Below are 119687 nucleotides of genomic sequence, written 5' to 3' on the forward strand. Positions count from 1 at the left end.
TTGTAAGGAGTTCAGGAGACTAAGCCAAATGCTTTATAAAATAATGGAAGATCTCTCACATTTGCTGTCTTAAACGAAAGAGGTAGGACAAAGTGCTCCTAGACTGTGTTGTGAGAACACATATAAAGTAAAGCACAGGAAGCACCTGACAGACCTTGCTGGGAAGGGTAGAGTGCACTGGGAGCGTGTGACGAGCATATGTACAACTCATCTCTGTGATCAGTGGCTTGAAGCCAGCCTAGGTCAGAGTTTGCACCAAGGACTAACATATCTCCCTGCTTCCAGTGTTTGTACACATCCTAAACTGCTGTTGCACAATCTGGCGTGAGCAGCATGTGCCGCTTAGAAGAGAGAGGGTTCTGGATTCTGGAAGAGCAGGCTACTTGTGTCTGTTGGGCAGGACTGCAATGCACTGCTGGAGACACCTGAGCCTGCTGGCTTTCCTGCCCCTCCTCTGCTTCCCACCTGCACCCACAGCCCTCAAACAAAGACTCCCACTAAGAGCAAAGTAGCTATAGTGGAAGATTCCCTAGTCGGTGCTCACACGTCAATTGCTGTTGCTGCAGGCTGTGGCTTGTGTCATGATAGCAATGAGTCAATTACGTGATTCTTGAATCCTTCCTCTGATGGCAGTAAATCCTTTGTGTGGAGTCTTGAACCCATTAGAGTGGCCAGGAATGGATCAAATGTAAATTTGGCAAAGAAAAGGGAGCAGAACTCTATTTCCCTTCTCTTTTTCTGTCTGTTACCTCTACTTAGAAGCACAGCCAGGCAGTTTGATGACAGTGCCCAGCTGGTTTTTAGCTCTGCCCCTCCAGGAAAAAAAGATACATGAAAAAGTGATCAGCTTCCTCTACCATTTGTTCTGCCCTTGGTGATCTCAAAGCCTGCTCTGGGGCACATCTTTGTGAGCTCCAAAGCTGTTCATCATAACTGCTCCTTCTACATTTTCCACTAAAAGACACTTTACAGGCCTTTGCTGTAAAAGACCACACTTCAGAGTGTGGGCTCAGAAAAGCAAGGTATGACTCCTGTAATAGCTGTAGTTCAGAGCTTTTTGTGCACACTGTTTTTTTGTTGTTAATATAGCTGGTGTTAACATTAATGCCTTACCCTTGAGGAAGCTTGCTAATTTCCAGGTCAATATGACCAGGAAGTTGGCCAGTTTCCAGTGTTTTGGGGAGAGAGCCAAGAAGTGCAATGGCAATTTCTGGCTGCTGGTGTTCTGAGGGGAGCTCATCCGGGGCTGTGCTTCACCCACTTCACCATCCTCTGTTTGTGCCGTGGGCTAAATGTCTTTAATGACAGGGCTTGTCATGATACTATCAAGCAAAATGCCTAGCAGGGGACAAACTGGCAGCTTATTAACCTAGCCATGCAAGGCTAGTGGCTTAAGAAGAGCTACATCTTGGTCTAGGAGTTTTGTGTGAGTAAGATGTAGCAAAAAAGTGACACCATCACCCATGAACCCACCCCGTTGTTACTGAAATGTGTATCTAACTGTGGGCTGTGACAGAGTGGGCAGGAGAGGAAAAGAGAAGGGAAGTTTCAAACGCCCCAAGTCCAGAGAAAAATACCCCTGCATTTGTGCTTGCATCAGTAGCCTGTCTGTGTGCTGACCCCAGGCTCACCTGAGCCTTGGCAAAGTTCCCCTTTGTTCTGTGTTGGCGTTCAGGATCCAGAGTTACCCACAGCCACTTTGTGACCCGTTCCACCCAGACAGCCTGCCCATGACTGCTTCATAAAGCAAGACCCAGGAATCAAAAACAGAGCATGTTTCCTGAGCAGAGATGGAAAACAGCTGTGCTGGAAAAAAGGAGGGGTTTGCTGGCTGAGCAGTGGAAAGTACAGATCAAGGCCTGGTTGTGCAATCTTCCCCGGCTGGCCTTTGGCTGCTATTGTGGCAAGGGGACCAGCTGGAGTTGGCAGGAGGCTGCTGCCAGCTGATGGGGGTAGCAAGAGCCTCTGGTGACAAGGCTGGAAACCCAGAGCTTAGTTCTGTACGTTTTACAGATGCCTGGGAGGCTGATAAGGGCCATCTGGTGATGCTGTCCTCTCCACTGTCCTGTGGTCAGATCTGTCTGGGTAGTCCCAGATGGTATTTGAATGGGCAGACCCATTACTGTAAAGGCATACAGATCTGGAGGGGTACAGAGAAACAGCATCTGCCCATCTGTAGAACTCCATTCCTGCCTAGTGCTCATAAAGTGCTCACTGTGCCATCACAGGCAGGGGATGTGGTTATGTAGCCTGGCCAGGTTCCTTCATCTGAATCCTCAGCACCCATATGGGGGAGTAGGTGCACAACAACAACCAACCAAACAATGCACACACATGCTGTGGAGGGAAGCTGACCACATCTTGTATGTGCTCTGCCTCTACTGTCCTCTGAAATCAAGGAAGGCTGTATTTACTAGCCTGAAGGGCTGCTTGCTTCAAGTCAGGTTCTGGAAAGGTTCTTCACTTTTATCAAATTCAAAATCTCAAATAACAAGTAAATGACCTGGATGAGCCTGAGTCCAGAGGCAAGGGGTGCAGGACTCTGCTTTTTAAGAAGCCAGTTATTGTGTACAAGAAAGAGATGATGGACAAGAAGAGAGAGTTGTGCCTTTGCTTCAGAGCCAAATTCTCAAAGAAAATTACTCCCTCATGCTGAGAGAGCCCTGCAGCATCTCTCCCAATGCTCTCAGTAACTAAGCAAGAAACTAAGGTGAGAGGCAAAATGGTGAGAAGGCAGAAAGCAAAGGAAGTAGGCAGGACCATCAATCACCTCCTTGGCTGACACATACCAGCTACATTGGCCTCTCTTCTTAGCACCTGGAACAGCAGAAGACAGTATGATGAATGTTTTTCACTCTGTAGTACTGGAGCTATGGATGCACTGTAACTGCAGGGAGATGGTGCTTTCTTACAACTGGCTCAACATTCTGAGCTGAAACATATGGATTCAGCCCTTGCTCTGCAGCAGTTTCCAATAGTGTTCATCACTAAGACAGCACAACTGCAGAGGGGAAGAAAGACAAAACCAGAATTACTGCTACAGAGCCCATGAAGGGAAAGAAGGAAGATGAGGTGTGGTGACCTGTAAGAGGAAGGAAAACTGCAGAACTGAGACAAGAGCAGTGCCCAGAGGAGTTGTAGGGGGAAGCAATTTTGGTCCAAATAGCAAACTTTGTAGTTTTGTCCCTCTCTGCCAGGGTTTGTAATACAGGTATCTCAAGGGGTAGGATGGCTGTTGGTTTCAGAGGCTGGAAGAACAGACTGAATGAAATTAACATCAAGACACTGTGGTGTTAGCACATGCTGTGACCTGAGGCAAACAGCCATGTACAGGGATGGGGTGAAAGCAGCGTTACATTTGCAGGCTAGGGGCTATGCTCCCAACTGGATGCAATCATTGCATTATTTGCAGTTTTGGTAGTTTGCTTCCTGCCATAAAGTATCCCATAGTCCTGTGCTGGGAGCTTGAAGACTATATTTACACCATATGGAAGGAGTGAGGAATTTAATGGCTCTACTGACAGCAGCCAGCCTCTGCTGTAGGAACCCTTTCAGCTGGACTCTCAAGCATACAGGGGGCTGGAGGAGGTGACTCCTACTGTGCAACAGAAAAGACAAAGAACAATGAGTTTTGCTAAGGCAAATAAATGCACTGGCTTTAGCTATTACTGATTTGAGCCAGGCCACACTAAACCCAGTACATATCAGGCTTTGCATAAGTGCACACAAAATCAGTTTGGTTAAACCTCGACAAGTATAGTGCATCCCAACAAACAAAACCCAAATAGTTCCCCAAAATAAATAGTTGGTAACAGCTTCAGTATTCTTAGAAATGTTAAAAAATCAGCATTACTTGCAGATAAAACCTCCAGTGCTTTGAAGTGTATTTTCAACACAGAACAGGATCAAGGCATATCTTAGAAATAATTTGCTGAGGTGCTCTTTTGGTTTTTCCCTGACCTGAGATTATTATTTTTTTAAAAAAACCTTGTCCTTCCCTTTGAAACTCTTAATGTGGTGTCAGGCACCAGAGCTCTCGTGAAACCAACAGACATTCTGCATCCCTACCTACTGAGCAGGGCCCGGAAAGGACCTCAGCAGCGCCTGAAACAAAATCTCACACCAAAAACAGTTACATTTTGTTTCCATAGAAAAGTCCCAATTTTGATAAGATTACATTTCCTGCAGAAGAGCAGAACCCAAACCTGCCATTCAAAGCTGTGAGTGGATGTCTGCTCTTCAAGAGGTGGAAAGGTAGTGGAGACAAAGCAAGTGTGAGTCTGGGAGAAAAGAAGTCCCACCAATAACTGTGGGTAATGAAAGCAGAAAGTACAAATTCCCAGGCATTTCAGGTATATCTGGGATCCTTTCCATCCCGCACTCTGCACTTCACTTGTACATAGTTCAGTGTTCTATCACAGAGGCAGCTCCATTTTAATTGTGAGTTATGATATGAACAGTTTTGTATAGTTGTCACAGGATCTTATGAGATGAAAAGGAGCTGACAATGGCAAAGAAAGTGAAATAGAACATGCAGTCTATAAACTGTGCTGGAAACTGCCATTGCCATGGAGAAATGGATGCCAGGATGCAAACACTTCCATAAGGAATTAGAAATAATGGGGGGTGGGGGGGGAAGTAGCTGGGAGAAGAGTACAGGCTCGTTACCACATCTGAGCTGTTGAAAAACAGCCTCTGGTTTTCTGTAGCTCTTCATCTGTTTTTCTGTTCAATTTTGTCCTTCTCTTTAACCTTGCTGGGTAAAACACATCTCCAAGGACAAATACAAATTATTTTCTTACCAATGCTGCTGACTTTGCAACCTGTCAGAAAACTGACTAAACTTGAAGCTCCTTCAGTCAGTCATTGTAAAATATAGTCAGCATTGTGGGGGGGTTTTAAAAGGAGAAGAGGGAAAAAAAATCTATGAATTCAGTGCCAGGGTTACTGTGCTGCTTATGAAGGCATCCCAGCAGGCTCTGGGAGAAACAGCAAAGGTGTGCTGATGAGTAGGGAGAAAAAGAGAGCTGTTGTGAAACTGTATAGTGAAGATGCTTCATTTATCTCCATTAAATAGGTGTTTTACTGAGGGATCCCTAGATCAAAAAAGCAGGCCTGGGAACCAGAGAAGACTGTTAAGAACCCAAGCCAAGGAAATAATTAATTTTGCTAAGAAGGCAAAGGAAAAACGTCTGGGTCTTAACATTTGAGAGGTTGAAATCTGCAGCAGGTGCTTTAGCCATTACTTACAGCTGTTTTCCCTGGAAGTATTTCCCCTTTTTACCTGCACCACAGGTGGATGGAGAGCTGTAATTTCTTTGAGGAAACTTTGCTGCCTTAGCTGCTTCTCTGCTCCTCAGAGATTTGCCCAGGGAGGTAGACTTATAGCCCAAATAGACTGAATTGATTTATGGACCAGCAGCTCCATCTGCCTCTACTGTCTCTGAAAAACACAGTTTTCCAACTGTGGTTAGGACAAAATGGGGAACTTTTCAAAAACAGCCTCAGCTTTCTCAGGGTCACAACAAAAAATGGTGAAATGATGATTCCTCCATTCTCCATTGGCTGCACATTTACTGTACACCAGCCTGGCCCAGGGAATTCAATCTTTCCTGTATTATAACGAGCATCAGATTTTGGCTTATGAGCAAAGTGCATGGGTGCATAAAATGAGAAGTTGTGTGTGGCTCCCTAGGCCACGTGTGGTGTGGGAGGGGAGGTGTCTGCTTTGCAAAGCAGCTGGTTTGGATCCCTGAGTAAGAAAAAATGAGGGAGGAGACAACAGGGAGAGAGTCAGCTATAGGAACAAGGTGAAATCTAGAGCAAAGGATGTAATTTTTCAATCAAGCTTTTAATGAAAAGATCATAAAATAACAGTTTCTCATCACTGTACATTAAGACTGAAAATTTCTGAATGCTGAGATCATATTATAATTTCTGTATCTTTTTATATGACACTTGAGTTGAAGCCACAACTATGTGTGGCTCTGACCTGAATTCAAGCTCTTGAAGGAAATGAACAGAACATTGCAGCAGGAATGTCGGCCTTTCCCTTGCCCTCTCCTCCTCTGCCCCTCCCTAGGAAACATCCAGGGCTCCTCGACTGACTGATAGTTAAGGCTTAAAATTAAAAAAAGAGAGAGAGATGCAATATCCCTTTTTTCAGTTGTATTGAAAATAGTAAAATAAAAGAGGAAACAATCTCCACTCAGCCAGAACAAGAACCTCTCCTCATAGAAAAGTTATCCCCAGCCAGTCAAAACTCCAGCAGAAGTTAGAGCAACAGTTGTGCTAGGTGCCTCGATTGATGGCTGTGAATGAGAAAGTTTAAACAACATCCCACTCCTCAGGGAAAGCAAGCACTACAAAATGTGTCCCCTAACTGCCAACAATTGTAGCGTGAATTATTCTGCTCCAGACCTTCCCCACTGCATGCCACTGGGTTTGGAAAACACTGATCCCTATGTGTTCAACCTGGGCTTCAAAAACTTGGGAAAATTGGGGGAGGAGGGGAGGAAGAGGATGGTAATAGGAGACAGCAGAGCAAAAACCCCCACGTTTCTATGTCTAAGCTTAGTGCTTCAGTATTTCTGAGTCCAGCTAGTTAAAACAGGGAAAACAGAATAAATAGCACTCTGTTGTGGCACAGTGGTGAACTGGGGCTTTCTGACTAGGGCGTCCAACCTGGAGTCTTACAGCAGAGCTGGAACCGCCTCACAAGGGATCCCAAATCTTTTCCTTTTACAAGGAAAGCATCAAATTTAGTGAGTCATCAAAGCTAAAAAGATGCAAAATATTAGTCGAAAGGGGCTGAGAATCAGCTTCTGCTTGCCTGCTTGTCTCCTGCACTGAAATCAGACAATAAAGTACCATGGGAATTAAAACATTGCAACAAGCTACTTTCAGCTGTTGAAAGCAATCCCCCAATTTTTGTTTTTAAGAATATGGCCGGTTCTGGAGTGCAAGAATGAGCTTATGAAAAGAAAGGGGGTTATAATAAACTAAGAGACTTTGGTGTGTTGAGCAAATCATTCAATTTAAACAAAAACTAAGAAAAAAATAAGTTATAAGTCTGTTTAATTATTCCAGAATTACAGCTCATTTAGATTTTAAACCCCTGCTTAAACAAATGTTTATTCAAATACTCTATCTCAATGATGAGCATTTCTGCTGTCTGGAGAGAGTTGGATGTTTACTATGTCTCTCAAACCCATTTAAAATGTAGGGAGGCTTTTGTCTCTTTGTTTTGTATTTGTTTGTCCCTTAACTCCATCACAGCTGATTTGGAAAGGTTTCTGAATTTGGCAAATACCCAGACATCAACAAATATCCTTTCTTCATGCTAGTTTTTAAGGCTGTAGCAGGTCTGTAACTGCTAACTCCACCAATACTGGAACAAGAGGCTTTGTGAAGTGCAGCTTTTTGCAGGGACTCCAACCACGCTATGCTATAGGGCACCTGATGCTTCAGTAGAGTTTGCAAGGCCCCTCACAAGATGGCACAGAGGCTGTTGGATTTGGCACGAAGCTTCCTCTAGCTATCTTAGGTATCAGCTCCCCACTTTTGAGATCCTTATTGCTACCACAGTAAACAGTAAGTGAGGGATGAGGGGGGGCTTTAGTAAAGGAGGAGGACAATAGACTTGTCTCACTCACATGCTGCAATCGACAGCACACAACCATTCCTCTGCTGACTTTTACCTGCTCTGAGTTTTGCCAGCAGTCGTATCAGAATTTGTTTTGTTTCACTGAATGCACTGGATGTTTCCCTGGTCAAGACCCATACTCCTGCTTTTCAGAACTGAAGCAACACGGTAAAATACTGCTAAACCCAGACTTTGAACCTGCACTGCTTGAAAAACAATGCTTTCCACACACACGAGAGAGAGGAGAAAAACAACAAAACAAAACGAAACCCAAAACAAGGAATCTTAAAAGAGTGACACTGTAAATGGAAACATTTAAATACAGCAAAACATAAATTCCTCTTCTATGCAAAGCTACAAAAGTCCAGTCTTTGTATTGTCTTCACAGGTTATGGTTTATGGCTATGCTGAGAGTCTCTGAGATTCTTTTTTTTTTACATTTTTTTAATATATTTTTTTCATCTTTTTGAAATCCTGTCGAGAAGACCCTGCTGACACATCTTTGTGTTTGCAACTGTCTGAAGTACATTGCAAAACTGTGCATACAGAATCTGAGAAATAAATACATTCATTACTGCACATACATATTGATACAAAAACAACACTGTCAAATAGTGTTTGCACCATCTTTGTTAGATATTAAGACCAGGCAAAATTAATATTTCGTTTTCCATCAGCCTCCCCTCAAGTGTTTGAGGTGGCTTTGGTGTTGAAGGTAAAAGCTACAAAGGGTCGAGACTAATGATGGGGAGAAACTCTGGGTTTTTTTGGCTTCAGCAATATTGTAGCAAATCATCTTCACTGTTCATCTTTAGACTGTTTGAACATGCAAACCACGCTTAGGTTTCCACCTAGAAAGTCTTAGGAGTTTTGGTTGGGCTCTTTGCACATGACTGTTAGGTCTGGAGTGCATCAATCCAGCTGTTTACTTAAAAGGTGCCTCAGATAGTCTGAGCAGTACAGCTCAGGCCCCAGCACAGCTCTGAACAGGAGCAGGCGGCTGGTGCCCATGTGTCCGCCCTCGTGCCAGACCATTAAAGCTGCCCAAGTCACAGCAGGGCCATTGGCCACCTCTGCACAGCCTCTGCCCGGCACAGAGGGGCCATGCAGGGTTGTGCCTTCTTCTCTACATCAGCAGCCACAAAGCTTCACAGAAGCTGCATATCAATAGCTCTTTGGTGTCTTCTGTGATCTTTGTGGCCCCTGCTAACTCCCCCAAATGCAGAACTGGGCTAATGTTATGGAGATGTGCTGGCTTCAGCAGCTCTCACTATTTTCTGACAACATCCTTCTCTATCTCTAGAGCTTCTCACAACTCTCTTTACCCTTTTGGTACCCTCAGACTTTTCTGAGGAAGAGGTAGGCTGGAGTGCCTCCACAATAGTGCTTGGGTCTCACTCCCAGCAACATCTCTCATGGGTTGAAAACAAACAAAAAAGTATCTACGTGCCATATTTGTAATTGCCCTCCCTCTCCCCACCCTCCCCAAGCAGGGCTGGAATGCAGGCTGGGACACAGATCTCCCCTCCCAAACTGGGGAACGCTGTGTAGCCTTCAGAGACAAACCAATGGAAAAAGCAAAGATTAATTTTGACTGGCCCCTAGATCTGTTGAGGTCTGAAACTGTAAAAGTTTATGTAAACAATGAGATAAATATATTAGTATTTTTCTGAGCCAAGTGAGGTTCCATACTCATTCAAATGTGCTTTGGTTTAAAAAATAGTTTTGTGAATTTGGGTATGAGCTTCTTTATTCTTTTATACAACTTTTGCTATTTTATCTTCTTTTTTTTTTCCTGTTATTCCGAAAACATTCTGGAACTGACTAAAGCATATACTTAAGCTGCCTGGCCTCTTTTTCCTTTTTTTTTTCTTTTTTTTTTTTGTTTGTTTTTAAATTGTTTAATTCCTCTTGAGGCTCTTTGTGTATTTCAAAACAAAAAAAATTTTAAAAAATTAAAAAGGAAAAAAAACAAAAAACCAAAAAATGCAATTCCCTCCCCCCACCCCCAAAACTCTTAAAATCTTAAATATGAAACTAGTGTTTTGCTTTCTCATTAAAATACAGAAAAATGTTTGATACAATACTATGTCGTACAAATGCAGTTGAGTGTTTAGGCCCCAAGCAGGCCCGAAACAGTCCCTGAAGCTTTGAGTAATTATTAGCTATTCATTATTACTGTCACAATTTGGAAAAGGTTGTTTAGACTCAAATCTATGGAACACAACTTTACACAGCTACTTGAAAGAAAAGAAAGAACACAATTTCCTTTTGTACAATACTCTTGCTGTACACAGACTTTATGTCGTATTGTTTAAGTGCTGGGGAGGGGATGAAGTAAAAAAACAAAACAAAAACAACCCAAAAAGATGCTCCAAAAAACCAAAATTTAAAAATAACATTGGGTCCTGAAACTTCACCACGATTCTCAAGGCTTAAGGAACAAATGAAGAAGGGGCCTGGCAGGGGAGAGGCCGCATCACCCACACTTAGGCTTGGAAAAATGGAACTAAGTGAAGGGGGGCAGATGATGTGCCTGCTGAGGAGCTCACTGCCTCCTTGCACCTTAGGCTGCTTGGGGCTTAGCTCAGTTGGTCACAGCTTAAGCTGCTGTCCCAGACGGGGTTTCTGCCCTTCCCATTGCTGCCACAGCTCAAGGCCCAGCTCGGCAAACTACAGGGCCACAAAGCGAACATGGGAAACCCACATCTCAAACCTGCAGTGAGGGACTGAGCTCATCCCCGGCCCTGCCCTTCTCACTGAAAGAGATAAAAAAGGGGTTTGAAAAAATCTGGACTTGCTGGGTCCTGAGTCAGCTGGCAGCAAGGGGAGTCAACTCTGGCTGCTGCCTCAGCCAGTGTGGCATTTAGCTCAGTGCTGGATGGTTGGAGGGAAGGTAAAGTCAGGGTGAATGTACCTGGGAACTAATCTTGCGCAGCTGTCCCTGGGCCCTGCTGAGACTTGCTCTGAGAAAAAGGTAGATGGCAAGGCCTTCCCTGTCCTCCCCAAAGACCATTTTGGGGACATTCTCAGGGGGGTTTGGCAAGGAATCAAAAAGAAAAGAATTCAATATATATTCAGTATGTGGAAGTGCTAAAGACACTAAAAACCTACCTCCCCTCCCCAAAGAAAACAGCGCATCTCAGCGTAATTACAAACAAGCAAAAGCCCGTGCTCCCCTCTGTCCCTGCCCAGCTCTCAGGAGCCCGGGAGGAAGCAGACAATGGCACTGGGAGAGGCACAGCTCAGGGAGAGGGGTGCGTGTTCCCTGTAACGTGACACCAGGCCCAGGCTCAGTGCCTTGGGCTTGTCTATTGCTTGGAGCCTGGATTCCAGTTTCCTCAGTTCATTCCATTGACCCAAAAACTTCATATGGACTAGTCTACCTTAACAAAACAAACCAACCAACCAAACAAACAAAAAAACCCAATAGGAAATGAAGCTTATCTTGCTTTGTTTTAGTCAAACATGCTCAACTTTTTTCTTCTTTTTCTTTTTTGGTCAAAACTTTACAAAAAAAAAAAAACCACCAAAAAGGTTTTGTTTTCTTAAAAAAAGACAAAATGTGAGGTTTGGTAAAACCTTACACATAGAGACTGCACTGGTTCGAGTGGAAAAAAAGAATTTAAAAACACAAGTGTAAACCTGACTCAATTCCGAAGGGATGATTCTACTGGCTGTGAATTTTTACCACCACAGTCATGGGAGGCTTGAAATAAGCCATAGCTTTCCACAAGGTCATGCCAACAAAGTCAAGGGGGCCAAGAATCGATGGGCTACGTTCTCTGTCTTCTCTCCTAAACCAATAGCAGCTGTTGGCTGTGATGTCTTATGCAGATGTTACAAGAACATTTTGTTTCTTTTCATTTTTCTTTTCTTTTTTTTCCTGTGTGCATGTGTTAAATTGTCTAAAAGGGAGGATATGAAACACTTTGGTTTGCTTTTTCCTCCTCTCCCCCACCTTATTGCACTCTGGATTCTAGTAAATTATAGGCTGCTATGCCCTCACCCTCTGTCCTGCCAGGTGTTTACAGACTGACCCAGATGTGCTGGGGGAGTGGAAGATGAGGGGGACATTTTCCCCTCCCCATAGTATCCAGATTGAATAAACAAAGCTGGAAAGGGACCAGAAAGCTCAGAGAAGTTTTCTTCTTTTATCTAAAAGTGACTACAATCAGCCAAGAGACTGCGAATGAGCCAGTCCCAGCAGCCAGCACAGCCTCTGGCTCAACATCTTTTTTGCTTTGTCTTTGGCCAAGCTTTGCTTTAACATTTCTCTAGCTGACTTTCAATGGAAGGACAGGGTGGTAAAAATCCCTTAACTTTAATTTAGCTTCTACTTTTATACATTTCATTACTTACAATAAGAGAAAAAAAAAAGCCTAATCTTTCACTAACCATCTTATTGTTCTCATGAATTCAAGAGGTAGCAAAGGTAACGAGCCTGTCCACACAGACTCGCTCTTTAGTGAGGGAGGAAAGCTAAAAACATACACACACACAAAAATAAAATAAAAAATAATAAAAAAGTACCTAAGGAACTTGTAGCAAGTCCAGCCTACATCAAACCCCCTCCCCACCCACCCACCCTAGAATTAACCTCAGACCTTCCAGTTCAAACATTCACATAAACGTTACAATGTTGTTTCCTTTAATAAAACAAGTACCTCTAAGCAAAGAATATTCATACGAAACTACTAGAAAAGTAAAGACGACCCCCTGCTCACTGAAAGAAATTCCCAGGGCATCCAGTCCCTGTTCAGTCATGGGTAAGGCAGAAGAGGTTTATGTGTTTTGTGGGAAAAAAGTGGTGTGTGGTTACGTGTGCCAAGAATAAAAGATCAAAACCAAGAGGGAGGGATGGTGAGGGAGGCGTTGCCATTTCTTTAAGTACTCGGGCACCAGCCTGAGGTAGGTAGAATGCTCTCCCCACCATTGCCAGCCCAGGGGAAGGGTGGTGGGTTCCACTACTGCTATGACTTTCCCACAGTATCTGAAGGGACCACCAGCCCTGTGAGATGGTCCACAGACACAGCTTCCATGCTTGTGAATGCAATGCTCTGTTATTTCACAGCTACTTTGGCCACTGAAAAGGTATAGTATATATTCTTTTTAATGGCAAGAAATGCCCCTACTGAGTTTGATTGTAAGAGAGGATGCAAGTAGGGCAACAGTAACACAAAGGAAAGAGGCAGGGAGCAGGGGAGCATGTTCCCCACAGTTGCCTACCTGCTGCAGATAATCAGTATGGCAATGGAGTTTATGTGCACAAGAAGTGGCATTTCTTGCCAGGTCACCAAGATTTGGCAGGAGAATTGGACTAGATGCACCAGCTTGGCTGTGGACCTTTCTTTTTTTAAAAAAAGGGAAAAAAGGAACTTTATTTTTAAATGTTAAAGCTACATTTGTTTAGGCCTCCCATGACTGAACAGAGGATGGGGACTTGCCCCCTTTTTGTTTGTTGGTTTTGTTTTTTTTTCTTTTTTCCTTTTTTTTTTTTTAAGCAGCAAGTCTACAGAAAGGGAAATCACTGCGGATGGGCTCGAGGCTCATTCTGGAGTCTTTGGCTTATGTGGGAGAGGTATGCATTCGCAGGTGGCTGATCAGATTGCGCTGCTGGGTGAATTTCCCACCACACAGTTGACATTCGTAAGGTTTTTCTCCTGAGTGGACACGCATATGCTCTGTCAGTCGGTACTGCCGGGTAAAGCGCATCCCGCATTCCTCGCAAGCAAAGGGCTTGAGCCCCAAGTGACTGCGCATGTGCCGTGTCATGGTGCCCCGCTGCGTGAACATCTTGCCACAGATGTTGCAAGGGAAAGGCCGTGTCAGCCAGTGAGTCTTCTCGTGCTGCCGTAGTGTGGCTGGATCCTTGTAGCTCTTCTCACACACTGAACACTTGAAGGGTCGAGACTCTGCGGCATAGGACTGATTGGGGTTGGACAAATCCTCGGCTTCATCCTTGCCACCGTATGTGCCTTCCTCCTTGATGTAAAGGTCTTCCTCGGTGTGCGTCTCCACGTGGGCATTGAGCTGCTCGGAGCTGGGGAATCCTTTGCCACAGGGGATACAGACATACAGGTTGTCACCGTAGGCCACTGGCTCAAACCCCTCCTGCCGGTAGACGTAGTTGGCACTAGTATGGCCGCCACTCTCGCTCTCGCTCTGACCGCTGTCATCGCTGTTCTCCTTACCATTTTCCACCTCCTCCTTACACGGGTAGGGTAGGTCTGCGCCGTAGGCCCCGGCCAGACTCCGCTCCACAGACTTGGACAGAGACCCCAGCAGGATACCATTGGGCAGCCCTTCGCCCTCATCCCTGTCTTTTCCACTATCCTTTCGCTCAAAGGCATTGTCTTTCTTGATCCACTCCTTCTTGCGGGACGAGTGGCGGAGGCCCTTGCGCTGGCTGCTCTCCGTCAATGCGTGGTGACACTCCTCGCTCAGATCCATCTCCATGGGGTCGCTGCTGTCCGCCATGCTGTGAGGGGCTCCGACTCCAGACTCGTCAAACGATGAGGCACTGTTGGCTGCAGGGGCTGAGGCAGATTGGGGAGAGCCATGCTGGCTTTCGCTGTGCTGCGTGTCATCGTGGGAGGCTGCAACGGGGAGCGATGGGCTTTTTTTGGACAGGTCGAGGCCTAGCTCCTGGTCGCCGGTGCTCCCGTTCGCACTGCTGCCCCCACCACCATTCTTACTGGCTCCCCTGCTCAGGGAGTGACAGTTCTCTTGGTTGGAGCTACTGATGAAGACCTCGTCATCAGAGAGCTTTCCCTTTGACAGCTCTTTTGAGTGCGAGCCCTTCAACCCCTCATTTGACCCTGAATAGCGAGCTTGGATGACTGAAGCAGTGGAAAGTCTCTGACTCCTGGCAGATCTCCCGACACCAAGGCCACCGGCCTTGCCACCAAAGGACTTGCCGTTCCGCTTCAGCTTCTTTCTGCAGAGAGCTGCCAGGTCGTGCAGTTGGAGGTAGCTTGCTGCGGTGAGGAGAGCATTAAAGTTCTGTTCACCGGGCTGGTCAGTCGTTAAGAGCTTACCAGTATAAATAAAGTCCAAGATCTGCCGGAACACGGTGGGGTTCACCATGTCCGTGTCTAAGTTAATCAGGTTGTCATGCAGGACAAGGGATTTGAAATACATGCTGCTGGCTGCCAGGATGTTCTTATGGGCACGAAACAGGGCATTTTCTACCACAATGATCACATCACAGAGGAAACCTTTGGCTCGTTGCTGGTTCAGCTGCAGTAGCAGTTGTTTGGCATGATTTGGCAGTTCCATCTCCACCTTCTCTTCCTTTGACCTTCACCCTACCACCTGCGAAACAGAAGGATGAGAGGTATGAATCTACTGTTTCCACTCACACAAGTCTACATTTAATAGACTGGATTAACACAGTACAGACTATGTTAGGCTTGATACTGACTAAGGAGCTCTGGGTACGTTCAGCCCTGCAAGCTATGATGCTGCTTGGAATACAGAGAGAAGTATTTCTCATGTTAAGATTTGATTCAAGTCTTTCAAAAATCAGATTTCTAAATAGCTTTTGTAAAAAGTAATCATTGTTGGCTGGAATTAGTGTTTGAAAGATGCCAGCAGGAAAACAATAGGTACAGGGCAAAGCTTTTTCCCTCTCCTGACAAGTCTGAAGGGAAGTTGAGGAGCAAGAAAAAAAACAAAAAGAAGAAAAAAGCAGCATCTTCTTCACTGTTATTTGCATATCTGAGCATGTAAAATAATTAGCATAAGCTGCAGCTTCCCTGCTTTAATATGTAGTTTATTTCTTAGCTCTTCTATGTAGAAATCTTACAACACCTGGCTGGCTGCTCTGGGGTTGAGAAAATGACATGTAGCAACTAAAGCCATTGAAGATGGAATTAATCACACCAAAGTGTGAATAGGAAATCTCCTTAAGAGTATGAAAGGCTGCTTTAAAAACCACCCCTCTGGCAATGTCCATATCCCATTCCATTGATATGAAGGGCTAGAATCAGCCCTGAACTGGCTGAAATTCAGGATGCCAAGGAAGCTAAATGCCATCAAATGTCTTCAGCAATCTGAAACTGTGTTCTTAAGTTTGTTCTGCTCTGCCTTTGCTTATGAAGGAATTTTGTTTCAACTGATAGAGTAACCTATGTCAAGTCACAGTCTCTCTGCTCTCAAGTACTAGGAAGAGGGGAAAATTGTGGTTACCTCAGTGTAGGCGGTTCACAAACTTGCATTTTAGTTTAGATATCCAGTAGCAGGGACTGTAGGAAATACCTAGTTTGAGGCATAACAGATCTAACTGCAATTGCGTATTTACTAGATACTACACTACACAGAAACTAGAATTTAAATCTGGGGCTGCAGTCAGGAATCCAAGATCCTTTTTTTATCCTTTCTTCTTGATTTTTTATTAGTTACAGCCACTCCTTGTAATGGGCACTTGTCTGTTAAAGCTGATTTAAAATAGTTTCTGAGGTTCAAATGTAAAAATTAAATACAAAACATACCATAGTCACCTTTAGCCTTCCACTTACTTCCTCCCTTCCCAGCTCATCATATTGTTGAAACAGATTTCTCTTACTGAAGCAGAAGCAGGCCATAAAGTCCATAGAAAGGAAGAGCTTAACTTTTCTCTATAAATCATAATCAGTTAATGTTTTTATTGCTTGTGAGTCCCATTACCACATTCTGGCCCAGAAGATTTCAAATTATGAAGTGTTAGACTGCTCTATCTTCCTTCTGTGTCAAGGAATATACAAGAAATAAGGAGTGATACTGTCAATATTGAAAATAACCTCCCTCAAAGCTGATTCTCACTAACTGGTGATAAACAGACTTAAGTTGGCAGAAAGATGGTAAATTTACATCATCCATTTCTGCACAACAGAAACGTTGTGATAAAAGGTACCAGAAAGTAAACAAATGCAATTTTTCCTCCAATGTTGCTGCCAGCCTAGCCTGGTGTTTTTACTTTGAGCAACAGATCTGCCAAGCAGGTGCCTTCTCTCTTCCAGAGAACATATTTCTTCACTTGGTTAGCTGGTCAGCCTGGTACTTGGTTAAACATTTGGTAGAATTAGCCTTGTTCGTATCTCAGTGGCTCATCACCTTGATCCACAGCTAAAGTGACTGCTCTGGTTTTCTGTTCTATAGTGTTTCAGCAATGGATGGGAACACAAGAAGATGGTGCATTCAACACTATAATTTTGTGCACATTACTGTTGTTACCAGAGGTGGCTGGCTTTAGAAAGTGTGGCAGCCAAAAAGAGGAAACACAGGCTTGCCATTGCTAGCCAGTTATTTCTTCTCCATCCATAGTGTTTCCCATCATAGAAACTCACCCTGCAGCATCACAAAACATGCTAGAGACAGGGATTACCACCACTGAACAGTGTCAAGCACTTTAAAAACAAGTTTTGCTGTAATTAGTTACATCAGAGTTGTAGCACGCAGGCAACGTGTCTGGTTCTAGTGGCTTGCTTCCAGAATTGCTGATTAAGAGGAAGAAGCAACAGCACAGAGGCACCAAATACCCACTTTTATCTAGCTAAGCCAGTAAAAGCACTTACTTCTGGGTCATTGAGATATATTGATAGGGAAGGACAAAAACAAGGCTTGCAACACAACGCAGCATCTATATATATATAAACGTATCCTGCACAAGAATAGCAAGAGACAGTGTACTACTGCACAACTTTCACTACAAAAATATTAGTGCTTTTCCATGTACACAATAAAAAATTGTACCCAGAGATTTTGTATAAGTGTTCCATAAAGGATAAATATGGGGAAGGCAACAGCACAACCAATACTTTTTACCTAAATGGACTAATAAAAAAAACCCAACTATGTTATTGAAGTAAAAGCAACCTCATTTCCCATTCATATGGCAGTTGAAACAGAGGCCTAGCAATCTCTGTGTGCATGTTTGTCCAAGCTTATGCAAAGAGTCAAGGCTTGCTGCAGCTACTAATAGGGAATATTTTTTAGATCTTTACTTTTTTTTTCCCTTCTTTCTGCCTTAAATGATATTGAAACCAGGTAATGAGCCTGCTGGGAAAGCCCTGGAAACACAGGTAGAATTATAGTTCTGCATTTACTGACCTTCATGAGGAAGATAACATTATTAAACCTCAGTATGTTCTGTAGCATAAAAATGAGCATAGCACACGTTGTCTAAATTACCTCTATTTGTCTCATGTGTCAAATGTTACAGAATTCATGTTCAGTAGAACATAAGTATGAGGTAGGTTATTACCTTTAGTAGACTTTAAAAACAGTGGTCAGGTTTATGCACACTTCCTATCAAATTTGAATTTCTTAGCTGAAGTCCGATCGTGGATTTAGCAACCCCAACAAAATGAATGTAGTGGAACAAGGCAGCAAAACCTTCAGCCAAGTTTAAAGCCTCGTGTTTAAAATTTTGCCAGAATTTCCCACCTAGGGCTTTCACCAGGACAGAGAATACAACTTTGACTGACAAAAGCTTTATAGTATCAACCCAGCTTGTGTATCTTGTGCAGTCCTGAACAAAAATAAATCAATTCCAGATATTTTCCAGAGCTGACCCAAACCCATCTTTAGCAATGGCGTATTTTAGAGGTGTGGAAAAAAGAATAAAGGAATAAAGGCATTATTCCTTAATCTATGGCATCCCTAAAAATCTCACTTCTAGCTGAAAACATGGGACCAAAGATAACCATGAGGTTAAGTCCAATATAAAAGTTAGCAGATCTTCCCAAACAAATGGCAAATGCAGCCTCACAAAGGCCTTGCTTATCCATTAGTTTGCAGAGACTGGCTCTTAACCCTGAACTTCTGGATAATATCACTACTACCAATTACAACAAAAGCCTCCAAAAATCACTGTAATTATAGGCTTCTTTTATCTCAGTACCATTTTTAAGAACCTTTCCTTTTCTGTTTTCTGCAAAAAGACGGAAAAATGTACTCCCAGTTCTGAGGACCTTTGTCTCAGAAAAGGCTCAGATGCATTTCTAGGGAAAAAAAGAGAACCCAAACCCCAGACCTCAAGAATATATAGACATCTCACTGGGGCCACAGTCTTTTATCATTGAATTTGGTGTACAAAATTTCACTTCTTTGCATTGAACACAGGATCAGGGAAGGCTTTGGATAAGTAGCATTAGAGGTGGTCTTTTTTTCAGATTTGGGTTGCTTCCTAGTCATTCAAGATACTTAGTTTTCAGAGCAATGAACCTGCTTGAATATTCTTGTGCAAGTAGGGAATAAAGCAAGACTGAGGCTCTCCACTACCTCCACCATATCCATGACGCTGAGACACAGCACATGCAAAGACATGAAAAATACAGGGCACAAATCACAGAATACAGTAATGCTGCAAGCAGATGCCACACATCAAACAAAGCTTCGCAAGCTAAGAGCCAAGAGCATCTTCATAAGCAATAATGCCCAAGGAGCTGGGTGACTGCAAGCTGCTGTGCCCAGCCTGGGGCACACTGATCCTATGGGCATGAAGATTGCGCAGAACACACAGCCTGCTCCAGGAGCTGTGCTGCTCTCACTATAAAGCAGGAAAAAATTCTTTCCACTTCCAGAAAGACTCTGGACATCACAGAAAATTATATTGCCACAGTACAGGAGAAGAGGAATCCCTTTACCCCTTTAAATAGTATCAAATCTACATATTCACTACAGATCTGATTCTCTTTAATACCACTAATTCTCTTCCTAAAAGTAATTGCTGGATGAATACTAAATGTTTTATATCTTAGCAACCTCTGTCAGGGGATGCTATTTGATTTCATCTCTGAGTTACAGATTGCAGCATATGAACATTGTTTACCTTTTAAGCAGCAACACCAGTGAAGCAAAGAATCAATCAAAAACAGATCTAAGGAATCCCTCATTTCACGTAGAGGATTTGTGGATGGATGAGAAGACTAGACACCAAGCACCTGAACAGTGAGCTAACAGTACTGCAGATAAAAACCAACAAACAGATTAGATGTGATGGATCAAATTAGATGCTGTTAAAGTGTTAGCCTACTGTGCATATTATAACATACCCAGGAAAAATAGTGGCCTGCTTACTCATTTCTCCACCTCCCCAAGCAGTTGTGCCGCACTGAGCGGGCACTGCAGCAGTGAGCATGAGGAAGAACAAGAAAAAATTAAATCAGTTGTTCCCTACATTGCTCTTTCCCACTGATTTACTTCTGATGTTAAAAATGCTGTGTCCAGCTGCTCCTGGATCTGGATGAGACTGAAATGGATTACTTCTGCACCCTTCAGTTTCGGATGAATTTAACTTTTTTAGACCACTTGAAGACCCCCCTGGGAAGAGAGGCTTTCCTGTTGCTTGCTGGCTCATCTGACCATCTTCTCCCCACATCCCAACAGAACCTATTTTCAGGACTCTCCCGAGGGACTGGGTGATGTGGGTTTTCATGGCCACTAACCTTCCCTTCAGGAGCTGCAGTTGGCAGGTCATTAGCCCATGCCTTTAAAGGTATTCACATACCAGAGCAGCAGAGGCATACAGAAGAATGCAGGAACTGTGTTAGCCCAAATAGTTCCCTGTCCCCAGCCCCTGTGAGCAGGCAGACAGCAGAACTCAGAAGCAGAGGCAAGAACATGCATTTTCATCATTAGCAGTGCAGCAGCAAAAGCTCTGTGAGGTGGGCTCAAGCAGAAAACAGGATGCAGCACCCTTGTTTTTATCACACTAATGTGTCTCACTTCAAAAACAGGTAAAATCAACAGGTCTGCAGAGCTGGGGAAGGGAGAGAAAGCAACATGCAAGACAGCAGGATGTGCAGCTAGCTGATGTTGCTGTTGTGGACATGGAAAGGAGAAGAAGTGTAGAGGATCATTTCTGAGGATACCCCATCAGCAAACTTAATGTGGCCCTTGTTTAGTTTATTACATTCCAATTAGTGACAGGCAGAACTGCCCACCCAGTCCCCTGAAGCTGCTCTTGCAAGACTCCCATTGAAATGGAGTAGCTTTGCTCAGGGACACAAGCACCCATTCCATACCTCTGTGCGGCAACGTTTGGACATTAGGTACATGGGCAATACATGCACAACTGCTACCAACTCCTGGCCCAAAAAGGAGAGAAGAAAAGGAGTCAGATGATTTCACAGTCCCTTCTCTTGCCTGTTCTAGAATAACAAGGAGAGCTCAATATGGCAAGGCCCTTCTCTACTGTGTGGCCAACTGCCCAGGGAAGGGGAACCTCCATGGGTGAAAAGGGTAGGGGCCCTGTGTGCGTGAAAGCACTAACATCAGGAGAGCAAAGTGATTTCCAGTCAGTGCAAGGATGCAGCAAAGCAGGAACACCTTGCTATACAAGCTGAGACTATGAGCAGTAGAATGCAGATTAACCACTTGGTTGCCGCTTACCATGCCAGGTACATTGGGCTAAAGGCACCTCCATCCAGTGCTGCCCGACGTGCCAGGTACATCCCATGATGTTCCATTGAAATCACAACAGGCCATCAATAGAACGTGGCTGCACGGATGCAGAATGGAGAACCAGCAGGGACGCTGTTAAATGCAATTAAAAAACTGCAATCAAAATTGAAACGTACATTTTAAAATGGCCACCTGCCTTAAACACGTAGCTACTACAACAACCTCCCCTCCACCCATTTCCCCAGAACTACTGAACTGCAATGGAAATGGAGCAGAAGGCCTCTGCAGGTTTCCTGATGACTCTCTGTTGCCACCTCCATTCAGTACTCCCGATGGCAGAGAGCTTCAGGGTGACCAGTCCATGTATATCTAAGAACAGCAGATCTCAGGAGATCTGCACCAGCTTCCTTCTGCCCAGAACACCATTTAGAAATGCCTCTATGACGAGAAAAATCTGGCACCAGAGCTTCATGGTCTCATTCCCCACACAATACAGGCAATGGAAGAAATACTTCAATGCCGATCTTCTGTGTTGTCCCCATTTCCGTGTCCCCCTTCCCAAGCCTTTGAAATCCTGCTCATCTAGAGATGTTATGGCATTCAGCCAAGCTGAGTCCTTTGGCTTTTGTTACTTCTCTGGTAAAGAAAATACTGTATAGCCTCTCCTATTTACAATGATGCTTCAGTGATTAATCTATGTTTTTGGAGACTGGAGATCAAGTAACTTCATGGTGAACTGCAGCTGGTACGGAGTCGCAGAACTTATGATTCCACCCTTCCCTGCCCAAAGGAAAAAGCAATGACAGCTTTTCTGCATCAGAGAAAGGGATGTTCCACAGATATCATTCAGCTTGTCAAGCCTAGGGTATCCTCTATAGTGCATATCCTCCTTCTCCCAGAGTTCCTATAATCAGCTCCAAGGGGATTATGGAGGCTAGTCTCAGGATAGATGCTAAGCACAGCTCACTCTTTACAAGTGGTGATGTTGCCCCAATGGAAAAAAACCCAACAAAGACCATAAAACAAAGCCAGAACAGAAATAAGCCTGAAGCCTCTCCAGGATTTAAAAAAGGTTTCTCTATCCTCATGGCGAAGTGAAACTTCTGCATAGCTCTTGTCACATTGATGGCTGTATGTCTCCAGCTGTGTTGCTGGAGATAGAAGTCTTAACATCTAAAAAGTTAGAAGAATATTGATTATTGTTTCAATCTTAAAAGATAAAAGGCCAAATGGCAAAGACTTATAATAACCAATGTAGATGGATGGCAGAGTATGTAAAGGGGGACACCAGCCTGGGAAATACAAAGTGTCTTAATGAAAAAAAACCCACTGAATGTAAGGAAATAATTCTTCATTCTTCCTGGACATCTGTGGGGTGCAGGCCCTGGACAGTGTTCCCATCATTCCCACCTGCATTCTCATCCCCACAATTCTATAACTAAATCCTTTTCACACCCAACTAATTGATCTTTTGTGTTCAGATTGCCTTGTTTTGACTGCTATAGACAGAAGATTTTTAAATCTTATCAAGATAATGAAGAAGTGACATGTAAGCAAGTGTTTGCTTACTGACCTGGGCTATGCTGAACCAAGAGCATTTGCTGAACTAGTCTGAGCAGACCACTGCCAGCATGAACAGGCCAACTCACATTTAAATAGCATACAACTTTAAGCATAATGGGCTAGAGCCCCTGGGATTTGGAGCCCCATCCTCAACTGCATGCTAACAACACAACTGGCTGCATCTGCCAGCATCCAACTGCAAAACACTGAGCAATGCTTGTCTTTAGAAAGGCTGAATGCTGCATAAAGGTATTTCTTGGACAGCAACTCAAATACAGATTTATTCCCAGATTACAGCAATTTGCTTCTTGCTACTGTGAAGCAAGCAGCTCTTCTCCATAGCTGTATTTCCCCTCCAGGGCAGAGATTAGCAGAGAACTGCTTAAAACAAAGGTGTTTCCTACTGTTGGAACATCACACTGCAGTCAGAAATGAAGCTTCCTGCCAATTCCTAACAGAGCCTTTCTATCTTACACATTTATTTTCACTACTGACATGAGGGAGACTAAAACTACCCAAACCCTTTAGTGAGAGGAGGAGAGGCATGGATGTAGCAGATCTTGTCAAGCAGAGCCAGGCACTAAAAATTCCTGCATATCTGCAGGGCACAGTTGATCTCAGGAGTACAGCAGTGCCTCAAAACAAATAAAGCCTTAGAAGCTAGTGAGCAGCCATAGATGTTGGGCTCTTTGTACCCCTTGCAACAGCTGAGCAAGCTCAGTTCTAACTGTACCTGTGCTGCAAGTAGCAAAGACAGCTCTGATGTCCCAGCTAATCTAATGACTCCTTTTCACACTAAGACGCCCATGTATTCAGTGGAGTTGCTCAGCTCACACAAGAAGGATACCCTCTACAGATCTACCAGTTAAGGCCCCATTGCTATGCAGAATGCCTCTGTTTCCCAGGTACCTTTGAACCTTGATGTACAGAATTATCTTTTTACAATACAAGAATTTAGGACATGACTAAAGGATTGTTGCTACCTCCTAGCTAATCCTAGAGAATCCCTATGAATTACATGGAGTGAGAAGATACTTCTGGTCCTAAAAACTTGGTCCTTCTCCCTTAGTATGGCAGGTCTGAGTTGACAGGAATAGCACATGCTGAGCATTGCTCTGGGGGGGCAAGAGCACACAGCATGGTGGGGAAGGAACATTGTGACCCTTTTCCAACCCAGACTGTTTTACAGCACCCTCCTAGTTGCAGCAGTACTTTAGGGCTCTGAGTCACCACAGGTACAAGATGATAGCCAGGTTGTGAAATGCAGCAATACTGGAGAAAATGCACGGCCCTCTCACATGTCACTGCAGCTGGGGAGAGATTGCCAGGACAGGGATGAGGCAGACAGCTGGAACTGCTTAAAACAAAACTAGTTAAATCCACTAGTGACTGTGAGTCAGACCCCTTAGTTACAGGGTTTGTTACAGCAAACAAGGGCCCAGAAAAGTGGAAGAGTTTGATGAAGATTCTCCCAATTGGCTTGCTTAATTTTATTTCTTGTGTGGACTCAGCAAGTTTTTCTGCTGAGAAAAGCAATCTTCACAGGAGCATCTGCATAAAGAATACTGCTCATATCACAAACTTGTTGCAACAGTTCACACTGAGCTCCACGTTGAGGGGTATAGGAAGAACATGGGTAGTAACAGTCTTGGACAGAAACATCCTCTTCTTCACCACATGCCAGATACCAGAGAGCACAGAAGCAAACTTAGTTGTCTCCTTTTCTTCTACAAGAAGACTGCATCCTACAGATGTAATAACAGTTCTCCTTGATATAAACAAACACCTTAAATACAGCAATTTTGCACTTCATCCACCATTCCCCACTCCCCCCCCCACCAAGAACTGACCATGTACTCAGCCCTGTACTTGCCAGAGAAATCTTTGTTTAAGCTTCAGCAAAGTCTTTAATGCAAACCACTGTTTAAGCATTGGTCCTGGCAGATTAGATACTGCCTGCAACAGCCCTTCAAATCAGATGCTTAACTTATCAACCTGAACTCTCATATATTTGGTTCTTAGCAACCACCAAAAAGTGTTTCTGCAGCTCCAAGCCTGGCAAGTGAGAGGGTGCCAGAAAGCCACTATTGCTTGTCAAATGGACTCAAAGTTTTGCAAACTCTCTGCATTGCATCCAAATCTATCCAAACTGAAGAGGACCTAAAGGGAAATCAGGGTTTATTAATTTTCAAAGCTCTTTGTTTCCTTGGCTGCCTCTGCTCAATCACTGCCTCTCATTTTGCCTGTTTTATTCCTGTCTTCTTCACTTGAAACTTGAGGCTTTCTTTAAACGCAGCTCACAGGAGGTCAAGGAGGTCACTCTACATATGCTTCCAAAATCCAGCTCTTCCCAGCAAGGCTCCCATCCCGACATCCTTATTCTGCAGCAGTGTACAACATGGTCCAGGGCTGAAGATCTCACATGTATTTAGTCAGCCTACTCTGTCAGAGAGCCTCTCAATTTGGGGGATTACAGCCTCAGACATGTTATGAAAGGCAGACCAGCAAGGTCATGGATTGTTGAAAATTTAGCTACAATCCAAAGCACAAGATCTTCCTCTTTTCCTTCCCTACAACGTTGTTGTCAAGGTCAAAGATTTTCTGGCATTTGTCAAAGCACACAAATTATAGGCTCATCACGAATCAAGACTTAAAACATCTCTCCATTTGAAAAAAGTGAGAGGGGAAGAGCAAGGCAGAGGGGAGGAGCACGGCAGAGGGGAAGATACTTTTGCCCAAGATTTTGTTTTGATTGGCAGCCTATGCATGTGCTTTACCCTGTAATCTGAAAGCTCCTCAGGACAAGACCCTAGAAGCATTTTATACTGAACCATATACACACCCCAGAGCAAAAGAACCAGCGGCTCCCCGCATCCCTTCCAGCCTGCTCAGCTTCTCCTAAATCAACACTGCCAGAAGGCAAGACAGCACTATAACAAATTAGCACCACTCACAATTTGTTGAAGTTGCTGTTCCATTGTTTGTTTATTTAAAGCACACGCTCGCATGCACACACAAACACAAACTCCCAAGCTTGCTCTCTGCTGCCATCACCCAAACTCCTGATTTGTAGTCTCAGAGAGGCAAGAGAAGGCAGTGGATTAAACCCACGCAGAGCAACACTCACTGCACTGGGACTCTGCTTGAGTCTTGCTCTTTCACTACAAACAGAACAAAAGAATCTCCACATTGTTCCAGTCTGGAAGATCATGGTGTTGAGATCCTTATTTCAGCACTTGATTGGAAAAGTGGTGTTAAGAAAGAGCCACAGGCTTGAAAGGACCAAGCACTAATAAAACTCTTAGTGCTAATGCTATTTATGAACATCCAAGGGATAATCTGCATCCCTTATCAGCCCACAGATTATAAGATCTTTAAAACAGGAAACACATCTTACTTCATAAAGTAATGTGTAAGTTCACAAAGCACAAAATTAGTGGTAATAAATAATTGGCAAAGTTGGGCAAAGAGGTGACTGTAAAACCTGAAAAGGGACCACTGCTCCCATTTAATTCTGAGCTCCGTTTGGTTGTTCTGACTTGGTTTACCCTTATGCACCAATCTATTTCTGCTTCAAGAGATTATCTGGGAAATATGCTATGCTTTTATTTGCACTGGAGAAATTAATGTCTTATCACGAGGTGATCACAACAAGGGTGATTTTCAAGAGCTGGAGTAGATTCTTATCCTTCCACCAACTACAGTCTAATTTGCCAGCATGTATGTGTGCCAGCAATGATTCCTTTACACAGCTTTTCCATCTATAGCCTATAGCACACTACACTCTGGGCTGCTTGCAGGCATACTCTAAAGGACAGTAAAGCCAACACCATTACCTCAGACCCTTACACACTTTCATGTAGTTGTTGGGTTTTTTTTTTCATTTTAGATAAATTTTCTGATTTATGAATGCTCTAAATAGTTACATCTTCTGGCTGCTGCATCATGTGCTGACAGACAGCTGCATCATCCAAAACATCTCTGCTAGCCTGGGTTGAGTATGGTTTCCATTTCTGGACAGACAGGTGAACAGTAGATACCACAGTTACCTCCACCAGTCTGGCAATAATTAAGGACATGACTCGATTTTATACTCAGATTGAGACCTGTGCATTAAATTCTGTGGGTGCCAAAACAATTACTATCTTATTCCTCTGATAACCCATAGTTTATAAAATGTTTAAATACCCAAGCTTAAGTATTTCAAAAGCTACTCACTTGACATTCATCACCTAAGGAAATTGCTAAGCAATTTGTGCATTTATTTCCTGTCAGGGAAAAAAGCCTCAAAGAGCAGAGCAGAATGGATGTCCCTCCTCCTTTCAGCATTATTAAAACCATTTCATTGATAATTATTCTTGCCTAGATGGGTGTGGGGGAAAAAAAGCTGGAATAGATTCTATTTATAGAAAAACAGGAGGTACCAGAGAAACAAGCATGAGGAGTGAAGTTGTGACAGTACTGAAACTAGCAGGAGACACAGGTGTACCAGGTGTCTGTGCCAGAGAGCTCTGAGAACAAACCTGGCCGCACCTCCTGCAAGATTGAGGCTTGGCTGGCAGGTTTCCTAGGCACTCAGATGCAGATTGACAAGACAATTCACAATATTTTAAAGCTTGAGCAAGAGTTACAAACTAACAAAAAACCCCAAACAAGCAACCAACCAACAAAAAAACCATCCCACCGAACCCAAACACTAAAAAGATATTTTTAAAGTTTGCTGCCTTGCTTCCCATAGAGCTCTCCCCTCTCAGCAAGGAAAGTGGTTAAGCAAAAAACAGAAAACCAAATGGAACCAAAGCAGAAAAACCAAGACAGCCAGAGAGACAGAAACCTCTGTTACATAGATTAAACAACCCAGCAGTTTTATAGCTACATAAATAGGATCAGAGCCCAGCCAAAGGAATAATACATGGAAAAACTACTGCAAACAGCCACAACAAACGTTGATACTACACCTTGGACTGGGAAGAAAAGATAAAATTCTCATATCCTTACCACTTCCAGCAGAGCCCACTAATACAACAGCACAAAGATACTCTCAGAGGATGCAAAAAGTATGTTTAGTGATGATATGTTTAGACTAAAATCCATCTCTCTCAGCATTTTACATTCCCAAACACCTGGATCTAGGATCTAGCTGCCCTCAGCTGCACATTATTCAGCTACATGCAGTTCTGTCTTGGAGAAGGGCTGAATAAATTGTAGCATTGTTATGCCACAATGTAGGTGCTCCGAAGCACACACATCCTGAGGCTTATGCACTTGAGAAGAGATATGCATAGTCAGCCATAGGGATGTTCTGATGCCATCCAGTTTTCTCTGAACCATCAAGTAGGTCCATCTAAGGTTAGTCTGTCCCTTTCTCCAGGCATTTTCTTGGCAGGCACCTAACTCAAAGAGTGTATTTTAACAGCAAGAAACCCACACAACAAAACAATCAACTCCTGTAACAAACACGAATAACTGTCACAGGTAGCATCTTCTTATCATAAGCTATCCTCTGTCATGGATGCTAATATGGCTTTCACACACCCTTTTTCTCTGCTACCTCAATGTAGGAAACCTGACAATCATCTCAGATCCCCAGACCCTTCCAGGACCAGTCTTTGCACACACAGACCCATTCCAGACAATTAAAATCTTACAAGAGGGAATGTCATGCAAAAGCCCGTTTAATCTTGTGCAGACAAGAAATAGCAGGGACCTGCCTGTAGAAAAATTTTAAAGTATATAGCAATTCATCAAATTGATTTAATACAGCCAGCTGCATGTGAGAATGCTGGCCCAGGCAGAAATAGTCCCAATAGCATGCATTTGCTTACAAGTAGGCAAGGTGCTTTGGCACAGCAACTGCATCCTTTGAAAAAGTTGGTTTTGACATGTTGGGAAAGGACTTGGCTTTTCCAGCTGCTCTCTAAGCAGGAGGCAGCTCAGCAAACACACCCAAGACCTGAGGCAGACACCACTCTAAAATTTGTCTTCATTATGTTCTAATTTTCACACAACTTTTTATTATTTGCAATAGCCAGGGAAAAAAAAAAGTGCTGATGGCATTTTTCACTTTTCTAAAACCAGAGGAAAGGTCAGGAAAGCACTGCCACAGGCCATTCGTTCTTTCCCTAGCAGTAGCCATCAAGAGTGCTGGGCTACGATGTGGTGCTCACCATCTCCCCTGTTATTCTTGAGCCAACAAATCAAACTTGGGTGTCAGGTATGCTAGGTTTCAAAGTGAAAGGTGTAGCAGAAGGGGGATTATTGTGTTGGGTGAGTGAAGGGGGGTGGTAATATATTTATTCATAACAAATAGTGACATTGCAGAGAAAATAAATTCTACTTTGCTATCTTGCAAATATTGCTTTTTCCTCCAGAGGAGACTGGGACAGAGACATATGCAAAGCTTCAGACAGGACAAACAACTGGGCTGCATTTTACTGAGGTAAATGCCCAAAAATGACCAGAGAGTTTGGATCTTTCAATGGCATGACTAGCATAAAAACTCTTCTAGTCATTCTAGTTGTCTAAAAATTAATTATGTCTAAAAGTTACATTTTATTATAAAAGTGTGGGATGGGGAAGAGAGGTAAAGCATATCAGAACTTCAGAAAGGCCCAGCTCTGACCATCTGTCATGTGAAAGGATTGATCATTACAATCCACATTCTTCTCTAACTTAATTTTTATTTTCCTGGGAAGTGTGAAAAAGCTTTTTTGTTCATTTGGGTTTTTAATTGATCGTATTATTTAAAGGACTTAGTGAGGAAGCTAAAAGAAGGGTTTGTTGAGGGTGGGGAGCGCAGGGATTAAAAAGAGAAAAGCCTCATAAAAACACTCCCACCCCCTCCAGACAGTGTTTGTTCCTCTGCTGCACATGCACACTAATGCCCTTTTGCCTCCCCATGAGAGAAACAAATCCAAAAGATCTGGCACGAAAGGCCTGGAAGACGCTGCACTCAGTTGGACACATGTCGGGCTGGTGCTGGGAAGCAAAACAGCAGCTGAAAATATATGGGAATAACAACAACATTCACAGAAGTTCCCCTTGGATACATGTCAGCATGTGGGAATGATGGATTAAGATTGTGTATTTGCATTTCCCAGTCAGATGCTAAGATATCAAAGCTGGCATGCTAAGGTGTTCTGGCGTTTCTTGAAGGGAGTCTCTGGCCATCAGCACTGCATGAGTACAGAGCTCTTCTGCCTACAAGCATCTCTCTCTCTAAGAGAGCATGCATTTTTACTTTTTTAAATATGTGATCTAGGTTAGTGCTCATAAAAGTGAAGGATTAACAGCTACAGCGTAGCACAGGCAGCTGGGCAAGCTCTGCTGACAGATCCCTGCCAACACAATCAACCCCAAATTAATCCTGCACTGTGCTCCCACCCACACGCAGCAAGCAGGTAGTGACATGGTGCCAACTTCTTCAGTCAACATGTGGGAGCAAAGAAGTGCCAAGTTATTACCTCTTCTTCTGAAGGCCACAGTAGAGCATTTTGATCTTTGCATACAATAGGCCCACAGACACCTGCACAAGTGGTGTGCAAGACTGAATCCTCCATCAGATAGGGTGTTTAAAATAAGGTGTAGCACTTCTGCATCATTGAAGAATCACATACACAATATCACAGGGAAACAGATCCATCTTTACAGATGAGGCATAATGATCTAGTTTAGCCCATTCAAATAAGAGCCAAAAAGATTAGGTCTTGCCCTTTTCCCAGATCAGCCCTGGTCTGGCTCAGCCTTACAGCCTCATGGTCTTGAGGGATAGTGCAACCCAGCAGGCAGAAAAGCACAAACAAGGACCAGGACCACTCGTCAGCAAAGCTGGCTATAAAGCCAAATCCCCTGTGTCAGAGGTCACAGGAGTAATTGAGGATTGTGCTTCAAACTCCAAAACACCCTCCAGTATCCAGGAAGGCTGCTGGCAATAGGTGAAAGACAGTGGTGAGACAGAGGAACAATGAAGAAAAAGTTGTTGTGAATTATTGCTGACACTGCATGATGCATGTGCAATGAGAAGGTGGAGCAGAGCACCACTCAGGCCAGAAGGAGCTTCTCTTCCATAGAGGGAAGGACAGGAGGGAATACTTTCTGCCCCTGGGCCTGAAATTCTCCTCTCTGACACCCCAATTTATATAGTCACAACTGAGATCAATGCCCAAGTACAAAAGATGCTTCCGCTTTGTAATGATCTTAATTTCTAGCTGCTTAATAGTTGTTGTCTTCCTCCAAATTTTCTAACAGCCCAGCAGGAAAGTCTAGAGGTTCTCCCAGAAGTCCCAAAAACACATCAGAAACTGTAATCTGCTGCAGGGCTGCAGTACATTGTCTCAGCAGATTCAGTGGGTAAACAAGGTCTTCTGAAACAGCATAATAAGTGTTTCTGCCCAGACTTGCCCAAAGACCTTAATGCAAATACAACTCCAGGAAAATTAGGGTGGACTCTGGTGGCTGCCTCCCCCTCAGGGTTTTTCTTTTTCTTCAATCCTGATGAAATTCATTACAGTTGCATTTAAACTGAGGTTATGATTTAAATTTTCCAAAGCAGGCAGGGCAGGCTTGAAAGCCTGATAGATCAGAGTTTATGTGCTTCCTTAAGAACTCAGGTAGAGTCTGAGCCTTCCCCAGGGGGTGCCTGGTTGGTCCTCTCACCCCCTTGACATGTTTGCTGTCACACAGGCCACTGGATTCCTGGCAAGTCGAGCAAGCTTGCTCCTTACAACCAAGCAGCCCCCCATTCAAGCATGCCAGTACTTTCCTTGAAGGTATTTACAGTTTACTTTTTAGTGCTACTTTAAGTTCAAAGGGGCTAGTAAAGCCCCATTAAGCCATTTACTTTAAACTGGTTAGTTAATTATCCTGTTGCAGGCTTTAAATTAGCAATTTATAACCTTGCCTAGAGATGCCAGTATTTGGAAACAACTCAGCTGGGACATTTTGCAGGGTGCGGTAAAGAACAAAAAACCCCACTGAACCCAGCCCCCCATGCCCCAAACACAACTCTACAGTTTTGCTTGGAAATTGATTCACTCTGGGAGAATCCAGTAGGGAGAGGAGTGGGAAAGAGCACACCATTACCAGCTAGCAAGGACAGCGAGGCTGCAGCTACCTTAAGCTGTGTCAGTGCAGCAAAATATGGTGATGTGCAGAGATAGAAAGCTGGCCTGGGAAGCATCACAGTGATATGAGGATGATGCTTCCCTTCCACTGAAATATTCTGCTTCTCAGGATCATAATCAGAGGTATTTTCACATTCATATGTACAAAAATGCGTGCTGCCCACAAGGAAGGAAAATGATTTGAGGCTTTGGGGCTGGTCACACTGTGAATAATAGCACACAGGGACTAAAGAGAACATGGGTTTTGGTCAGCACCTCTGCTCACTCATGCATGCGAGGAAGCTTTTGCCACACTGCAGCCATCTTTCAAGTTAGGATTAACAGGATTCAGATTTATATCCCTTGTCATAAGAGCTCACAGCGAGCCTACCCCATGGGCCAGGCGAGGCTGGAGCCAAGGGGTCTCCAATCCTAGTATCTTCTGCCCTGCCAACATTTCACTTACAAGGACAATCTGTTGGCCCTTCAGGGTCTGTTTATTCCAGTCCACCTCACTCACAATTCAGAGCTGTTAAAAAAGGCAATAATAAGCATCTTCCCCCTAAATATCTAACTGCCAAAATTAACCAGGTCCTAGAGTAAAACATGTCTCTCACCCTCTCTTCCTTATTTCCACCAGCTGCCGAACAACTGCCAGAGTGGATGCTTATTGGCAACTTCTACTTCAAATAAAGATGGGAGGGAAAGACAGTTGCTACTATTTTCATACAAAAATCTATCAGGTACAGGGGAAATCTTGGCCCCAGTCCTGGAAACTGGCACAAACTAACAAGCACTTAAAACCTCACCAAGAGCAGGAATCTGTAGAAAGAAGGGGCAGGTGGAGTGAGGCAGAGGCAAACTAGGAGAATCCACATTAACACCAAAAAAGGCACATGGAAAAAAAAAAAAAGGTAGTTTGAGAGAAAATTTCCATTGTACTTGAAAGACAAGACAGATGGAATCGAGTCATATGATAGATCCCTCCTCCATCTTAATACATCCCCTTTTCAATGGCAAAACAGAAATTATCTGCTGCTATACAAGTGTCAGATTAACTTAAAAGAAAGAGATAGAAGTCTAAGCAAGTTGATTTCTTTACACTACACAACCATGAAATTTATTTTGCATTTGCTTGCTTTTTCTTCTGTATGGAAAGTAGTCAGTTCACAACAACTTTTGAGATGGGGACAGACAGGAACAAGAGGGTGGAAGACATTCAGAGATTTCAAACCAAAGGGACAAAATACTTCTGTATAAGATTTGGTAAGATGATATCACTTGTATGTGATTTACTACTCCAAATTGCAAGACAGAGGCCTTATAATAAAAATACAGGTAAATACAACTTAAAATCTAAATTATCTAAAAGGACTGAAAAACCCAACCCTGCACATAGATGACATTCTCTAAATTCTCTGCCCTTTTCTTGGGAGCAGTTACACCCAAATCATCACTCAGCTCAGAAGCTTTGCTCTCCTAATCATTCTGGAAATCACACACAAAGGTAAAAAAAGTTCAAATGCAAACACTAGGCTGGTGTGTGAAACAGGCTGGTGCTAACGGGCTGAAGGATTGCACAGTGTTAGGGAATGATAAAATAATGTGAAACTAGAGAGAAAGAAGCAAGCAGAGCCCTCCTGGGGATGAAATCAGCCTTTCCTGCTCCACCAAAACCTTCTACTTCCAAGTCATGCAATACCCAGGCTGTGCCTAGAACAGGTGTGTCTCCTTAAATACCTCACATGTCACACTTGTGTTTCATGGATACAGTCCTGTGGGATTATATTAGTACCAGTGCATACCAGCTGTAGCTACCCCCAGCAGTATCCTGTAACTCCTTGCACGGGGGGAGCTGCTCCCCATTGCATGCAGAGCCCCTTGACACATGACTTTCTGGAGACAGCGACCCTGCAACTGCAGCTTTGAAGCATTTGTGCTCTGGAGGCTGAACCAATTCAGCAAGACACTTCTTCCAAGAGCCCGAACAAGGCACTGCCAAGAGAAAGTGAATGGAGGGCTACAAATATTCTTTTCTTTCCCTCCTCTATGCCTATTATGAGCAAACTCTCAACTGATTTATGCCAAATACACACTCTGAAGATTGTCTTTGAATAAAAAAAGATGCACAGCTAACAGAGCAAAGTCCACTCAGGCATTCCCAAGCAGAAAATGCTGACGGGGCACAAGGCAGATATTGCTAGGGCAGGATGAAAGAAAGACAGAGGAGAAAGTCTCATACATCTCTAAGTCAGTGCAGGAAGAGACACTCCTTGGCAATTTCAACCTAATTCTTCACTAAGTGTTGGAGGATACTAGCTGCTGGCCTAAGCAGCTGAAAGAGCCAATAAAAGTTTTAGGGCAGCAAATGCATTCATGGTATATTTTGTGTCATATCTTTGTGACTGGCACAGATAACAAAAAGACAAGAGACACTTTGTTGAGCTATAGCTCTGCATCACAGTAAAGAGATATTCTTAATCATGAAGAACCACCTCCTATGCTACCCACCTCATGAAAGGCATTTTGTAGGACTTAAGAGAGTCAGAGCACCAAAAGATGCAAGAAGCTCCTGACCAGCATGCATGGGCTCAGAGGTGGAAGCCCTGTAGGACCCTTCTGTCTTATTCCTCATTAATAGCACAAGTGTCTTCATTTTCCAGCAAGCAATTCTTGCAAGAGCTTTTAGGAGAGAGAGTACACGAGTAAAAATGCACGCAGCAATCTTGATGAAAAGTCTAATTTATGAAGAATCTACCACACCATAAGTTATTCCACTGGTTAATTAATTAAATCAGATTTCCAGGTTTAAGCACACATCAGGTTTGTCAGCTCATCCCTACGGTAAATACCTCCAGGCACCACAAGCAGCCATGGGGAATGAAGGCACTGCCAAGCTAAATGTTCTTCTGAAGTGGCATAAGTAGAACTTTCAGTCCACCTCTGCTTTATAATCACTCAAGGGCTGATACAGTGGGTTCAATGAACTTAATCAGTCCAGTGCAAGCTGGAAGCAAAGTGAAATTCTCACATACACTCTACATCCCAGTCATCTGTTCATCTCACTGTCCATCACTGTTCAAATGAATCCAGAATAAGGCTATACCATGATACTTCATTCTTAAACAAACAAGCAGTACTCTAAAGCCCCAAAATCCATCTACCCCTAGAAAAATATACACTTACTACTAGCATTTCTCAGTTTCAAGGTCTCAAATCCATAGCCATAAAAATCAGCATTAATCACCTGCTGAAGTGTTTAACCAACTATTTATTACACTTGGTCTTCAATTACCAGGCAAAAATCTGTTGCAAATGCCACCACAGACTCCTGGTATCTGAAGACATAAGTGTTCAAGAGTCTCCCCACAACCAATATTTAGCATCTCTATGTTGTCTTTATTCTTTGCCAGTCACAGTGTTAGTGACTTCCTCGCCAGTTAGCAACCAGCCTGTAAGAGCACTGAACACATCTGTCATGAGAGCTTAGAATATGTACTGTCACATCTTTCTCAAGCAACCTGAAATCAAATCACAAGAGCAAGTCTATATCCCCAACAGATAAATGGAGGCCCAGCTGTATTTCATAACTGCAACATACAGGATGTTCACTTCCAGAACTTTGATACTTGGTGACACATCTAACGCAGAAACAATTGTTTAAAGAGTTACTTAAAGCAAATCCCCACATTGAGTACAAGAGTACAATCATTTACTTCATTTTTCCACAAATAAAAATGTCAGCCTTTGGAAAAACTGGTCCTACTTATGAGCAACCTCTCCATACACCCAGACAGAACTGTGTGTTCCCATGGGGAAAGTAGCATGTGCATTTTCTTCAAAGACTCAAAAACTCTGAATTTCTAGGAGAAAGCAAAACAAAATTGCTCATTTCAAGTAGCAGTTGAGAACAAAGCTGTCCATGAGCTTTTGTACAAGCCTTCATCCAAATGCTCAACTCCCACTCCTGTCAGTACTTGCAAGCATTTAATCCAACTGAGGTTCTTCACCAGCCTCCAGCTATTTTGTGACGTGCCTGTCTTAGAGCATAAAATCCTAGAAAGCATCCCCTTAAATCAAATGCATTTGTTATATAATTGATGAAATGTTATGGGAGAAAGTGGCAAAAATCCTGCTGTCATCAAGAAGAAAAATAGTGATCTACTGCGTAGCAAAGATTAGCCAGATGTTTCTCCTTTTTTATTGTGGAACCAGACTCATAATTAAGCTGTTTTTTGTCTTAAAATAATGCATAAACAAATTATCAGAAACTTTACGCAGTTTCACCCAGTGGAATTTCAGAGTTCAAATTAATTACAAGGTATTTCACTGCTGGACTGTCTGCCCTCTAATGGCATAATTAATTTAATTTTTTGGAAGTTACAGTACCAAACACGTGACCCAGAGTGAAATAAGAAAAACCTCTTTAGGGCTCTTTTGCCACTTGTATCAAATATACAGAAGATAAGAAAGTAAGAGGCCAGGTGCACTTATCTTCAGAGGCAGCTCACACACCTGGAGAAGTATGTAAAACATGACAAATTCAAAACTTACTTGCCTGTTTAAATTTTGGGGGAGGGTAATGCAGATGACAGAGGAAGGAGAGGGGGGAAAAAAGGACCAAGTGCTATGTTAGCAACTTCGTATATACACAGAGGAGTTTCCTTTAGGTGTACCACATCATAGCAAATACAGGAAAAGCCATAGCAGAGCCATACCAGCAGCTAAACAGGCTTTTACTTATTTATTTATTCAGACAGCATGCAGTGGTAGAAGAAGGGTGGATTTAAATCTAAGTAATTTAAAGCTACCAATTTTAATCTTGTTTTACATTTACACTCTAGTTATATTCATCAGTGGCTGGTAACTACTAAGCCATATTGATTTGCAGCTAAATAGAGTCTGCTCTGAATTTGGTATTATTTTTTGCTAACCAGTGTGCTGCACTATCTCCAGCTGAAACATTTATTCTGTTTTACAGGTATTTATCCAGCTGACATTTCTCCCCTTTTTATTATTTTAATGAAGAGACAATGACTTTTGGCAGACGTTATTTTTCTCATTGGAATCATACTGCGTGAAAATCCGGTAAGTAACCATCCATTGAGAATTTTCTGACTGCATTTTCTTATCAAACATATTAAACATTTAAATCCAAACATGTTTAACATTCAAAACAAGCTCTTTTTAAAGAGAAGGGAGCTGTAGCTAGTGATTTAAAACTGAATTCTCATTGCCTTGTCCTTCAAAATCCAGAGCTAACAGCTATTTGCCTCCCATTATATCTAGTTCCTATTCACCAGGTTAGGAACAGAAAACAAGAATCCCAAGTTTCTTAAGCTTTACTATATTAAAGAAACTCAAACAAAAAAAACACCACCACCACCAAAAAACCTACAAATGAGCAAAAATAGCCTGAAGTTCTCCCTGCAAAAGCAGCTGCCTCCATGTAACAGCCCAGTTACTTTCTTACGAACTCCTGTTCCTCAAGCTTAGGGACAAGACTTTCTGCAGTTAAACATCACATCTTTCCTTAAACCTTTGGCAAGTAAGTAGTGTCTGAATAAATACAGACATGATTTTCATAGATCTTAGTGAGTTTATTTAAGGCAGCTATTATAATTTCAAGCAAGTATTTTTTTCCCCCTTGGTATTAAAACCACTGTTTAGTAGCTTTTAGTCACTACATCAACGATGCACTTGACTTTTGCTCACTATCCCACAAATTCCTAACATAAAAGCTATTAAAACACAAACTGAACTAAACAACAGCAGGGAAAGAGAAACACTGACACACTATGAAAGCAAGATGTATGTATCAATTTCCTACATTATGCATTCTGCTTCCCTTTGTCTCATATGTACTGAGAGGCTGTGATTGTCTGTCTACGTTGTATTTAGAAATGTATTTGAGAGAGAAATCTTTTCTAAAAAAACAACTCTTAATACATGTGTCAAATGTAAAAAGACAAAGCTTCATTTGCTATTAGGAAGATGGTAGAGAAAAAGATGACCGACCTTCACCAGATCAGACACAATGTTATATCTAAAGAGCAAAAGAAACAGGTATTCATGAAACACTTCCATACTACTTCCAAATTCATGTTTGTCTTCACAATCCATTTTGCAAACCATTTCTGCACTAAGCTCCTTATTTGTTTATTCCTTCCCAAAGTAGCACCTTCATTTATAAAACTAATTGCTAGCACAGACCTGGCTGCCTGTCAGGCTTTGGAAACCTGAAATGAAGTCTTTCCTTTTGCCTGCTGGGGCTCAGACCTGAGCAGCCCAGTGACTGATTCTACTACCTCCACAGAAGGTCCATGTCCTTTCTTTAGAGCGAACGCATCATTAAGTGATGAGGCACAACTATGAGCTCACATGCTGCTTTCTTGTAATAACGTGTGTACGCTTACATGAAAGAGGGGAAGGAATAAAAACTCAATCCCTTTACTGTGCCTCTGTGGCTGCATAAGCATCAAAGAAAAATGAACCATTTGTTCTTAAAGTCAGGAGACACTCATCATCTTGTGAGGAAGTCAGCCTAACAGTTTTCAGTATGTGAAATAAATGCAAATTTCACCTGATTATCCAATGGTTGCTAGTAGGCTAATGGTGATATCACATTGCCAGTGACAGGACACACCTCAGTCATATTTGGCGCAAGACTTGTGTCACTTCAGCTAGTTTTACAGCAGTCTTAAGGAGAGGTGCATCACGTGTGTAGCTATTCATTTCTGAATGGTGGAGAATCCTGTTCCAGCTCATCCATGACCAGAGGTTAACTCCTCCAGTAACCTGACAGATGCAATTACAACAGAAAAAGTGACACTGTGCCTTGGTCCTACGTCGTGCTGGACAACTCTTGTATATGTAGCTTAAATGTTGAGGGAGTTTCCCTGGATAGTTTACCAGTACTGCTGGACTGTAGGTTGTGGCTAGATAGCAAACATGCAGAATGAATTGTTGCATTCTTACAGGTTTTGGAAAAAAGAAAGTTCTGGGTGCGTTGAAGGGAATAAAGCCAATAAAACATCTCTGCTCCTTGCTGTAACCATCAGTCATTTCTGAATGTTGATGTGGTAGAAGCAAACAGGTGAAGTACAACTACACATTACTTCTTTAAAAGGAAGATGACTTGGTAGTCTAGTAAGAACACTATTTCCCTTAGTTAATAAAGTTCCTTGTCAAGTATTAAAGGAAAGTAATCTTTCAGTAGCATTTCAGCCACCTCAAAGGGCAATTTAAAAAATAATGTAGGGTTTTGATGTTTAAACAAGCTCTTCCAGCAATTACTTGTTAATAGCATCCAGAGGCTCCAAGTAAGAAGCAGGACCCATAATCCCAAGCAATTTATAGTAGCAATACGTAGGAGTGAGACAGAGGGTTTGAAGGGGAAGAAAATGCTGGGGGCAGGGAGAAGGAGGAGAGTTAAAAGCCACAAGTAAGATTGCTAAGTATATCCAACAACTAAAAACTGGAATAAAAGCCAATCCCATGCATCAAAGCCCTCTGGAAATACAAACTGTTAAAAAAAAAATAGTCATTACTACCTTGTTTGCTCAACCAGATGAGTCCCAGCAGCCTTCCTGCAGCCTGCACTTTAGAGAGCTCCAGCCTTCTGCTACCCTTTTGGCAGCCTTGTGCCCTGAATACTCAGGTGTGCCAGGTAATGACAGCTGACAGGTACAAACTCATCTGCCCCAGGGCTGCCTGGCATGTGAATTCAGAAGGGCTCTGGGAGCTGGAAGAGAATTCTCCCAAGAGAACAAACTCTCACTATTTTGCCTAGAAAAGCCTCTTCTAGCTCTCCTTTAGAGAGCTGAGCTCTTTGTAAGGTGTGATATTCAGGCTCGTGCTGCAGTCCATACTCCTCCTCAGGGCAGAGGGAATGCCACGCTGCAGCAAGCTTGCTTGCTCTCAGGTTCACGTGGAAGCATTCCAAGCTACTCAGCTTCTGACAGCTCTCCAACTGCTCTTCCACGCTGTATTGCTTTACATTACATTGCTTTCCCTGCCAGGAGGCACTGCTGTATTACAGTACAGTCGTCTAACAAAATGTAAAACTGATTTTTTCACCTTTCAAATACCAAGTGTTGCCACTGTGCTCACAACTACAAATGCTGTTCCATATTAGACTTTCCTGCTTTTATGTGTATACAAGAGATTTTACTACGTTGTCTCCTCTTCAGTCTCCTTCCCACCTTGCTGCTTCTCCCCTCCCCATCACGCTCCTCAGTCCTTTCTGCAGAGGGCAGCCATTCTTAGCTTTCAGCTAATTGTCACTACTATTGGAGTTTAAATGGCCAAGCCAGCTCATCAGGTGCACTACTGGGGAACCTGACTGACTGTAGTACCAAGTGAGAAAAAGAAGTGGAAACACTGTAGTGACTCATAGCATCATTAACAAGCTCAGCTTTTTGTTAAGTCAGAATTTTAACAAAGAAAGCAGGCTACAGAGACATTTTATAACACACATTTTTAAGGTATTAGGAGGCATTTGCTTTCTAATTCTCTTCATTTCTGTGTGCTTTACATGACTTGTGGGCTACAAGGCAAAATTGGTTCCCTGCACTGCAGTGTGGCTAGTTGCCTTTCTAGTTTTGAACTATAAAAATAGCCATACTATAAGCTCAAAGGTCTAGCTCTGTCTCTGTTCAGGAGTACCCAGAATAGGACCAAAAAAAAAAAAAGGGGGGAGGGGGGAAAGCAATGAAGGAAAGTACAGGCAGTCTTTGTACTTCTTACATCTTGTGCAATTGCTAAAGGTCTCCTGATCCAGAGGTTGCATCCAGGTCATCACTTTTAATAAGAAGTTATCTGTTCTTCATCGATTTTTCAATCTGTTTAACTTCTGCTATCTATAACACCCTTTGGCAATGGGTTTCATATGGTAACTGTTACATGACAGCATAACTCGTCATTGCCTGCTTTGCATCAATTTAGTTAACACACGAACAATGAAGAAGCACTCTCTAGTCCCCTTCTCCAACCTATTCTTGACAGTACAAAACATCCATAGTTTCTGTAATAAGTCATCTCTTCTTTATTATAAAGACAGAAATTGTGTTAAGTCAGTCAACACATCTTCTTGGGATCTTTCCTAGTCCTCCACTATCTTTGAGAGTGGAAATCAGAACTGCACAGCGTTTAAGATGCTGGCATGCCATGAATTTACATAGCAGCATACTGATGGCTTCTGTTTGTTTTACCAGCTTTGGTAAACACCCAGTTTGTGGATTCCTCAGGCAGTGCATCATTTCCTCCCAATTGGCCATTAGTCTCTCTTTTGGGAACTTTTGGGGAACTTTCTTCAGATAGTGCTCTTAAGTAGTCTGCTGAGGTGACAGGTGAAGTTTTTCATCCCCCAAAGACTCCTGCCACAGATCTGCCAGGGTGGGTTTTTTTACCCAATTCAAGACAGTCAAACTCACAGCTTTCAAATCTTTGTTATTTCCCCACCCACACTCCAAAGTCTTCCCAAAAGCATGACAGCTTGGAGCTGCTCAAAGCTCACAGCTATTTTGTCATTTCACCTGTACACCAAAGACCCACAAGCCAGAGAAGCAGAAAGTACATGGCTCTCCCCAGCAAGCAAGGGGAACCATTGTTGCACTAAAATCTATACTGACCAACCAAGGAAACTTTCTCAAGCTTATCCCAGTAAATATCTCAGTCTTAATAAATTTCCCAGGTGTCTCTATTTAATGAATGTCTATTCTGAAGGATCAGACTTGCACTGTGATGCACAATTCACTATCTTTCCTCATGGGCCCCTGTGAATTTCAAGAGATGTACTTCAACAAATATAGCTGCTCCATATAATTGCTTGCCTTATTTCCTCTGTATTAGCTGAACTACCACGGTTCAAAAAGCCCTTAAAATTAGTGATAGGTATGCCTGTAGATTAAAATCCATCTACCTGCTTGGTGCTATGTGCATCTCTTTTTCATAACAGCACTGTCAGTCATCATGCTCAGTTGCCATTTCTCTAAGCTTCTTAGTAGCAGCTCAAATACTGTCAAATTAGTGAATGCTGGGAGAAACAGCAGAACAGTTTGTCTGACCCCTATTTCAGAATTTCTGGGAAGCAGTTGTAACACACCACGATAATACAAAACAAAGTTATGAGACAAAATGCTGCATCTCAGCATACCCGTCCAGAAAACTGAGCAGGGAATTTGAGAAAAGGCAGACTCTATGAACATGCAGTTAACTAAAGTAGCTCAAGATAGCTTCACAGAATAATAGCATAGACACATTTTACCCTCATAGCTACAAACCACTGAATTTGAATGAGCAAACTACAGAAATAACAACCTTTGTACATCAACAAAACTCTACAACTGCTCATGAGCATAAGATAGCATGCAAAAGCTAGGCAAATAACATAAGCCAGTTCAGCATACTGAAATCTAGACCTTCCTTCTGGATAGCTCATTTTCTGAACCTTTTGCATACAATGCCTGCAAGAATAACACTGGGGGTGTTAAGTGCTGGAGAAAAGAGTCCCTTTCCTTTTGTTTCCTAAGGAAAGTAATGTGGGATAGAACTTCTACTCAATAGGATGTGAAATTCCACCAAATCCCTTGCTGGACCTCTGACATAAAAGCAATTCAGGAAGTCAACCAGAGACCTGCCCAAACCCATCACCATTATTTTCCAAGACTGGAATGAGAAAAAGTTGTGTTTAAGTCAGTTTCAAATTTTAGTCACCTCAACATTCTCTTTTGAAATACACACACAATATATATACACAAACACTCCATGTATTTATACTCACACATGTATAAATCACCTCTGGTATTTCTGAAGAAATACCTGTTCTTGAAGTATTAAATCTAATAGATTGCTTCCTCAGTTAGTTTATCCCCTGTATTATAAAATTCTGGCATTCCACGAGGGACCAGAAATCAGCTATGAACTTGAATAAAGAAAACACAACAGCCTGCTCACAATGAGCAGAAAAGTTCAGAGCCGCACCAGGCAGGGGAAAAAAGTTTGAGTCACAGGGTTAACTACTTGCTGCCGTCCAGGAAGGTGTACACAATTGGGTAAGGAAGTGGTATCTCCTACCTCATTCTAGACTACTGTCCAAGAAATCAGCACATACTGTTTGCTCTCATCCCCTTTCTTTGGTAACCAAGAAGAAATTATTTCACTTTAGCATGAGCCAAGAAAATGCATTTCTTCTTAGTCTAAAAACATCTAGCTCCTGCTCAACTGGTTTCAGAGAAGACTTAGCTAAGAAGAATGAGGATGCACTCCTCGAGATAGCTGTTCTGGCCTCTTGTGGGTGTAACTTTCCCAGCAGGACCTGACAATTGATAATGTTGTCTCAAACTGCATTTAAGCTTCATTCTGTTAATATGGACCTCTCTCGGTTGAGACTAGAGGATCTCTCTTCACCTGGTATCTTCCACATTTATCCTGCCCTTGTTTCAGAAGCAGAACTATTACTGGTGAGGAAAAAAAGTTACCCATAGTAGGGGAATGGGTTCTTTGGTGCCACAGAAAGTGGACAATGGGTGAATTTACTTTGCAATTTGAGAAGAGTAGCTCTTATCACCTAGGACATTTGCATCCTACAGCTTCTTTAGCACTTGGTTTAATGAATAAAAGAATCAAATCTTTCAATGGATATTGCAAACAACCATAAAGATTTGCCATCTGAAACAGCTATAGGTGGTTCTCTCTCCATACACACCATCTACAAGCAAACATTTCTCAAGTGATCATCTGGGAGAGTTGGAAGTGGGCAGAGCTCAATGCCTAGCCAAATTGTCTGTTCAGGGGGAAATTTTGACAACACAATGCTGAAAGCCTTGGAGATACTTTGTTGTGGCTTCACTGTGTTCAGTTTTTCCTCAAATAAATGTTCTAGCAGCTGGTAATTTTCCTGCTATATCAAATTTCTAGATACCTACTTGGAAGAAAATTTAGTTGATACATTAACATTTGCATGGCATATTTCTTTGTGTTGTGAAAAAAGAGTCATGTGAAGAGGTGAAGAAACTTGCCACAAAGTCAAATGGCAGCTGCAGAGCAGAGGGGATCCCCCGTCCTCACTCCCACAACTCCTTGTCATTTTGTGACTACACAAAAGCATAGCCAACAGGCAGTTAGGTGAATGACAAAGTGCACAGCAATCTGGCTTCAACCAGCTAAAGGTGCTTCTTACAGTCAGTAGCATTCATCTTCTCTCAGAAGCAAGCTCTCAGAGCCATCTAGCAGGCATACAGTAGTGATACACTATACATCATGATCTATGCATGGGGTTAGTCAGAAAGTTGTAACTAAGGTACCTATCATGGCAACATCTAAATGCAAGTATCAGAGCACTTTACAGACAAAAAGGTCTTTGCCTCAGGGTGTTTAAAATTTGCATGTCCCTCTGTAGCACCGAAGATAGCAGCAATGGTGATTCATTAAGATAATGATTTAAGTAGGAGGCTTAAGAAAGTCAGGGTGGATTAACATCCAAAGGGCTGCAGTTGGAGCTTCTCCACTCCAGGCTGCCACCTTCCCTTTTAAGGGAAGGGATGAATTCCAAAAGTCAGGAGAGCTATGAATTAACAGCACCTGTATCACAACTACAACGCATTAAATCACAAGAGCACCATCTCTGCTCAAACCCATCCTCCCTGTCAAGGTCAAGCACAAAATTCTATGCTGTAGGAAAATTTTCATGACGCAAATTACTGGCTTTTCTTTTATTTGATTAGTTTGTTAGTGTAGGTTCTCCTCAAAAAAGATTGTGCAAATCTCTTTATAACTCATTTTCTGTCCACCTTAGAGACAATACAGGTTTTCCTCCAGACAGTTGTCTTTCCCCACTATTGAATAATCAGAGGGTTTGATAAGTTGATTGCTCCCCACATAGTAATGTAAATATACACACTGGAAGAAAGCAATTCAATCAAATTGTAGTCAGTTATGAGTTGAAACATGCATCTCTCTGTAACATGGGGTTAGTGGTCAGACAGTAACAAGCACCTCATACTTCATCCCTGCTAAAAGAGAGGCCTTTGTACAGTGATTTTGATAGAATACTTTCTGTTGCCTTCTAGAGCAATGCACAGGCAAGCAATTTTGCTATCCTTCTACTCTCTCATAATAGTTGCAATAGGGCATCCCGGCATATATTGCCCCACTCACCGCTAGCTGTGCTTGGTCTGAGCGTCTTCTAGGCACTCTATCCCATGCTGATTCAGTACAGAATAGCTTCCTAGAATGCAATTATAGACAGAGTAAGGGTTTGTCTTAAAAAGGGGTTATTCCAGAACAGCTATTCCTTCTTAACTATTCCCAGTGACCTCTTTGTTAGGAAGATGAAGTTAATTAGGAATAGCTCTTCTGCTCAGATTTGTAACTAACCTTGGTCTGAATCAATGACCCTGTTTAGGTGAGCCCTTGGTACAGCATTATACAATCATAGCAGTGGTTTCACTGATGAAAATAGACTCATAGTTGCAATGAAAGTAGAGCAGCTGCCTGGACACATCTCAGTTAAGTTGGACAGGTAACAGGGTTAATATGTTTTAAAATAGTTGTTCCTATAACATCAGATCTCATCAGTACCGCATATGCCATTTTGTACTTTACACATCTCTGGATCTGCTTTGTTCAAACTTGGCTTACACCTTAGATACATGGAGACCATAAGACCAGGGAAATTTTTAGTTCTGTAGCTTCTTTGTTTATTAAGTTCTTAGCTTGCAAGATTTTTCATCCAAAAAGGGCTGAGAAAGTACCTGGCACATCTTGGATGCTTATTGAATACATTAAATAAATCAAACGGTTTATGATAAAATTCCACTCCCCCACACCAAACAGATGTAGGTGCAAGTCAAAGAGGCTCAAAAATCTGCACTAAAATTGATTTTGCTCCAGTTTTCCCCAAAGGAATAAAAATTGTGTGTGGGTTGAGACAAAAACATGGAAAATTTCAGCTCTCAGGAACAACTGAAAAGAAAAACGGAGGAAAGACAGAAGCCAAAAATGAACTTCACATTCAGAGTGTGTCATTTATATTCTTTACAGTGTTCTGTATTGCAGGCATTCCTGGACTCACACATAAAGTGAAAGTCTTTTTCTTGGGCTCATCACATTTTTATAGAAGAGTGCCAGATAGCTTAATGCTGGAGTCTCCTAGCTTACTGAGGAGAAATCACAGAACATAGAGAAGGTTCTGTGGTTGATTTCTGACTTGGAAGGAGAGTTAATTATAGACACCTGTCAAGTCCTGCAGCACAAAAATCTGAGAAAAACCTTGAGCACCTACAACTTAAAGTATATACAAAGCCATCTCATGTTACATATATCATAGGAAGGGAACAGAACCAAAATATGGTTAAGGTTGCTTCTAGTATGACTTTATTTGGTATGGCTGTCTGTTAAACACCACTATCTCCTTGATTTTCCATTCCTGAGGTCTCTGACCAGGAAGCTGGATTCTGGGGAGGGGCATTGGGCAGAAAGTTTCAGTAGACATAGTTAAGTCATTGCCAAGGATGATACTGGCATCTCAAAAGGAACTCTGACAAAATCAGCACAGAAATCAGTATTTTGGAGCAACATTCACCTGCCAGTCCTGCAAGGCCATCTTATGTCCCAGTAACTCCTTATTCATACCACACCGCCCACATTCACACTGACAAAGCTGGTCCATCCTGTACATGGAGTGAATCCTGTGTCAAAAAATAGCAGGTGATCCAGCCTGCCATTATTTGATTGCAATATCTGTGTAACCACCAGTCTACCATTGCATATAGGCAATCTTAGTCCATGTATGTAATATTTTATAAGCAATTTTCATAAGTGTTTTTCTCCATGGGAGAGAAAGTTTAGAGAGCTGTGATAGAAAGGGGAAAGGACAATTATAAATCTACACAAGTCAAATCAGAAAAGAAAAAAAAAAAAGAAACTGAAACCATTTTGTCTTTCTTCAACAAATAAATTCCACACTCTCATGGTCTCTGGCACTATTTCATGGTAACCCCAAAAGATGTTCATGTGCTTCCACACCACTAAGAAACAAACAGTGAATCGGGAACAAAGCTCCCACCTAAGATGACCAACATAATCCCCTGACAGCACATCACGAAGGGGAAACCTTACCATCAAAGCAGCAGAAAAACAAACACACACACAGCTCTATTGCTGTGCACTATTAGCATCCTCCCTATTTTCTATATGCATCTAATATCAGGAGATTTATATTCAGGCCAAAAGCTCATGCTGGCAGAAGAGGAAAGTACTTTGGAGAAGAGAGGGGAAGCAAAAAGAAAAAAAGCCTCCAGTTTCTTGGCTTGTGATCAGCAGGCTGGATGCATTCTGTGGAACTAGGCCAAAGTGTTAGTTATTATATTCAAGAGAACATCTGAATCCCAGCTCAAGGGAGCCGAGTTTGCGGCTCTCATTTATGCTGTATATCAATTGAATATCAAACCACATTTTCCGCCTTCTGAATAATAAAGCTTAATAGTTTGGGACTCCCATATGGTCTATTGTTAAAATATTTCCAAACACTGGCTGCTGTTTTATTTCTGAAGGAAACATTTCTCCTTCCTCTTCAAGTTTTACTTGCTTAAAAGATGCAGCAAAAGTGAAATATATTCATCTTTGAAATATTTCCAGAGTTTCAAGAAGCCCCAAAAAATGAGGGGATAAGCAAAAGCAAATACATTTTTAACTTGGCTTTTTTTTTCTTAATGTCACATGCAAATGTTTGTTCCAGGCAGAAGCAGCTGGTACCACCAGGCTCTGCTGTTCAGAACAGGGGGTGCAGAAGCTTTCAGAAACCATGAGCTGCTGTAACAAAGGAGGACCACACAGACTCAAACCATTGACAAAAGGACCCAGGCTGATTATTTGACTATTACTTACAAGGAAGCTTGGCCAGTAACATAGGCAATAAATACTGGAGAAACCTGTTCTGTGGATAACCCGAGTTTGTCTTTTCACAAGTCCTGCTCTCTAATTAGCTACTCATTCCTGGAGGGCATTGTTGATGGATGGAGTGTATCGATTTAGTATATTTTTTTTTAAGTTAAGAAACACGTTAAATAATAATAGCATCAGCATAATAAACACTCTACAGTGTCTTAGGAACAGTCACACCAGAAAAGAGTATTCCTGTTCTTCCTACTTTGCAGAAAGAGTGGCAGAGAGATTCTTTAACTTGCAAGGGCTGGAGCCCTGCTCAGAGATCAGACAAGAGCCGAGAAGGGCTCAGCTTTTGGTCCTGCATTCACCTCCTCTTTGATTAGCACAGAAGGACTGGACTGCTCAGTGAGCAGAAGTGAAACATGCAGCACTGCCTAGTTGTGCACTGGTGTGAACCTTTATCTCTATTTCACCCACCTCTTGCCTTGTCTGCGAAATGCTTCAAGCTTCCTCTGATGGAGCTCTCAGTACAGCACCAGCTTGCACGTCTGCTGGTCGCTCAGCAAAGCAGAAGGTGCTGAGCTAGGCATGGCCAACAGCATAACGCAGCACAAAAGTGTAACAGTTATTACAGCCCAGAGAGCCAAGAAGAAAACTCTGCTCTCTCTTCCTTACTCTTCTGTTTTAGCTCTTACTGCTGCTTCTCATTCCCATCTCCTACTTCCCCCTTTCTGCCTCTGTATTCCTCTCCCCTCCATCACCTATCTGCCCCACCATCACTAGATCTGCTCCAGTGTACAGGTCTTCAGAGTCAGCTGCCCTAACCCTGAAACTGGTTGCTCATACTCATCAGCTGCCTCCTCACCAGATAGGAGGAAATTCCAGTATTTCAACATTCGCTCCCATCCCAATTCAGGGAGATAAAAATGAAATTACAGACTGTGTAGAGCAGAAGTTCACAAGTCTAAAAAAAGAAAAAGAAAGAAATCTCTTTGTGAGCACCAATGCATTTAGTGTCATTTGAAATGGAATATTTTTACATTACTGAAACCAAAGTTGGTTCATTTTGGTTTGGTGACCTGATCTGAGAAATCTTGTTCTGAGTCAGTGCACTATTGAACTGCTTTTATTCCCACAATGTTGCACTGCCTCAGACACTGCAGTTTGGCAGCCTGATAACCCTGGTCTCACTTCTGGGTCAGACTCCCTGGCTGCAAGGCAGTTCCCATAGCACACACCAAGGTGTCCCATGGCACAGCGTGGCTTCCAAGAGAGCTGTAACACCATATGGAAAGGCCAAAGCCCTTGCAGTCCAGCACAAGAGAAAGGTATGTCAGAAAACAGCTCTCTGAGCAGCTGAGGACTATCTGGAATCCAAAATGATGTTTCGGTCCAATTCTGAGTGTTGCTTTTCTTTAACTGATCTGAAAAGCTAAGCAAAGAGGTATTCCCATTCAGGTACTATAGCCAAGTCACTGTAACATTTCTGGTGAGAAGCTTGTTCAGTAATTTTACAAGTGATCAGAAATCAGTCTTTTCTAGAAAAATAAAAATGTTTAAGGAAATTATCTTTTTTCCCTGAAAAAGAGGAAAAAAAAAAAAAATCGAATCAATCTATTGACCACAGCAGCATTCCTACAAACTATCTTAAATACAATGAACAAGGCTCACTCTTACAGAAATTTCCCCAGCAGGGAACTTACATTATAACAATATCAGCACCCCTCTGCCTCCCACACAGCTCCTGTTGTGACTTAAGGACTGTAGAGTGGAGTTCATCAGCCAAGTAAAACGACTAGTTTAGAAAAAGTCTGACAAGTCTTGAGTTAGAAGTTTTATAACAGATGTCTGAATGGTCCATCCCTTGCTGCTTTGAGCTGAGGCACAGACATGGCTTTTATGATAGCTGGGTAAAAACAAGTGCTGGTGGAGCTGCTGAAGACTCCGAGTTCTGGCCTAAATGTTAGGAGTGCCATCAACTCACACTCAAGAAATAGCTCTTAAAGCAAGTGGAGAGGACTCAGTAGGAGCATAAGTATATATTCACAGAAAGCCATTTCAGTAGTTTTCCTGTAGACTCTATGCTGCTTCTCTTGTGATATGTGTTCTTACCCTTAGGTCTGTGGATCTGAGAGAAGGTAGAGTGCTGTATGGTTTTGATTTACTTTAGAAAAAAAAAAGGAGAGACACTTAGCCTGTAGTTTCAGTGTTGGAAACTGCAATAAACCTCTCTTTTTAAACCTTGTAACTTTGTTTTATAGTTCTAAGGGATTATAACCAGAGAAAGATTCAGCCTAACAGTGATCTGCCCTCAAATACATTAATCTGTCACATCTAATAGAAGGGGAATAAGGAGACAATCTTTTCCTCTAGGTAATTCAAATAGATGGCATATGGCTTTGGTGGTAACTTCGAGTCAGTCGCCGCTGGTAAATTTGGCAATGCGGCACACCCAAAGACACTGTTTACAAGTCAGAGTGAAAAATATCTCTGCGTGATTTCCTTGTGTTTTAAAACCTGAATTCTCTATGATAGTATCTCACTGCTTTTGTGGTTGATACATCCAACCATCTTTCCACCCACCTTTTCTCTCCCTTTATATCAGTAAGATTGAGTCTTTGTTTTGTTTGCAATGTTTTCATCTCAAAGTAATTCTGTACTTTTGAAGGATCAGCAGAAGATAATCAAGTGTATTGTGCCAAAATCTGAGCACATGTTTTTTTAATCAATATTTCAGGTATAAATTTGTCTGGACTACTAGTAGCTTCTTTGTGACTCCATAAAGCACACAAAAGTCTTCAGGTTAGTGTCTCTTTCTTCCCTTCTCTATGCCATATATGGAAAATAAAGGGTTTATTTTTTCAATCACCAACTTCTCTTTTCTAGTTTTATCATAGAAGTTTTCTCTCTCCTGATATCTACCTGTTTCTACACATATACAGTAAAAAGCATTTCTGGATTGCCTTGCTCCAAGTTCCTTCCTTTCCTCCAGAGGAGTAACAAATGGCTCCTGGGACACTTTGCTCTGTTTCCGCTTTTGGAAGAAAGCCAAATCTTACTCAACTCTCTTTTCCTCAGGTCTGCCACTCAGCCCACTAACCTATCCCCATTTTCCACTCACACTGAACAAGCCATAAGGTTTCCAAACTTGTCTGGAGAGCTTAATCCTAAATTCAGATCATTGTCCTATAAGAGACCAGGCATGAAACCAATACCAATGCTTAAGAGTTCTCATGATATCTCAAAGCAGGTGAAGACCATTATTGTCGGATTCCTAGCATGCAACAAGGCTGATAGGGTGCACTGAAAGATACAGGGCAGCAAGAGACCAGTTTCACATGCAGTGGCAGTCCAGGGGAGGATTGGTATTAGAGGACCCGAGGGTAATCCCCAGATTACACATCAACACACTCACAGGGAGCAAGTGTCACTTTGCATGGTGAAGCATGCCAGCCAGGGAGCATGCTTTATGTTTCATGTTAATGAGTATTAGCATGAAACCCAACTTCCTTCCCCTCCCTATTTTTGATATAATTAAGGACTAAAATGAACATTTTGTTTCAGTCTACAACAGCAACAGACCACAGCACTGCAGAATAACAGGAAAGGGAGAGAATGAAGAAAAAAAAATATCCAGGTGGTAGACACTTACTGCTCTGGCCACTGCATGAAATGAAGGCTTGAGTGCACATTTTTGCCTGATTGCATAGCAGTCTCTGCTACCCATCTAATCTGCTTAGAAAACTGGTTTTGAAGGATATGGTTCAGACATACCACTCGCATGGGAGGTGGGGGGTGATGAGGGGGTGAAAAAAAAGTGCTGCAGCTGCAAGAGATAAAATAGAGACAACTAATTTTCTCAGGGGTTGCAACACAACCTCTCCCCCTCCTCCACATGCAGTCACTGCACTGGCAGGATAAGCTGGAGATTCTCCAGCGTAAGCAAGAAGGCACAATAAGGTGTGCAGGCCCTTCTCCACCCCGATACCCACAGCCCTTGGGGGTACCACAGAAAGTAAAGGCTGACAGCCCAGGCCCTCCAGGGAGGTGGTGACATTCCTCCGCCTGCTCATTTCAAGCGTGTCACCATTTCTCCGAGGAGGTTCTGAGAAATGCACATTGCCAGATTTTATGCAGAGACAATAACGAGCACAAGGGAGTTGCAGACTCCTGTTGTACCAATTGGTGGCTGGGTTCTGAACTCTCATTGTGTGATCCAATTTCTCCTGTCATCCAAGCCATTTTGCAAACTCCAAGCATACGCTCATTTAAGCCATGTGTCCTGAAATCTAAACAGCTGAAGGGGATGGGAGGGGTAGGGAGAGAGGAGAACTACTGAATTTCTGGTGACTGTGTCTAAAACACACATTTGCACAAGGAAGTCTCACTTTAGTCACTTAGCAAAACAACTACAGCTGCTGACAGGCAAGAGGTACAGTTTCAAGTGACCATCAGATATGATATAGGCCAAATAAATTACTGCAGCCTAAAGGGAGTGGGTGCGTGTGCTCCCACAAATGTACCAGAGAACAAATGGATTACCAATGGGTGACCCAATGTCAAGATTAGCAAACCCAGTTCTCATTTCAGTTACATCGTACCAGTGACATTACCTAAGATCTAGCAGAAGCGAAACTGAAATCAGAGTCCAGCCCAGGATGTCAGGCAGGCAGCTGCTTTAGCTTTTTAATGCTTAGAATTTCAACCCAGTTTGCTTTGTTTCAGGAATCTAAGCTGACTATGGCACAAGGGCCAGCAGCCATTGTCAACTGCCACATGACCTGCAAGGATGTTTTCTAAATGGAATTGGGGTGGGGGTTTTGGGGTTTGGGGATTTTTTTGAGGTGAGGATGGGGAAGAGGAGGTAAAGAAGTCAAATAGTATGAGAAATATGTTGGCATTTGTCATTCCTTTCCTCAAAGTTACTATTTCCTTTATTTCCATTGCCCTGTCCATTTATACATTTACCCTCTCTTCTGGGCTCTCCTACACATAGACCCATGTGTTCTTTAAAAGCATCAGGAATTCCAGTTCTGGTCTTTGCAGGATCTTTGAGGAGACGTTGTGTGAATGCTTACTCTCAGACTGAAGTAAAATACAAGGGGTTTTTACATGTATAACTTTTAAGCTTTCCAAATATTAATTGCTTAGGGAAATTAAACATCTGCTAACAATAAACTCCTCATACAAATGAGAAGATAGTTTCAGTCTGACTAAAATGCTTTCCCTTGCTAATTGCTAATATAATTTTCTTGTCTTTTACAATGGCAATTTCATTAGTTCTCCAGTTATTAAAATATTTCAGTCCTGTCTCTTTCATGAAAGAAAGGAAAAAGTCCAATTGCCACCTTCAACTAAGCTTTCAGTGTCCTGCTTATGACTAGGCACAAAAAGGCCGCAGGGCAGAGACTATGTGAGTTGTAGAGTCCACCTGCACACCTCTCCCTGTATTGCCCACAGTCCCTCAGGAGTCTACTGAATTTTCACAAGTGTTACACTACAGACTACATCTAACTGTGGCAACTAGATACTGCAACTGCAAAGAGGAGCTGAAATGCTGATAATGCGAGAACTTAGAATAGCTGATGCCAGGGAGAGAGAAGGGGGCCACCAGCTGAATTTGCATCACACAAGGAAGTAAATCAGTTGGGTAAAAGCCCCCATATGGTGCTTAGGAACGTAAAGCTAAAAGGGCTTTCACTGCTCAGAAAACTGCAGATCTCCTCCAGCTTCACATCTTTTTCTATGCAACTTGATGCAGAAACAAATTAAAAATCCATAACCCCACAATAATTTATTATACAGGAAAATCAACTAGTCCTCTGCATGAGTATGTTTTCTGCACTCTAAAATTTCAAAGCACTTTGTTATAGTACTTTCCTCTTATCCACGTAAGGGAAGAAAGGCCAGGCCTAGCTCACTCAATGTCAAGACCAGCAGCAAAAGATGACTATGACTCAGTTACGTCCAAATCCCAATCCACTGTCCTACTCATTAGATTGAAGAGACTTTGAACACCCTCATGGCATCAAGAATGACCTAAAATTCTCTCAGATTAGCCTTTGATAAAGAACTGAGAACTCACATATTTCCTTGCTCTGCCTCCCACTCCTCTATTGCCACTCCAATATTGTTCCAAAGCCAAGCAGAAGAGATTTTTCCCTAATCAGCAATTAAATAGTTAATGCTTACATTACAGCAGATGGAACAAGAGTTGCTGCAGGGAAGGTATGCAGAGGGAAGGAGGAGAAAAGAGACAGCAAGGAGGAAAACTCAGAGAGAGAAACAATCCTGAAGGAAAGTAGTTTTCTCACTAAAAGGGGTGATTAGTTGACTAGACAAGGCAACCCTTAAGACTTTGTCTAGACTGCGATAAAATGCTACATTAGTGAAGTTGCTTGAGAGGCATAGTGTAGAGGTAAGGCTCACAGCCTTTCAGCATGTGGTAGCCAAGGTAGAGGCTAATTAGGACATGTTCACTAACATGTCTTAATGTTCCACTTTTAAATCCTTGCCCAAGAACTCAAGGCTATGCAAAGCAAAGGTCTCTTGTGTTGTCCTAATGGTTATAAAAGCAAAGCTACAACACAGTGCAAAGAAGTCAGAATGTAAGGAATCACTAAATCTTGTACCAAGCATTTTTCATACACTCATTGAACACTTATGAGCATGTGCATCTTAAAACATTCACTAGCATTTTACCAGACAACCTGCTATGACATTTTTTCATCTAAAAATCTAATCGAAGCTCAAAATTCCAATAGGAAAAGAGACCACAGGCTAACAGCCTACAGTCTTGTGAAACTTCTTTTGCTTCACTGTTTGCTCAGGTAGATTTGGGAAGGGGGGCAGATGGGGGGGGGGGGGTGGGGGTGAAGAGAGAGAGAGAGAGGACTAAGAAAAGCATGCCCAGGGCCTTAGCAACTCCAATATTTTGATAATTCATTATCAGATATGCAATTAAAATGAAGTCCCACCTGACTAGGGCAGCCAGATGCATCCACAGAGAACTTGTTCAGAGAGTTGTTAGAATAAATACCAGGAGAATTATAAATGTTGTAGCTTCTTCTTAACCCTTCCAGCAGTATTTCAGGAACCGCCTGTCAGTTTGAAAGACTGATCACTTTTTTCAGCTTGTTGCAGGCTCTAGGTGTGCCCCTAACCAAATAGGCTTACCACTTAAAAGCTTAATTGCACCTGTGGCTTAAACCTTATCCCAGACACTTGGGAGCATTTGGATTTGGGCATTTCAGGTGTGGGACTGGGGCCTGCACTCACAGAGATAGGCAAGTCAGAATAGGAGCCCCTAGTACAAGCAGATTCTGTATACCAGGGAGAAAGGGATGAGGAAGAAAAAAGTGCTTTTTCCATTTTGATCACAATTAACTGTATTTACATTTCCACAGTTGGGCTTGAGTAATGCCCCTTTCTTGTTTGTTACCGAGGGCAGGTTTCAGAGTCTCAGGTTTCTTTTCCACAAGAAAAAGATAAAAGTTTGAGCCACTTGTGCAACTTAGGTGTTTACAGTGAACCGGCCTAATTGCATGGCAAGCCTTCCTTCCTGTTATCTCTCAGTGGCACAAGGAGCCAAACTCCTTCATTCCATATGCACCAGGAAGGACTGAGAGGAGAGAGACCATGTCTGGCATGGATTATAACCCACCATCCTTTCTGTCTGCTCTTACGTGGGAACTGAAATACAATGTGCTAGGGAAGAGTTTAACTTGCTCAAGTAAAGATTTGTTCAGGGTTGTTTCTGGAGGGCTAGCAAGCCGTTTCCAAGTTATATTTTTAAAGAGGCTTTCTAAAAAGGAAGCAAACACTAAGAACCACAATGGGAGAGTAGGTTCCCTTCACTCACCTTCTCAGCATTGCCTAGGTAGTACAGGCTCATAGTGCATCTTATTGGCAAAGGAAACCTGTGCTTTTCAAAAGTTACTGGTGAAGGAAAGATAAAGAAATACAGCATAATAGAAGTCCATGCAGGCAAGCTACCAAGTTCCTCATCTCACTGTCTCATGCAAGGACGCATAAACTTTCTAAGTCTCATTTTTGAAAGCTATGAAACAGAGCTAAATTTTAGGGTTTTGTAAAATTGTTTTAATTAATAATTGCAAAGCAAGCATCTTCAGATGGAAGGTATCATATAAATATTAATGAGCTCTGACTACTGGCAGTGTGCGTGTCTCTTAGCAATTGTTAAGCACCATGGATGGATCAAAGAGGACATGTAGCTCTAAGAGACAGAGTGGTGGGAGTTGGCTCTGTGTTTAACTATATTTTAAAGCAGAACTTCAAGACTGTTGTGGAGATTCCCTATCAAGTTATAGCAGCTTTCAATTAAAATTACATTTTATCCTCAGGCAAAATTCCACAGTGCACCTTTTAATATTAGCAGGGCGCATTTTCGCTCATGTAGATATTTCTTCTACACACATGCATTACAAGATCTTTGTAAACAGAGGTCAAACCAACTGGGAAATAGGGATTTTACCTTCATCTGAATAAATATCCCTTACCTAGTAACATTACCAAAAGTCTCGCCACTGCACTGACGATGCTGTGACAGGAAGTAGGACGAGGACATGACAGCTGTTTGCTTCACAACATTCAGACATCACTCTGGCAATACTTCAGACATAGAGTTGTCCTCTGAATTAATATGGCAGAAAACAACACACGGTAAAGATGCAGCTTCTGTTCTCCTGAGCATTCCTCTCCCAAGCACGAGCAGTGCATAACATGGCTGCAAAACAGGCTTGAGAGAGGCCTGAGCCCCTAACTGGGCTCTGAGTGGGTATGTTGGTGAAGTGAGAGAGCCAGCATGCCAGCGTGGCCTGCAGAGCCCAGAGCCAGCTGCCCTGCTGGGCAGGCATGCTGGGGAGGAGGCTCCAGTCTCCTCAGGAATGTGGGATGGCCGCAGGCCTCAGGAGTGTTCCAAAGAGGTACTTGCATTTGTTTCTCTTAGGGTCCAGCAAACCTGTGGTTTTTTGTTGTTGGGGGTGGTGGTGAGGAATGAGGAAGAGTTGTTTTGTTCTCTTTTTTTAAAAAAGCAAACACATTAGGGAGCAGAAGATATCAGGGAGCAGAGGCCAAAGGCCTTTCTTTCCCTGAGGAAAACTCAGTCTCATCAGCTGCCTTCTTACCTCTCTCAGGCTGTGCCAGTTTTCTGCCCACTTCTTCGTAGCCAGAGCTTCTTAGATGCTTTGTGAGCCTGTCACATGGCCAGCCAGGGGGTCTTCAGTGACCTGCCTCCTTCTCAGGGCTGTGTTTCATTTACTCAACACAGTTGGACTGATGACCCCCTGTCCTGCCCACCTCAGGCACATCTCCATAAGCTCTGCTTTCTGCAGTTGCTGCTAATGCAGTGCTGTAGCTACCTCTGGTTTCATCTACACTGGGGTGACTGGGACTGATTGGTTACTGCTGATAGCAAGAACAAAAATCAAATGTCACAGGCACACTCGAGGTGGTTGTAATTATGTTCACAAGCTGCTGAGAAGAATTGCAGCAAAGAGATGGCATTAAGAATCCTCACCACTTCATTCGCAAAAGAGGGGGAAATTTGGAAGATGCTCAGGACAGACATCTTGATAGCTAGGTAAAAAAAAGCCCCAGAAATTAATTGCTTCCCGGGGTGCCAATAAAATTGGGCCATTCACAGCATACAATGAGCATGGCTAAAATAGTGGTCTAATAACTTTGATCTACTTCCTGTATTCAGTGCTAAAAGATAAGACAGAAAACAGTGTTTTGATACTAAATAACATAAATCTGGCCACAGTGCAAACAATTTTTGGACAAGGAATCATAAACCCAAACCAGAGGGATGGAAGGTTTAATTTCTTCCCCTGGCCACATCGGGGAATTTTACACCTTTCTATGAATAATGTCTTTATAGCAAATCCAGGCATCAGTCCTAGCACATACCTCTCTGTAGACTCTAGCCCAAAAGAGTCACTTTGAAAAAGGTCATACCACCTCCTGTTCTCAGAATTAAGTTAATTAGCACTTGTTCCTCTCTGTATAAGTTCAGGGATCCTCCCACAAACAGATTATTTAAAGATGTACATATGCCCTCCTTAGCAAAGGGCTTCTCTGTAGCATCACTAAGATTCCCTCTGGTCATCCCTGTAGAAGAGGTCTCAATTGGAAGGGAAATAGGCTGGGAGGTTAGCACAACCAGTGCTTTGCCAGTTACAAGGAGCACAGTACAGTTCAATAGGCATGCTGGTATTTAAGTACTAAGTAACCATCTCTCTCCATCTGGATGTCTTTTCTCAGATTCAGCATCAGCCTTTCATGCAGAATGAAATATTTGAATTACAGAAATATTTTCTTATTGAATTTGAAAGATTTGCAGTCCATTTCCCCTGTGATACACTTTGTTTTCTCTTATTCCATCCAGGCATTTGTGCTTTATAGAAGTATTTCACTTCTTCTCGACATGACCTGCTACACGCATTGAAAGAAAGTAAATCCAGGTAAGCCCTCTGACGTCCGTTATATCTGTGTGCAATCTGTATTTTCTGTCCACAAAAAAAGTTATACTGTTCACTTTCTGAAAGAAGTTAAAAAACCCAGCCTAGCCTATACAGTTCTCGGGCACAGAAACATTGTCACAGGTTGCCTGTACCAGTACTTACAGCTGATTTACAACAGTAGTGTAAAAACAGAAACCCAGACCCAAGTGTCCATCTTAGTCCAACTCTAACAGAGCATAAACTATGTAGGATGCTAAACCCTGATTCTTAAGCTAGGAGCCTTTCTGACAGACTGCTCTGACTGCTTGCTCTGAGCACAGCCTCGAACCTGCTAAGCAAGGAAGGATTACACCAAGGACAGGCTCTGGTTCCCTGCACAGAGCACTGCTTCGGAGGTTCGTAAAAAAGGGTCTAGAGACTATTTGTGTCAACTCCCTAAACCACAAACCACAGCTAGCCCTCCCTCTGAAGCACTTGCATGCTGCTTCTTGCAAAGCTGGAGCAAGATATTTTGGCACCCAGATCACCACCTTTGGGGGCCCACCCATCCCTCTCAGTCTCTTTCCATGCCTTATCACAGACTTGCAGACCCTCTCCCTGGGCAGTGGCAGAAACTGGGGCATACTTGCCTCCATGTTTGGCACCTTTCTGTTACACCATCACCCTGTTCATCTGACCCAGGGTGCAGCTTACCCTGCTGGATTCTCTGATAGCGATAGTGGGGTAATACGTGGGGAATCACACGCAAGAAATGTGAAACTGGCAACTCTGGCATTTGAAACAGTGGGAATTCAGATGCACATTGTCATTCCAGCTTTAAAATTTAAAATAAATAAGGCAAAACTGAACTGTTGCAAAGGAATGGCTTATGGGCAGCTCAGACTTGTCCTAGACTTCCAAGCCAGTTGTTTCCCATAAATACTCATCATTTTAAACATAAGAAAAGGGGAGAGGAGACAAAACAAACTGAGTCAACTGCTTACTGCCTTTCTGATTCAGAGTCCTCTGCAGATGTAAGACAGAAAAATATTCTATGAAAAAGTTCCTTTTTGTGTATGTGGGACAGCCCCCAAAATTTTTACTAGAGGGAAAGAAGAGGACAAGAACTAAAGTGAGAACTTGTCTGCACCCTAGAAGGAATTCACCCATTTTTCACCTACTACAGGTATCATTAGCATGCTACTGAAAGCAGAAAAAAAAAAAAAAAAGCAGCTAAGATCAAACACAAGCTAGTAACAAAGCTCTTCCTCTTGTCATCCTGCAATGGGGCAGGATTTCTGGCTGCAGCTAGTCTTTTCCTGAAGGGCTGGGTTAGTTCAGAGTCTCTTAAAAGAAGTGCCACACTATGAATGTGCCACAGCTGCGACACAGAAAGTGCAGAAGGCAGGAAGTCTGACGTTCACACCAACCTCGGCCTCTTCACTCACACCTCTTTTCAAATAGCTTTAGCACATGGAGCCCACATTTTCATGTTCTCAGAATTAGCTTTATCTATCACATTGCAAGTTTAAGAGAATTTTTCTTTAAATTGTACAAGTGCCTCTCCACATTCAAAGACTCACTCCACTGAAACTTTTAAATTGTTTTTAGAAGCTGTTCCCTTCTCAGATTTTTTTTCCTTGCATTAAGTTGCTACACTCCTTTTTAAAATAATACATATATATTTAAAAAACCCTAAAATACGGATTGAAACACCATACCAACTGTTGTCACAGTCCAAAAATGTCCGGATTTTCAAACTTAAGTCCACCCCTGTGTAAAAGGGCCACACACATGTAGGTGTCAATCAGACTCGGTGGCAAAACAGAGGGACCCGGGCTGAGATTTCAGAATGGCACAGACCTTCCTCGACAGAAAGAAAGTGCCAGTCCTCCCTCATGCAGATTTTTGGAATTTGACCTCAAGAAGTCAGGTGCTTGATTTCTGCATCTCCTGCTTTGCAGTGTTTGGTGACAGAAGCAGGAAGAGAGGGAAACAAATAAAAATGTATTACTTACAAGGCTACACTATAGTTATACCTAGTAGTACCATTGTTACTGTTCTTGCAGACAACTCAAGAGATCTATTCAGTGCCCAGAAACTCCGTAGCTGATCCTGTGCATTTTGATTCCATTCTTTGAAAGAAACATTATCTCCATTCCTCTCCTCACCAGGATTACAATAAAATAACATTCAATGTATTTGTGGGAAATGGCAAACAAAGGGGTAGCAAAGCCTGGAGATTGCTTGGCAGCACAAAGCCACATGCAGAAATTAGCTGTGGCAAGTAACTAAGTGAGGACAACAAAACCCGGCATTGTCCAGCGTTTGGATACTCAGCAAAGGACTAGTGACTGAGCGGAAAGAGCCAACTCCACACGATACTGCGAGGTCTCAAGTACTATTTTGAATCAGGTAAACTAATATCTCCTGTACCTGTTCCAAACCACAGAGTAATACATGGTCTCTGTTTCCACGAAGTCTGCTGGCTGCCCTCTTCAAAGTAGCATCTATCTTGGCGAAGATCTTGCATTTTCTCCTGGTCTCTGAAAAAGGATCCCAAACAAGTGGCAGGGACACACAGTTTAGGAAGTTCTTGCATGTTTATCTTTACTGATAAGCCTGCAATCTTTGCTACAAGCACATCAGTGTGCATCTGCAGCAAAACCTTATTCCCGTCAATACCTTCCTTGGAACAGACTTCCTCAGAACTGGGCAATGTGTTTAACCCCTTAACAGCCAATCTAAAGAGGCCTTGGTGCAGAATACTTCTTTACCCTGCTCGAAGATGCATCATGTTTTCATATATCTTTAAAAAAACAGCAAGTAGGCCAGCCCTGCTTTGAGCCAGCAGCAGTGCAGATATATACCTATACAGATACTATCAGAGGAATTTATCCTAAGAGAGCTTCATTTCCTCAAACATCTGTGCAAACATCTTTGCAGTGTTTGGTGATAGAAGCAGGAAGAGAGGGAAACAAATAAAAACGTATTACTTACAAGGCCACACTATAGTTATACCTAGTAGTACCATTGTGACTGTTTTTGCAGACAACTCAAGAGATCTATTCAGTGCCCAGAAACTCCGTAGCCAATCCTGTTCTGTGCAAAGCAAAAGTATTGTCCATTTAAAATAAAGGGACGCAGGTACCTAAATTGCAGGTTGAGCACATGAAAATTCATAAAGAGGACCTGTTGAAATTATTCTGTCTAATTGATTGGAGACTGTGAGCAGGAGCTATTTGGATTCCTAGAACTGGAGAATCAACCATAATTCCAAGAGTTCTGATCCTTTTCTACTAGGTTACCTACAGTTGCTCATACAGCTTTGTTAATACTTGAATTCTCAGTTCATACACACACATACATGCCAAGGGCAAATATCCAGAAAGCCACCAGGGATCTCCCAAAGCTGACATGCCAAGAGCTTGGACAGCCTGAAAATTACAAACAAGTGGCTATTTTTCTGATAACAGGTTTCATTTATTTCCTCCCACTTGCTCTTTCCTCATCTCTTTCCTACACCCCTGAGTCAACCTTCACCAGGCGAGTTTCAGTTAAGCATGCACTTTGCCAGAGGTGTTTTTAAATTATGTTTTTAAAAAGTTTATTTATAGTATACACGCACAGTGCATGATGCTTTCAGGGCTTCTGGAGACTGCAGCATGTCAGGCATGACTTTGCCAGCTGGAAGGAACATGCATTCATCATCTCACCCATAGACAACCACCTCCCCTGTGTCTATCTGCCTCTGTACTCCAACTTAAAGTTGAAGGGAAAGAAAATAATTTTTGCTCTGTTATCTGCTGCCCATTATTCACAACATCCATGATCAACATTCTGGAAATTCCAACTGAAAAGTTGTAGAGGAAGCCAACTGATTCCCCCCAGCTGATCTTTTGGCAAAAACAGCAGCCCATGAGACAATGAAGTGATTTTATGAACAATTTCCCATTAGGGCAAGAGTCAGAAAACAGTCCAATAAACAGAACTCGGTGTAACTTGCAATCACAGTTCACATGGTCCAGCACTCTTTGCATCGCGCAAGCAGCAAGTTTCATTAAGCTGTGTTTGTCCTACATGGTTATACTTGACCCATGTGACCAGTTTTTCCTTTCGTAAGAAAAGCATAACGTGACCACAAGATCACTTCCAAGCAGAAGAGCACATATTTCCAGGGGCAAATCTCTGAGCTCAAGTTCCGACCCTTAGAGATAGTTGTGCTACTAGTCTGGTTTTCTGATCTAAATGTAACACAGGTCAGGTTTCACTGCACAAAAATTTGGTATTGTGAAGAGATCCCACATTCTGCCTCCTTCTCTGTATCTGGCCTGGGCAGTGCACACCCACTGGACAGGCCTTTCAAATCAAAGTGTATGTTCGTGGCTGGTTTTAGGATGAGTTTAGGATGACTTTCCCTGAAAGTCCTGTTCTGAAATGGCACAAGTTGCTGGAATATTGTTTCCCCAGCTGCATAGCAAATAAAAACAGAGCAAGTTACTGAGAGTAATGGTTCAGAAACCTCAATATTAGGAGGTGGCACAGAGGCATTCTGAGAGGAGAAGAAAAGGATGTGGTAGACAATTTGCTAATGCCCAGAAACTCTCTCTGAAAAAGCTAACTGCATGCCAGAATGCCTCAGGACAGGGCTGAGCCCATTGCTCTTTCCACAAAAGCAACTTTTTCTAAATAAGGAGGTCTTTACACGCAGGACTTGGGAATTCAGATTAACTAAAGTTGTGAATTTAAAAGTGAATTAGCTAAACCACATTATACCTCTGTGCAGACATATTCATTCAGTATTAAAATAAACTTTAATTTGGTTTATCTCATTTTACTGAATTAAGAGTATTTTAATTCTAGGAATGCCCATGCAGGGATTAGTGGGTTGAACAAAGGATGAAGTTACATGCTATGCTGGAGTCAAATGTGGCATAGGAAGTCTCCCCACTCCCATGCTAAAGAATATTCATTTCCTCCAACTTGAAAATAAGCTAAATACAATTATAAATTCATTTTTTTCTAGTTATCCATGCTTACAAATCTCAACCTGCATTTAAAAAACCCTACCTCTGGCTCTGCATTTGCCTTGTATTTCTATTTACCAGAGCATATATGTTGTTTACAAATCAAACTATTAGAAGGAAAAAGGATATTGATATAATAAAAAATGGGAAAAGACAACAGCACATAAGAAACATTCATGGCATTACTTTACACACAGAAAAGACAATCACTAGATCCCAGCCATACCTGTGCAACAGTCTGCTTATGGACCTGGATCTAGATTTGGCTTGCACCATTTCCATGAGCTACTAATCTGACCACCTAGCAGATGGGATAGTTCTCAAGTTTTAGAATTGAGATTGTGGTTCTGTTTGTAAGCAACTAGGTACATTTCCTGCTTACTTAAGCATCACAGACCTCTCATAGCATCATCAAGGGCCAAAAAACACCAAATCTCAGCTATTTGCATGAATGCAACAATTTTTCATCAAAAGGGCTCAGCAAAAATAATTTCACAGAAGAGAAATGTCAAGAAATGGTAAAGTTCTAGCTGCCATTTAGGAAAAGAGCCTTCTCCACTTCAGTTTACCTAGGATTGCTGGGAGAGACATCAGGACCATACATTCCAGACATCAGGACCATAGACTATAGAAGTCCTTCTAGAACAAGGGAGATGGACCAATTGCTTGAACTGAGAGCAGTCTGGTAACTGTGGCTACTAAACACGCTGAACACAAAAGAGCTTCCCCCACAGAGGTGCTACTCACCCTTTTTTGAGTAGGAGAGTAAGGAACAAAATAATGAAGGTTTTTATTATAGATCTGAAGTAAACAACACTCTGGCTCCAATGCAATCTTCCACAAGAAGGAAGAACAATTTCTCAAGCAAATGAAGATTGTTAAACAGGAGATAGATGAAAGCATTGCCTCAAAATGCAAGGCAATTGCAGGCTGGCTGGTTGGGAAAGAATTAGCAATACATAATTAAAAAAGCACTCTCCCCTTCCTCATCCCCAAGGTGAATGTAGATCCTGCATAATATTAACTTCTATATCAGCACCAGAGAATGAAGCTATCGCTTGAGGTCTTTCTCATTTCCAGACAGGCCTCTCTCCCTCTTGCTTTCAGTTGCTGGAGGCTATTTCACAGCAGTTACCAGCATGCTCCTGTGTGGCAGGACACACTGTTCATATGTGCTGCTTGTGATGAAAGATTTAGCCACTGGAGAATACCAGGAGGGAAAGAACTTGATAGTAGTTCTTATCTTGACTCACAATAAAAGTCCCTTACTCATGGCCTTGACTGAGCACCAATGAAGCCAACCCTCCTGCTCTTGTGTTCAGAAGGGAGAAGTTGGGAAGAGCTCAGATCACACTTTATTGAGCACTTCTGGTCATTTAGTAATATTGCCTAGAACACAGATTCTCAGGATCATCTCCAGGAAGAGCTACTAAAAAACCAGGAAGATTTAGTATATTCATCAGTGCTAACACACCTGAGACACAGCACAAAGCTGAGTACAGTGTAGAAAGATTTCTGTACAGGTAGAGGTGGAAGGGACTAAGAGCAGAGGATAGAGGTATATGAAATGGAACACTACAGAAAATGCACACAGGCAAACACAGTTTATGCCTTTAGCACAAGCAAATAAAATAAACAGAAGTGAATGACAGCTGCCCAGAGTGATCACTGGTCTACAGGTAATGATATCAGCAACACATTATGGAGCAATATCACACCTTGCTGTCCAAAAGTTCAAGACCAACGACCACTCAGACACAACATGCAGTGGTATAGCTGACCTGTGGAGTTCCTCGCTCCTCAATTCAAGAGGCTGGCAGTCAGCAAGAACAGCTTAAGTGCCTGTGTGTTGTATATGATAGAGAACACCCAGCTACACACAACACTCATGTAAAGCCTAAAACCTCTCTTGCCTTAGGGCATAAGCCAACCACTAACTTCCGCTTTGGGCAAGTTATTCCATAGCTGTTTGTTTTAGGAGTTTTTGTACCTTTCCCTCAAGCATCTGGCGTTTGCCTCTCTTGGAGAAAGGATGCCAGACTAGACAGACAGATCACAGCTTCTTTCTGGTATGGCAATTACTGCATTCCACCCTGGAAGGGGGAGAACACACTGGGGAAAGTGAGGAATGTTAGATGGCAAGTTCCAATAACACACAGCCCAGTTAAATAGCCTTCCTTCACCATCTGGCCTGTCATGCCAGCAGCACTCCAGGAGCATACAGCAGCATAACTTTGCCCTTTTCATTCTCAGAGAGTCCTGTGTTCCACTGCAAACAGCTTTCAATCTGGAAGTCCTCACACATGCAAGAGCAGGATGTTTCCATGCAAGTAACTATGACACAAAACCAGAGGACAGAGGAGAACTGTGATCTGCAGCTCAGGTTAGTACAAACTGCAATGCTAAGGAAGAACTTAGATCTCACTAGCCACAATGGTCCCTGAGCATCAGGCTAAATCAAACAATGTCCTATAGGATCTGTGCCCCTAGAGCTAAAAGAAAGCAAAACACATTATAGTTTACCTATAAACCCAATTCCCTGCAACCTCTGAGTAAGTCAATCCACTTCCAGCAGAATAGTACATACCTGTATCAGCCAATGGACTAGGGGCTTGGGATAGCCTTTACACTTGAAATGGGCATTTGGCAAGGGCTCTTCTTTCATTCTCTGGAGCGAGAAGGCTCTTAAGCTCCCCAAGACAACTACAACCTGAGGAAACTTAGACCCGCCTTTCTACCTAAAAATTCTTCTCTGTGGTGACTTTGGCTGTGTGCCAGTTTAGCCTTCTATTCCAGGTCTCCCAATCTGTGTGTCTGCAGAAATTGTTAGTAGATATCTGTCCAGATTAGCTACCCAGGCACTGTCTCACTTGTGACCTGCTTCATGAATACCCTTCTTGAAAGCAGCTGCTGCTACTGCTGCTGTTGCATTTATCCACTGGAGCCCTCATTTCCTTACTGCCCATCTGCCGCAGAGGAGGCAGAGCCACCCAGTCAAGGCACAATAATTGACAAGGAAGACCTTGCCACACCAAACAATAAAAGCCAGGAAATCCAAAGCCTACCCCTACCTAGTGAGTTTGTGCTGGTTTTTAAAAGCAGAAGAAGAATGTGGATAAGCAAACACAGATACAGTTGAATAACTTATCAAAGTTTAGACAAGCGGTATCTAAATAATGCTGGTTTAACTTATTACTGTAACAAATACAAGAATTGATTTAATAACCTAATGTTGTTTTTGGACAGCAGAGGTCTCCATCAATGGATCAAGAAACTAATTAGATTATCTTATCAAATTAGTGTATAATAGTAGAACTTCTCTATGCATTGATGGAAGCAAGGTTAGCTCTGTACTAGAAAAGAATTCCTGAAAGACAGAAAATGACCCAGCATTTAGCAGGAACTCCTTCTGACTGGATGCATAGTCATTATTTTCTTTCCTTTTCAAAATGTTACTAAATATTATCTTTAAGGTATTGCATAACAAGAAATTTCCTCTGATAATCATTTATTGCTTGTCACTTAACCTCCCTCTATCTTTTTGAGAAGTAGTCAATAGAATTCTCCGAAAGATGTAAGTAAAAGCAAAAGAACTACTGGTGCATATGCAGATCCATTCATTGCAAGCCTACAGTAAAGCTTTTTCCATGAAGGTACAAGCAAAATGACTTGCTGACATTAACTGGCAAGTACTTTGCATTCATATGGTATCTTTCATCTACAGACTTCAAAGCATCTGACAGGAGGCAGGCAGGCAGTTGTTTCTTGTCCAAAGAAGAAGCTGAAGCACAAAGTGGCAAAGTCTCCAAGAGAAGGTAAAACCATTAACAAATATCTAAATTAACCGATTCCCAGTCCTTAAAAATGAATTGCTTTGTTCGCAGTACAAATTACATGTGCACTTGAGAGCAGAACCACCACTCACCCACACCTCTCTGAGAACTGCTAGGGATTCTTTAAGAATTTAAATTTCATTAATGAGAAATTAAGCAAATACAGAACACAAGAATACTTTTCTACACACAGGGTAATGATGAAACCAATGCATATCTTAAGTCCTGTAGTGCTCTGAGGAGGAGCACTCCTTGCGTGAACCTGCAGAAGCACAGGTCTTCATTCATGAGGGGAGGAAAGGAAATCCTGCTACATAACCTAGCAAAGGTTTAAATAAATCTGTTCAGATTAAGATCTCTCCTCTCCAGAGAATAATTAGAACTGTGAGAAAGGTTATGGAAATATTTTATAAAATGCCATCTTAAAGAGAGTAAGCCTTGTTTCAGCCCTTCACCTTATTCTTATAACTGAAGAAATGCTGACTGCCTAGAGCACTCAAATGGTCAGCAGAAACTCCTTTTAAACATAAATAGGGGAAGAAAAATCCCCACACAGTGCCACTTTAAAATAAGTGTATCAATTCCTGTAAGTTTGAAAACAAAAACCAAAACCAACCTGATGCTGAGGCAAGCTTTGGAGCAAGCAGTCTTTTAGCATTGGTCAAGGAAACTGCAATAGAAATATTTTAAAATGCACTCTCTAGCTATGAGATCTCTCATGGCCTGTGGAGGTGGATAATATTAGAGGCCACTAAATCCTAAAGTTTATTTTTCTTAAAGTTTTCACATCAAATAAAGCTTTGTTTTAAAATGTATGGAGCCAACTGTTAGAGCATTGAGGTCCTGGTTATTAGCCAGCTAGAGACCATGAATTATGTTTAGTGAGAAGTTTATTGGCTCAGTAAACACCATTCCAGCTCCCCTCACCCCCGAACTGTGGAAGCCAAACCAAGAGATATTCAATGCCATGTTACTGCTAGCACCAGAGCAACCATTATCTGATTATAGGCATTTTATTTTTTGTAAGGAATTTGCTATTGCATCATTTAATACACGGAAGTCTTTAAATTTACCAAGCCAACACACAAAGAGTAAGTAACTGTTTGGTCCTGTTTACTATCTTCTGAAGCAGCAATACTTGTTTCTACCTCATAGCTTTCCAAGTCCAAGCACTATAGAAATGCAATACCTCAAACTCTTAGTAAGGCAGGAGTCTGGCAAGGAATTTAAAACACTAGCAAGATTAGAGTGGGCAACCACAAGAGCTTCCTGATAAACCCATCCTATGGAGCCAGGTTAGAGTACAGGGCAGAAAGAAGTTGCCTTTATTTCCTCTTACCGCCACTTTGTCTTGAGGAGACTCATAAAAACATGGTCTATTCTGCATTCTGAGAGTAGCTGGCCAGAGGTCAGTCTGATTGGACTTAGATGTTGCCCTTTTTAAGCTACACAGTCAAGAACAACTTACAACATTACAACTTAATGGGAGACTTAGCTACAGCTCAGATAGTCCAGGTGAGATGCACACACATGCACAAATTGGAACTAGAGCAGACTGATGTGGCATTAACACTCCCTAGCCCTACAGCCATTTATGCACAGCACCAGGAACCCAGAGGCTGAAACAGAAGGTAAGCATCTCCAGAACTAGCAAAGACACGTGTAGCTGTGCAAATCCAGAAGCAACTTCTACTCATGTGGCTGGCTTTGTCCTGGGCACAAAGCTGTTTTATCTGGTTACCTCGCACTGCCAGGAGCTAAAGCCATACATAGAGTAAGCAATGATCAGTCAGTGTGCGGCAACTTGTTTGTGTGCTTGTTGTTCCAGTTCTCTCTACACCAGAAGACTGTACAAGGACTGTGTCAGTCCTTGAGGCAAGGAAAGTTAATTTAGTTGGAAGAGTAAGGATGTGAAAAAGTGTGTTATAATAACAGTAGTCTGTTCTGGTAGCAAAGTAAACCAGAACTGAAGGCATTTAGGTTCTACTTCTAGTTCTCTCCATCTGTCACACCATCTTGGCTCAATAATGCATGTCTTCGTGTCTCTGCTTCCTTTCTCTTCTTTTGCCTATGCTGTCCATTTAGACTGTGACATTCTTCAGGGAAGAGATTGTACTTGTAGAGTACCCAGTGACCACCTTGGGGCTCTGCAGTCCCTAAGACAAACAGTGTTTTTATATAAGGACTTTGCTATAGACCAATTGACAAAACATCAATTATGAAACCTCATATTCTCATGTAAATGCTTTTTCTGATGCTCTGAAAATCCCAATGCCAGAATCTGTCCATATGACCAGAAAGAACCTTGGCAGCACAGATCCTTAATGTGCAACCTATCCCACAAGGGCATGACAAGGCCATATCATCCCACCACCTCTAGGGAGCATGCACCTCTAGGGAGCAGGCACAGTTAAAATCTTTCCACCCCAGCAGTGGTGAAAGACAAGATACCCTTCTCTTTAAACTTAACCCTCTCCCTTCCAAGGAATGCCTGGAATTTCTACTATTTCCCAGAAGAGATTGGAAGGCAAAGACTTGGCATGGGGCAAGACAGATAAGAGCAGTTGCCTTCTCTAGGTTTTGTTAACTCTGCATAATTGCTTAGGGCATGTGATGGTTAGAGAGACACATACACATCTGTCAGAGACAGACTACAAATCACTAGTATAATTTCAGGCAAACACAATCTAGTTTACAATGTGGCTGTGGTATATAAAACACCTCTGTAAAACTACAGTGTAATTCTACTGCTGCAGATTTAATTTACAAAGTAATGATATAGGTTTCCATCTCAAAGACTGCTATTTAGGATCACTAAGATGCTGAATAAAGTCTTTGCTGTTTTCTGGGTAAAGGCTGATTGTTGTTGGAAGCTTCTCTAAGCAAGCCACATTTAAATATCATGTTTTGCAAAAGGGCTCATATTGTCTTGCATGTGAATTCAAGTTCCTATACCAGTTTAAAATCTGGGTCAGAGCAATTTGCTTACATTTAGAGTCCTTTTCCAAAATTAATGGCGTGTGGGATTCAGAGTTGTAGATATAAGACAACTGGATAAACTGCTATTATCTGCTCTGCATCATTCACGTATCATCTACAGTTTTCCTGCTAAGCTTTGTTCACAGGTACAACCCACTTCTTCTGCAGTTGCACATTCAGCATACTAATGATATTATTCTTGGCCATCCTGCTAAACTCACAGTATAAGTTAAATGCACAGTAGGGAGTCCTGCTGGATTCTCAGCAGTTTTTAGATGGCTACAGATTACAGCTGGCCAAGGACTGAAGTTTTGATAAGCAGTCATGAAGTTGAGAGCTTTTCTGTTCAAATAGGATGTTCACTAGTGCTGAGTACCTCCATCACTTCTCTGGTGACAACTAGATTACATAAATGTACTATGCTTAGGGCTACATCAGACCACCACTTGGAAGCTCCAGCTAGTGCTACATACAGCTGCCAAATTGCTTAGCTAAATTTCACACAGGGATCACACAGAACAACTGTGATGGTTGATGTTTGTTTCAAAATGCCATTCAAGGAGGTACTTCTGTATTACTAATATCTTGTATGAATTGGGTGCTGGCTATTTCGGACACTGTATCCTGGCAAGCAGATGTTAGCTGGATGCTAAGCCCTCAGCACACGTATTTAAGTATCTCTGATATAGAAATCTGGGTGCCATAATATGTGCTCAGGAGTCCCACCTAGAGCCAGGATCCTGCCCAAATTTATTTTGGTGCTTCTTGAAAGAAGACAGATAGGAAGGAGCTAAGAAAGAAGCCCAAAACCACAACAAAAATTTGCAAGTTAAACTTACTGACAGAATTGACCTGCAAAGTGCAAAACAATAACAGAGATTATGATATTCACACTTTCTCATAGTATTCCTCCAGGTACTGAATATAGTATTTTCTTAATACAAGACACTTTGAAGTGCCAATCAATGAAAGACATTAAGTACAATAAAAACATTGGTTTTAGCATAAAAACGTGGTTCCTACCTATGGGCTTTTAAAGAACTCTGCAGAGTCTTACACTTCTTGTAGGTAAATTCTAAATTTTCATCCCCTTGTTCACAAGCCAGGCAGAATAAAAATATCCACCTACACTAAACCAAAGGGAGCCACTAGTAACCCAGACACAACCACAACAGACATTCTCGACAGTCTTTGGCTTAATAGAACACTGCTTTGTGGTTATACCCACCACTAGGATTTAATCTTGCAAGTTCTAGCACATTTAATTTATTCCAGGTCATGCATCAAATATAATATTAAAATTTAAGATGGCATTTGAGATTGAGACTTTCTTTTGCAGTGTGAGTAAAAGAACCCAGTTGGGACTGCGGGTGCACTAGCATATTAATACATAAACACAAACTTGTAGCCATCACTCAAGAAAAACAATTGGTCTTTAAGAGGGGAAAAAAGTTGTAAAAAGAATCAATTCCATTAAATAGCTCTATAAATCAATTCCCCCAAAAATCAATAGGAAACTATATCCACAAGGTGCCAAGTAACTCCCACACATCAGGTGCATCTGTCCATGATGGTGGCCACGCAGCAGCTCTGCCTGCCAGGGATTCAGACAGGCAGGGGCTGGAGCAAGAACCCCTACATTGCTCACCCTGCCCTCCAGCTCCCTCCTCCAGCGCCTTCTGCCTTGCTCTCTCAGGGTGAGCTGCATGCTGAGGCCTCTGGGGAAAGCAACATCACTCATTTCCAAGGTTTGCCCATCTGTATGATAGAGCCAAAAATGAGAGCAGACTCATTCTGTTCCTCACATAGGCCATGCCTCTAGATAGAGAAGTGGGCAGTCCCTCTTAAAAGACAGCAGAGGGAAACTCGTGTTACTAGCTAAAGCCAGGCATCCCACATGCCCAAGTCTGAAATGAAGCACGACTTGGATTTTTCAGCAGGCTTTCTGCCACATACAGTGTCCCCAGAGGCATAGCTGACTTGTGCACAAACATAGGGAAGGTGGTAGAGGAACATGCAGGATATTGGGTCCAACAGCCACCAGCATGCACCAAGTCACCTACTGGTTAAACAAACTACTTGTTTAAGAACAAGTTCATGAGCTCCACATTGCCTCAGTTTTGACTGTTCAATGACTCCCCAGTGACTGTGCCAGGCCACTACCCTCTCACTTTCAAAGTGCAGCTCAGTTGCATTTTCACATTTATAGGCTGTGGATGCCCTTTCAGTGATCTGAGAAGCCCTTGGGGCTTTCATTTTGTGTTGGCAGCTCTCAGGTGACTTCAGAAACAAACCCCTGAGGCTTTTGTTTTGTGTGGCAGAGAAGTGAGGGCACAGAAGATTCTGGCTTTGTGAAAACCTGCAGAAAATATCATGTCCCATGTCTTCCCCTTCATGCGTTCCACATGTGCTGTCATGTCTCTGAGCCCATTGTTGACACACACTATTTAATAAATTCAGACATAGCTTTTTTGCAGTAGAAAAGCTTAATGAATTGGCCTCTGCTACTCATCACTAAGTACCAAAACCCACTTTTGCCTGTTGTAACTGAACATCAAGTATAACTTCAGTTCAGTTATTGCACACAGGAACACTCATATCTGGTGTTATTCACATATAGTTAAATTAGAGAAAGAGTGCATATGTGTGTGTGTGTGTGTGTGTGTATAATACATAATGATCAATTTAATGAGAAGGATCAAGACTGTTCATGGCAGGGAATGAGATTATGTACTGCTTCAAAGCTCTGTGACCCAACTGCAGGAGACATCTGATCTGCAATATGCATCTTAGCTGTTGGGGCCTGATCTTACCAATAAGCACCCTCAACCTAATGATTTTAATAGGATTTGGGGGCATTTGATATCAAACCTTCCATCAGTCACAAGTTTCCCTTAGACTTAAGGGTATGCAGTTCTGGAAAGCAAGACTTTGACATAGGCTGGAGGTTTGAGGTCAAGAACAAATGGGAACTGTAAAATCAGAGGCTTCAATCTAACCACTGGTATCTAACAAGACAAAGCAGCAACACATTCAAGTTTATCTCTTTTGGAATATTCCTTAGAACTTGATCATATGACCCTTCTGCTCTAGAAGAATTAATCAAACATTAAAAAACATACCAAGGGAAGTGGAAGGACACTGTCAGTAGAACAAACTGGAAGTCACAGTAGGTGTTTTTAGTTTTCCTGTCCCTAAAAGCATCTGCAATGGTACTTTCTTATTTACTGGGATATCAGCTTGACAGAAGATTTTTGCCAAGTGGCCTTGAAGTATTATAGTAGGAAGGACATTATCAGAGAGTTTTGAAACAAAGACCTTATTCTAAAGAGAATCTTCATGCACAAAACAATGCTACATCAACTCTTGCATGGATGTAACTAGACTATTTGGTGACTTTCTGAAGTTCTGGAGTAGCTTACAGTGAAGAAATTGCCTTTATGTTTATGAAGGACACCTCATACCATGGTGCAAAGTTTGTGTCGAAAGAGACAGAGAAAACACAGAAATAGGCAGAGCTCAGAGACTTAAGAGTGATACGGCAAATATGTAGAAATGGTTGGAAAAAACAAGCGCACAGCTGAGGATTCTGGAGCAAAGAATCCAACAGGTTAGACAACCAAAGCATAAACTGAAATAAGGAGCTTCTATGGGCTAAAAGTTGAAGCTAGCACAGGGATCTGACGTGTCAACTTGCATTTAAAGACTATCATGGTTAAAATCATACACCAAATTGCATAATAGATAAGGAAGAGGAATTGAAAGATTAGTCTATGGAAATAAGACTCAGAGAGAGGATTGTAAGGAATTGTGTTTTTAAATCCTGCTCCTAAACTCTTCTATACTCAAGGAAAAAAAATCTTAAATCCCATTTCCTGCCACTATAGCGCTAAAAAGTTAACACCATATTTCATAGTGGTTAACATGAAACAGGATTATTGTGCTGACTTGTTCTTAAAGAGCAAATACATTCTAAAAGCAGATTGAGAAGGAGGTGGATTTCTTTCTGCCAAATCCTCTGACAAAAAACAGGAGGGAGAAAGTGTATTTTTCTCTTAAGTCTTCTGGGGATGAACAGAATTTGTCTGTTGCCCTGAGTAGAATTGATGTACTCTTCCAGTTGGACTTTGTATAGTCATTCACTGTAGAGACTGACTTCATATGAATCATGCTTTTCTTTTCTACTCAGATGAAGTGCTTACATGCTGAAATTTTCAATGAAACCAGAAGAAATGCTTTGTTTATTCCTAAAACATTAAGTTTTTAAAATAAGCCAGAAAGGTCTTACGAAGAGGATCCAATGACCCATCAGAAGGAACAACTTTTCAATGCCAGCTAATGAACTGCCTCCTAAGAAAAAGAATGATTCAGACACATACCCAGGCAAAAAGACATCCCAGCCAGAGCCTTCTCTGACACAGTAGTACCATAGTCTATCCAGGACTTCCCTATGTCAAAGCCTTTTATGCAGAGAGCACCTAGGGAGTGAGCATGACACACATCCAGTGAGACTCGTAATGTCTTGCCTGTTTTCTCTTGAGCCTCTGAACTGTGACCTCAGAGCAAATGAATCTGAGAAGAAAATACATTAATCAGGCATTCATCCAGCCAGGCTCAGGATTTTTAAACCGAGGATCTGAATCAGCTTTATCACCTCCCACTTCTTCCCTGATACAATTAGTCAGCATCTGCCCTGGCAGCCAACCCACTGCCTCTCAGAGAGGGGGACAAGCAGCTGCAACTCCTTTACCCACCACCTACTTCCTACCAGGCTGCAGAAACACAGAGAATAGCTTACTGAACCCTGCCTGCCAAAAGTTAGCATCCCTTCCCTACACCCAGGGGAATGAAAGGCGCTGAGAACAGTCACAGCCTCTTTGATTCCTTGCTCCAGCCCAAGTGCATGTTCAGACGAGTCCCAACCACACCTCTCCCCACCTTGGGCCAAGGCCATGCCAGCTCCACACACCTGTTGGAGGCTTCCCCACATTTTAAGGGAATCCCCAGAAGGGGATTCGCAGGTGCTCCACTCCCTTCAAAGAGTTTAAACAACAAATCAGCCTGGGAAATTGGACCCATATTATTTGGTGTGGCCCTCTGACCTTTTCTGAAACGTTCTCAGCCCATCAGGCTGGTGGGACTGAACTTCACAGGTAAGCGTTTTGAAAGAAGCATGTGCTTTTAAAATCCAGTTGAATTATTGCTAGGGAAAGTTTACAAAGGCATCACAGGTATCCACAGCAGTTTTGCAATTCCAGGTTTCAGGTGATTACAACAAATAAACAGGCATACAAGTCAGGGTCGGAAGCGGGCCTTTACTTAAAGCCCACCGCAGCAGGCACTGGAAAAGCAAATAAAACCCCCAAGCAGTTCAGTTTTACTCAACAGCTACAAGGCTCCAGCCCCACTCCTCAGACTGAGTTGTGCAAGCTCTTACTCCAGCAGTCACACTAAGTTCAAGCAAAGTGCCTGAGTAAGCATTTGCAGAATCTGACCCCCCCGTCAGTTATCCATACGGCACCTATTTGTGCCTTGCATTGCAAGCTCTTTAGCCAGGGATATGGTCTGGAAGTATATTGTCAGCTGCAATGTGCTTTATCTCCATTTATGGCATTAAATCTAGTTTTTGGTGCCAAGTGCAGCATTACCCTCACAATGACATCTATTAAACACAGTTTCCCCTGAAGACTCTGATCTGACCAACAACCAGTTTGCACTGTGCATTTTTTACTTTATTGCAAAGCCATGTTCATGCTACATCTCCATTGTTTCATTTCAATCATTTTGTTAAACAAATTGTAAGACAGGCACTGAATAATGGAAATCCCACACCCTGGCATTACTCTGACTCAAGATGCTGCCGTCTTTTCTTCTCTGAAGATGTAAAAAAAATGGGAACTGAAAACAACATTAAAGCAACAAACTTCACTGATTAGTCTCCACTAACGTGTACATTTAGTAGAGGCAGACTTGCTTTCTTCATGCCAGTGCAAGCATTCCTGATGGGCATCCAGCCCCTTCCCCCCTCCCAAGGCACAGAAGGAGGGGTGGGACAGCAGCATGGCACAGCATGGAGCAGTTCTCATGGAAAAAAAATCTGCCAGTTCCCCTGAAATGCTGTGTCCTGCATGCCACAAAGGACAGCTGCTACCTTCTCACTTACAAAAACGTGACCCCAGCCAGTCAATCTACAGAGCTAACACTGTCAGATACCCTCCCACTCACCACTTTTGATGGTCAAAGCCATTGTAATGAAGCAGCTTCCCCTCCACCTCAAAAGGGGATGTGTTTTGCTTTTGCTCCAGGAAGGCTTAGGGGAGGTGCTTTGAGTTGGGTTTTTTGGTTTGCTTTTCAGTCGGGGTACAACCAAACTGGTTTAGACAAACACAGAGGCAGCATGGGTCCATGTGTAACCATGGAGGAAACAAGTACCAATAAGCAAATATTCTGAGTAGTGGCAGAGTAGATGCACATGGAAACTTGCTTGGACTCACCTAGACTCCTTTCCCCCTTTCTTGTCCAACCAGTTCAAGGATGGGGAACGTTCAAGGCCTCTGGCATATGGTATTAGATGCTCTAGGTATTAGGTAGAAAACTACTGAGAAGTGTTTTGAAACAGTGTAGCTGGTGTCATGTAGCCCAAGTCTGATTTCGTATGAACCTCTCAAAATTTGGAAGGGAGAGGAAGAGTTTGTTTATTTATTACTGGGAGTGGAAGCTGGTTTGTCTGGCTATGGCTTCTGTTCTGTTAGGGAAGAACCCTTGTGCAGCTTTCAAAAAGTCATATAAACATCTGAAAACGAGGAGTTACACAAAGATGCCAGAGACACAGATGAAAGTCACATAATTACTAATTATGAAATCATTTTGAGATCCTTGGGTGGAAAGGATCTCTTTTCTAGATAGGCAGATATTTTAATTCCATACTCAAATGATCACTGTTCTAGCAGGACCCTTAAAATACACTTTCCTTCTATGACTGTCCTCTTGTTACTTACACCTCCATGCAACTTCTAAATAACTGCATGATTTCCGGTACTACAAGACTGTCAAACATAGTAGTTTTCTCTGCATTTGATTTCACTTATAAGACACTGAATTATTAGTATAGCATTCAACTTGACATCCTCTTGCACCATTAGCACAATGAAATATCAGACATCAGTGGCTACTACTGTTATTTGCTGTTTATTAAATGCTAATGGAAATTCAGGCCATCTTGTAAACATGATGTCCTTACACAGGTAGAGACAGAGAGGTACAGAGAGATTAAATGATTTTTTCCATTATCAAACAACTAATCAGTGGCAAACAAATTCTCATACTCAACTCTCTGTCTTAGCCAGCAAAACAGAGAACGGCATACTGAAGACAATGGCTTTTAGTCCTCTCTCGTCATTTAGGTCACTTTTTTACCTCTCTCAAGACCTAAGGAATATCACTATGGCAACTAAACCCATCACTTAACAAGTAGCAACCAGAAACTGGGAGACCCAACACAACTAGGATAAACCAGCTGACCACAGCTACTAAAAAGAGGTCCACACTCAGGGAAATACTCAAGACATTCCTTCTCCACAGACACCACCAATAATAACAGGCCAACAGTCTCAAACACCTCTGCATCTTGGATGGATATGCAGAACCACATATATTAAAATACTTTTCTTGGAGTTCACTTAAGAACGTTGCCAACTTGTAAACAGCAGAGTCAGTTTTGCTGCCAACACAGTTTTTACCTGGAGCAAACGGAAGTGCTTTTCCAAGAATTTCCAAGACTGTTGCGTCACACAGTCACTGGCGCTGCACCCTACAACCCAGAGAGGAAAGACAAAAAACACAAGCTGCTGATCTGCACATCCTGGAAAGGATTATTTAGAGGCACTTATTTATTCCCAGGAAGAGGCTGGCAGTGCAAAACCAACCTTCCAAAAGAGCCCAGTGCTCACTGCAGGGCAATACGCTCTCGTTAACGTTTTCAATGCTGTTACAAAAAGTGGAAACATTTTATTGCTGCCATGTTTCAATTTTCATTACCATTTTGAAAGCCATTTTGATAAAGTACAGTGGAGACTAAGAAATGTAGCTTTTCTGAAGGACTGGAGAGCAATCTTCTCTATTTTTCCTCCGATGGGTTTTGCATAATACTGAAGTGTTAGTCCCTTGGCAGCTTCACCATTTTGAAGCTTCATTAGAATTACATGTATGATGACAACATTTACAGGCCCTTGCTAAGGTCAGGGTCTTTTGTGCAAACTTTTAAATATGATGAGCATTTATAAGAGAAATATGCAAGACAAACCAAGGACATTATATTATCCATACTTTAAAGATGAAGAAAACTGAAGTTGCTTAATGTCCTTCATGATCATTGCATGGAAAATTTAAGAATTAAAAATTCTAGAAACTGAATCCAAAGCTCCCCAGACCACAAGATCACCCAGAAGAATTAAAGGTATGCATACATTCAACTACTGGACCAATTCATAACAGTTAGTACTTATAGACTAGTTTTCTGCATAGGTAGCAGTTTTTGAGCCCTAAGTTACATTACCTTTAAAACATGCTCAGCCAAACACCAGTCTGCTGAGATCTGAAGAATTACAAGACAACTCTCACTCTCATGCCAAAATTCCTTTCATTGAGTATTTTGGTACAACAGCTCTGATATACACTTCATAGATGTGCATGCACATTTATAATTTTTTGTGTATTCCCTGCCATCTACAGCTTCGGTAATCATTTTTCCTGCCTAGAAGGATATCCACATTTTTCTTTGAAGACTGAGCATAATCATGTCACATTATGAAAGAGCATTTGAACAGCCTAGAAAATTAACAAAGAGCCTTTTTCAGGGACTTGAGAAGTTTGATGCAAAAAAAGTTCCACATGAGGACCATTCTGAATACTTTACAAAGAAAAACAGAAACTAGGAATAACAAAGCACCTCATCCTTCCAGAGGTGGGGAAACAACAGTAAGTAAAACCAGCACAAGTTCAAGTCTTACCATGTACTGGCATTATTTAAAATCTCCTTTTAAAGTATGTCTTGTTTTTTAAAAAAAAAAAAAAAAAAAGTTATTCTTCAATAGTATGTGTTTGCTGGTGAAGTTTTGAGGAAAGGCAAATCCTATTCTTTACTGTTTCACCCAATCCTGGGCATTTAACTAACCTTTCACATCAGCAGCTTCTTGTAAACGGACCGAGAGGATGGGTTTTTTCAGTTGTCGTTCAAGAACTACTTCTTTTAGACTGAGGAAAGCAGTTGAGATTTGGGGAGAGGCAAAAGGGCAAAAAAGAGATTTAAAATTAGAACTAGGTGTTAGAGACTAATTTCTGCTAGTTCTAAACTCATAGAAGAGCAGCATAACTAGAAAATAATTCCCTTTTGCTCAAAGAACATTTATTTTGCTTTGCATTTAAAATGGAGCTAAATAAGAATCACAGAATAATGGGGAGGTGAACCATAGGAAGTCTCCTCCCAGCATAGAAGGGGACATCAGGAAGTCATCAGAAAGTATATTGATAAGAAAATATTTGCCAAATATTTTTACTTAGGACTTCAAAATACTCAGGTTTAGCATTTCAATGAATTTAATGCTAATGTATGAGTTGTTTGATACATTTCTCAAAAACAATAACATCGTAAACTAATTTTGTTTCTGATTTGCATGTTAAATCAGATCTTGAATGTGTTAAACCCTGTCCTCCTGCTTCACACAAAACAAGAATAAATTTACTTCAAAGTTATTTTTATTTGCCCATCAACATGTTTCAATAGGTACAAACCAGCAAGATAGTCTTTCCACTGGAGAGTAACTATCACGCAGAGAAACAAGCAAGCTTTAAGGTTTCTTGTCAGCTGATTTCAATTCTTAGTTAAAATTGGCAATGCAAATTACTCTATTCTGTTCTTTATCGGACAAGAGAAAAGATTTTCAAACTGTCAAACTGTCTGGTGGCATCTTGACAGCAGATGGAAATGCAGTGAGTGGAGTCCTACATGGCAGTGTCTTTATGTGACTCCTGGAAAACTGAATCCACACACTGAATGGTTCTTTATACAACGGGAAATGAGCACACACTTAGGGGAAGGAATCTGCTGTACACTCCTGTCATCTTAAAACAGCCCAGGAATGAATGGGACCAGCCCAGCATGAAGAGTAGAGTATGGTTATTTACCATGTGAGGTCTCTTCCCCAGTCCTTGTGTATCTCTTTTAAAACTCATGGCAAAAGACTGATTTGAAGACAATTTTATCTTGTATAGTGTTTGGTTCAGTGGGGGAAGGGAGTGGATAGGACAAACTGATATATTATTGAAAACTACCCCCTCTTCCTTTACCCAAGAGACTGAAGGACAGGGAATGCCTCAGGCCAGTGTACTGATGTGAAATGCTTTCTACTTCTCATATGGAACCCGGGTGAAGACAACATTGTCAAGTTTTCCCATCCCGTATCTAAAGCTAGAAGAGCAAGAGAGAACTGTTCCTAGTTCCTCCGTAGATCTCAAAACATTTAGCAACAGAAGCAAGAAGTGCATCCTGTTTTCAGGGCCATTTTTATTGATGACGATTTTGAGCAGCAAACTCCCTGCTCTTCTCTAAACTCTTCTATTGCCAACTGAAGATTACAACCCTTCCTGTCCCAGCGTAGCTGTCAGCGCATGTATCCTCTGACACTTTCTGCAGGAGAGTTCAGCAGTTTGTCTTTTCTACATTAGCAAAATTGACAGTGCTGAAGGAAAGTTTCCCACAATAGGTGCATTTCCGAATGCCTGCTTGAGGTTTCCAGTATACAAGACCACTCTTTAGTCCCTTCCAATCTGCAGTGTGCACATCAGAAAATATGATATAGTACATATGTAATCCTAGATAATACTAGATTCCCCACTCCTTTCCACTAAGTAAAATCAGTAACTAGAATCCTTGTTTAGGATTTGTGATTACAAGGATCATCCTCTGCCCTGCACTAGTCAAACAATATGGGCTCTAGGAAAGCATGAAAGCCGTCATTTCAATAATGCAAAACACTGTTGCTTCCACTCCAGAACAGCTGACTTCAAGTGCATGCTAGCCTGTGCTTATTAACAAAATGAGAAATCTGATATATAGAAAGAAAACACTATGTGAGGATTAATCCTGGATTGCAGTTTGTGGCCAGCACTGGGCCGTCATCCAAACACAGATGAAAAAGAACAAAATTTCCCCCACCTGTCACTTAGAGCAGGTACAGCTATTGCAGTGTTGTAGTCTCCTCCTTACAGTTATTGTAACAACCCATTTTATGTCATCTTAAAATTCGGGATTGACCTCACTGTTTCATTTCTTACTTGTTTTGTGGGAACCAGCACTGGAGGGTGAATTTTCTTTCCAGGAATTACAAACAAGAAGCATGAGTAACTTGCAAGTTTGGACAGCTAGCTTGTAATACACATACACTTCAAGGAAAGAAACCTGGCTTAAAATTGGCATCCTGTTGGAACCTGGAAATACTAAGTGAACAAGAAAATACAACTCTCAAGAACACTTTTTTTTTTAACATTGCTTCTGCGGCTTTTGAGTGAAACAAGCACATTGTCATTCCTTATTAAAAAAGACCTAACCAAACCAATGCAGTCGCTTTGCCACTGCACGACAGAGCAAAATCTCTGTTGCGATGCATTGTCCTTGCTCCTGATACTATAGCAAGGTAAAAACCAATTTAAGCATCTCTAGTGGTTTAATCACTCATGTTCACTCCACACCAAACCAAAGGAGAAGTCATCTTTATTTTTTTAAATATATTCTTCCCTTATGGTTGGGTCAACACTCTGCTGTTGCAATCCCACAGCTGAGCCCTGTTAATTTTTCTCCAAGCCCAGCAGGGTAGGCATGCCCACTGATGCTGAAATGGTCCCCCTTCCCATTGAGCTTCGCCTGCCACAATACAGCCGATATAATGGCCATGTCACAAATGTGATTTCGCTTTCTCCCACTCCAAGACCACGTTTACTGCTGCACTGAAATGCCACTTTGTGGCAACGTTCTTCCCCAGATGTGTCAGAAGCTTCATTTTTTTTCACACACTTTTATCAGTCAGATTTGGTTAGGTAATAGGAAACCTGGGTTTTTTTCAGAGAAAACATGACAACCTCATCATAACAATTCCTCTACATATCAAGCTACAATATGTTCATCAGGCTGGATGAGTGGGTTAAATGCTGCAGTCAGCACAAACTGGAGTTCTGATATGAAAGCAAATGCACCTTGGTTTTCACACAAAATCCTATTTTCCTACATGTACCATCAAAGAAGGTAGCGTCAGCTCAAAGAGTAGCCACGTACTATTTTCTATACAAGGTCAACGGAATGCACAACATACAGTTTTTGTTTGACAGTTCTTAATTACTGTGGGCTGTAAAGATGACAGAAAATGAGAACTCTCATTGCAAGATCTGCTGTTCACAACTTCACATTTCATGCTGTGACCACCAATTTTGGGCTGCGGTGGCTGTTTTAAGGAGTTTCAATCCACTACACAGCCAAACTGGTTAGCATTAGGTTGTGTTCTAGTTGTTTTAAACAACTAATCAAAATAAATTGAACATGTACCCTTCTGGAATAAGGCCTCTAACCTTCTCTTTCTCTCCTTCTCACTCCCCCCACCCCTTGTCACACATTGGCTTCTGCCAAACAATTCAGCACTGACACTACGGTGTGTCACGTGGTACCAAGTGCTTCAAGCATCTTGCAATACTTATTACTATCTACACATCCATAAGTCATTCCGCCCAGCAACGTATGTGAATACTAACGTGAGCTATTTCTTTAAGCATTAAAGATTTAGAGCTCTCACAGATCCTTGGAAAAAGCTTTTTCCTCAAACAGTGAAAAATCATCCCTTTTACTTATGTGCATCTTGTCTGCATTTCACATAGATTAGGCAGGAAAATATAGGAAAAGCATGCTTTATCCTTGGATTCTTCCATTCCTCCTGCTCACACCGCTGTGGCTGCACGAGTCTGCAGTGATTAAGCAATGGATTTTAGATGCAAAAGAGCAAGGCAGGGTTTCCTTGCCCATGTCAGAATGGAAAGTAACACATGTAAGAGATTGCTTATTCTCAATGCTGATCTCCTCCAGAGCTAAAATGATATGTCAGTGGCAGGTGGCAAGTTTGAAGACCCCCCTCCTCTCTTTTTTTTTTTTTTAATAAATATAACAAAGGGCACACAGATTTGACCTAATGGGTCAACCATCAAAAGTTAAACTGATTTAAATAATTAGACCTAGAATGTCAGGCACGACTGCAAATAATTGCTCCTAATGCTTTTAGGATTAGATTGCTAATGAAAAGGCGCAAAAAGGAGGCCACTTGCAGTTGTGGAAATAAGTCAATTTTCTTTCCATATGTCATTTTCCTAAGGAGTCCTTTACAGCTTTCTCTCCAGAGCTGCAGCAGTATATACAATAGTTCTGAGTCATAAAAAAATAGTAGTAAGTCATCTTGAAATACTAGTTGTTTATACACTGTATTTATCTAGCACAGCAAACATCTGCTTGTAGTTCTGACACTTTCCAATGAAAGTGACTATTGCATATTGTCTTCTCCTTTAATTTGTGGAAAAACATGGGAGCCATTCAAATATAAACAGCATTCTGCAACAAATTTAAACCAGTTTTGGTCAAAGGACAGAATGTTATTTTGATGCTCTTCTTAACTGGATTCTGGCTGCTCTCTCGGATTTGTTCTAACAGCTAAGTAACATCCAGGATGATTTGCCTGCCCATCTCCTACAACACTCGGTTTCATATCTAATTGATTAATTTGATGTAAAGGCATACGCTTGCCCTGCTCACAGATACTTAACGCCGGGTTACCCACCCCTCGGAGCGCCGAGGCAGCCCGAGTTTTCAAAGGCTGAGGATTTCGCAGCAGAAAGTTTCCAGCCCCTAAATCCCCGTGTGTAAATGCGCGTTCACCCGAGCGAGCGCCCGGGAGCAGCGCCCAGGAGGCGGCGGGGCCGGGCGCGGTGTCCGGCGGCCGCGGGGCCCGGGGAGGAGCGCGGCTGGCGGCCGCGATAACGGGGAGCGCGGGGGGCGCGCCGAGAGCCCGCCGTGCCCGCTTCCACCTGGGGCCGGTCCAAGCAGAAGTCAATAATTGACTTCCCCGCCGGCTCTCGCCCCATACAAAAGGGGCCGGCAGCAGGCAGGGAGCCGGCCGGGCGCTGCGGACACTGCGGCCGCCCTGCGCGCCCGCAGGGCTCCCCGGGCCGCGCAGCGCGCAGGGGGCCGCGCACAGCCTCCTCCCACCCCCACTCGCCCCGCCGACTTTGCTGTGCTTGTAAATGAAGCCAGAAAAAACAAAAAAGCCCGGCTGCCCTCGCCGCCGAGCTGGCACCGGCACCGGCGCGCCCGGGGATGCGGAGCCCGGCCCGGCTCCGCGGCGCCGATCACCCGGGACCGGGCAGCCGCGGGCAGCGATCAGCCCTCCCGGCTCCCTCAATTACAGTGTTACGCGCCGAGGCAACAATATTGCCAGCCTGGACGTCCAATTTAATTATTTTTTTTAACTGGGCGGACAGCCCTGCGCCTGGCTGGCGGGGCCGGGGAAGCGCGCATTTCCTCCGGGGCACAAAGCCGGGCGGGCAGGGTCCTGCGAGCCCCCGGCCGCGGGAGGGTGCGCGATCCTGCGCTCCGTCCATTGCGTCCGAGACGGTGCCGTAACAAAAGCCAGAGACCCGCCGCGACGGGCAGAGAGAGCGGAGCCGGCGGGTCCTTCCCTCCGCGGTCCCGAGCGGCCGAGGGGGGCGGCGAGGAAGGGAGGGGGGCAGGGCAAAAGTTCACCGCGGTCCTGGTAGGGCCGGGGGTGCTCGGTGGGGCAGGGGCCGGCGCTGGGGTTGGGGGATGCCGGCCTGGCTCGTCGTCTTTCAGCCCTTGCGGATGGACTGCGGGGGGGAAGGAGGGAGATGCAAGTCCCGAGAGCCCCTTCCCTGCCCTCTCCTCCACAATGCGGCCGGATCCCCAGCACAAACACGCCCCCCCGGCACCCTGAGGCTTTGCTCCCCGCTTTCGGGGGGAAAAAAATAAAAATACGGCTCGCTTGCGCGGACCGAGTGAGGATGGAGAGAAGGCTGCTGCTTCGGGGCTGCCCGCCGCCCCGCCGGTCACCCCCACGCCGGCCGGCCCCGGCGGGCAGCAGCTGCGGCCCCCCGCCCCGATCCCCCTGCCGCCGCGGAAGGGGCAGCGCACACCCGTGCGCGCACACACACACACACACACACACACAAATGGCACGGGCGGAGGGGGAAAGTTTCCAGCCGCTTCAACCAAATAGCCAACATTTGCAACCCCCAGACAGGCACCGTGGCGAATACACCGTATGCACGCCCCGGCCCCGAAAGCACCGGGGCAGCGTGTCGGGCGAGCGAGGGGAGGGGGCCCGGGGCATGGAGAGAGGGGGGCAAGAGGGAAAAGAAAACGATCCATATTTTTTCCAATGGAACTACTGCTGGTGCCGGGCACGGCTACTGCAGGGCAGGGAACAAGGGGACACCCCCGCTACCCCGGCGACTCTCCCGAGGGGACCCGTGCAGATGGGCAAATAGCCGGGGCTGCAAATAAAGAGCGGGGGAGTGGGGCTGGGCTGCACCGCGGATCCCGGCAGCGCCCGGCCGCCCAAGCGGGACGCGCGGCCCCGCGCCCCCGCCCGCGCCCGCGCCCCGCTCCGCGTTACCTTCTTATTGCATCTGGAGCAGCAGCTTTTCTTCCCCTTCCCCTCTCCTCCTTCCTCCTCCTCCTCTCCCTCTCCTGTCCTCTCGGTTTATACCAGCCTGTTCCTCATCTCACAGCCTTCCTCCCAGCGCCATCTTGCAAGCTTGTGACGTTGGGAGCCGCTCACCCCTGACCCACATTTGAATAGAAGCCAAAATGAAAAAAAGAAGAGGAGAGAGAGAGGGAGAGAGGAGAGAAAGAGGGGGAAGAAGAAGAAGAAAGAGTGGAACAAGGAGAGCGAGGGAAAGCAGCAGCTAAGCAAGTGCTGTGCCAGTGTGGAACAGCATCGGCTCCCGCTCCCTTGCCAGCTAGTTTAGTAATAAGCAATTTCCTGCTTTTGCAATAAATGTTGCCGCGGCGGGGCTGGGAGAGGGACGGGGAGCTGGGTAATTCCCAGCAAGGGACAAGGGCTTCCCCCATACCGAGACGCCCCCACTTCCCTGCCACCCACACCCCGAAACTCAGCCTGGAGCCCGACCACTACCTCCCGGCGACCCAAATACTGCTGCTCCCTCCCAGGTTCTGAGCAATGAAAAAGACATTTATTAAGATTATTTCTCCCATTACTGATGAGGTCTTAAGTGTGCATTACGATGAATTGTATAGATTATAGCTTGTACATGTATTGGAATCCGAACACAAATTAACAAAACATCCTCTTGTATAATGCAATTTGCATATTAGCTTTTTATCACTCCTATCTGTTTGTAAAGGACTGACAGTGCATTTTGCACCATCCAAGACACAGATGAAGACACGGCCTTTGCATCCATAGAATCTACATAAATACGAAGTTTTTCTTTGTGCTTTTATTTTTAGTTACTTATCTATTGGAAGTATATTGAGGGGAAAAGTTATTTGTGTTTTGCATCCCTGGTCCTCCAAAGATGTTAATATGTGCATAACTTTAAGCAACCAGTGACCATCCTGAGCAAGCAGGGGCTATTCAGATGCTTACACTAAGCATGCACACAGCTCACAAGCTCAAGTTATTGTTTTGTAAAATATTTAGTGAACTGATATAATCTTAATTTTGCTGACCGTTGCCACAGAATGCCACTGCAGAAATGTGAATTACACCCTCGTAGCACTTTCTCCCTTTCTGTAGATAATTCATTTGTAATAACAGGAGCGATGCATATACAAAACTGTGTTGTGATGGTGCACATGAGGTCTTCCACTATCCCACATAGGAATAGCTGTCCTAACTGCAAGTGTGAGAAGGTATTTTCTTTTCTTCTTTACCCTCACAGAACCGAAGCTCTCTGTAGCCTGAGCAAGGTGATTCATTAGTGAAGCTGAGCCTACCATTTAACACATCTCTAAGAATTCCCTAATAGCCTCAATGCCAGTGACTCTCAGCCACTTCCTGTGCAGATCCCTGCAGTTTGCGTGCACTTCAGCTGGATGCCAGCTGCAGCCTAAGCTCTCCTTCCCTGATAATGAAGATATTTTCTAGTTGTGCATCCAGAGTTCAAAGTTTTTTTGCAGGAGATGGTTTCTTCAGCCCTACCAAAGTGGCTTGAGAGGCAAATAAAGATAAGGCAAATCACAACAGCCATATCAGAAAGGTCTGGACTGGTGGTTTGTTCACAGTACACCCAATAAAGAGCAGAACACTTTAACAGTGGTGAGAACAGCAAACCTGACTGTCAGCACAAGGCCCAGTGAAGTAGATAAGGATCAATTCAAGACTCTTCCCCCACCGGGAAAGTTAATTTAAGATCAGTGGTGCTGCCCTTAGCTGTATTTTAAAGCTAAGTAGCCTTGCAAATAGCCAGGGAAGGTGTAGGTAGCCATTTGCTTCATGCTGTGCCAGAGGAATTGGTAGGCAAATACACAGAAGTCCTTGTGCTTTCTAAACAGGGGGAAAGTGCATCATGGAGATATTTCAGGCAAATTTAGACATTTGGGTTCAGAAAGGCCCACTTTTGTGAATCTCTGTGCAGCATCTCAAGACCTCAACAATGCCACCATCTGCCACCAGTCTTCCCTCCCCAGAAGCTTACCACCCCAGAACAGTCAGAACAGTCTGTGTGCCCCTGACAGTTCACAGACCAACATCTTGGTTCAAACCCACCTTCATCAGACATTTGAACACAAGTGCCAGGCTTTACACAGGAATGGCTTGAGGCACAAGCATTTCAGTCTCTCTGCCAACTTTTCTGGGCAAGTGATAACTACTGAGAGTGAAGAAGGTTTGGCAGAAGGGTAGAAACATCCCAAAATGCCACCACAAACTTTTCTTGTATTTGAATCTCCTCTAGGTTTATTAATGATCAGTTTTGAGTATTCCTAAGGAAATGGACTAAGAGATATATTCTCTGGGGAGAGGAGACAAAAAAAAAGAAAGACAGAAATTAGGTGTCTGGCACCTAGAAATGATATGGTAGGATGCAGCACTGCATTCAGCTTCATAGGTGCATGGTAATTATAAGGTAGAAAAAGAATTAATGAGAGAGCTAGACCTGGTGCTGTCACTAGAACCATGGACATCTGTGGAGAATCTGATGAGCCAAGTAGAAGTATGACCACACCTACCTGAAAAACATCTACAGGCATGCAAGCAGATACCATGATACCTATAATGTCTCTAAGCAACCACAGCCAGAGAATTTGCCATCCAAACAGAGGGTGCACCCTCAAGTTCCAAGAAATCACACCCACTGCAGGCACATCTGGCACTGGGTGAAACATGTGCCCATGGACAAAAAAAAGCCAGCGTTCCTGAACTACAGAGAACAGCATGCTCAGGTGACAGACCAGACTGGAAGGGTCATGATGGCAATCTGGTTACAGATGCTGGGGCACAAGGAGCATATTCTGAAGGATGTTTTGAGCTGGTAGATACTTTGAAGAAAGGGGCTCTTCTGCTTCCAGCTGGATATTTGTGGTTAACTTTGGTTTTTAATTTTGTTTGACTGTGGATTATTTAGCATTGATTTTGAAAAGAGCACAGGCAGGACAGCAGCAATGGATTGTTCTGCTGCACTGCAGACAGAAGTAAAAGCTTCAACTTCTTCCTTAGGGTGTTGATGAATATGTCAAATACAGTAACTAACAGCATACAGTATACAAAGAATTTAGAACAGAATCAAAATAACAAGAAGATTTCACACCATCTTTGTGTATTATCCCTTAGTAGCTACTCACATGTGGCTCTGTCATGTTGCTTTCAGGCAGAAAAGTTTAATTACTTGTATCTCCCCAAAAATATTGTTTACAAAATACTTACACTCAAGTCGAGTCAGTGTCTGAAACTCAGAGCAATTTAAGAGCTTCAGTTTTATGTTAGTTGTTTTCAACCAACTGATGGGTTCAGAAGCAACTTCAGTCCTTTGTAGTGGTGCTAATAGCAAGTTTATACTCATCATAAAACAAGAAGAGGACATGGGTAGAATTGTTATAGTGGCAAGCCAGTGCTGTAGATGAGGAATGAAGTAATCTGAGCAAAGAAAATGCCATTGCAGAAAGTAAATAGAATAACGACCAAAGGGTGGCCATGTGCCCTCACAGCTCTTCAGTGCCACCTGCCTTCAGTCCCGATGCTAGTGGATGTCCAGTGCCATCTAGCAGACAAAGCAGTTGTTTACAGTAGTAAATTGATGGGCAAAGCTGGGCGGGAATGTTAGAGTGAAAAGCAAAAAACTATAATTTAAGGAACATACAAAACACACAGGGCAGTTAATGCCAGTGCAGGGCGTGTGTCCAAAAGCAAAGTGAAAGCGAGGGCTAACTAGCCTGCTCCTCACCAATAAATAAAGATTTAGCCCTAAAAAGAAAGTTTCTTGGCAGAGGTTTGCAGGCATTGCCTCCCCAGTGAGATAGTCCTGACAATGCCACTGAAAACACTGAGAACAAGAACATCATACTGGAGCTGAGACAGGCATCCTCTGAGGCATTGCAGTGACCTCAGAAAATTGTGCCTGAATAGTAACAGAACAGCTGGTGATAGCTCATGAAATTAAAAAGTTATTTTACCATCTCCTCAACAGAAATATCTCTCTACAATCTGACACATACATCTGGAAGGTCTTTTCCAACAGTCTTGGAAGTGTCCTTGAAGGAGGCTCCTACTTTATGCTGAGTTTTTAAAATCTTTTTTCTCTTAGCTGCAAATGCTCTGTGTATGAATATACTGTCCTCAGTAAAGCTCCTTTATGATCACCTGGATTAGTTGTTCCCCCTACTTCTATGTTCTTTTGTCTGCAGTGGACACAAAGAGCATTACATTTTGACCTTTGTACAATGACACCTTAATTTTGTGTATCTGTTCCTATTTCTACTAGTTCAAAACTTGCTAGTGCACAAATTCTACAGATAATTTTACTAAAGCTGAAAAGCAAAATAATGTCTTTTAGGAAACTCATATGTAATCAAGAACAGTCAGAAACTGTAAATATAATCTGGAACCATAGTATCAAAACCAGCCATCATGGTCTCCAATTCAGAGCCCCTTTGATGCTGTGGCTGGTCACAGATTCATTCAGCTCTGCACTGGTTTGCATTGTAAGGATTCTGTCCAAAATCATGGGCTTAGAAACCCAATTTGAAAAAAAAAACAAACCCACAGAAGGTAACAGTTTGAAAAATGAGGCTGGTCATTTAGAGCTTGTACAAGGTGCTATTTTGTATGCTGCTGCTTCTGTTGTATTCTTAGTGGCAGAAAGTTTTAATTTTCATGGAAGAGAAGAAACATGCAATATTTTTAACGCTACAAGCTGAAGTTTTTTACCAGGCCTTGTGGCATATGCAGGGATGATACAAGGAGTTTTGTGACTCTAATCAGATAGAAACTTTGCTTCCATTGTAACAAGATCTTTGATTTCTGTTGGCCTGTGAATTTCACTGCTAATAAGCTCACTCTGCACCTATCTACAAAACATCTGTATTTAACTATGCCTACCCTGTTAGTTAATACAGTCTGTGCAATGGGATAATTTCACTAGACTATGGGAGGGCAATAAAAAGTAAGGAAAACTACTGATGAACAAAATCACTACCTATGTGTGCTAAGAATAAAGTGAAAATAGCTCTGAAATAGACATCAGCATGACATTAAAACAAAAAAGAAACATTTATTCAGACATGTAAATAAACATAGAACAGGTGCTACTATGAAATGTGTGGACAAGGAAAAGATTAAAAATACTTTTGTCCCCAAAATCTAAATGAAAACTTTGCCATTGCTTTTAAGAACCTGTCAGGACTTGAAGAAGGGAGCAAAACCAGCATGATTAGCTGGAATGAGGAGGTGAAAATGGAAATGACCACAAAAAGGCAAATCTAAAAGAGCTGAACATTTTCAAGTGAGGGAGACTAGGGAAGTTCCATTCTAGAATTCCAAAGCGATTGATAACAAGGATTTGAAATAAATGTTTCCGTTGGAGATTGTTCTTGCATGGTTTGAGAATTGTGGATATAATACTTTAAGAATTACTATAAAATTATCTAAGTATTCACTGAGGTCATTGGTTTTAAGACCATTTCAGTCTTTCAGAAGAGTTTTGAAGGAAAGTATGATTAACCAGAGGGGGATAAAAAAGAAGAAAGAGAAAAAAAGAAGATAAATAGGATAAAATGAAGCCATGATGCTGATTTTGCCAAGTGTTCTAAACAGTTTCCTTGCTGAGATAACTGATTTTCTAAACAAGGGGAAATGTAGTAGATCTAATCTATATGGATTTTAGTCAAGCATTTCATATGATGCCACATGGGAAGTTATTAATTAAGATGGAGAAGATGAGGATTAGTACAAGAGCAGTAAAATGCACTAGGAATTGTCTGAAGGAGAGGTGTCAATAGATTACTATTGGGACAGAGAGATTACTAGTGATTCAAGATTGAATTTTTTTTAATAGTCACTATAATGATCTGTTGTCATTTAAGCTGGAGTATGCTAAAGACATTTTCTGATGAAACGGCCAAGAGGTGCTGTCCTTAACAGGATCAGGGTGTCATGGCTAGTGAGCTGGATGGAAGACAGTGAAAGCCATGAGCAATGGAAATGGGATGGAGTTCCATATGAAAACAAACATACATTTGGGATGCACTTCACCATTAGCCATCAAAAATGAGGCGTCTGCTTCAAGCTGATCATCAGCTCAGCCTCTGTAGCCAACTAAAACAGGAAGATACCTCAGGAATGGAGGTCTATCCTGCCTCTTCCAGATTCTTAATGTAGGATAAGTGGGACTGTTTTGTGGGTGTGTCTGTCTCGCTATTAACTACACAGAACTCTTTGCACAAGTACGAAGAAAAATAGAATCTCTTGAAGGAAGAAAACTGAGACGCAGAGGGAAAAAATGGATGCATGAGTTTGTTAGTGGATTACTTTGAGCCATCAGTACATGAGGCAGTAATAGAAAGGACAATTGTCATCCCAGACAAGGTTCTTCCAGAAGCAATAGGAAGACATTACTGACATTATACAAAGTGCTGCTGGACTGTCATGTCTATTGTGTAGGATCTCATAATAGGTATTAAGACAGCTATTAGTCTTTCAGGATGCCCAGAATAATCATCAGAGATACTAGCTTTCCATCAAGAGCAGAGAAATGAAAACTACACCTACTTTACAGACAAATACATTGGTATGAGGGATGTGCTATATGTACAAATCTATGTACCCTACAAAATTCAGCTGTACATAAGATCTTTTTGCTTTCCTTGCGTGCATGTACTTTGAAAGGCAGTCTGTATAGTATGCATAAGTAATTAATATTGCAAGCTGGAAGGATGAATTATTGTCAGATGGAGGTAAAGCATACAATATGGTCAAGTAAGCAGTTCCAATAATAGCTGTGCTTATAGAAGCAAAATGTAATAGAGGGCACACTCTACAGGTTGCCAGATTGGTGTCAATGTGGAGCTTTGTTGCCAGTTGGTGACCAGGGGACAGCAGAAGGATTGGTTTTAGCTGAATGCTTTTAAGCTTTTGTTTACCACATCTAATGAGATTGCTTCTCAAGCAGTGGCACTAAGCAAAGGGCATAGGTAATTTTAGCTTGATTTAGTCAGTGGAGGTCTGAAAGCCACCTTTTCCTCCCAGCCTAACTTGGCATTTTCTCAGTGAGTTAATTCTAGGTGAACAGGAGCCATGCGCTGTCATTGCTGGGACAGCTAGCTGAGGGTGACGTGTGCCTTTCCAGCTGGAAACTTAGCTGAAAGAAATTGAACTGTCATAGAGCAACTGGGCTATGCAAACTCCCCAAAGCTGGCACTGCCCAGGGTAAAGTACAAACCCAGCGAGTGCTTCAGGTTTGGTCAGGTCACAGCAGTGTTTTTAATTAATGTGGTAGAGAAGATAATCGATACAAGGAGAACAAAAAGGTTCATTTCCATACAACGTGGGCACCAGAATATTAGGGTATGTTGTAGCCCAGCTGAAGACTGTTCTTTAAAGCCAATGGCCATGCAAATATCACTTTTTATGTTGTATAAGAGATAAACTAGAGTTCTCTTGATTACTTTTACACATACATAGGCAAGTACCAACTATCAGTGGTCTCAGAATCAGGGTCACAGACAGAGGCGTATATATATATATATAACACACACAGAGTCACATTCTTGGGGTACAGCCCCTATAGGTTTTGCTGCCTATCCTACCTACCTCTTCACAAACAAGCAGAGTTCATTTTCAAACTGTCCAGTGTACAAAGCAGATAAAGACTGGCATGGAAGAGCCCATGGGCAGCTTGGCAGCCCTCTGTAGTTACCAGTATCAAAGGTCACTAAATGCTAAAAAATAAATATGTTCCCATGCCAGCAGGGCACCGGTGTTCCAAGATAAAAGTTTCTCTACCACCAGAGAGACATTTTCCTGTTTGGTATCAATGTGGACTGTATTTACTGTGATTTTTCAAGAGCTAGTGAAAATACATGTGTATGAAATGTTTTGCTTTCTGCTGACAGGGAATATGCTTCAGAGGCCAGCCTCACTTACTCTAGCATACTCTATGCTATGTTTTCATGGAAGGTGGCTTCTGTGGACACCCGAGATACAAAGCAAACAAATTAATTGGGTTCCACCACTTTTCATTCCTTTTGTTTTTCAAAAGTGGTATTGGGTTTTTCTCATCCTAAAAGTGCCTTTCTATTTGAGTCTGATTTCACTGGTGCTAGTGTAAACAAGAAATGTCTACACTGGAGCCTCTCGAATGATATGAGTAAAGGGAGAATCCATCTCAGTGCCTGACATTGTTAAAGGAGGTTATAAACACCATTGGTCAGTTCATATTCATCTTCTGTGGTTAATGCCAATGACAATGGGAAGCCTGGCTAGTCACTTCACACCGTGTAATGCAAGGTGACTATACTTGAGAGGACAAAGAACAAGAGATTGGGGATTTTTTTTCAGGAGCAGCCAGAAGACTGGTTATGAATGTTTGGGGTGAGCTAGTTTCATTTGTTTTCTGTATCAGCACCGAGGGCTGAGTGGTGCTTTCTTGCAGATTTGTAGATGTAGTACCAATTTAGGGGTTCTGCATGGGAATGTGGACCCTCTGCTTCTCCTTCTTTTTAATACTTGCATTGGTTTTTTTCTCTCTGCTTCTCTAGAGGCACAAAATCTCTGGCAAGGTTCTCACACTGTTTTAGCTTAAGAACAATGCATGTAAAAAGTAACCTGCTAGAAACCTTGATAAAGACTGAATTCCTAGTGCTCTTTCATTGCCCCTGGGCCAGAGTGTCATTTACAGCAGATTTTAGCCTGCTGTAACCAGTAATGGGTGACAGGAGGGTGCAGGGACAGGGAACCACAGATATCATTGACTGGGAACACCAAAGACACCACAATGGCCTCTCAGTACCACCTGTGTAGTGCTCGCAGGCTGAGGAGGTCCCTGGTGGGACTCTGGGCTGAATCAAAGCTGAATATTGTCAAGTTTTGCTTATGTTCTGGTGACAAATTCTAGTTGTGATGCTGCCCCCACTCCTTGGTGTATCATTTGCAAACTGTGTGACATTGACAGGTAATAGTTTACTTATCCAGAATGAGCACTAAAGATCAAACTTGATGATATGTATCAACAATGTTTGCTGAAAAATATCTTCAACTTGTCAGTTAAAATGCAGCACATTTAGGATGTTACATTTTTCAGTGGCTTTACAAACACTGGAGAATAAAATTTACACTCACAAATGTACAAATAGAGAATCAGAGGGGCAGATCTTTCTTCCAAATGCTCAGGCAAACAGAAGCCAAAAGAAAATGCTGGAGTAGTGAAGAACCAGAAGTATGTGGTTGTGGAACAGATGAACACCACCACTGCCCTTTTCATTCGGCACAGCAGAAACACTGCATTTACCCTCTCAGAGGCAGGAGTCAAGGGATGATTCCTGAAGAAAATCATTGCACCTTCTTGCATGTCAAATGACCCAGCAGTACTCGCTCTTAGGGGCTGAATGGGAGGGCAGCTGGATACACAGAAAGAAGGGGAGTGGAGTGGAACAGCTGGGCACTTCTGCAAGCTCTCCCCATCCTCCTGGAACCTTGAAGAGCACATAAGAAAAAAAAAAAAAAAGACTCATTATTTGCTTTAAGAGTTGAGAACTTGCCCAGAGGCTGAGAAACAACATGACATGCCTTGGGCTGCAGGAGTCCGTGTCAGAAACTGGTTAGAGCACAAGCATTTCTGCATCCCACTCCTCTGCCTAGATGAGCAACCCACGCCTCTATAAATCATACAGGAGGCACTTATGTTACTCAGGCTTTATGTGCATACGGTAAATCACAGGCTGTAGTGAGGGAAGATCCATCTGCCTGCTGGCTGCCAGGGGCACTGAGGCAGTGCTGACTCTGGAGGTGGTGACTGAGTTGCCACCATGCCCTTACTTATTTTATTTTTAAATAGCACATGGAATATTCAGATGCAAAAAAGGGCTGCTGCTTCCTTGTTTATTCTTCAGCGTGAATTCTAGTTATCATTCAATCTGTTATGAAACACTTAGTCTTAGGATAAGATCAATGAGGAAGCTGTGGCAAGACAACCCTGACTTTTTCTGGATGCTGCAGATCTTCTTGGCACTTATCTCTTTGATTACAGTTCTGAATATGCAACAGAAACTACGTTTTCCCACTCCTCTATAGTGATTGCAGTTTTCTTGGTGAGCATTCCCAGCCCCTGAAACTGTCTCTGTTGTTATCAAACTTATTCTGAAGTCCTGCTGACTACTCTGTTCTTTATCCTCTCTGTCCCAGTCTCTTTGCAGGATTGCAGTAGACTGTATCAAGAAATAACGTATTATTGCTATATAAGAAACTGCAAAACTTTTTGAGCCCTTTGGTTCTCTACAGGCAATCAGGTGAGACTTGACTTGTGACGGCTTCAGTAAGGGGTAAGGCTCTGCTTCTGACAGTAATGCTGTTTGTGCAGATGACATCAATCTATTTCCCGAGTGGAACATCTCACAAGAAATTGATCCCACTAAGTGTCTTCCACTTGCATTGGAGCAGAGAATATTGGGTTTTTTCTCTGTAACCACAAATGCTTTGTGACTTGCCTAATTGAGACCCTGTATCTCCTCTTCTGAAGGGATTTCAGCAACAGGAATCAACAAAGCAATCTTGACTTAAAGCAGGCACATCGTTTTCTCTCTACTTTGGAAATTACTTTGTCCAAAAGGGATGAGATTTGGTGGCTCTCAGAAAGTAAAATCGTGAGCAGTGACAGAGGTTTCAGTGACAGGGCAAGGAATTTGCTTGTTTTGTTACTGTGACACGCAGTTGGATTTTTGTCTGTGACAATGGCTTTCCAGGCTCTGCATAGAACAAAGTGTGAGTCATATGGGACAAGAATGCTTCCAGGGGCACTGGACAGCCACTTTTATAGCCACCTTAGAGTAATAATAAATAAAAATAATTAAGCTATCACGCTTACTTTTTTTTCCTTTAATATTTTATCCCAGTCTCGCTTTTTTAGTAGAAAAATATCTCTTTAAAGACAGGCTGATAACCTGTTAAAAATGCCTCTGTGTGTATTGTTGTTGTTGCTTTTAGTGCTTTAAACAAGTAGCTATATTTTGTTCTTAATTAAGAATTAAAGGGTTTGTATGCACATATCTATAGTGGAGACCCCCAAGTGATTCTGAGACGAGGATAAACTGTGGGTTTTTTTCAGCTAGTTGGGTTGAAATTACTTACCACTTGAATAGCATCTGCAACAGTGTAAGGCACGGAAGCAATTTTTCTTTTGTAAGAAGATGAAAAAGAAGCAAAAAAGGAGTCAAAGAGTAAGCAGGCTGAATGGGCTATTAGCACCAAACTCTAAAGATGTAGAAGTCAAATAGGATAGAAAGGCCCCATAAATTTTTACAACTCCTTGGAGAAAAACATGGTGATTATTAAAACATGAAACCTTGCTTTTCTAAAATGCTTAAAAGATTAATATAGAAATGTCATACTGTGGCTGCTGCAGGGATTATCCTTAATGGGAATGTTAGAAGTTATTTTAATGTAAAGCAAACATAGCCACCAAAGAAAGATCAAAAGTGGAACAAATTCAAGGCTCTTACTTTCAGGAAAATGAAGTTTGTCAAGAAACAATTTCTACTCTGTTAATTAGAATGAGCAAATTCTCCATAAATACTATATATGTATGACATAGAAAGTGATGACCTCATCTAATTAGTTATTACCTAATCCAATCCCTAGCACAAGAGGGAGGCTTAGGTGTCTTGTATAAAGAATTTTGTTCCCTTTTTGGCTTAAGAAATACGTTTTTTGCTAGTGCACATTTTTGTGAGGTCATGTGCATGTGTCCAAATAGTTCTGATGATAATCCACCATCCATGGGCAGGGGAAGGCTGGTCACATGGCACAGTGGCAAATGCTCCCAGAGTCTGTGGTCTTTTCCGTGCCAGAGCAAATTCTGTGACTTTTTGTTTTCTTTTCAATCTAGCATTGTTACTTTTTGAAATGTAAACTGATCATAGAGCAACATACTGCTTCCCTCTCTGTGTAAGCCTTTGAAGTCTAAATAAAAATTTCAGTGTTGCTAATTTAGAGCAAGAAATGTAATATTTTCTTTACTGTTCAGAATAGCACTTAATTTGCAGTCTGTCCTTGTTTGGCTCAAACACCTGATTCCCTTAGACCCCCAGTTAGCAGCACAAGACTATCAATTCCAGAAACAGCAATTGGTTTACAAATTGTGCTGCCATCGACTTGATTTTCCACCAATGTGAGGCACAAAACCACACCACACCATGCAGCAGTCCTCACACATTGCTGTCCTTGTTTCCCTGTGAAAGGGTTGGACTTGAGGAACACAGATTCTTTTAACATTTCTTTCTAAGATCCATCATACCAGTACGCAGCCTGAGCCTGCTGGTTTTGCTAAAAAACTTTCCTAGAAAGTAAGAAAGAGCTAAATCATTCTACCTAGTGTAAAAATCCACTCATTCGAATGTTTAGTGTCATATGTGACAGCAAGATATTACTGAGTAATAAGAACCTTTTTCTTGAAACCAAATGCAAACATTTACTGGGAAGTTTTGTGTAGCTGCCCAAACCTTCTGTCTCTTTCCCTTGTCTCATCCCAGACAAAGAAACAAACAACTGAAATTAGTGTCATTTGTTACTTGCTTACAGCCCTGCAAATAGTCAACCCTTAATTTTTCAGTTCAGACAAAATACCATCACCATGTATTTATTAGTCACCATAAATTTTACTTCAAGCTGGAATCAACTATTTAAGAGCTCTGCAAGCAAAGGACAGTCGTGACAAGATACTATAGTGTCTGCGAGGTGCGGTGCAGTGAGCTGAGTACTCAGCTCAGTCAAAGTTCTTAGTTGAAATACAATAACTTCGTTATTTTTCAGGAGTATTAAGACTCAATCTTTCTTCCTTAACTCTGAAAAAAATGTAAATTTACCAAACTCCAAGCAGTTTTTGTTGGAAGAAGCCAAAATGTATCCCAGAATATCAACTGGATGAAACTTGGGTCAGTATTTACAGAATCAAATGTTTCATTTACAACAGAAAACAAATTCACATTAGATTATGCTCCAGCATTGTCTCTAGCAACCCTTACAAGCATTATTTTCACTCTCTTACTATTCTTTTTAAAATACAAGAGAGTGTCAGTTGGTATCTGAGCAGCTTTTCTCCATATAGTTCTGCGAAATGTGCTGTTAAGATAAACCAAAAGTGCCATAATTTCCTGATGTGCACTCACTCTAAAATGCCAAATACATTAGTGTTTTCCTCACCAGTCTGGTGCCATAATAATGAAACCAATGTCAATCTTTTTTTTTTTTTTTGTTATGAGCTATGGGCTACAAAGCAACTCATACAAGTGAAGTGGCTATGACAAAATGGTCAAGCTATGTATTAAGCAAGTGTGCAGCATCTCTGAAACAGAAGGCTGTAATTCTCAATTCCATGGTGTTCATTTAATTTGCAGTAGTATAGAATAGCAAAATAGCAGAAGAAAAAATAATCTGCATGCTCTATTTCCTCATTGAAATATGATTATTTGATTATGATCTGAAATTCAGGCTAAGAACATTGCACAGAATCTCAGAATTTGTAGCCTCATCCTACAGTCAGTGCTCAGTCCAGCATTCACAGCTCCAGTAACAAGTTCAGCAGAGAACTTGATTTACAGGGTTGTAGGATCATACCTGTAAACATCCTCCTTCCCCACTTGTATACAGTGCTAATCACTCATTAATTTCCTGCCTTCTCTTATCCTTACACCATGTTTCCAAAATAACTAATTTTCATAGCCGACTTGCTAACTGGTCACCAGGCTGACAGCTGAAAAAAAATTCTAGTTACAAGGTGCCAAATGCAGAGCGACAATGCAAGCATCCTGTGCTGCCCCACTAACCAGCTTCAGGCCTGGCAGGGTGGGCATGCAGGGGACAGGACGGGGCTGTTTCTCGTTCAGAAAGAATCATTGTCCTGTTGAAACCAATTCTAGCAGGATAGCTCTATGAGAGGATCCTGTGTTTTACACTTCTTACCTGCTTAATCCTTGTTCAACCTGCTGATATTGCCAGAAAGCCAAGGTACCATCTGTGCTTGTATTTTTGTTGATGTGAACATAAACTTGGTGATTTTCATGTTATTTCACGTAGTGACTCAAAGCCTGTGGAATGAAAATTTCTGGTCCCTACAACTGAATATTTCAATGTTCAGTGTGTAAAAGTATCCTGTGTGCCAGAACCTGTGCTTTGCATTCAAGATATCTAACATGCCTTTCTGCATACAACATCCATGACAATGACTCTTCTTGAAACTGGAGCAAGACACACTATGTATTGTATTTTATTTTGTGACATTACTCTGGCAAATGGGCACCCTAACAATTCATACTTTTCATTTTTCTCTAGTGTCTTCTAATTTTCTTAGCTCTAAGAAACCTAAGACCTGGATGTGCAGATGCTACTTAACGACAAAGGAGAAACTTAACTGCATCCATTTAATATCCAGAAGCTCAGGAACCTGGAAGCAAGGTAAGATCATGAACAGGACGGGATACCCCCAGGATCAGAGATCTTAGCATCCAGGAGTCTCAGAAAACTGTTAATCATATTTTAATAGCAGTAGCAGACAATTGCAGTGTTTCCTAAATGATCTTTTCACAATACCTTGAAAAAGTACCTCAAAAAGAAGTAGTTGTATGACACAGGTGAATAGATCACTGGATCTGACAGCAGCAACACAACAGGAGTCCCATGGACAGTGCCCCATCAATCCATCAGTTAGATACTCGCTATGGACCAGATTGGCTTTGAAGGAATATTTTAAAGAACTGCAATTAGGTGCTATTTCCCAGCAATTGTGTACAACCCAAATACCACCTGGTGGAACTGAACCACGTGGAATTGCTGTTGCTGCTTTAGAAACATGCAGAGCTGTGCTCTGGCTGCTTGACATGCAAAAACTAGCACAGGGATGTACTTTAAAAGTGGGAAGAGGATTTATTCCACAGCAGGTTCCTGCAGGATTTGTGCAGAGCAGGCAGTGAGTGTCTGGTGATTAGAGAATTCACTAGCAGAGTGCATGTAGTGAGAACGAAACGCAGCTTACAAACACCCCTTTATGTTAAAGATATAACACGATGTGTTTAGATGCAAGCCTGGGCATGGTTCTGTGTAAGATCTTGTTTACCCTTTTATCATGGGCATTCTTGCAAACTGATGTTTTCTCACAAGTAACTAGTTTTCAGTTTTACATGGGAGGACTGTAAGGTGGGCTTCTGAAAACACAGAGGTGGATCAGTGTTGTATGCTGTAACTGCCAAGAACCCTGTGGAGAATATGAACACAACCATATAAAATGAAGTGTAATAGAGAAAGCTGTACTGCTCCTGTCCTGGGCACCGCTGAGGCTGTATCTCAAGTACACTGTTCAGTTTTGGACCCCTCAGTACAAGGAAGACACTGAGGTGCTGGACCACATCCAGAGCCAGGCATTGGAGCTGGGGAAGGGTCTGGAGCACATCTGATAAGGAGAGGCTGAGGGACCAGGGGATGTTTAGTGTGGAGAAGAGGAGGCTGAGGGGACACATGATCACCCTCTACAACTACCTGAAAGAAGAGTGTAGTGAGGTAGGGGATCAGTCTCCTCTCTCAAGTAGTAAGAGACAGAGCAAGAGGAAATGACCTCAAGTTGCTCCAAAGGAGTTTTAGATTGGAGATGAGGAAGAACTTTTTCCGAGAGGACACTGTCCCAGGCTGCCCATGGAGGTGTGGGAGTTCCATCCATGGAGATATTTAAAAGCTGTGCAGCTGAGGTGCTGAGTGACATGGGCTAGTGGTGGGCTTGGCAGTGCTGTGTTAGTGGTTGGACTTGCTGATCTTATAGATCTTTTCCAACTAAACAATTTTATGATTCTATTCTGTGATTCTAAGCTGCATGTATGTATTTGGCAAGGGAGTTGGCAAGCTGTAAAATAGAGATATGGGGAAGGCCATCAAAAGGGACAGATTTGTTCATCTTTTCATCAGGAAACTGAGTGGCAAAGAAGGAGGCAGGATGGCCCAGGAGAGAAGTGAGCTGGCTTGAAAAATGATGGCAGAAGCTTCCAGGCTGCTCCTGGGCTCCAGTCCTGAGTGTCCTGCCAGTGCAGCAGTGCAGCACAGCAGTGCAGCAGAGCAGAAGCAGTACAGTAGAGCAGCACAGCCGAGCAGCAGCACAGCAGTGCAGCAGAAGTACAGCAGCAGAGCACAGCACAGCAGCAGCAGAACACAGCAGCAGTGCAGCTCAGCACAGCAGAACACAGCAGAGCAGCATAGCAGCAGTGCTGAGCACAGCACAGCACAGCATAGCACAGCAGCACACAGGGGAACCGTGCAGCAGCAGAGCAGCACACAGGGGAGCAGTGCAGCAGCAGAGCACGGCGGTCTCCTGACATCTTGTGGCTCCACAGCAGAGTACACCAGTCCCTTCCCCGGGACCTCAGCACCAGCGGCGAGGGAGCTGACCTTGGCACTCGCCACAGGTGCTGGAGAGCCTTGCACTGAGTTGTGAGCCTCTCACAAATGCAGGGCCACTTCTTTTTCCCTCCTGTGTTTTGGCAGACACTTGTTTATGAGATTGATCCTGATTTACACCAAAGAGACATCTAAACCGGATCCCACCCCATTGGCTGCAGCCTCCCAGCCCCGCCAGCTCACTGATGCTCAGATCAGGGTGTGCTGATCACAACTTATCATTTCTTCTGGTTGCAGTGGCCCAGCTTCAATGCTAATCACACATGAACTCTAGAGGAGAGGACACAGATTTTAAGAGTTTAGTAAAGTGTATTTATTTTTAAACACTGATTTTTTAAAAGCATGGCAATTAAGAACATTAAATTCATACACATACAGAAATCCATGCAATGCAATCCTAACCTCTAATATCAGGAAGTATTGCACAGCTCTTGAAATACTCATGGAAGAGTCTTTTGTCTCCTCTAAGTAGCTGGGACTGACTCTGATGTTTGCCTCAGTTACTCAGTTTAAGAACTGGGAAAAAAATGAACTACACTGAATTTTGTAAGCAGAGAAATCAAGTTGTTTTTCTGATGTGAGGTCCCATTGAATCTCCCCTAGGTTACTCATTACACCAGGTTCTTGCTCTGGGCTGAATTTGCAGTGAGAGGGCAGAAGACAGTCAGAGCTGGAGCTGATGCCTTTGAACACCATGTCTGCGACTGGTGAGAGTTCAGACTGGAGTTTTAGAGGTTCTGAGTGATGAGGAAGGAGGAGGAAACAAGCTGCTTCTTGAATGTTTTTTGCTAATGTATTTCACACAGTATATTCCACAGACTGGCAAAATATGATGCCAAGGAAAAGATGCAGCCAGTAGTGACCATTTGTTCTCTGTCAGCCCTACATGAAGAATTAACTTCCATGCCCCACTCCCTTCCCTCCTTCCTCCCAGGGAGCGTGGTTCAAAGGGAGACGGAAAAAGGGAGAGGGCTCACTTTCTGACATGGAGCAGTTCCTTGAGGGGAAAGCTGTGGCCAGCATTAGGGCTAGAGAAAGGTTATCACTGTTTACCAAGAAGCTCAGTGGGAAATATGTGGAGAAAGTAATATCATCAGTTTGTAAGAATTTGTCCACATTCCTATTCTCCTCTCATTGTTTCACACTGGATGTTAACGTCTGAGGAGGCCATGCTGCAGGGATGGCAGTGGAAGGAGACAGAGCAGAGAGACCGGGAAGCCCTTTGGGAAGGTGAAGTTTCATTTTTCCATCATTTGTCTGTGGTAATTGCAGCAGATCCATGTTGTAAGGAAGTAGGCAGAGTGCCTCTGGCACTGCTGTGCCCTGCCACGTTACCCTTCAGATGCACACACCTCCAACAAAGGCTGTTAGAGAAAATTCAAGGTATTATTAACAAAGAGCTAGCCAGTTCTTGTTTGAAAAAGCATGGAGGAGATGAAATGGCACTAACACATTAGAGGTTTTTCCCAGTCCTCATTTTTTCAATGTACTTAAAGCTTGTAACTTAAGACACATGCAAAGGAGCAAACTGTCACATGCTACATACAATGTCTTTGGATTTGTCATGGTCTTGGTTGAGGCCAGAATTTGAGTTAATGGAGAGATGCTGTATTTTGTGATGAAACTTACACTAAGATTTTATAAGATAAATTGTCCCTGACTGTGTGTTACCCAAATGACAGTTGTGGTTACTGTAGCAGTGACTGCAGCAGAGACATACCATTTCCAGTTCAGCTCTGCCAGTCCCTTTGTTAAGTCTACTGCAGGTAGACAATTGACTATTTGTGGCTTGTGGCTGCTTGCTCAAGAGAAGTTACAAACTGAAAGTAATACCAAGTGTTATACAAGGGGCAAACAAGACACAAAATGGAAGGAATTAAAAACCTTTAAAATCCCCTTTTAAATAGATGCAATGACATATAAATGTGTGTGTATGCACACAGCCACATGCAGAACCACACAGATGTGCAAACATGTTTCATTTAACAAAAGAAATTACATACTTGAAAATAGATATCTGATGTTTTGTTGCTGCAAACCAATTTCATCTGTTTATCTTGAATGCTGAAGAGGGTAAAGGCAGCTGCAATTTGAGCTTCTCTGCACTGGCCAGCTGGTAGCTTGAAGCCAGCAAACAGGGACCGGGAGGCGAATTATCCCCACTGGTTGGTCTTAGAAGTGTAGAGCATAACTTTAAAGTGATAAGCATTGTAATTCACATAGGAACTGCTGGCCTAACACTATTATATAATTTCTTAGGACCTAATGGTGGCTGGAAGCTCAGCCTCAGGTAACCTCCAGCAGCAGCCACTGATTCAGGGCCACCTGCACAGAAGCAAATGCAACGCTTCCTTTCTCCAGACTTCCCATTTGATTTTCTCAGTTGTCTTTTTTTCATTGTAACTGTCAAGATGCTGTAAGTGGTATTCAACTACAAATACCAGGAATCTGGGATCATTGTTAGATATTGGAAACATCAAGCAGGTCAGATCCAACTCCTTATAGCTCCAGAATATCTTCAGAGGATGCCCTGAACATGCTGCGTCTATGATAGTGGGAAACATTACCTTGCTTCAGCAGCTGCATGCAGAGAACTGGCACAATGGCACGTATAGGGGGCTCATTTGAATGGGTAACAAGAAGAAAGAGAAGGGAGAAGGGAATGTGATTTATATCCATTTAATTATTTTCAGCAACAAAATGCTGCATATGAGCCAGCTAAAGCCAAAACCCCGGGTTTGGCGGCTCCTGGATCGCCATGTGCAATACCTGGGGATGTGAGCCGTGCACATTAATAGCAACATGCAGCTTGTTTGTCACCACTGTGAACCGGCTGTAGTGATTTCTATACTTGTCCTTTTTCTGCACTCAGATTTTATGATTTCCAAACCACAATGTAAAAGCTGTACAGCTCTTAACCAGCCATGTGGCAAAGCAATGTTGAATATATATGCAGTGTGTCTGGAAGTATTGCCATATTTTTCTCAGAAGAATTTGCTTAAGTTACATAAAAGAAACAGGCAGGAACCCGTGGGTTTTCATTTGGTGGTTCTCCCTCTGTTCTGCTTGGCTTCTCAGCTTTCAATAGATCCCAAGGTCAGGCTGTTATTTGTTGCTAGGCCAAAGTGGCAACCTCCCACCCTAACAATGCTACTATCTTCATATCATCGGAGCTATAGGGGCCACATTGTGATGCTTTGGCAGTGTTGCTAGGGAGGTTGCTAGGTTAGATTGATGTCACTATGTGGGTTATAAATTGCTTTTACCCTGCTGGCCCTAACTTGGCCCCTAACACAATGATCTAGTGGATGGCATCGAAGTGTTCAAATGATACATTGGCGCAACATGTTTGGACCCTGAACTTGGCAGCAAACGCATGTTGTGGCTATTCAGCAAAGGGAACCACTTGTAATCTAGAGAAGAAAATAAACAATTGCATAAATCCATTCTTTCATGTCCAGAAATTAACAAAAATTATGAAAAATACCTAGTTTCTGACCCACTGCACTAAAAATAAGGCTTTCCCTTAACACAGACTGTGCCCTCTACATGCCCTGCTGTTAAGAAAAGGAAGGAAGTTTTATAAAGGCTAAAGTGAAACCTCAGGAAACAAAGTAGGTGAACTGAAAACTTCCCAGCTTTGAGTACTGCACATCACAATCTCAGCTCCTCTAAAATATACCACCAATGCCTTTATTATCACACCTGTTTATTCTAGCACAAAAATGCTGTTCCACATAGTGAAATTACTTGCATGTTTCTGCTTTGTGACCTCAAGGTCACAATTTTAATCCTGCCTGTTGCAAAAAAAGTCATAATAGCTGAAGAATCATTTTAATTGATTTTTCAATATATTAATATAGCAAAATTTAGCAACCCTGTGTTCCACAGAACACAGACACACGTGTGCATGTGTGTGTGTGCACGCCTGCAAGCACGTGTGCATTTCATTTCTTTTGAAAAGGAGCAAATCAAAATAGATACACATGCATGCCCTTCAGAGCTGTTCTGATTTAATAAGTAAATACATCATTAGGCAGGCTTTTCTTTATGCATGATGTCTTGATATGCAGGGCTTTAGCTGCACACCTCTTATTAGCACTAATGAAATTTGTGTGGCTGAATCCCCATGCATTGTGTTGAACTTACACCTTAGTATATTTGTAATTATTTTTTAAAGACTGCTTTCATTTCAAGGCAGACCAGAACACAGCTCCTACAGTGCTGTGTGAATCCATAGGGTGTATACATATTTATAAATGTTTTAAAAATGCATATTATATTTCGCTCACAGAGCATAACATCTCTGATGGCTGGAAACATGTATTAAAGCAGGTAACAAAAATCCAGAGGAAATGTCTTTGAAAAAGTAGTTTATACACATGGGCTACAGCTGCCTTTTAAAGATTAATTTCTTGCCCATTCACAATGTGGTTTTTATTATCAAAAGCCAATGGACCATATTACAGAAAATCTTGCTTTGTAAATTCCTTTTGCGCTTCTGGGGCCTGATTCTGTCACACAGAATTCAGCACTTTTCCTTGTGCACTTACACTGTCATTTGCTCAAAAACGGACCTGGTTTGTCACAGGGTTACTACTTGTCCTCCTTAGCTGTGACTGGAGTAAGCAGCATGCCTTGTGCATGTACTAGTACAGTTAAAGCAAGGTAAAAGACAGAGATCTGAGTCTTTAAAATGTGGCTTGCAATGCTGCAAACACGAGCGTAGCTTTGCAAAGGTAAGTCGTATGCATGGGTGTACATTTTTGCATGCATTAAAGATGTGGAAGAGCTTAGAAAGCTGTAATCATACTTTTTAAAATGTGGTCTTATTGAAGCTGCACTAGCTCTGACTGGATTATTTATAATTTCTTTCAGTTGTTTTCCTGTAGCAACTGAAAATGAACTAAAGACTGTCTCAACAATCATAGAATCATAGAATGGTAGGGTTGGAAGGGACCCCTGCAATGCTTGTGTCTGCTTTGTATCTTGTGTTTCCTTCTCCTGGCTATCCCCTTTTTTTTCATGAAGACATTCAGAGTTTAGCTCAGTGCCATGTACTACTCAGTTTCAATATGAGACTGGACAAAAAGCAAAATCACACACATCTGTGTACATGGCAAATCCTGGGCTGTCTGTTTCAAGCTCTAAGCAGAAAAATGTCCAATACACAAAAGACATGGGAAGCCTATACCTGAGCTCTCTGAGCTTCCACAGAGCCAAATCCAGACCTTTTCAGACTCCTCTTATACCTGTACAAAGCAAAGATGGAAGTGGAGGAGAAGGGTGCAGCTAGTAACTGTTAAATCTTGCCAAGTAGTAGCCCAGGGAAGAATGAAAGAAACTGTAGGCTCAGAGTTATATTAAGGACAATAAATTGCCGTTACTCCTTAGCAAGCCAGGAGCAGATGGAGAATCTGTTAGGGTGGATCCCAGGCATGGGCATGAGTGCCTTTCCCAGAGCACAGACTTGTCTTCTGTGACCTTGGGCAAATCATTTAACCTCTCTCTATATCACTGTTCTGTTTCTGAAATGAAAATAAACAGTAGTAATGCACCAGAAAAGCTAAATGTGCTGGTGATTCTGAGAGGCTCAGATGGGGATGAAGGTGAGATAAATATTTTAGACAGATAAAAATAATCCTTCCTCAACTCCTGTGAAACCTTCATACATTAATCTCAGCTTCTTCATCTGAGAGATGGGATGGCTTGTGTTTTAATTATTGCTGTATAAGTAGATAATTTTTTGTCAGGGACTTTTATTCTTATCCCTTTGATAGCACTCAGTACAGTTTCCATATTTACAACACTTGAAAGAAGGGCATTCTAAGGTGACTTATTTCAACAGATGGTTCACTTGCTGACTGGAGCCATTGGTTTAGGTCTTTGTCTGATGATACAGTGTCTGCATTAACACTGAAATGTTCATTTCTTGGAAAGTGTTAAAATCTGCTTCTTAAATGTTGATTTTTCTCAATGTGCTCCTGGGGCTGTTTCATCTCTGCCACAATTAAGTGCAGAGGGAATTTTTACAGCCGACTTGTAAATTCCTGACAAGAGGAGTTTATAATAGAAGTGTTGACATAACCTTAACTACAGTGACAACTGAAGCTGGTTTGTTAGGAACACAGCAAATAATTTTCTTGCAGGAAGGCAGGAGTTGGCCATAGAAGGTGAGGCAGCTAAATTTTTTTCCCTGAGAATCCCTGGAGGCTGTTGTGTGAGACAGCATGTGCAAAGAAGTTGAAGCAAATGGCATAGAGGCAGAAGAAAAAAACTCACTCTGGAATTTGATTTTCATGAAGGAGAATATGCAGTTATCCTCTCATATTTTTTACCATCTGCATTTCTCCCCTCAGAGGTAATCATGAGGGTCTGAGAGCAAGTCAGCACATGCTTGTGGCCTTACAGCTGGCTCTTACTTCATTCTTTGTCCTGGAAAACCTAAAGCAGTCAGGAATGAATTCTGGTGCCTCAACTCCATGCCTTCCACAGGAACATGGACCAACCCTTTGTTTGCAATCTGTGTTCTTTACAAGCACTAAGTTTTTTCAAAGTCACGAAATTAGATTTATTTCCCTGGGACACCTGCAAGGATTCAAAACCTGAGACCTTCAACACCCAGCAAGAGATGACAAGCCTTTGCACAGCAAGGCTGAGCCACAGTCTCAGCTACTGGCCCAATAGGCATTGCTGCATTTACTTAACAAACCCATCAATAGGGAGATGTTTTTAACTAAAATCTGATGCAAAAGGAGCATATGGAGAGCTGATTTTTAGCGCCTTTGTTTCCCCAAAGTCAGATGAGATTTTTTTTCATACCTGTTCTTTCTCTCCTGTGGGCAAGAGGACGGGAAGTTTTTCAGCTCCTCTTGCAGACATGAAATCATCAAGGTGGAATGGAGATTGTACATGCATCCCCATCCCTCAGCACAGTCCTACACATGGAGCCAGACCTCTGTGTTACTCACATTGGGCTCAGAAGCTAGTGTGTGTCTCCCACCCACTTTCCCACACTCTTCTGCCAGCTCCAACTCTCTCCAAGTCTTCAGGAATAATTTCTAAATAGCACCCTGTTTCTCAAAATATTTAACAAGGTCTGTTTTTACATCCCCGTTGTGATGTTTGCATGTGGAGAGGCATTTAGCTCATTGACAAGCAGTAGGAAGATTTATGGTGAGCTGGCACACTTCAGAGCCATGGTGCTGGGAAGAAGGTGTGATGCCTGACTTCATCCCTGCCCAGCCTCTGCCCTGCCCTGGGCAAGGCAGAATCCTAAAGTAACTTTCCTGTAAAGGTGGAACACCCAGGGACAGAGTATTCACCATACAGTACATAAAATATGGTGTTGAAAACAGAGAAAATGCCAGCTCTGAAATAGGAAAGCCAGAGCTAAATCTCCTCAGTCCTTCCTGATTATTTAGGGGCAGCAATGGCCCATGGAGCTTGCAATCAAGGTGCAGAAGCTATTGATAAAAGACAGTGCAGTCCAGGCAGAGGATGACTAAGCAGCACTGCTGAATACTGAGTGCTGATGGATTTTAAACATCCTTTGCACTGCAGTATGGTTAGAAGGGCCATGAGCTGACCTGGCAGGATGGCAGAGAGAGTGAAAGATCAACCAGTAAGTGATCAGTTTGCACAGAAATGTAAAGGAAAGAAAAGACTGCAGATTCCTCATTTGCCTTCTCGCTATTAAAACAAGATTTTTTTACACTTCCTTATATTCTTTCTTTTTCAACAAATATTGAAACACAATCCCTGCTCTTAGGCATTGCCAGCAAACCTGATGGAAATACTGCAGTTGGAACCAAAGCCATGAGCTGACGTGGAAAACTCCCACTTTTTCCCCTGGCAAACCAAACACACATCAGGGGAGCAATGTGTCAATGAATGTCTCTGCTTGTTTCCCAGAAAGCTCATTTTGTGTCAGGATTTTCTCTCCCCCTGAATGCCCCTGTGTGAGTGGGGAGTGAGCAGGCAGTCTCTGAACCACAAACCGCCAGCACCAGATCCTAACACGGCTTCACCTCTGCCACCCAGAGCATTTTCTCCTGGCACCTGTTTATGAGTGCTTTCTACTGGGATCTTCAAGGGACCCCAGGGCTGACCTGGGGCTGGGAGCCATGATCTGAGGTGGGAAGGCACAGAGTTTCAGTGCTCTGCTCCTCCAGTGCGTGGGAGGTTGCTGTGCTGCCGGCTCAAGTGCCTTTGTGCTCTGTGCACCATTATGCTTTCCACAGGGCTGTTAATGGAGATGGCATTTGGCTGTGTGCTCTTATCTCATTGCACTTCAAAATTGACTAATATTTCCTCACTTGGATTCAAGGCTAAAGGATGCATCTTGGTGATATTTAGCCCCAGATACCTGCCTTTCAAAAAAAGGATATGGCATGTAGAATAGATTTATACCAAAAATGAAATGACACGTGGAGCAGAGGCTACTGGAGTTAAATAGGTATTAGGATAGTGTTTTCCACTTTCCAATGAGAGTAGTGACACAAAGCATTGCCAGTGATCAATTGTCAACCTCCAGCACTGTTGTGTTTTGATCTGTGCTTATGGGACTATTGGGACTGGTTTCTCCAAATAGTCTTTTACATTTTGAAAGGATCTGCCTCTATATACAGCTGCTGTGTTTTGAAACAGTTGTCTCAGGATACGGAGATGATATATAGCATTGTTACTCAGAAGTGTGTTACTCATTGTGGCTGTGTGTCATATGCACTGGCATCTTATACCTGCTGATGGCAGGGAGGAGAGAGTCTGAAACATTCTTGGCATTTCCTGGTAGTTCTGTGTTATATTCTCCCATGAGAGTTTTCACAAACTTCAGCTTATGCTTTGGTTTATTGATAGGCCAGTACAGATTGGGTCTCCTTCAGCCCGTTCTCCTCACAAGTTAAACTTATCTCCAGTTCTCCTCCCCACCTCTGCACATTTGTTTGTTCCTCCTGTGACCCCAAAAGTTGTTGGGATGGAACTTAGGAGAACACTGATCTAGAGAACAGAGCAGCAATGGGGGTCTGAGAGGATGTGCAGGTGATGCCATGGGTATGTGAAGAGATGGAAGTACAAAAGAGATGGGAAAGAGGAAGAAGAGTGAAGGAATGTTAAAAAAAAAAATACCATGAAAATAAGTGTTTGTGGATTTGGCATTTGACTGGAAGGGTCAAGCACCGAAGTCTGTAGAGAATGTGGCATTGTGAGGTAGACCCAACAGCTGAACAGTTCCATCAGAGGCCACACTCTTTGGTTACACTGTGGAAAACAAGAAATCTGATTTCTCCATAGGCTTGATCATTGATCTCTTTTTTTTATTCTTGCCAAGCTACTTCAGCTTCTCTACAGCACCACTGCTTTGTGTAAAATGAAAACAGTGCAACTACATGGATAGGAACAAGAGCAGAGACTTTTCCAGACGGATGACAAATCAGAGAACCATAATGCTGGCAAAGACCTTAAGTGATTGTCTAGTCTGGCAGTGATACATTTTTTTAACCAAAGGACTGCCCTGGAATTTTTGTAATTTGTTTTTTAATGTTCCATTGCACAATGGTTTGAACCTAAAAGTAACCAAAAACTGTGTTTTATTCTCTAAATTGGAAGAAGCTCCATGTTGAGCAATACTTTTCAAAAAAACATTAAAGCCAGACCTACTTCTACTTTAAAATAGGCATCCATCCCTTGGTTCTTATTAGTTTTATCCTGACATGAATTATTTTCAGAGATGCTTATAGACAGTTTCTTTGCTAGTTAGTCCAACTTTGCTGAAATGCTGTGGGATCAACAGGAGCCACATGCAGTGCAGCTCTCAGGCTGCAGGAACTGTGCTTCAGCAGGGTGGGTTGGAGATCTTCCAGGAACATTGCCAACTCCATCCTGATTCCAAACATTGCTTCCCTTATTAATCACCCAAAATGTCATGATGTTAGCATCACTTTCTTCTCCATCTGACCAAGCCTGTGCTGCAAATAACAATGGTGTTTACCTCTCTGTACTTAAAAGCATAACTGTTACTGGGAGGAACAGTCAGAAATTGGTCCTGTCAAGTGAGTGATACAACTACAGGAGAAAATACCAATCAAAGATCATACCTTTTCATCATTATCTCCAATGTGCCTAAGCAGAAGATTGCATTAATCTGCCTGTCTTTGTCTCAGTCTGTTGAAACGTGCAGGGTAACACACCACCCCAGCTGCTCCACAGGCAGAATGCTAATACAGTTTTGTAATGATGATGCTATATGATCATCTTCTTCACATTAACTGATTCATATCCTGTACATCCAGGAAGCACTGAGCTTTTTATTAGAGCTGACAAATGTACCTTGACCACTCAAACACAGTATATCCACAAATGCATGTGTTACTGCAGTTTCACTCTGCTTGAAAAGATTGAGAAAGGTAAAGGGGTAAATAGACAAGATCTGTTGCACATAGGCAGTTTGTGTGAGCCTAGATTCTGGTAAAAGATTTGTCTTTAAAGAAAGAAATAATGACAACTTTCTGTTGAACAGAAAAAGACTGGATCCTCTTTTGGGGAGGGGAAGAGTTCTACAGATATCAGTTTGTCAAGTAAACAAGTAGTTAATCAAGTCACCAACTAGTTGATAGTGTTCAGGATTCTAATCAATATTTTAGTCCCACTAATATTTTAGCTTGGTAGTCTGGGAATGACCAAGGGAAGACTGAAAAAAGTGTCAAATAGTTTCTGAGTTATAGAGCATAAAAATAAAGCCGAGTTGTTATCTCATTTTTATCCTGAGCTCTCCTCATAGCTGAAAGAGCCATACTTCTTCCACAATGTGACTCCTAAGTATGCTCAATTTATGACACAAAGGGAAAGTATTCTCTATAGCTGTTTAAATTGCAAAAGTTACAAGATACTCCATCTGGAAGCACATAGAAAAAAAAAAAGTCCTTGTGCTTTCAGCTTTGCAGGATCTTATTGACAAGTAGGATACTGCAGTACCTGGAATAACTCCAGTGATTTAAGTTTGCTACAACAAAAGGGGACAACAAGCCTTAAGGGGCAGATGAAATTCCTATAATTCAGAATATGTCATTTTATCAAGGTGTAATCCAAACTGAGAGAGGTTCCTGAAGTCATGTCACACATGAATGTCTCTGCCATATGTGCACATTTGCCCCATGTTCCCCCAGAAGGGCAGTGGAAGGCATATCTTCTCTGTGGAAACCACTCATTAATTCATGTGGGCTTATCCCCGTGTGAAGTACAAGATCCAAAACCGTGACAAAGGTAATGGGTTGTGAATTGTCTCCCATTTCTACACTGTACATGAAACTTGGGATGAGTTTTCTTCTCCACAAGCCAAGTGCCAGGAGGGAGACGTGGATGGATGGGGAACTCCTGAGTTAGTGGAAAGCTGAGCAACCTGTATGTCACACATGTCAAAATTCTGAACCTCATCTGGTTACACAGAAAAATCAGTTTCTGGTTATACTTCTATAATTACTGTTGTTTTTCTTCTGGAAATGTACACTTGACCCCCCCGACTCTCCCCTTCATTGTATATCACAGAGAGAGGAAAGCAATAACGTTTTGTCCAGGCAAGACCAGCAAACAATTCCTTCTTGAAAGGTCCAATTAAGAAAGAAGTACTCTGACTGCTTCTTAAATCCACTGCCTTAGCTCAAAAAAAGAGAAAAGATTTACACAAAGATTCATGGATATACTTCATCTGGGGAAAAAAAATAGCAAAGCCTAAACACATCAACTGTACATGTAAGCAAAGCCTCCCTTTGTGTGCTCCCAGAGGGTTTCTCCCCCCCAACATGTGCACACACGCACACACACACACACCCCGCCGTAAGAGATCCATTTTATAGATTCAAGGACAGCTCTCTCCAAGAGAAGAAGAGACGTTGCCAAGATACCAGATGCGGTTCCATTCAAGACCACTCATAGGAGCAATTCAAGATGAAATCAAATTAGATGTGTTGGTTATACATAGCACAGCCTGCTCAGGATACTAAATGACAGAGTTTGCCAATAATTAAGTGAAATCTCAGAGATGATGAGTCCCCAGAGCTCTCTAGGTTATGTCGGTCTAATTCTAAGTGTCATCATTATAGCAGCAGAGCAAAATACCCTGCACAGGCCACAGAGCTGGAATTTTTACTGTGGATATTAGCTTTTTGTAGCCAGTTCTACAGGGTAGTACTGAGCTTCATTACTTGTCTTCTGCTGTTACACTTGCTTAACCTTTCCCTGTTATAAAGCTCCTGAAACCTGATTCCCACTTAATAATTGATAGATAGAACTCACTATCCATAGCAGTATTCGTATTCAGAGCGCTTTACAAAGAGCTCGTTAATCTCCCTGAACCCTCTTCCCCTTGAGGTGGCCAGTACAATTATCCAATTTTCTCACAAAGGGAAACTGAGGCAGAAAGGCTGTGACTTAGCCTGGGGCTAGAGGACAGCAGTACAGATGGGCTTAATGCTCAGGAGCAACATTATGGGACAGCACCTGAGGTTCAGATTTTAGGAAGCAGATTGTTCTCAAATTCGATATGGAGATAGAGGTGCAAGGAGCCTTCCTCCAGCCCTGGAGAACCTCTGCTGGAAGCTGGAGGAAGTTGCTGAGGGTTCCTGCTGACTACAGGCAGTGAGGAGCCAAGCAGCCTGCTGATGCCTGCTGCGGGCTGCTTGACCCTCTGTGGGGCTGCCCAGGTGGATCCTGTGCCACGAGGAGGCTGGAAGCACTCTGGACAGGTTAAAAAGTGACATGTCCTGGAACATTGTCCTGCAACTTGAGCTTTCTTGGCAGCCTTACTGGAGATCATCAGGATAGACCTGCTTAACAATGCTCTTTATCTTTGCCTCTCTCCATACTTACAGTTAGGGGTGATCTGCTTAGGGAGCACAACAGACACACTCTGCATAAGGATTCAGAGCATGAGACAAGCTAGAATCAGATCCAAATGTTTCCAAAACATGGTCCCAAGGAGGCCTTTCTCCGCAGCCCTCTCACAGCAGGACTGAGCCCTGAAGAAATCAAATTACCAGGAGTTTCAGTGTTTTAATGGTGCCCATTTCATTACCATGCTCTGCTCTGCTCCCAGAATACCACAGGCATGTTCAGAGGGGTATTAACTGTTCCTAGCTTTGCAAACATTCACTTCAGATCACTTGAAAGTGTTGCACTGAGTTTGTCTTTCTGGGAGATCAGTGGCTGAATAGAAACAGTCCTGAAAAAAAAAGAGCCAATTTTAAAAGAAAAAGCCTAAACATTGAAAATAGAGAAGTTAACGGAGAGCAGATATAAAAAACAGTCAGTCTAAGATTTATGGGAAGGGCTTGCTCAGAATGTAACATGAGAAAAAATCATCATGTACAGAGAAAAAATCGTGGTGACTGTGGCATCAGACGTTGCTGTAACCAGCAGCAGCAGGCAGGAAGGTGGAATCTGCACTCTGTTAGCCCCGGGCTAAAGCATTAAAGGTGGCAGGAGTAGGACCAATTCCTGATTAAAGAATGCTGCAGTACCTCTCTTGGCCCCATTTGGCTCTAGTTGCAGAGACTTCTTCAGTCTCCATGCCGAGTGACGCCTGCAGCCCTGGCCACCCTCCCGCTGGCACTCCAGCATTGCTGGAGAAGGTCTGCAGAGCTCAGCTTGCCGGCAGCTCTGCGCCATGCTCCTGACAGGTTGACAACACAAAGGGAGCTGAGTTTATCTGCAGTGGAAAAGAGCATCTCCAGGAAAACCAGGAGGAACTTTTTAAATTTATAGAAGGTTCTGATAAAGATCTTGGGTGGATATGTTCATACTGCTAAAAGATTCAAACCTAAGAGGCTTTTAATTAAAGAGTGGGGCACTCAGAGCTATCGTACCAACAAGGTAATAAAATTATTGACTAAATCACTAACAAAGGCAACTGAAGCAAGCAGTTTAAATGATTTCCAGAGACTGTTCTCCAAGTGAAGGTTGTAGTGAGAGAGCCAGCAGTGCAATTAAACCAAATGAGGTCAAGCATGTTGGGCCTTAAGGCCTCTGCCTGCTCCTCAGATTTCTTTTGTTCTTATAATTCAATTATAAAGACCCCCCTCAAGAACCATTTAACTGTCTTGTAAACCAGTTTGTAAACTTTTTTATTTTTCTGTAAATTGTCTCCTAAAAGTGGCTTTCAGCATTTCAGGCAGCATGGAGCATATATGGGCTTCACAGTGCCTTTTGTTCTCATTTGTGCACAGGCCAGAGCTCTCCTGAAGGATCCTCAGCCCACGCAAAACATCCATGGCTGGAGGTGGCAGATGGTAAAATCTGGATGATGGAGAGATGAAACAATTGTGTTCATCCCATCTCTCATCCACTCTTGCTTCATCTCCTTTCCCCCTCCAAGTTTTCTTTATCCTGCTCTTATGTGAGGCAGAAAGAGGAATCATTCTGTGCGTGTGCCTAATTTCCTGCCCACTAGGTCATATATCCCAACTCTTAACATTGCAAATGAGCAGCAAAGTCTGCTGGCCAGCAGATGTCTATGTAAATCCCTTCACATATAATTAAACACTTTCAAGGTGTAGGGATTTTTTTCTTTTTAACTTTTTTGAGTTTTAATGAATCTGTTTGTAAAGCAGGGTTACGTGGAAGTTAGGTAGCTTCCAAACTCAAAACTGTTGCAGAATACAGTCCTGCTGTTCACAGTGTCTGTTGACTGTAAGAGAAGCTCCTCTGATTTGGAGAGCTTGACTGAGTCTCATGGTTCAATTTTCCTGTGTAAAGAGGCAAAAATCAGTTATTTATTCCTTTCAAGAAAGAGAAAATTTTAAGAATGAAATGATTCCTGATTCACAGTGGCATTTAAATACCTGTGGGAAGAGGACAGATGTCCAGAAGGGATTAGAAAATTTTCTAAGCAGTTTAAGCACAAAACTTGTGTTTAGATCATGGCTTTAGGGATTTATATGATTCAATGGTCTTGGATCCCTGTCTGCATCATAAGGGGCCTTGATACCTTTGTAAATCAGATTCAGGGTGGCTGTCTTCAAATGAGCCAGAAGTGAGTCTTAACCTCATACCTAGAAATGTTCTCTTTTAAAAAGGCAAACCCACAAGGGACAGCATCTTTTTTGTCCTGTGAGGCTCCAAGTGACAGATCTCTGCTCAGAAATGCATCGAATACTAGAAGTGACTGTTGTAACAGGAAGAGAAATATTTCTTCTTCCTCTCTATTTCTATTTAATTACAGCTAAGACAATTTAGCTGAAATGTTGGAAGTAGGACTGATAGCTCTACTTTCCCAGCAGGAAAAGCAAATGTCTCTGAGATCCTTCAGACAGTGTGATGTGTTCCCTTGCTAAGTCTCAACAGGAGCTGGGCAGCTCAATGTCTGAAAACTCTTAGTCTCTGCTCTGTGGGTCCTCACAGATTTGCCAATCTCTCTTCCCCTAACTGTACAGAAGTGGAGTTTAATGGGGTGACTCCCTATTTCCTGAGAGAAGGATACTTACCCTGTTAGCAGCAATACTGAAATGACCACGGGTGTTAGAGAAGAGCTCAGAAACCACTCTGCAACTGATCCCTCTTACAAGGTTAACATCTTCTTTCTCAGTTCATTAAAATCTTGTGCCTTCTTCCCCAAAGGAAAGAAATGTCAATACATGAAAGAGGAAGATAAGTTAATATAACATTCAGGTTGCAGAGTTAGAGATTTTGGAAATGCTGAGGTAAGATGCCTGTATCAGTGCTAACTCAGCCACACTGCACACCGACAGCGTAACAGCCTTGTTTCACCGGTCACATGCATTAATTGATAGATTACATTTATTAAAATAGATCCCAAGGTGTTGGATTTTGTGAATCTGTCAAATTCTAGGTGTGGTTCATGATTGAATCATGGTGGCATCTACAAGCAGTCATGCAGCACAATGCCCAAGACTACTGTTCTCTTCAGTCATGGGACCCATAGATCTACTCATATGTGTCTAAACCAGCTGCATGCCCAGTGGCACTTGCTCTGTGGCAAAGGAGATTTTAGCTGAGAAATGCTTTTATTACTGTAAAAAATTAATGCAAAATGTCAAATATTTCACATTGAAGCCAATATTGGCAAAAACCCAGAAATACTCTGGTTTTGCTTGGAGTATGAATATATTTGATCATCTGTAATTCAAAAGCTTTTATTTCAAAGGAAATAGACAGCATGTTGCAATTGGCTTTGTAGTGATAAATATTAACTGTGCCACTTCTCTCCCAAAAGGGGTTTCCCACAGTTCTGTAGTAATAAACAGTTCAAGAGGCCATCCTGAGATTTATAGAGCTATATATTCAAAAAATGGCGTTTGAGTCACTTTGCTCAGCTAAAGTGAATTTGACTTGCAGCCTTCACAGTTCTGCACGGCTGAGAAAGCAACCACAGGTCCAGGATGCCAGCAGGCTCGAGTGATTAGTGAACATGTGGCAGTTGGGTCACTCAAATTTGTACAAGCAGTTAATCTAGTAACTCCTTAGTTGTGTGACTAGATACTCTGGAAGCTTTCAGAAGTACTTGGCCAGGAGATCTGGTCAGGTTGAAGTAAAAGGAAGACATGCATTTAAACCAAGAGAGTCAAAGCAGCTGATGGCAGCAGTGAATTTGACCCTTTCCATGCATATGTTATTATTATAAACTGCTCTTACATTGTCCAAAGAGTATCTCTGTTTATCTTTTCTGTTCTATTTCTCTCCTACTTCTCTCCTCTTCTATTTCTCTCCTGTTCTATTCTACTTCTATTCTATTATATTGTTAGTCCATTTAAAGCCTTACTCAAATTCTGACCTACTTGTATAGCAATGGCTTTTGCTTCTCAGTATCATTGAATGACCCCAAAATGCTTTCTCTGAAAAAAGTAGGAAAATTTCCACTGATTTTATTGGACCCTTAATGAAGGGAATTCATACCAAAAGACTTATTCTCTAATAGCCTTAGCAAGTGTGTTTGTTTGAAGCCTCTGGATGAAGCACCACCTGTGAAGCACGTCCTGAAGCCATTGCTCAGTTTACATTCATGTAGAGATCAATGGAGGGTTTGATTGAGTAAAAACTGAGAAAAAGACTACTGGAGTTGGCCTTATATTGCATTGTTCCAACCTGATATACCTGCTCTGTATCTGAAAATGCAAACTTCTCACCTTCTTGCAAATTTAAAAGAAAAAGAAAGAAAGTTTTCACAATTTGGAGAGCAAATGGGTATTTTTTAAATATTTCATCAAAATCCATTACTGACCTGAAATTCATTCTTTCTCCTGCACAGCTTAAATCTTTGGTAAGAGAGTTTTCTCCTCTCAGCAACCACTATTTACAATGTTATGGTTTACAGTGTTCTGCAAAAATGGGGAAAATTACAAAGAGAAACAACTTTATAGACTTACCTACATTCTCAGCTTCAGATAAAGAATATACATTGATCCATTGGTGTTCTGCATATCATCTATTGTTTGAAGACTTACAGATAAATGTAGTATCTCTCTGCATCATCATCACTTCCCATCCAATTTTAACTATGTGCCCTGCAGGACTTTGAGGTGTAGGAATTTGGGAGCCATGTGGAAATATTAGATTTGTTAAATGGATTGGAATTACTGGCAGCAA

At 42.4% G+C, this 119687-nt stretch overlaps 1 protein-coding gene across 7 annotated transcripts; it reads right to left on the reverse strand.

Annotated features, from left to right (window-relative positions):
• Positions 1–12239: 12239 nt before the first annotated feature.
• On the reverse strand, positions 12240–85942 carry HIC2 (HIC ZBTB transcriptional repressor 2). Of its 7 annotated transcripts, none has more exons than XM_062010000.1 (4): positions 85605–85942; positions 21023–21166; positions 19461–19593; positions 12240–14962 (listed from the first exon to the last, which is right to left on the reverse strand). In XM_062010000.1, the coding sequence occupies exon 4, from the start codon at positions 14924–14926 to the stop codon at positions 13214–13216; it is 1713 nt and encodes a 570-aa protein (XP_061865984.1). In that variant the 5' UTR covers positions 14927–14962; positions 19461–19593; positions 21023–21166; positions 85605–85942; the 3' UTR covers positions 12240–13213. The 7 variants fall into 7 exon arrangements, with proteins under 7 accessions (XP_061865984.1, XP_061865978.1, XP_061865981.1 ...); XM_062009994.1 differs by lacking the exon at positions 19461–19593 and adding an exon at positions 44857–44926; XM_062009997.1 differs by lacking the exon at positions 19461–19593 and adding an exon at positions 60486–60595.
• Between the last annotated feature and the right edge of the window lie 33745 nt (positions 85943–119687).

Source organism: Colius striatus, chromosome 17, assembly GCF_028858725.1.
Source record: "Colius striatus isolate bColStr4 chromosome 17, bColStr4.1.hap1, whole genome shotgun sequence".
In the NCBI taxonomy this organism is placed as follows: Eukaryota; Metazoa; Chordata; class Aves; order Coliiformes; family Coliidae; genus Colius; species Colius striatus.

Excerpts from the sequence above, each read along its gene's own strand:
- HIC2 (XM_062009993.1), bottom strand. The coding sequence starts at position 14,926 with ATGGAACTGCCAAATCATGCCAAACAACTGCTACTGCAGCTGAACCAG.